The 122,861-nt window shown below is 45.7% G+C and overlaps 11 protein-coding genes across 17 annotated transcripts; 7 read left to right on the forward strand and 4 right to left on the reverse strand.

Annotated features, from left to right (window-relative positions):
- The first annotated feature begins 3,101 nt into the window (after positions 1 to 3,101).
- Positions 3,102 to 20,186, forward strand: VARS1 (valyl-tRNA synthetase 1). Its single transcript, XM_020974213.2, is given in 31 exon segments — positions 3,102 to 3,263; positions 3,965 to 4,388; positions 5,620 to 5,754; positions 5,946 to 6,084; positions 6,520 to 6,644; positions 6,735 to 6,819; positions 7,146 to 7,246; positions 7,416 to 7,543; positions 8,062 to 8,226; positions 8,594 to 8,675; positions 9,849 to 9,968; positions 10,117 to 10,225; positions 10,305 to 10,324; positions 10,326 to 10,400; positions 10,899 to 10,989; positions 11,310 to 11,434; positions 11,642 to 11,745; positions 11,874 to 12,032; positions 12,190 to 12,280; positions 12,657 to 12,762; positions 12,862 to 12,932; positions 13,158 to 13,283; positions 13,798 to 13,902; positions 14,224 to 14,292; positions 15,912 to 15,990; positions 16,186 to 16,313; positions 16,725 to 16,880; positions 17,288 to 17,494; positions 17,626 to 17,737; positions 17,937 to 18,262; positions 20,034 to 20,186. Coding segments are annotated over 30 exon segments (3,795 nt in total). The 5' UTR covers positions 3,102 to 3,263; positions 3,965 to 4,001; the 3' UTR covers positions 20,103 to 20,186.
- A 916-nt stretch (positions 20,187 to 21,102) lies between these two features.
- VWA7 (von Willebrand factor A domain containing 7) lies at positions 21,103 to 30,862 on the forward strand. The gene is made up of 16 exons (XM_020974269.2): positions 21,103 to 21,525; positions 22,474 to 22,755; positions 23,076 to 23,172; positions 23,706 to 23,816; positions 24,299 to 24,494; positions 24,632 to 24,801; positions 25,538 to 25,650; positions 25,907 to 26,023; positions 27,359 to 27,535; positions 28,102 to 28,234; positions 28,411 to 28,563; positions 28,671 to 28,763; positions 28,897 to 29,186; positions 29,486 to 29,625; positions 29,821 to 29,995; positions 30,216 to 30,862. Exons 1-16 carry the CDS (start codon positions 21,298 to 21,300, stop codon positions 30,390 to 30,392), a joined length of 2,652 nt encoding a protein of 883 aa, XP_020829928.1. The 5' UTR covers positions 21,103 to 21,297; the 3' UTR covers positions 30,393 to 30,862.
- A 76-nt stretch (positions 30,863 to 30,938) lies between these two features.
- Positions 30,939 to 32,893, reverse strand: SAPCD1 (suppressor APC domain containing 1). Its single transcript, XM_020974276.2, has 4 exons — positions 32,698 to 32,893; positions 32,187 to 32,327; positions 31,560 to 31,643; positions 30,939 to 31,221 (listed from the first exon to the last, which is right to left on the reverse strand). The coding sequence occupies exons 1-4, from the start codon at positions 32,887 to 32,889 to the stop codon at positions 31,117 to 31,119; spliced, it is 522 nt and encodes a 173-aa protein (XP_020829935.1). The 5' UTR covers positions 32,890 to 32,893; the 3' UTR covers positions 30,939 to 31,116.
- Positions 32,894 to 33,438: 545 nt separating this feature from the next.
- On the reverse strand, positions 33,439 to 50,206 carry MSH5 (mutS homolog 5). Its single transcript, XM_020974272.2, is given in 26 exon segments — positions 33,439 to 33,684; positions 33,777 to 33,850; positions 33,997 to 34,134; positions 34,448 to 34,591; positions 34,850 to 34,924; positions 35,106 to 35,255; positions 35,623 to 35,749; positions 35,871 to 36,060; positions 36,238 to 36,325; positions 36,677 to 36,757; positions 37,415 to 37,524; positions 37,801 to 37,873; positions 38,231 to 38,359; positions 39,973 to 40,035; positions 40,165 to 40,303; positions 46,177 to 46,222; positions 46,876 to 46,958; positions 47,287 to 47,322; positions 47,769 to 47,878; positions 48,068 to 48,189; positions 48,410 to 48,472; positions 48,732 to 48,812; positions 49,132 to 49,255; positions 49,371 to 49,518; positions 49,854 to 49,881; positions 49,884 to 50,206. Coding segments are annotated over 26 exon segments (2,634 nt in total). The 5' UTR covers positions 49,984 to 50,206; the 3' UTR covers positions 33,439 to 33,572.
- A 4,621-nt stretch (positions 50,207 to 54,827) lies between these two features.
- Positions 54,828 to 61,195, forward strand: CLIC1 (chloride intracellular channel 1). Its single transcript, XM_020974326.2, has 6 exons — positions 54,828 to 55,084; positions 57,833 to 57,942; positions 58,257 to 58,382; positions 58,544 to 58,650; positions 59,131 to 59,312; positions 60,811 to 61,195. The coding sequence occupies exons 1-6, from the start codon at positions 55,046 to 55,048 to the stop codon at positions 60,970 to 60,972; spliced, it is 726 nt and encodes a 241-aa protein (XP_020829985.1). The 5' UTR covers positions 54,828 to 55,045; the 3' UTR covers positions 60,973 to 61,195.
- A 583-nt stretch (positions 61,196 to 61,778) lies between these two features.
- DDAH2 (DDAH family member 2, ADMA-independent) lies at positions 61,779 to 64,868 on the forward strand. Its single transcript, XM_020974325.2, is given in 8 exon segments — positions 61,779 to 61,865; positions 62,777 to 63,133; positions 63,267 to 63,366; positions 63,515 to 63,588; positions 63,840 to 63,959; positions 64,206 to 64,298; positions 64,300 to 64,356; positions 64,566 to 64,868. Coding segments are annotated over 7 exon segments (861 nt in total). The 5' UTR covers positions 61,779 to 61,865; positions 62,777 to 62,833; the 3' UTR covers positions 64,683 to 64,868.
- On the reverse strand, positions 61,864 to 67,204 carry MPIG6B (megakaryocyte and platelet inhibitory receptor G6b). 4 transcript variants are annotated; one of them, XM_020974317.2, is made up of 6 exons: positions 66,930 to 67,204; positions 66,357 to 66,716; positions 66,020 to 66,110; positions 65,369 to 65,585; positions 65,136 to 65,228; positions 61,864 to 62,766 (listed from the first exon to the last, which is right to left on the reverse strand). In XM_020974317.2, exons 1-6 carry the CDS (start codon positions 67,162 to 67,164, stop codon positions 62,749 to 62,751), a joined length of 1,014 nt encoding a protein of 337 aa, XP_020829976.1. In that variant the 5' UTR covers positions 67,165 to 67,204; the 3' UTR covers positions 61,864 to 62,748. The 4 variants fall into 4 exon arrangements, with proteins under 4 accessions (XP_020829976.1, XP_020829978.1, XP_020829977.1 ...); XM_020974319.2 differs by lacking the exon at positions 65,369 to 65,585; XM_020974318.2 differs by lacking the exon at positions 61,864 to 62,766 and having other exon boundaries at positions 64,910 to 65,228.
- A 242-nt stretch (positions 67,205 to 67,446) lies between these two features.
- Positions 67,447 to 74,176, forward strand: LY6G6C (lymphocyte antigen 6 family member G6C). The gene is given in 4 exon segments (XM_020974329.2): positions 67,447 to 67,827; positions 69,391 to 69,428; positions 69,430 to 69,502; positions 69,807 to 74,176. Coding segments are annotated over 4 exon segments (369 nt in total). The 5' UTR covers positions 67,447 to 67,775; the 3' UTR covers positions 70,013 to 74,176.
- On the reverse strand, positions 71,631 to 84,564 carry LY6G6F (lymphocyte antigen 6 family member G6F). 4 transcript variants are annotated; one of them, XR_002321987.2, is made up of 7 exons: positions 84,403 to 84,542; positions 82,994 to 83,320; positions 82,416 to 82,679; positions 80,715 to 80,876; positions 80,358 to 80,424; positions 79,699 to 80,205; positions 78,635 to 78,992 (listed from the first exon to the last, which is right to left on the reverse strand). XR_002321987.2 is itself a non-coding variant. In XM_078155471.1 (6 exons), exons 1-6 carry the CDS (start codon positions 84,464 to 84,466, stop codon positions 71,653 to 71,655), a joined length of 1,146 nt encoding a protein of 381 aa, XP_078011597.1. In that variant the 5' UTR covers positions 84,467 to 84,564; the 3' UTR covers positions 71,631 to 71,652. The 4 variants fall into 4 exon arrangements, 3 of the variants coding, with proteins under 3 accessions (XP_078011597.1, XP_078011596.1, XP_078011598.1); XM_078155471.1 differs by lacking the exons at positions 78,635 to 78,992; positions 79,699 to 80,205; positions 80,358 to 80,424 and adding exons at positions 71,631 to 71,876; positions 72,384 to 72,488 and having other exon boundaries at positions 84,403 to 84,564; XM_078155470.1 differs by lacking the exons at positions 78,635 to 78,992; positions 79,699 to 80,205; positions 80,358 to 80,424 and adding exons at positions 71,631 to 71,876; positions 72,384 to 72,521 and having other exon boundaries at positions 84,403 to 84,564.
- A 9,425-nt stretch (positions 84,565 to 93,989) lies between these two features.
- ABHD16A (abhydrolase domain containing 16A, phospholipase) lies at positions 93,990 to 111,772 on the forward strand. The gene is made up of 20 exons (XM_020974315.2): positions 93,990 to 94,185; positions 95,482 to 95,538; positions 96,506 to 96,572; positions 96,792 to 96,878; positions 98,041 to 98,126; positions 104,041 to 104,114; positions 104,354 to 104,476; positions 104,994 to 105,108; positions 105,214 to 105,315; positions 107,573 to 107,636; positions 108,293 to 108,342; positions 108,843 to 108,966; positions 109,700 to 109,804; positions 110,357 to 110,420; positions 110,534 to 110,590; positions 110,693 to 110,755; positions 110,837 to 110,913; positions 111,003 to 111,101; positions 111,260 to 111,306; positions 111,442 to 111,772. Exons 1-20 carry the CDS (start codon positions 94,054 to 94,056, stop codon positions 111,523 to 111,525), a joined length of 1,677 nt encoding a protein of 558 aa, XP_020829974.1. The 5' UTR covers positions 93,990 to 94,053; the 3' UTR covers positions 111,526 to 111,772.
- Positions 111,773 to 111,845: 73 nt separating this feature from the next.
- LY6G5B (lymphocyte antigen 6 family member G5B) lies at positions 111,846 to 118,361 on the forward strand. The gene is made up of 3 exons (XM_020974327.2): positions 111,846 to 116,603; positions 116,719 to 116,853; positions 117,505 to 118,361. The coding sequence occupies exons 1-3, from the start codon at positions 116,552 to 116,554 to the stop codon at positions 117,915 to 117,917; spliced, it is 600 nt and encodes a 199-aa protein (XP_020829986.2). The 5' UTR covers positions 111,846 to 116,551; the 3' UTR covers positions 117,918 to 118,361.
- The last annotated feature ends 4,500 nt before the right edge of the window (positions 118,362 to 122,861 follow it).

The following is a 122,861-nucleotide window of genomic DNA, read 5'->3' on the forward strand; positions in this document are numbered from 1 at the left end:
GAGCTGCTATAAATATTTTTGTACATGTGGGTCCTTTTCCCATTTTTATGATCTCTTGGGATACAGACCTAGTATTGCTGGATCAAAGGGTGTGCACAGTTTGACTGCCCTTTGGGTATAGTTCCAATTGCTCTCTAGAATAGTTGGATCAGTTCACAACTCTACCAACAATACATCAGTGTCCCAATTTTCCCACATCTCCAACATTTATCATTTTCCTTTTCTGTAATATAGCCAATTTGATAGGTGTGAGGTGGTACCTCAGTTGCTTTAATTTGCATTTCTCTAATTAAAAATGATTTAGAACATTTTTTATATGACTCTAGATAGCTTTGATTTCTTCATCTGAAAACTGCCTGTTCTTAAAAATGCCTTTGACCATTTTCTCTGTTATTCTTAAAAAGTTATCTCCTCAAGTAGTACCCTATATTTCTTTCCTTTGACAGCCAAACTCAGAAAAAACTGACTACAACCTATTTCCACTTGTTAACTTCTCACTTTGTAATCTGGCTTGTAGCCTCACCATTTGACTAAGACTGCTCTTTCCAGTTACCAAAGATCTCTTGATTGCTAAATCTAATAGTCCCTTTTTCAGTTCTCATCCTTCTTCATCTTTATGCAGCATTTGATCCTATTGGCCACCTCCTTCTTTTGAATACTCACTTCCCTAAGTTTCAATGACACTGCTTCCTTGTGACTTTTACTATCTATTGAACCCTAGGTCCCCTTTGAAGGCTTATCCACGTTTTTGCCCTCCTATGTAGGTGTATTCAGGCAGCTAGGTGGCATAGTGGATAGAGCCTAGGCCTGAAGTCAGGAAGACTTGCGTTCAAATCAGGCCACAGACACAGTGTGGCCCTTTTTGCCTCAGTTTCTTCATGTGTAAAATAAACTGGAGAAGGAAATGGCAAACCAGTCCAGTATCTTTGCCAAGAAAACTCCAAATGGGGTCAAGATGAGTTCAGTCAGAACAGAACAAGTGGGTGTATCACTTCCATCTCCACTTACTGCCTGGACTTTGCCTCTTTATCAACCACTTTGTTCTTCATCCCCTCCAACTTGCATTCTAATTCTAATGTGTTTTCTTTCCCTCATTAGAATGTAAGTCCTTACCTACATGTACAAAAATGGTGGCAAAGAATTGGAAATTGAGAGGATGCCCATCAATTGGGGAATGGCTAAATAAGTTGAGGTATATGAATGTAATGGAATACTAGTGTGCTGTAAGAAATGATGAGCAGGCAGACTTCAAAAAATCTGGAAAGACTTACATGAACTGGTGCAGAGTGAAATGAGAAGAACCATGAGAACATTGTACACAGTAACAGCCACACTGTGAGATGACTGACTTAGATAGACTTGGCTTGTCACAGCAATGCAAGAATCTAAGACAACTCCAAAAGACTCATGATGGAAATTGCTATCCACATGCAGAGAAAGAATTATGGAGTCTGAATGCAGATGGAAGCATACTATTTGCTCTCCTTTTTCTTTGTTGTTTTGTTTTATTGCTTCATTCTCACGGTTCCTCCCATTAGTTACAATTGTTCTTTACATCATGATTAATGGGAAAATATGCTTAATATGAATGTATAAGTACAGCCTATATAAGACTGCATGCTGTCTTGGGTGGGGGGAGTGAGGAGTAGAAGGGGGAGAAAATTTAAAACTCAAAATCTTACAGGAGTGAATATTGAAAACTAAAAATAAATTATTTTTTTAAAAAAGAATGTAAGTCCATTAAGGGTGGGACTGTCAAGTTTGTAACTGTATCCTTAAAGCATAGCACAGTGCCTGGCATATAATGCTTAGTAAATACTTTTCCTATCTCAGGAGTCTGACTTTTGCTCTCTCTATCTCTTGGTGATCTCATCAGCGCCTTTGTATTCAACTATCATTTCTATATAGAAGACTCACAATCACTATCTCCAGCATTCATCTTTCTCCCCAACTCTAGCCTATGAATCTCCAGCCAGGTGTTTGACATCTCCACTGATTTCTCACAGCAATTCCTGGTCAACTTGTTCAAAACAGAACTTATTATCTTTCTCCCAAAGCCACTCATAACTTTCCTAGTTCTGTCAAAGGCACCACCGTTCTTCATTGCTCAGTTGAAACCTAGGAGTTATCCTCAGCTTTTCATGCTCATTCTCCATATCCAGAAAGTTGTCAAGTTTTATGAAGTTCCACTTCTTCAATGTCTCTAAAATCCAACCCCTGCTCCTACACCGCAACTATGCGGGTTCCCCCAAGGCTGTCCTGGACCCTCTTTCTCTTCTCTGTGTAGCTTTTAAAGCTCTTCATGATTTGGTGTTAGCCTCATTTTGCCATGCTAATAGCACATTGCTCCCATGCACCCTGCGTTTCAAACTGTCCTATTTGATGTTCCTGGGACATTCCCTCCACTGCATACTTTCGCACTGGCCGCCCCGCCCGTACTTGTCTCTCTTCTTAATTCCAGCTAACTCCCTTCAAGTCTCAGCTCAAGCACAGCCTCCAAGAGACTGATTCCCTGGTTGGGTTCCTCTCCCCACCCCCACCCATCCCAACCCCGGCTCCATCACCGTGCACGCTTTTTATTTGTATCCCAAAGTATGTCATAATAGGCTTTTAATAAATACTTGTTGATTGACTTGAGCTTTACTTAGTAATTCCTCCTACTGTGGGGGGCCAGCTGTGCGACCAGGAAACTCATCCAAAAGAAAATGCCCCCGTGAAAGGCATACACTAGGCCAGCGGGTTACAGGCGTACGTCTGGGCCCACGGCTCTGGCGCTGTGGGTGGAAAGCTCGCAGGAGCAGGGTGTGCATTTCCAAGCCCCAGCCTGGGGCGATTGTTGAATGACAGCCCCACCCCCTCCCACCAGGCGGCTAGAGCAGCTCTGGGAGCCGCCGGATCCAGAACTTTAGTGCTCAGGACCCAAGGCGCGCCCCACCCTACCACCAACCCTAACTCCCCCCACCCCCCAACAATCCCTGATCACCCCAACGAGGGTCAGGCCCCCTTCCAGGAACGAAATCTGTCCCCCACAACCCTGTCTCCGCCCCGTCCGGTCCCCACCCAGACAGGACCCCCGGCTCCCTTTTTTCGGAACAGGCGCCAGACCAAACAGCTATGAAACCTGGGGTCCTTCGAAGAACCCGGAAGTGGTGGTTTGTCACAAAGGCGGCGAGACACGTGGACGAAGTCGCGGCTTTGGCCGGAGCCGGTGTTCGCTGGTAGCCGGGGAGGACCCCGAGCTATCGCCTCCGCCCCGCTGCAGGGTACGGCCCCATCATCCCTGAAGCTCATAGCCATCCGCCGCCCTTCTTAAGCTACTCTCCGGCCTAGACGGCTAGGAAGTCACCGGCCAGCCTGCGCACCGATCCCCCCAGACCCTCAGACGCTCTGCTCCGGCCTGGCTCCCCATCCCCCCATGGTCCGGAGATGAAGTTGTTGTCCCTTCTTCACCCACATTCCCGACCACAGTCGATTTCCTTCAATGTCGCCAAACCGTCTTCCCGAATTCCCTAACCCTGACGCCACAAGCGAAGCGCTCAGCATCCTACTCTCTCTGCTCCTCCCCAGCCTGCGTTCTGTGCCCATCCCAGAGGCTTATTCCCGACCTTCCCACACCTTTCCCCGTCTGGGGGACACAGATGTGGTTTAAGCTCCCTTTCCTCCAGCGGCCCCATCTTCCCCACTATGGCACTGAAGGCATTTGGGGACCAGAGGAATTGGGGTGCAGGAGAGGAAGCGGTTCTTGATCGTTGGCTAAACTCTGGTTTTCCCCCTTCTCTAGTGTTTTATTATCTATACCCCCTCACCTCAACCCTAATTCACAGGTTTTGTCTTTTCTGTAGGGGATGAGGAGTTGGCAATGAGCCTAAAGTTTTGTCTGTCATTTATTCCTAGGCCTCTTCATCCTCTGAGATCCCTTTGTGCCCTGCCTCTCCCTTAAGTCTATTTCTTTTTCTTTTCCCAGGTCTTGGCAAGTGTGGCTCCTGCCACACCTGGGGACTATGTCCATCCTATATGTCTCTCCTCACCCTGATGCCTTCCCTAGCCTCCGGGCCCTCATTGCTGCACGATATGGGGAATCTGGACCTGGTCCAGGGTGGGGAGGGCCTCCTCCCCGGGTTTGCCTCCAGCCACCCCCTACCAGTGGAACTTCCATCCCCCCACCTCGTCTGCCAGTCCTGGAGCAGGGACCAGGGGGCCTGAGGGTGTGGGGAGCAGCTGCTGTTGCCCAGCTGCTGTGGCCTGCAGGGATGGGGGGTCCTGGAGGGAGCCAGGGAGCTACTCTTGTCCAACAGTGGGTCAGCTATGCTGATGGAGAGCTTGTGCCTGCTGCCTGTGGGGCCACACTACCTGCTTTAGGGCTTCGGAACCCAACCCAGGACCCTCAGGTGAAGAGGGAGTTATGGGAAGGAATTGGGGACATGGAAAGAAAATGGAAAAGGTTGAACTAAAGGGTGGGTCTTAGGAGAAAAGGAGATTGTGAGACAAGTGGAGTAAGAGGAGTGCTGGATTTGGAATTGGAAAACTTAGGGAGTCCCAGAGCCATTACTTCCCAGGGGTGAACTCAAATGTTATCTCATCTTTCTGAACCAGAGATTATTCACCTGCAAAGTTGAACTAACTAGTTGAACCACCTATTTTACCGGACTATTTTGAGGTCCAAAGGATATTAATAAACACATAAGTATGTATGTATAGGTACACACACACACACATATATCTCCTTTGTAAATTTTAGAACCCTCTACAAATATATACCTTTTTTTCTTAGACATGTGATTTCATTGGTGCCAGACACTCCTGGTTACCATTATTATGGCTTGTTAATTTAGATTTTGAATTAGACAAAAGAAGAGAGACAGGATGAGAATGATGAGTAAAAACTGATTTGAAGGGGAAGGGAGAGACTAGGTGATAAGGGAGCAATAGAGAAAAGAGAATTTAAGTAATTAGGAAACAAGATGGGGGGAAGGGACCAAGACCAGAGTTAGGTGTTTTGGCTCGTAGGTGGGATAAAAGTCTGATTTCTGGAGAGCATTAAGAAGAAAGTAATAGTATGGCGCCAAGATGGAAGTGAATCCTGGGGGGAGAGAGGGTTTCTAATAGCTGACTTTTATGTGTTATTTCAGTATTTGGAAAATATTTCACATTATCTTAAGTTGCTTTCCACAATTTTGTGAGCTAAGTACCTTAATTATTATTATTAGTCTTATTTTCCCAGTGGGAGACAGGATTAAAGAGGTTAATGACTTGCCTATAGTCTTGAGGGGTGAGCTATGTGGTGCAGTGGATAGAGTGCTGGGCCTAGAGTCAGGGAGACTCATCTTCCTGAGTTCAAATGTGGCCTCAGACACTAACTGTGACCCTGGGCAAGTCCCTTAACCCTGTTTACCTCAGTTCCTTGTCTGTACATGAGCTGGAGAAGGAAATGGCAAACCATTTCAGTTTATTTGCCAAGATAACCTCAAATGGGATCACAAAGTGTCAAACACAACCGAAAAAGGACTGAACTGAACAATTGTCTCAAGATATCCCAAGTGGGATTTGAAGCCAGATTTCTTTTGACTACAATTCCATTACTGCCTCCCTTTTCACCTCCTGTTTGTTCCTTCTTCTCAGGCAGCTCTGGGAGCCCTGGGACGGGCACTGGGCCCGCTGGAAGAGAGACTGAGGGTGCACACCTATTTGGCAGGGGATGCTCCCACTTTGGCTGACCTGGCAGCTGTTACAGCCCTTCTGCTACCCTTCCGCTATGTGAGTTGCCCTGGGGTGGGCTGAGGAAGAAGAGTGTTTGGGGGGGAGAAAGCAGACCTAGGAGAGGGTGGAATGAAAAGGGCGAGTGTCAAGAGGATGTGCAGAGACAAAGGAGGGGAATTTCTGGGCAGTCTGGCTGGGGTATGCTGTACCTTCCCTTCATCGTGCCCTCCATGCCTCCTTCTCCCTAGGTTCTAGACCCTCCTGCTCGCTGGGCTTGGGGTAACGTGAGCCGCTGGTTCATGACATGCATCCAGCAACCAGAATTTCGAGCTGTGTTAGGGGAAGTGTCCCTGTGCTCAGGGGCACGGCCTGTCCCACAGCAGTCAGGTAAGGACTGGAGAAGGGGGGCTGAGTGGATCATGGAATTGTAGGATCACAGATTTAGAGTTAGAAGGGACCTTAGAAGCAATCTGGTCCAATTCTCTCATTTTACAAATGAGGAAACTGAGGCCCAAAGAGATTAAGTGACTAGCCTAAGTCTTATGATTCCAAATTCATGGTTGGTTGTGCTGTGCTATGCGATATTCTCAAGGATGCCCAGTCTTCCTCCTCTGTGGAGCTTACTTCCTGTCTTTGGCTGTGGAGAACTGGAGAGAGAAATAGTGTAAAGATTCAGGGACAGTGATAGAGGAAGAGTTGACATAGTAAATGATAGAGGAGGAAGCAATGAGCAAAATGGTACCAGGCTAACATTTTCTGACTCTTATCTGAAGTATGAGGCTACTTTCTGCAAAGACGCAGATGGTTGAGCCTTTTTTTCAGGCTCTGAGGCTTCTGGACCCCCCAAAACTGCAGCTCAGCTGAAAAAGGAAGCAAAGAAGCGGGAAAAGCTAGAGAAATTTCAACAGAAGCAAAAGAACCAGCTCCATCAGCCACCCCCTGGGGAGGTAAGACCTTGGGAGAAAAGGGAGGTAGAAGAGGCTGAAGGTATGGGTGCCCTAGAACAGGCTTTGAATCATCTTCTCTTTCCCATACAGAAGAAGCCGAAAATTGAGAAGAAAGAGAAACGGGACCCTGGGGTCATAATTTATGACACCCCTACCCCACCAGGGGAGAAAAAAGGTATTGGGCAGGAGGAGGAGAAAGACCTAGCAACATCTCTTCCTTCCCCTGACTCCTAAGCTGAATCCACATCTCTCTACTATATGTCCTCCATCTGAGGAGAAGGAGAGGTAGTATGTCATAGTGGACAGAAAGTTGGACTCAGGTTCAGGAAGACTTGGGTTCAAGTCCTGTCTTGACACATGATGACTGCATGACTCTGGGCAAGTTGCTTTACCTTTCTCTGCCCTAGGCAACTCTCTAGTCCTTTCCTCCCTTATTTCTATTCTCCTTTATGCCCAGAATTTTGCACTGTGACCTTGCTGACATTTCGTCTCCCCCTTCAGATGTCAGTGGCTCCATGCCTGACTCCTATAGTCCCAAGTATGTTGAGGCTGCTTGGTACTCATGGTGGGAGAGCCAAGGATTCTTCAAACCAGAGTATGGGGTAAGCATGTGGCTGAATGCTGTGCTAAAGTGGAGGGAGGGCTAGATTGAGAACCAACTGCTGGGGGGCTGGTTACTGGGGTCTGAGAAGGGAGTGTTAGCTAGGAGTGGCCAGAGGCAAGGGAGGCTGGAAAATCTAAAGGTAGCATGCCCCTTCATGTTCCCTTTAGCGTGCCAGTGTGTCAGAACCTAACACTCGAGGTATCTTCATGATGTGCATCCCACCTCCCAATGTGACAGGGTCCCTGCACCTTGGCCATGCCCTTACCAGTGCCATCCAGGACTCACTGACCCGCTGGTGAGACCCTTCTACTTCCTAAGACCCCTCTCTATGGTCTCTGAACCTCCACTTCCAGCCTCTTCTTTTCATTGGCTTCCCTTTCTCCCCATTAGCTTTCTATTCCTTTGATATGTTTTTCTCCATGGGTCCTCTTTCTTCCGTCACTGGTTTAGCTTTTTTTCCCCCACTTATTTCTTGTTGGCTTCTTTGTCCACTGTTTCCTTTTCCTTCCCTTGCTTGGTTCCGTGGTCCCATGACTTATCTCTCATTTATCCATCTTGGGTGTCTTGATGGACTCTTTTGTCATCCTTCTCCAGTTCAGTGATTTATAGAGTCGTTTCCCTGACTTATATTGACACAGTCTGACCCATCCACCTTGAAGCTCTGGTTCCTTTTTTTCTAGTTGGTCCACTGACCTCCCTGCCTTATCAATATAACCACCAAGTCCCTTCTCCAATTGGATTATTGGCTCTTTTCTTTCATAATGAGGCCATATTGTTACTGAAACATTGCATCCCCAACCCTAACCCTTCCAGGCACCGAATGAGAGGAGAGACAACCCTGTGGAACCCAGGCTGTGACCATGCTGGTATTGCCACACAGGTGGTTGTGGAGAAGAAACTATGGCGGGAACGTGGGCTGAGCCGCCACCAGCTTGGTCGAGAGGCCTTTCTGCAAGAAGTCTGGAAATGGAAGAACGAGTGAGTGCACAACACTTCTCCTTTTCTTTGCATGGATGGATTTACAGGGTCAGGGAGGAATGTCTGCCTCCATATTCTTTGCATAGAAGAACTTTGATGACCTAGGTTCTCCTTTCTTCAAGACAATGATAGGGCAGTTAGTTGTCATTGGTTCCATGATGGAGAGGCATACCATAGAGTAGGGTAGTGAGGGGGAGAGAGAGAGAGAGACAGAGTGTGTGTGTTGTGTGTGTGTGTGTGTGTGTGTGTGTGTGTGTGTGTGTGTGTGTGTCTGCTCCCAGCAGGCAGAGGGCATATGAAGATTAGGAAGAGTGGAGACAGGGGTGACCAACCTTCCTCCCCAAGCTTTTCCTTCATCTGTTTCCAGGAAGGGAGACCGAATTTACCATCAGCTAAGGAAGCTCGGTGGCTCCCTGGACTGGGATCGAGCTTGTTTCACCATGGACCCTGTGAGTGTAGAGGGTGTTCCAGGGAATTGGGATTAGGAGTTTAGGATTCACTAGATTTGGTGACCTAGCAGCATCACATATGGACCAGTAAGTCCTTCGTGAACTGCTTTCTGTGCTCACAGCACCGTGAGCTAGGTATAATGGGAGAAAAACAGGAGAGGTTGTCCTTGCTTTCAGGGGGCTTTATAAGGGGAGGTGGTGGTGGCAACCATGTTAGGAGATGCAGCCATGACTGTGCACCCCAGTGACCCCAGATAGTAGGTAAAGGGCAGACTTTCTCAGCAGCCAACCTATCCACCCACAGGGAGTATTTATTAGTTACAACCTCTTGTGCCCCTCTTCAAGGGTTTTCCTGAAGGAGCCCATAGACGCAGTAGAAACAGGAGGGGACAGTGGAGTGTACGCTTATGCGAATATGCCTTTTTTTAATGTTTTTTTGACGGTTGCATCAAATCCAAACCCTTCTGCCTGGTTTTCAAGGCCCTACCTTTGTCTTTCCTGACTTCTGGAATCATAGGATTTAGAATCGGAAGGAAACTCAGAGATCGTCTAATCCAAGTGCTTCATTTGCTAGATAAGGAAATTGAGGCTCAGAGAGATTATAGGGTCATAGATTTAGAGTTGGAAGGGACCTTAGAGGCCATCTTGTCCAACCCCCTCATTTTACAGATGGAGAAACTGAGGCTCAGGGAGGTGAAGTGAAACTTGTCCCAAAGACAGGCAGAGCCAAGAATCTGCCCAGGTCCTGCCCAGGTTCCAAGGCCCAGTGCTCTTTTCCCAACAAACCTTCTCTCTGCTCTTGTCAGGCTGGGTCCCAATGTCCCCAGGACACACCAAGTGTATTCTTGAGGCCATTATTAGCAGGTAGAATCCTTGCTGCTGCAGGAAACACACAGTTCTCTCACTGTGGCCCATCTTGTTGTGTCCCTAAAGATGAGGACAGGGGAGTGGGGGGAAGGGGACTAGAGTAAGGGCTGAAATCCATTACCTTCATGGTCTCTGAGGTAGAGAAAACTGTTCTACCCTGGGCGTATGGTGGGAGTGACCAGGCCCCATCAGGATTTTCTTTTTTCCTTCCACCCCAGATCCTTCACCCTGGCAACTAGGACCCCCTTCTCCAAGAGGGAAAAATTCTTCTCTTTAACCCTTGTCCCCCATTCCATCCCCTTCCAGAAACTCTCAGCAGCTGTCACAGAAGCTTTTGTCCGCCTTCATAACGATGGTGTCATATACCGCAGTACCCGACTCGTCAACTGGTCCTGTAGTCTCAACTCTGCCATCTCTGACATTGAGGTGTGTGGTATCCCCAGGAAGAGTTATGATCTCCCCAGGCTAGCTTCTTGGCTCCCCTACATTGCCCTAAACCGTCTTCCCGATCCATTTCCTGTTACATAAAGTTCCTTTTCTAATTTCCTCCATTCTTCCGCTGATTTTTTCACAGGTAGATAAGAAGGAGCTGTCAGGCCGAACCCTACTCTCTGTCCCAGGCTATGAGGAGAAGGTGGAATTTGGGGTCCTTGTTTCTTTTGCCTACAAGATACAAGATTCAGGTAGGGTCCAGGGACAGCTGGGGTCCTCTATCCTAGAGTAAAAGTCAAAGGCTAAGTCTTCCTTCTTCCCTTTCCCCAGAGAGTGATGAGGAGGTGGTGGGTAGCAACCACTCGTATTGAGACCATGTTGGGAGATGTAGCTGTGGCTGTGCACCCCAAAGACCCTAGATACCAGGTAAAAGGCAGATTCTTGCACCACTCCTCCCACCCACAAGTCTTTTTTATTAAGTACAACCTCTATGTTAGCCAGGCCCCTAGGACAGACAGAAGTACAACAATCCCTGCTCTTCAGAAGCAACTGGAATAAACCTGTCCCAAAATGATGGGGCTGTGGGTGGGAGGGGACATAAAGATTCAGAGGAGAAGACTCACATAAAACTAGGTTATATCCCTATCTGGAGCTGTGTATTTCTGTTCATTGGACCCAAGAACTGAGCTGGAGGAGGTTCTAAGGACAGACAGGGTGGCATTTCCCCTAGACATAAGAGTGGTTGAGAACTTCGAAGAAAGCTAGAGATCCATTCGTGAGGATGAAGTCCTTTGGCTGGGGTTTCAGGGTAGTCCCAATCTGCAGTTTATATCATGGAAGATACCTGTGTTCTCCTATCCCTTATCCTCGGACTCCTCCTCCTCATGGTGCTAATCTTTTCTGTCCTGATTCCCCTGTCCCCAGCACCTTCGGGGAAAGAGTGTTATGCACCCATTCCTCCTTCGAAGCCTTCCTGTCATCTGTGATGAGTTTGTGGACATGGAGTTTGGCACTGGTGAGTTTGGGGAGAGCTAGGAAGGAATAGACTTTTTACCCAACCCTCTTCAGGGACAAAGGTGTTAGGACACCTTCATATGTTTGGGGATTAAGGGGAGGGGCACTCGTGACATTCCTTCCTTCGCTGTTTTCTCCAGAGGATAGAGAAAGTGGATTTGCTTAGAGCAGGAGCTTTCCTGGAGATTTGGGGGAGAAGCTTCTTGCAGTGACCCATCTGGACGATAGCCTAGGAGTGTACAATTCTTTTGAAACTAGGAACCTCTGATCCTTGGTGACTGATGCTGTGACCTTCATGCCCTTGTCCTCCCCTGCCTCTAGGCGCTGTAAAAATCACACCAGCCCACGACCAGAACGATTATGAGGTTGGGCAGAGGCACAAGCTAGAGGCAGTGAGCATCATGGACCACCGAGGCAACCTCATCAATGTTCCCCCTCCGTTTCTGGTGAGAAGGGCTAAGAGGTGGAGTAGCTGGGAGGGCCATAGGAAGCCTGACAGATAGAGGAGAGAAAGGGAGAAGAGAAGCCTCATAAATGTGGGGCTAGGTAGAGGGGAAGGTTTAGGCTTGAGGGAGAAAAAAGGGCTGGTGGAACCCTGTGTGCTGTGGAGGCAGTGGGACTCCTAGGGCTCTGACATTTTTTCTACCTTGTAGGGCCTTCCTCGGTTCGAGGCAAGGAAAGCAGTGTTGGCAGCCCTAAAAGACAAAGGACTATTCCGGGCAGTGAAAGACAATCCCATGGTGGTACCTTTGTGCAAGTAAGAGTGAATTTTTTCTTTTTTTTTCCTTTTTCCTTTTTTTTTTTTGAGCAAATCTTTCAGCTGGAGGCCATGGCAGACCTTCAGGAAAAGGGGTCTCATTTTTCACGTGTATCTGTGCTCTGCAGCCGCTCCAAGGATGTGGTTGAACCCCTCCTTAAGCCCCAGTGGTATGTGAGGTGTGGGGAGATGGCCCAGGCAGCCAGTGCAGCTGTGACTCGGGGCGACCTTAAGATAGTGCCTGAAATCCATCAGAAAATGTGGCACTCCTGGATGGACAATATCAGGTACGTGTCAGGGGAGGGCTGGGGAAGCTAAAAGCTGAAATCAGTGGGGAGGTTGGAGAAGGCGGGGCAGGGGGAAGGATTTAGTCAGGAGAGGAAGATGGTCTTCCTAGGCTTTAGCCCCTTCTTTTAACTCTGTGCTCTTTCCCTTTCTCCCCAGAGACTGGTGCATATCTCGGCAGCTATGGTGGGGTCACCGAATCCCTGCCTACTTTGTCAGTGTCAACGATCCTGGAGTGCCCCCTGGGGAGGTGAAAGAACTGGGCTTTGGCATCCCTGAGGGAGATGGGAGGGCAAGGAAAGTCAAAGACTGAGGAACTAGATTTTGACATCTGTGCCTTCTGGGATCTGGGAGTAGGGTTGGGGGTTGGTGAAGGGGAGGGAGGTTGAAGGGGGATTGACAAGATAAGCAGGGATCCCTTTGGGAGAAGAATTAGGAGCATGAAGGACTGGATTCCTAAGTCTTTGAGGAGAATGGAAATGTGGGGGAGGGGAAATGCATAGGAGCTGGAGACTCATAGCTCAGGGAGGACCACATTCCTGTAAAGGAAAGGGAAATAAGCAGCATCCTAGGAGAGCCAGGTGCTGAGGGTATCAGAGTAACATGGCTTCTTATCCTGGGGACAGGATCCTGATGATCGGTATTGGGTGAGTGGCCGAAGCGAGGAGGAAGCCAGGGAGAAGGCAGCCAAGGAGTTTGGAGTGTCCCCAGACAAGATTAGTCTGTCACAGGGTATGCGAGGACTGGGGGCAGCCTGAGGGGCCAGCTGTGCTGGAGCTGGGACTCCTTCTTCCAGCCTGACTGCTGACCCTGGTTTCTTCCCCCTTGCAGATGAGGATGTCTTAGACACGTGGTTCTCTTCTGGCATCTTCCCCTTTTCCATCTTTGGATGGCCCAACCAGGTATAAAGGTTGTGACATTTGGATCCCCACAGGACTTGTAGGGGAAGATACTGGTTTACTGGTAGAGAGGACTGGGGGGTTGGACACCTGAGTCATAGGTTGGGGGTGAGAACAGAAGGGTAGTTTAATGGTTATGAGGGAAATAGACTGAGGAACTGGATGTCTGTGTCCTGGACCTTTCACCTCAGAAACCTGGGTCCCTGTTATGCTCTACCTTTTTTTCAGACAGAGGACCTAAGTATATTTTACCCAGGGACCCTCCTGGAGACAGGACATGACATTTTATTCTTCTGGGTGGCCCGCATGGTGATGCTGGGTCTGAAGCTAACAGGGAAACTGCCCTTCAAAGAGGTAAGAACAATAGCCCTTTCCTGTAAACTGTGGCTTCTGGCACTGGGTCCCCAAACTCTGCCCAACACTGGAGCTTCTGTCTTTAGCCTGGTCAATCCCTGATACCAGTTGGCCCTGCCTTCTCCCCCCCCCAAAAAAAAAAGAAGAAGAAGAAGAAGATCATTCCACGAAGGATATCTTTAAAATATTTGACCTAGGAAGCACTCCCTATCCTGGGACATCTGCTTTGAGGACCCTCAATGGGACACTCAGCAGATTACCCTCAGAATCTCCAAGCTATCTGCCTGACCCCTTTTAAAGGGTGGGGTCTGAGGGATAAGCCAGAGTATGGGGCACCAGAAACCTGTGGAGAATTAAGCTGAATTGCATGATGGAGAATTGAATCAAGGATTGTTGGGGTAGAGAACCCCTTCAGTGTTTCTCTTGTTTGGGACTAGTAGGAGAAGGAAGAGAAAAGCCATCTGACCTCAGTGACCCCTCTCCCTTCCTCCAACTCCCTGCACTGTCCCCACAGGTTTATCTCCATGCCCTTGTCAGAGATGCCCATGGCCGGAAAATGAGCAAATCACTTGGTAATGTCATTGACCCCCTGGATGTCATCAGTGGGCTTTCCCTGCAGGTAAGGCTAGATATTCAGGGCCTGGAGAATGAAGTAGAGGGGACTTTGGGGGATCTAGGAAAGGATTTCTTAACCTAGGGTCTGTGAACTTGTGTGTATGTGTTTCGATAACCATATTTTAATATAATTTGTTGCCTTAAAATTGTGTGTATCTTATTTTATGCATTTAAAAACACTGTTTGAGAAGGGGTCCATAGGCTTCACCAGACTGCCAGAGGGTTCCATGACCAAAAAAACCCCAAAGATTAAGATTCCCTACTCTAGGAGATTCCTGGACCCTCTGTGCTGAATTTCTTCAGTCACTCCCTCATCTCTATTTAGGGACTCCACGACCAGCTACTGAACAGCAATCTTGACCCTAATGAGCTGGAAAAAGCCAAGGAGGGGCAGGTATGGGGGTGTTAAGAGGTTGGGGAAAGCATATGACTTCTGAAGAGATGGGGTGGGAGGGTGGGGGGGGAGCCTGTGGAATCTTCTGAGGAAGCATGTGAGCTCACAGGAAAATGGGGAGAGGACTGGAGAGTACAGAGAAAGGAAGGGAAGAAGGAGAATGTTGTACTAGATAGAGTGCTGGCTTTGGAGTCAGACTGACCTGGGAACCAATCACCCACTCCTCATTACATGGAAAAGGTGAAGGGAATGAGACTCGGCCTCTGCCCTTTATTCTTGGTCAGAATCCCAGTGTCCGTGAACCCTTCCTGAAACCTGGATGCTGTAGCCAAAAGAAACTGACACCAACCTCCATGCTTTTCATTTATTGACTGTGTGACCGTGAGCACAAGTCATGTAATGTCTTTAAGCCTCAGTTTCTCCACCTGAAAAAAATGGATATAGACTAGATGGTTTCTAATCAATCATTCAGTCAGCATGCTTTTTTTTGTGTGTGTGTGTTTCGTTTATAATCAACAGTCATTTCAACATGTGAAGACAAGTCAGTAAGGATCTCATAAGCTCCTGGTATGTTCCAGGCCTTGTACTAACTACTGAGTAGTTCTTCACATTATCTGAGGGCAGACTTTGTCTATCGGCTGGGCTTGCTTGGCTTTTTTGCATTACCTGTTGTGGGGAATTGTTTCATGAAACTCCAAAGTTTCATGGCACCAGCACCCCTAATGTTGATCACCTCTACTCTAGAGGCAGTGGTCCTGTTTTTGCTGCTATTTTTGGCCCTTTGGAGTTCATCATAGCACTGCTAACTTCCTATGATTCCTGGCCCTTAGTTTGGCTAGATCAGCATGCATTAATTAATTGCCCACTGTGTGCTTGGGCAGCTAGGTGGCATAGTGGATAGCACAATGAATAGCCTGGGGTCAGGAAGACTCCTCTTTGTGAATTCAAATCCAGCTTCAGACACTTGTTAGCTGTGTGATCCTGAGCCAGTCACTCAACCCTGTTTGCCTCAGTTCCTCCTCTGTAAAATGAGCTGAGGAAGGAAATGGCAAACCACTCCAGTATCTTTGTCAAGAAACCCCCAAATGAGCTCATGAAGAGTTGGACACAACTGAAAAGTGACTCAATAATGACTATTACTGAGTGTTATGCATTAGTGATACTAACACAAAGAATGAAACATTCCTTGCTCTAAGCAGCTTAGCTTCTAATATGGTAGACAGTATTATATGAGATTATAAAGAATAGATATAAATATATGTATACACACACACACACACACATTGTACAGAATAAGTGTAAAGAGAACAATACAAATCAATACCAAGCAGTAAAAGGTGAGGATGTTTGGGAGAGGAAATCAGAAAAGGTTTCGTGTAGAATGTGCTTAAGCTGAGTCTCAAAGGGATGCTTTGACATGGAGGTGAGAGGAAAGGATGTTATAGATAAGAGGAGAGGCCAGGGCAGAGGCTGGGAGATGGAGGGTCCTGTGTGAGGAACAGAGAAGGCCAGTTTTGCTTCCCACTCTGAATCTATGGTGCCTTTGAGATGGAAGAAGGGCTATTTGTAGGGCCTTATAAGGATCTGGTATCTCTGACACACCTTATCTCTCCATGTAGAAGGCAGATTTCCCCAATGGAATCCCTGAGTGCGGCACAGATGCTCTCAGATTTGGACTTTGTGCCTACACCTCTCAGGGTATGACCTCACCCCACCCCCCACTCGCCCTCCCTGCTCTCCCAGGCTGTGCCTGAGGTCTGTCCTGGAACCCTCTGCAGTCCTACATGGGGTCTGCTAGCCCTGGGGCTTTGGGGGATGGGGTGATGGACATTATGTGGAGGTGGGAACAGTATGTATCTGTCTTCTTTTGCTCACTCCTCACTATCTCCCCAGGCCGAGACATTAACCTGGATGTGAACCGAATCCTCGGGTATCGACATTTCTGTAACAAGCTCTGGAACGCCACCAAGTTTGCCCTTAGGGCATTGGGAGATGGATTTGTACCCTCACCTATTCCCCAAGTGAGGGACCTCAGGGGCTGATAGGGGGAGGGTGGTACCCTCAAACTCTCCTCAAATATAGCTGAATAGGCACTAGGTCATTCTTGGGTGTGATGGGGTTTCTGAAGACAAGAAGACAGTTCAGCCCACTCCTGAGCTAATCTTTCAGCTCTCCTTAAACCTGCTTAAACCAATTCCTTGAGATTCTACAAGTCTATATGATTCCTTACCCCAAACTGGGTGGAATTTGCCATAGGCCAGACTCAGATGGCATGAGGTTCTTTGAGGGCTTGACCCCAAATGTAGCAGCAGTTTAAGCAGGTGCTAGCCTAATGGACTGTGCTGACCTGACTCATTCCCAGTCCCTGGGAATGGCATTTTTCCTGCTCATGCTACACCCCCACACATACTACCTACCATCATCCTGTGTAGGCCAGCAGTCAGGAGAGCTTGGCTGACCGCTGGATTAAGAGCCGCCTGAGTGAAGCTGTTGGGCTAAGCAACCAGGGTTTCCATGCCTATGACTTCACCACTGTCACCACTGCCCAGTACAGCTTTTGGCTCTACGATCTCTGCAATGTTTACCTGGTAAGGGTAGATTGGGTTCTGGGATGTACCTTGGTAGGGGGAGGGTGGATGTATTCTCTCCCAAAGAACCATGTGGGATGTTCCAGTCCTCATCAGATCCTGGGAGGTATCTCTTTGGTAGCTAAGCCTACAAAAGTAAAAGGGAAAAGTGAAGGTGGAGGGAGGCCAGAGAGAGGAGGTTTGGACAGGACAGTGCAGAAGGCCACTTGGGATCCCAGGGGAAGGAAAGTTAGGACTGGCCCCCACCAAGACATCCCCATTGTACCTGGAGACTTGTGTGAGTGCTTCGGGTTCCACAGGGGGATGTGAGGGAGCCTGGGTGTTTAAAGTGAGAAAGCTGGAGTAGGTGATCTCTGAGATCCCTTCCAAATCTGACAGACTGTGATTGGTCTGTTTTTGTTCCTTAGGAGTGCCTGAAACCTGTGCTCTCTGGGACGGACCAAGCTGCAGCAGATAGCGCCCGGCAGACCCTCTACACTTGCCTGGATGTGGGCCTGAGATTACTCTCACCCTTCATGCCCTTTGTGACTGAGGAGTTGTATCAGCGCCTGCCTCGGAGGGGGCCCCAGGCCCCACCTAGTCTCTGTGTTACCCCCTACCCAGAGCCCAGTGAGGTTCGAATTGATTCCAGAGCCCCTGAGGGAAGGTGGGGACTGGGGGGAGGGGCACAAGGGAGCCTCACCTAGGGAGGGTTGAAGGCTTGTCCTCTGTCTTTTGCCTCATGAACATTTTTGCCTCGTTACAGGTCTCTTGGAAGGATCCTGAGGCCGAGGCTGCTTTTGAGCTTTCACTCAGCATTACCCGGGCTGTGCGCTCTCTCCGAGCAGATTACAACCTCACCCGGAGCCAGCCTGAGTGTGAGGGACCCAGCATGTTGTCTTCTACCCTGTTACATCCAGGCCCCTGACATTTATCCCATCTGTGCTCCCTACCGCTTTAGCGTATCTGTACCCTCAGGCATCTTGTCTTGGTCCCTCTGCCAGCTCCTGCTCCTCTCCCTCACCCACCAGATGTCCAAGTGTCCAGTCTCACCTCTCCCTCTTTCTCCTGCCACAGGTTTCCTTGAAGTGGCAGATGAGGCGACAGGAGCACAGGCTTCTGCAGTGTCAGGCTATGTGCAGGCGCTCTCCAACACTGGACCTGTGACTGTCCTGCTCCCTGGAATCCCTGCCCCGCAGGGCTGTGCTGTGGGCCTGGCCTCTGACCGATGCTCTGTCCACCTGCAGCTTCAGGGGCTGGTGGATCCTGCCCGAGAGCTGGCAAAGCTCCAGGCCAAACGCGGGGAAGCTGAGCGTCAGGCCCAGAGGCTTCGGGAGCGTCGGGCTGTTCCCGACTATGCCACCAAGGTTCCCTCCCAAGTCCAGGAGTCCGAGGAGGCCAAGGTGTGTGGCTCTTTGGTGGCGTCCTCCCACATCAGGGTCCAAGGCCAGTTTCCCCCAGTTCCCCCTCAGTGAAAGGCCCCAGGCACTGGCCTGTCTGTTTCTTCCTGGCTACCAGGCCTGCTTTTGTTTCTCCCCTCCCATAACAGAATAGGATGCAGTTTCCCAGCTTTTCACCATCTCTCCTGTCACATAGCAAGTACACAGCTCCTTGGCAGTTCCTAAGGGATTTTCCTTGTCAGTAACTGTAAGAGAACTCAGAAGGCTGTAAGCACAAGACAGTCTTACCAAGCCTTGAGTTGTTTCCCTGGGGTCCTTGACATGAATACTGGGGCCGGAAGAGGGGTGGGAGAGTAGCACTTGGTCTTTCTGTTCCTGTCTGGACTCTTCCCACTAATGTCAGATCTGGGATGAGCTAGTGATGAGGAAACCGGTCTAGGGAAGAGAAGTATTTTAACAACAACAGTAGCAACTCACATTTGTACAACTCGTACTTTTGTGAAGTTCATGGAAATACCATCTTCCCCGTTTTTGTGAAGTTCATGGGAATACCATCTTCCCCGTTTTACAGATAGGAACCTGAAGACTCAGCGCCTTGCCCACGGTCACATAGAGGGTTAGTGGGGAAGCCAGCATTAATTTTGTGTTTTCTTGAGAGTGAGCCCGATGATATCTCTCTTTTACTAAAGGGGGCTGACACTGGGATATGAGGAAGTGGGCAGGTGTTACTGAGGGTTCCTAGGATGCCGTCCTGCTCCATCCCCCAGAACGGATGTGGACTTGGTCAATAAGACAACAAGTAACCCCTCTTGCATATATTCTACCCACCCCGTTGGGACTGAGGGGAGGATACCTTGGCTTCCCTGCCTACCCTTTGGAAGCTGATAATTTATCTTGGGGAAACAAAAAAGGAAGTAGGAAGAAAAGAAGGCAGTCACTGCCTGTGGTACCCAGGGGAGGCCCTTAACGTTTTTTGTTTGTTTTGGTGAGGCAATTAGGGTTAAGTGACTTGCCCAGGGTCACACAGCTTGTAAGTGTCAAGTGTGTGAGGCTGGATTTGAATTCAGGTTCTCTTGACTCCAAGGCCAATGCTCCATCCGCTACCCCGCTTAGCTGCCCTGGTCCTTATCTCTTAACTCTCCATAAGAAAACTGCAGTTTGTTCCCAGGAAGAATCTCTGGGGTGTGACTGACTGAAGTGCTTTCCTTAAGGCAGGTTTGTTAGGATAGAGGAATGATATGCCCCATTACACATTGTCCTTCATCTTCCATCTGTCTCTCATCTGGCGCCCTAACCCTCCCCAAGACTCACAGACACCTCATGATACTGCTGATAGGGGTAGAACTGGTGGGGCGGGTGTGGTTGGAACTGCTACTTCAAAGATGAATGCACCACTATGGATGGCGATGACATAGGATATTTGGTACCGTACTTCAGCTACCTCATGGGAAAATGGGCTTCCAAAATCCAAGTTTTCTAATTAAATGGACAGCCTGAATATGTTATCTCTGGGAGCTCGGAGGAGGGAGAAAAGGGAACACTGTGGGATAGGATAAGTAAGTGAGGCTTACACAGAAAGTGGGATTGAGTGGGGTTAGACTTCGAGATGGGCAGGAAGTTGTTTTCTTGGTGGTTTCCATTTGCCCTTTAGCTCCTCTCCAGGGTCCTTTCTCTCTGATCCCTTCCTGGGCTTAGGGGGTTTGCCTGCGTTCTAGAGGCAAGGGGAATCTGTTGAATCTGGGGGTTCTCACCCACTGTGTCTCCTCCTCCCCAGCTCCAGCAGACAGAGGCAGAGCTGAAGAAGGTAGATGAAGCCATTGCCCTGTTTGAGAAGATGCTGTGAGACCCGGAGACAGCTCCCCAGCACCCTGACCTCCCATCACTGGGTGGGGGGATGCGCTGCAGCAATAAAATATTTTGGCACAAACCTTATGTTTCTTTGTGTGATGAGTAATGAGTTTCCCCGAGGGAGCAGGAATCAGATTCCTTATTCCTTGGAGGGGGAGGGGGAGGGAGATTGCTTAAGGTCAAGAATCTGATACCTGGAGAGCTAGAAGGGAACTAGATGCTTTTGTCCGCAGAGGATACTGAAGGTTGGGGGTAAACTGGGGAACCAGAAGCCTGGGTCCCCCCTGTGGGGAAAGGGAGCGAAGGGGGTACAGCTTGGTCCAGCCTTGGCTGGACTCCAGCCCTTGACTCACGCGCTTTCATCAGCACGTTTCATCTCTGCACTGCAGTGGGGTGGGTCAGGGAGAGGCAGCTCTGTGGATACCTCCCCTTCTACACACTGCCCCTGTTTGGGCTTCTTTGGATTTCGGGGAGTGATGCATTTGGGGACCCTCTAGGTTCCTGGGCCTATGTTTCTGCTCCCTGACTTGCCCCACCCACACCCCACCCCCTGCCCTGGGTTAAATATAACTCTGACCTAAAGTCCAGGACAGGGACGTATCACTGCTTGTGTAGCGTGACCTGGGACCCCGTCCGGGAGGAGACCCCAGGGACCAGGTATGGCTGGGGGCCTAAGGGGAGAGTTCTACTTGTGGGAGAGGGGTGACTGTTCTTGAGAGGAAAAAAAAAAAACAGGAAGCTGACACCTGGGGTGGGGGGTGGGGTGGGTGTCTGGCCCTTTCAGGGAGCTCAATGGGCAGAGCACCAGCTTGTTGGGTCCTTGGGAGAAAAGAGCTTGGCTCCCTGGATCCCTGAGGAGCGGAGAGGTCCTAGCAGCCCTTTCCTGGCAGGTATGTTTGCCTAAGCCACCCATTGTTTCCATGATAACTTTCTGGTTGTCCTGGTGATAAGACAGCGTCCAGCTAGGGTAGATAAGTGAGGCTGAGGGTAGAAAAGGCAGGTGCCCTGGGAGGCAAGAGACGTAGACCCAGAGCTGGCCAGGAAGGAAGGAGCTTCAGCTCAGTGTACCACTCCATCTGTCCCTCTCCTCAGAATCTGGGCACTTTGTTCTGTACCCCACAGACATACACACACTGGCTCCTGTGTCTCTGTCCTCCACCCTGACCTCCCCTCAGGTCCATGTCTCAGCCATGACGCCTCTCAAAGCGCCTCACCCCTGCCTGGGCTCCTTACTCCTGCTGTTACCATGGCTTTGCCCAGCATCTGGCTTCTTCCCCAACATCTGGAGCCTGGTGGCTGCCCCCAGTTCCATCACCCACCAGGACCTGACAGAGGAAGCTGCTCTCAATGTTACCTTACAGCTCTTCCTGGAACGGCCACCCCCTGGCAGGAATCCCCTCCGCCTGGAGGACTTCCAGGTAAGACCCCATTTGCTACTCCCAAATCTCCCAAAAGCTCTATGTTCCCCCTGAGGTTCTTAGGAGTTCCCTGTCTGTCTAGGGCTCTGTGGTTGCTAAGGGGAAGACACTCTCTGTTAACAAACATTTATTTAGTGGGAAGGGAGGTATCCCCACTAACTGGCAAGAATACAGGATTTGGAGTCAGAGGATCCGAGTTCAAATTTCCTCCTTGCCACCTGTGTGGCTTTGGTCAAGTCACGTACAAGATGCCCTCTAAGGTCCATTTCCAGCTCTAAATATCTGATCGCGTTCTTATGGGTCCTGAGGGTGGGGGTGAGGAACCATACTCCCATACACACTGGCACTGGCCTCCTTGTATAAGACGCTCCATCTTCAGACTCTGGGCATTTTCACTGGCTGTACCTTATGCCTGGAACCTTCTTCCTCTTCATCTCTACCTCCTCCTTCAAGCCCCAGCTAAAATCCCACCCTCTACAGGAAGCCTTTCCCAATCTCTCTTAATTCTAATGTCTTCCCTTGCTTGATTATCTGCTTTTGATCAAATATATAACTTATATGTATATAATTGTTTGCATAGTGTTTCCCCTGTTAGATTGTGAACACCTAGAGGACAGGAACTGTCATTTGCCTTTCTTTGCTTGGCACAGTGCCTGGCGCATACTAGGTGCTTCAAACTGCACCAAAACAAAATAATCCCCACTTTCAAAGAATTGGTGTAATACTGGGAAAGACAACAGATAAGTAAACCAAAGGTAATTTGAGAAGCCTTGATTTCTAGGGAAAGGCCTTCCCTGTGCTTGGTCTAGGACAAAGGCCTATGCCTGCCTAGCTCCCCTGCATAGTCCAGACACACAGTTTTTTTAAGGTGCTCATTGCACTATCTGGTGGTGAACAGTGGGGGTTCTTTCTAGATTCCTAAATCCTAGATATTTTTCTTCTTTTCAGGGCCGGACATTGCTGGCTGATGACCTCTTTGCTGCCTACTTTGGGTTTGGGACCCCAACCCGCCGATTCCGGGCAGCCCTTGGTGAGGTGGCTCGTGCCAATGCAGCCCAAGACTTCCTCTCAGTGACCAGGAATGACCCTGAGCTGCACTTTGATGCAGAACAGCTGATTGGGAGCCAGGCCCGCCTTGTGGGGAGCCTTCGGGAAGCCCTCAGTGCTGCCCGTGCCCTGGAATACACTCTGGCCCGCCAACTCCTAGGAGCCATGCTACATGCCTTACAGGTGGGCTGGAGACCAAGGGAGAAGAAGAGTGTGGGTGAAGAGAAAATCAGGATGAGGGAAAGAATTGAGGCCCTTTCCTATGTCCCCTCTTCCAAGAGGGTGGCACTTCCTATGAGAGTTTTGTCATTAGAGAAGTTGGAAAATTGAAAGGCACTGGTGAGATTGGTAGGGCATTGGCCCCATGGGGCACCCATGACAGTCTCATGGTGAACAGGAGCAATGAGTCTCCTGATGGGGCAGGAGAGGGATGGAGAGAAAGAATGGAAACTAAAATTGGGGGAGAAAGGAGTAGGCCATGATTGACCTCTTTCTACCCCCAGGATTTCTACAGTCATAGCAACTGGGTAGAGCTGGGAAAGCAGCAGCCCCACCCTGACCTCCTGTGGCCAGGACGGAAGCTCAAGAACTTGGCACAGGGTATGGGTCCAAGCCATACCACCTGGACTGGGGTAGGAAGTCCTGAGAGTCACTTTGGTTAACTCACCCACCTGGGCAAAAGTGTCCCAGTGCAGTCTTTCATAGAATCCTAGATAGGATGAGAGAGCTGGAAGGGACTTTCAGGACAGATTAGGGCATATGGAGACGCTGAAATTGAGAGAAAGGAAACTTGACTTGCCCAAAGTCACAAGTCTTTCATTGCACCGTGTTGCCTCCCACCTACATCACTTGTTTGTGTGTGTGTGTGTGTGTGTGTGTGTGTGTGTGTGTTTGGGAGGCGAGAGAAGAAAGGAACGGAGGGAGAGAAGAAACTACCTTGTCTCCCATCCCCGGGTTCCCTCTTTGTCTTGCCAATAAGAATATAGAGACACCAATTATACTTCCTGTTTGTCTTCTTCCTTTTCTTGGGAAGTAGAGACTAGACAAGGGCAGAGTGAAAAATACTGGGGACCTGGGGAGCTCTGTCCCATTACCACCTCAACCTCCCCACCGTGGCAATCCTTTCTTCTCAGCTGGGGACCCGATGTGCTCTGACTGTGAAGAGCTCAGCTGCCCTGGAAATTTGCTGGGTTCCATATTCCTCACCTCTGGCTATTTTGGGGCAGAACCCCCCAAACCTCCAGGTATGCTACAGGAAGGGGTCCCATTTCCTCCAAAGACTCACTTCCCATTATTAGGTTCCTCAGTAAGGTGCCACTGCCTATGAAAAGTTAGGGAAAGGATAATATTAGAGTTGGCACCATTGGGGTGGCCATGACTGATGAATGAAAATAAAAGGGATAGGGAGTGGAGAGGGGTAGTCCCCTTTCTGTTCTGTCTTCTCAAAATCATGCGGCATGTTTCTGGGGTTAGCTTTCTGTTGTTCACAAGAACATTTTGATGTGGTAGGGTAGGGTGATGAGGGGATGCCTCGGGGTTACTGGAGTGATGCCAACATCCTCACTCTTGTTTGAACTCCAGAATGGCTGTATTGCTACTAACATGTTTCCTGGCCCCTAAGGAGTTTGGTACTAGGTGCTGGGAAGGGTGCTTCCCTCTATTCTGGGAGTGAGGGGTTTTGATATTCGCATTCCTTATCTCTCTTGGACCTTTTTCCTCACATTAGGGAAATGTAGCCATGGGGGCCATTTTGACCAGAGCAGCCGAGATATCCCCCGAGGGGGCATCAATAAGGACAGCACCTCTCCAGCTTTCTCACCACACCATGATTTGCACCCTCAAGCTGCCCAGCTTGCTCTCCAGGCCTCAATCCAGGCCCTGAACCTCCTTCGGGGCCGATTAGGGGATACCGGATTTTCCAGGTGAGCAGGATGGGAGAAGGGAATACTGGGGGGGTTGAGCATAGACTTCAACATCTGAGTCCTTGCGGGAGGTGAGAGGTGTCAGGGGGTGAGGGTCAGAGAACTAGGGCCCTCATTAGTGCCCCTTCACCCTCCAGGCTCCTGCAGATCTCCCCAGCCTCAGGCCTGAGCTTTGTCCTGGACACTACAGGCAGTATGGGGGAAGAAATTAATGCAGCCAAAATACAGGCTCGGAGAATCATTGACCAACGCCGTGGTGGCCCCATGGAGCCTACCCACTACATTCTTGTGCCTTTCCATGATCCTGGTAACAGTGGCCCCAGGGTAGAGAGCAGGGATGCTGGGTTCTATCTCCACTTTCTATTTTTTCCCTTATGAAACAGCAGTCCTTTCTGTGGCAGCCCAAGAGGAGTGAGTGCTCTTCCCCTTCTTTCCAAAATGGCAGCATATCCTTAGGAGGATGAGTGCCTAGGTGGTATAAAGCCAGTCGGGGCTTTTCTTGGGAATGGGCTTGGGGAGGGGATGAAATGACAACTAATCATTTCCAGTTTCCTCAGTTTTGGGAGCTGGAATGGCATCTGCTGATAGAGATCAGCATGAAACAGAGCTACTCTGAGGAGTATCTGTGGCAATCAGTTATTCCCTATTTTCTTCTTGGACCTTGAGAATTCTAGTCCTGTTCTGCCAACAACTTGTGACCTTAGACAAATGACGGAATTCTCTTTCGTCTTATTTTTGTTATTTGTAAAATGAAGGTAATGATAACTACCTAGTTTACCTCTTGGGGTTGCCGTATGAAGATTAAATGAGATACTGGACATGAAAGTTCTTTGAAGTGTATAAAGCATTGTACATGTTGGAATTGTTATTGTTAATATGATTTCAAAATGGTAGCATTTTCTGATTTGTGTTTCTCCCCCATTCCAGGTACAAAGAGGGCTTTTTGGCTGGGGAATAAGGAATTACTATAATAACTGTTGAGTAGGACTGGGGCCACTATCTTCCTTCACTTACTTCATCCTCCCTCCTCTTCTCCTTTTCAGGATTTGGACCTGTCCTTAAGACCAGTGACCCTGATGCTTTCTGGAAACATCTTAATGAGATCCATGCCCTAGGGGGTGGAGATGAGCCTGAGATGTGTCTGTCAGCCCTGGAGGTCCTTCTTCTTCATTTCCCCATCCCCCCTTCTTCCTTCCCATCTCTATCCTTAGGGTTCTCCTTCCCTCCTCTCCCTTTCTTCTCCACCTTTGGAGCAAGAATTCTTCTCCTCTGTGACTTAGCCCCTTACTCTTTGCCCAACAATTTGCTTTGTCTAGACCACATCCCTTTCTTCCTTGTATGGACAGGGTTTCTAGCTTTTCACCCCTTCTACTCAATTTTTAATTCTTTCTTCTCTCTCTTCCCTATCCCAGCTGGCCCTGCTCCACACACCCCAGTTCTCAGACATCTTTGTCTTCACTGATGCCTCCCCCAAGGATGCCCATCTCACCAATCGTGTAGAGGCCCTGAGCCAGAAGCAGCACTGCAAGGTGAACACCCCACAATAATGCAGTAAGCATAAGCCGAAAGAGACCCCAAAAGAGATCCATTTGAGACAAATCAGGTTGGCAGGACACTTCAAAACAACAGATAGTAATTCAAGAAGCACGTATTCTTTACGTGAATCGAACACCCATCCTGTGCTATATCCTTTACTAAACTGTGAGAAACCCACCCCTTGGCCTTAGAACTCACTGCCTCGCCACTGATGTGTTAGCTTCTCTGGGCACCAGCTCTTCTCAGAGGTTGATACCAACACCTTGCCTTTGCTTCTGAACTCTCACTACTTGCTAAAACGTCCCTTGGCTTTGGGGGTTCAGAGATGTCATACTCAAACCCTAATTACCTTTCCTATTCTTCTCCTGATACACCTGATTCTGACATCTCCTCCCTTTCCCCCTACCCTGAACTCCAGAGTTTGTTTACCAGGGAAAAGCAGCTATACAAATTCAGAAATTATATACCAGAGAAATGTAATTAGAAATAGAACTTAAAGAAACAAAGTATGATGCTTTAAAATATTGAAAAATCTTAACCTATTCTATGAAAGCTACAGTTCCCTACCTGCTTTAGAGTAGTGTCTTGGATATAAAGCTTGCTAGTGCTTTCTACAACCCTAGGCTAAGTCTCAGCAAATTGGGAAACTTCCTGATCCAGTGACTATTCATTGGCGCCCCTCCATGTGATTATCATTCCCCCATGTTATCACTCTGCTAGCTAGGTATCTACCCTTCCTGCAGCCAAAATAAAGAGGAGATGGAAGGAACTATGTCATACAATTAAAGTTCATTTCATCAACTTAGAAATAGAATAACCTACCCCTCAGAAAGTACATAAAATAAGTCCTTCCCATCACATAATCGAAGTGGGAAGCATGAGGAAGTATGTGTGTGTGTGTGTGTGTGTGTGTGTGTGTGTGTGTGTGTGTGTGTGTGTGTGTGTGTGTGAAACTGTGGAGGTTGGAGGGGAGTCTGTGACAATAGAAGACATGGTCTGTGCTCTTAAGGAACTTGGTTATGTCATGGAAGACATTGTACTGGATCTTACCATAAGAATACACCAAGAGACTCAACCTACAATGCTGACATGGTATTAGAGCACTAGAACTTCCAGCAACCTGAGGCCAAGATCACAGACTCCTCCTCCACATAGCTGGCATATGGAAAACTGCCATAACAAGTCAACAGTGACTACAGCCAGAGGATGCATGACCCCACCATAACACCCTAGCTTTGGAGACATTCCACAGGCTTCCAGAGTCAGGGACAACAATAGCAAAACCTGTCAATCATGTGCCTAATAATTTGATACATCTCTGAGCACAGGTGACATTCTTGGTGACGGAGGACCCATCAAGGCGGGTTCGAAGAGAGGTCCTTTCCCCAAAGCGGTTTGAACCATACCAGTCAATAGCCATGGCTTCAGGAGGAGAAGTCATCTTTACCAAGGACCAGTATATTCAGAATGTGGCAAGTGTGGTGGGGGAGAGCGTGGTGGATATGGTGAGTAGTAGCCCCAGGATACCGGGTGTGAGGAAATAGAAACCAAGAAAACTTACACAGGAAATGCAGTCATGTTGTGAGGGTGAGGGAAACAGGAAACAAATCCTTTGCTGGGGGGCGATGGGGGATAGGGAGGAGCTTACTTCAAGGTCTTCCTCTGGATTTCCCCAGTTTCTTTTCGTTATTAAAGCAAGGGAAATAGATCCCATAAAAAATTTGCTCTTTAGAAGCTTGGGGAAAGGAAGACTTTTTACAGAGCTATCTGGACTAACCTGAAAGTTCCAGTTTCTACTCACCATAAAAATAACACCCATTTTGGTCTACTATCTCTTGCTCTAGGGGTATGCATTGAAAGTTCAGTCACTTTGTAAGGTTGGGGATATGGTCACCCATAACCCAGCCTCATCAATTCCTATGAATCATTCCTCGCCTTTCTTCTCCATATCTTTTATCCTCCTTTCTTTACCCTAGCTCCATCCCTTTCTCCATCTGGTACTTAATTTCTCTGTCTCTGTTCTTCTCCCTCCCTGTCCTCTCTTTTTATGTTTCTTCCTCACATCCTCAAGGTGACCCTAGCCCTGGTGCCTCCTGTCCTGAATCCTAAGGGGTCTCTCATGTTCCACGTGGACAAGATGCTTCATGGGGTCATCATCCATCTCCATGGAGAGATAAGCACTTTTAGGATCTCAGACCCCACAGGTACTTAGGGGGAAGGCAGGAAAGGGGACTGATAATAAAAGGGGTACAGATTTGGGCTGGAGAATATCTGACGCAGAATGACAGAGAAAGCTCAAGAGGCCTAATATTCCCTCTCCTTAGAGATGTTCTGTTATATATGAGATAGAAATAAATTGTCTCCTCGCTATGCCCTCCAGGTATTTCTCAGGATATTGATCAGGATTGGGGGCCTCTGGGTCATATTCAGTGCTTTGGTCAGTTCTGGACAGTGAACCTAAATGACCCCCCTCAGGTTGGGGCCTGGGTGATAGAGATCACAGCACAGGGGACACCTGGAGTAAAAGTGAAAGGTAAGGAAGAGGTTGGGGGGGGAGGGGCAGCAGCAGGAAACACAGGAGCTTCTGGAGTTGACTGATATAGTGGGTAAGTGGCTCACATCCCCTCTCTCCTCCTCCAGCTAAGACTTCCCTGGATTTCCTCTTCTCTTTTGGGATTCCTATTGATAATGGACCCCATCCTGGCCTTTATCCCCTAAGCCAACCAGTTGCAGGTATAACATTTACTCTGCTCTCTGCCTCTCCTTCCACAATCTCCTGTTCCAGGCTTCTGAGACACAAGAAAATTGGAATCCATCTTGTTTTTCATCTCTCTTCACACCCTTTTCTGCTCTTATCCCTCCCTAGGTCTTCATACTTTGCTTCTGGTTGAAGTGATGGGACTGGTTTCTGGCATCCCCAACATGAATCACTCTCACATTATCCTTCGGGGAAGCCCAGGGGGTCAAGAGTTGGACAGTGTGGCCCTGAAGCCAACAGGGGCCCCTGAACAGGGACTTTTCACTGCCCTCCTGGACCCCAACGTCCTTCACACCCAAAGACCTTTCTTCCTGGAGTTGATTGGCCAGGATGATAAGGGATCCAGTCTTCAGAGAGTAGCCTCTCAGCCTTGCACTGTGGTTCCCGTCCTTCTTGAGGTAAGATTTGGAGGTTATAGTAGGAGGGAAAGAGAGGAAGATGGAATAGACTGCTGTTTTTCATCATGGTATCCTAGAGTGGTGTCTTACACATAGTAGGTGATTAATAAATGCTTTTGAATTGAACTGGGTTAAGTAACTTCCCCTTCCTGGACATTCTTTTATCTGACGCGAGAAGATTGTACTTGATTTCTAAGGTCCTGTCCAGCTCTAGTGATGGATGAATTTATGAACTGAGTTTTTAGAGGGGAAGACATCGATCCATCTACAACCTGGCTCTTCTCATTTCCCTTCTCCAGCTCAGTGGTCCTTCTGGCCCTCTTAGCCCTGGCCACCAGGCTGTGCTCAGTCTCCAAATCTCTAGCTTCTCAGGACCCTGGGACCTCATCATTACAGCTTCTGTCAACCCCAGCTTCCCCCTCACCTCCAACCTCTCTAGGTAACTATATGCCTCCTAAGACTTACTTCTAAACACCATTCCCTGATTTCTAACTGTCAGCTCTGGTTAATCTCACCCTGCTTCATTGGAGCTCGGATTAATTCTGAGCCTCTACCTTTCAGTTGGGATGCTTTATTAAGGGGCCCCTGGGATCTCTGTAAAAGGGCAGTGAGCAAAATGTGTCTAATTTCACAGGGTTCACCTGGGGCAGAATGAGTCAGCCTGGGGGCAATTCTGGCTACAGGTTCCTGGCTCAGCCACACTGGACTCATTAGTGACATTGACAGTGACAGCAGAGGCCGAGTCCAACAACTCTTCCCCCCCTGCACATGCTGTCCTCCAGCTCTTGGTGCAGGCCTTCCCCCCACAGGTGAGACCTACCTGCCTGTCACCTGTCACCTGCCCCTTGGATAGGTTAAAGCCAGGGGGTGACCACAAGGATCAGACTTTAGCTTTGGGTGAGTAGGAAGCTTAATTCCATTCTCATTTTATAACGCTATCTTTGTTTCCTTCTCTCCTGCCTGTCTTTTCTTCTTTTCTTTCTTTTGCACGCTCCTGTGCCCTATCTTTTTCCCCTTTTTTCTTCCCAGGAGCCACTGGATGACCCTGGCCCCTCTTCAAGGCCAAGTCACAACATGGCTAGGCCGGACTTACACACCTCCACTCTGGGGCCCCAGAGGAGTGGGGCTGGGGGTACCATGGGAGCTGGCCCTTGGTGGGGGCCGGTGAGGGGGTTGTTGCTGGTGCTTGGCATAGCAGCCTGCTGATGCCTTCCTGCCCACATCCCCAAATATGGTTCTTGGGTAGGAAAGGGAGGCTCTGCCTCTGACCCTGCCCAGATCCTCCCAGGAGGCCCTGACCCTTCCTCTCCTCTACCAATCCAGAGACTGGGGTTTCTCCTTCAAATCGTGGCAGTCATTTTGTTTCCTTTCAGGTGAAAGAGTTGGGGTGAGGGGAGGTCAAAGGAGAGAAAGATTTTTCTCATAATGCACTATTTTGCCCTCTCCCCTACAACGTTTTTTTGGGAATCAAATCAAAGACTGATTTTTGGAGAAAATTACTTTAGTTTTGTTACCTTAGCGTGCCCTTCCCTGCCTCCCATCCCCTTTTCTCTAGTCCAGGGACTGTTGGTTATGGAAATTTTAATTTGAGGCCTGTGAATTGGTTTCTGTTTTATTTTTGTAGGGAAAGATGACAGGATATTGATATTAATATTTTAAATAAATTCTCAATAAATGGTGTTGCTTTCTTTGGGGATATAGGATGGGAGGACAGAGTATACTGGGAAGATTTAAAGGAGATAAAGGTCCTGAGAGGGTTTAAGAAGAAACTTTAATTATTTCTCTCTCTCATGTGAGGCCTAGGAAGTAGGAATATCTATATATTTGCCACCCAAAGTCATTTCAACTTGGACAAGAATGGGGACAGAGGAAGTAGTGGATTTCTAGCAATCTCTTCTCTCATCCACCAAAGTGGGGATGGAAGAGGGCCTTAGACTAGGGTGGGACCCCTTGGTCTTTTCATCTGGCCCAGTTGAATAGTTTCTTCCCCCTCAGGCTGGGCCATCTGCTCATGTTCTTGCTGCCCTTGCAGGTCCTGAAAGAGGGAAGAAGAAAGTGGAGAATAGTGGGGTTTTCTGTTTGTTTTGATGGGGGTTTTCTGAGGGGGATCATGTGTATCCAGCACCCTCTCCCCTATCCCTCACTGACAAGAGTCTGCCCCTTGCTACTTCTGTCCATTGTCTTAGCAGCAGCCTCACGTTCTGTTCAATCAGCATTTCGTTCCAGCCCATCTTGGGCTCGGTCAGACTGGGCTGGGGGGGTCGGGGTGGGGAAGGATAAGACACTTTCAGAGAAAGCAGAAAAAACTGGGGGAAATCAGTTTCAACTGTCTTCTAGCCAATCTTCCCACAAGAAAAGAAAAACCGAATTTACCTTCCCCTGTATCAGACTCTTCAGGCAGCTGTTCATTTTCTGAATCTGGGCCAGGAGGGGGGCCCTGGGCTCTGAATGGAAATTCTAGGAAGAAAAGAGGGAGGAGGATGGCACCTCCCCACCACCCCAATCTCTTCAGGGTAAAACATTCCAGTCCATTGTCTCACCCTCCCTCCACCCCAGCCACAAAGGAAAGCTCTCGACCAATCCCACTGCCCTCTCCCCTGCTTGCAGAATTTCAGTATTTTATTTCTGTACACTCTCTTCATTCAATTCATCCTCATATTTCTTTTACCATTCCATGACCTCCAACCCCATGGAAACCCAGCATTCCCTCTCCCCATCCCCCAATCTTTGGTATCTCAATTTACTTCCCCAGATAACCCACTATACTCCCCTATGACAGTGGAATATCCCAATCTCCCCCTCCCCATACCAATGGAACAGCCTAATACTCTACCCATCCCCCATCCAATTGACCAATCTTAACCACCCCCTCACTTCCCTGCTGTGCACAATGGTATAATCCAATCCCATTCAGATATCACCATTAACTTCTTCCTTTCCAGGGATCTTCCAGAGGCTTCTTCCTCCTATTTCCTATTTCTCCCCTCTCATCCCTCATACCTCACCAAGGTTTCCCAGATGCAGCTGCCATCTCTGAGCCTCCTTTAGACTCCCTTTGTACCAGGCCTGGCTCTTTTCCAATAGCTCCAGCCCCTGCCACAGGGCATCCTGCTCTCTCTCTATGGCACGCATCCCTTGAAGCTATGGGAGGGTAGAGGTATGAGAGGGTGACCAACCTCCCATGTCATACATAACTCAAGATGACTAGTTTTCCTTTCCCACCAGAAGGAACTGAGCTGCTTCCCTCAAGCTCCTTGGACCCCTTTCTGGGTTGGGGGTGGGGGTTGGCCCTTGGGCATCACTCTTTGTCCTTATTCATCCTCAGATGAGTTCACTGTCTGGCTACTGAGTATAAGATCCAGGACTAGCCAGCTAAGACCCCAAGGGGGGGCGGTGCTGTTGGAAACTGAGGTGGGAGAGGGCCCCTTTACCCAAGGTTCAATGAAGCCTGAAAGGACAGGATGACTGAGGCCCTGAGAGGGATGACTTCCCCATTCATTCCCCACCTCACCCAAAGGAAGAAGCTCAATGCTCCAGGATCCTGACGGTTGGTCTCCAGTGGCAGCAACAAGACCGTATAAGGAGTTTGCACAGAGACCCTGGACCCTCCAAGCTTCTGACTCCCCATGGCCTTTGGTTGCTGGAGGTCAGAGACCAGCACACATATGCAGCCCGAGGCACGGCCCCACCCACCAGGACACATCCCTCCCACCACCCTCCCTCCACACAGCCCTCCTCTTAGCCTCTCATTCTTTCTTTCTGACTGCACTTTTCCTCTCATGTATCTTTCTATTTCTTTTTGGGACATTCTGTTTTCAAATTGGAAGGATCGCATAGAATTACAGAATGTTGGAGTTGGAAGGAACCTTAGAAATTATTTACAGATAAAGAAACAGGTCCTGAAAAGAGAAACAACTGGACCATGGTTACACAGTCAGTGGCAGAAAGAGAGTTCGAATCCAATTTTCTTCACTTTCAGTTCAGGGATTTTCTCACTGAGCCATACTCCTGCCCTCCATCTCACCAAATAACCCACAGCTAGTTCAGTTTAGACCAAAACAGCCAGTTAGCAGATTCCCAGCATGAAGCGATTTGTTATTGCTAAGTCTCTCCTGAGTTATCCGTATGGTGTCTCAAAAGTAATTTGTTACTTTCTAGGATTTTGATGATGTTGGACAAGTGCCTACTTTTCTAATGGGGTGTCAGCTCCCACCTGTCTTTTTGTTTTTGGAGGGTCTAGGAAAGCAATACCTTTTCCAAATTATATGTTTTATTCCCCAAATCATACAGTTTTCCCCCAAGCAAACAATACTAAAGTTAGAGATGGGGGTCCAGAGTTGAGGAGAAGGGATAGAACACTTGATATCCTGGAGAAAGGAGGGCTGATCAGAGGATGGAGGAGGCTGTAGGTAAAACTTGCTGACTCATGAAAATGCTCAAGTCCAATTCAGGGTCTTCCAAATCCAGTTTCAGGAACTTATCCACCAAGGCCTGGCAACTAAAGTGGAGAGGGTGTTGGGGGAAGAGTATGTTTGGGTTTCCTAGGGGAGAAGGAACTGAGGAACGTGGAAGATGGGGTTAGACGCTTACTTTTCCAGCTGATTCTCCTTTAAAAGTCCTCTATCAGGCTTAATAGGTTTTCCTTTTCCGATTAACTCTGAGACCTGGGAATGGAAAGGAAGAAGATAGGGTGGTCAGGAGGTAAGTGCTGAAGATTTTAGAGACCAGATGCCTGGGTCCCAGAAAGGAGTGGGGACTCAAGGGGGAAAGCACGCTGTGGATAAGGGAGCTTGATGCAATGTTCCATTACCTCTAACCCACGAGTGATGAGTTTAGCTGGGAGTCCAGCCTGGGCTGCTGTGTGGGAGGCATGACTGGCATTTGCAACACCTTCTCGGACCTGATAGAAGAAGATGAGGTCATTTCCATCTTCGCAGGTCTCCATGGTCTTGTGGAAGAGAAAAATGGAAAATCTATCACATATCTTATTTTTCTGAGTGTTATGGATGAGTTGCTTCTTTGAGAGACAGAGGAAAGAGGCAACATATTTCCCTGCCCTCAGGGAGCTCCTAGTCTGACTGCAGAGACAAAATCTCTACACTTGGGAAGCTCCCAGTATGATGGTGGAAGCAAGAATTCCCATCCTTAGCTTTCAGTTTATCAGAAGAGAGGATCATTGCTCTTAGAAAACTCCCAGACTGGGGTTCTGAATTTTAGATATAGAAGATGCTTTCATCTAAAGGGTAAATTGGTATCCTCACCAGATACTCTACAAGGGGTCCAGGGGGCAACAGCTGCAGCTGAATGAGGCTCAGAAAGTTGGTGGCAACAAAGATCTGGGGACAGCTGGGCCCTAGGGACACCCAATGTCTGAGCACAGAAGCCAGAAGTGCCAATCCATCCACCTGGGGAGGGATATAGGTGAGCAGAATAGGGGTAACAGGTCATGTCCAGATCTAGAGTTTCCCTGTTCCTCTAGCCTGCTTTGGTCTCAGTCTTTCCCCTATCCCCAATCTTCTCCCTCCATTATTCTCTCTTGTCCCTTTTCTTTGAAACTTCCTCTTCCTTTCACTTCCATGTGGCTTTCCATTTCCTTCTTTTTCCCATTCACCCACTCCCAGTTCCTCCTTTTCCTCCCTGTTTCCCAGTCACTCCTGCCTCACCGTGTTAGTTCCCTTCCCAAACTCATCAATGAGGACCAGGGACTTCTCAGTGGCATTGTTCACAGCTTTTGCCATCTGACAACAGAAATGGAGACAGGATTCGTTTCATCCATTCTCCAGACTTTGCACTGGGTAAATCACCCCCCCCTCCACCTCCCACCCCCTCAGATAGGAAGAGAGGATGTTTCTCATATGCTGAGTGGTTTCCCACACACACACTTGTTTGCCACCTCTGGCTCCCTTTGCTCCCCCTGACCTGGTTGAGATCAATCATGAATGTGGAGAGACCAAGGGAGATAGACTCGCAGCTACGGATTCGGGTGAAGATGGCATCCACTGCTCCAACTACAGCCTTGCCTGCTGGCACAAAGCTCCCCACCAGAGCCATGAATGTAATCAGACCTATCTGGATGGTGGAGAGGAAAGAAAAGTAGTGGGGAAAGGAGTTGGGGAATGAGGAAGAACCAGAGTCTGTGGGCTGAGATCAGGGAGAGGCTAAGATACATGAAGAATTTGGGGGAGCTATAGAAGTGAGAAAAAATGGACAATGTTTAAGGTATGTGTATGGGGAACTGAACAATTTGTTCCCACCACCCCAGCCCCAAGATCTCTGCCCTAAGGAGTAGGTGTGCTCAGGAGGAATTGGGGGAAAGGAATAAAAACCAATAAAAAGAGAACCTGAGTCAGATCAAGGCACAGAAATGGAAAGCTCTAAGACATACTTGTGCATGTGGTGGGAGTGGGGGTAGATCATAAAACAGGAAGCCCCTCACTTGTTTAAGGTAGATGCTTTTTCCTGAGGAGTTAGGGCCTGTGATGACTTTGATCCTTCCTGTGTCCCCACCACTCTCAGCAGAGTTTGGTACGAAGGTACGGGAACACAGCTCCATTAGTGGGTGTCTGGGGGTGGCCAGGGAAATATTATGTTGCCTATACCTGACCTCTTCCAGATATTCAGGGAATAGTAATGCCCACTCATCCCTGTGACCCCATCTTGACTCCCACTATATCTAGTACTGACCTGCCTTCTTGTATTCTCACCCCAAGGATTTTAGGGGAATACTGGGGCCGTGAATAGCCATAGTCCCGGGCAGCCCCAGCCAGGGCCAGTAGGACATCTAGTCGGGAAGCAAGCTCTATCACTCGGTTCAGCACTGCCCCCCTGGACAGCACCTGGCACTGCAGCTGGTGCATCAGTAGTGTCTCTCCATCTGGGTGGGGAAATGGGGAGCCAAAAAGGGGAGGGCAGGAGAAAGGGTTGGGGAAAAGTGAGGAAGACAAGGGTCACAGAGAAGGGAAACATAGATATATGGGACCATATAGGGGAAGAGCTGATGGAGAGAGGAAAGAATAGGATTCTCTAGGTCAGCACCCAACCCTTCACTCACCTCTTATCTCACAGTGAAGGTCCCCCAGGACTGAGTCCAATTCCTTGGTTCGGGTACTTCGATAGTGTAGCTTCTCTTCAGACAAAAACTGTGGAGACAGGGGCTTGGACCCACACAACCCTTCTCCCTAGGGGATCCCCTTACCTCTTTTCCATTTTTAATTTTTTTCTACTTCTCTCCCCTCTCCCACCTTCTTCCTCCTCTTTCCAACCATTATTTGTCTCTCCACATTTTTTCCTTCCCTCTTTATTCTCTAGAAGCTTTTTCTCTAGAGCTTATAAAGATTAGGCTGTGAAGGCCCACCACCTCAGGCTGAGACAGAAACAGAACTGCCTTGGTCTTTAACTCAGTTCATTCATCACCATCCCTACCCCACACCCTGGTCCATAACTCACCTCATTCACCACCATCCCTATCCCGCACAGGACCAGGTTCTCACCATGAAATCTAGGCCCACAATCTCAAAGTCACTTGGATCTACCATAAATGGCAGGCGGGGGATAGAGAGAAGGAAGCCAATCTGGAGGGGTGAGTGAGGGCAAATAAATTTAGAGGCTATTCTAGCTATCCAAGGGGAACTCAAAGGAACTTTGTCCTCCATGTCTCCCCAAGAGGCTCGAATGTTCCCCTCAATGTCTACTGGGTTCACCCAGAAGCCTCTGAGTCCATCTATATCCCACCAGAATACAACTTCTGTCCCCTAAAAGCAGAGCTGTGCTGGAGCCAGCTTGAAACAGCATAAGCCAACATTAAATTTTCAGTGTGTGCATTTATAGCTTAGAAACTGGCTAACACTACAAATCAGAGTTTGATTTACTGTTTTGTCCATTGTCTAGACTTTAAAAAGTGATAGAAAAAAGGTCAACAATATAGATTAAACTGAACCGTGTGCTGGTATACTTTTTTTTTCCACTTGAAGAACTAGTTGTCTGTTTGTTTTGGTTTGGTTTGGTTAGGCAATGGGGTTAAGTGACTTGCCCAGGTCACACAGCTAGTAAGTGTTATATGTGTCCGAGGCTGGATTTGAACTCAGGTCCTTTTGACTCCAGGGCCGGTGCTCTATCCACTGCACCACCTAGCTGCCCCAAGAACTAGCTGTTAAACATTTACCAATGCACCATTGCCCCAAAGTGTCAGGATGAGTATAAAGGAGATGCCCCGATCATCCTTCCCTCACCAAGGGGATGTAGAGAACACAGCATGAAGGAATACGGCTATCCAGAGTCTCCAGCTCTTTCCGGGCAACCTCTGTGAGGAAACTGGGGAGTCCCATCAGCTTCCGTTTCTCTAGAGAAGGTAGTGATGAGTGAATGACAGATGTACTTATCACATATTCTCCTCGCTATGATGATGGAACTGTGACAATCTGCACATACCCTCTCTAGCACCTAGGACGGAGCTCTGCACATCTTTGCTATTGTAAAAATGAGGACTGATATCTCCTCCCTACACCCTTCTCCAGGTTTCAGGGGTAGAGGCAGGGAGGGAGGTTTCCAGGAACAACAAATATCCTGTGATCTATGTTTCAAGGAGGATGGGGCCCCTCTCTCACCCTAAACTCACTCTCATCAATATCTGGATCAACGTTGGGTCGGACAGTGAATCTATTTTCTGCAGTGCTGCACTCGAAGTCCACCTGGATGGGGAGAGCCCTATTCCTGTCACCACAGTCCCAACCCTACTTCCTATTCCTCCCCAGGCCTTGGGCCCTCCTGGTTTTATCCCTCTCCTCCATTCTCCAGATTCATCTCAAATATTCTGTAGCCCATCCCTCCCTGTTTCCAATCCCATTCTAGTTCCACCTTTGTTCTTCATCCCCCAGTTCCCTTGCTCTGTTTTTTATCCCTTCCCCTTAACCCACATCCTTTCCTGTCCCCACAAACCTGTCTTTAATATCCTGCCCTCCTCTGTCATAATTTCTCCCCTTATGCCACCATCCAGTCCCATTCCTCTTCCCTGTTCTCCCCTCTCCTCTTTTTCTCCTTTCCCTCACCACTTTGTTGATGAGGCAGGCAATATGATGGAGATCATCAGAAAATTCCTGGGCGATATCCTGGAAAAGCTGGATGGATTGAGGCAGAGATCGACAAGTATCTCGAAGGCCCAGAGCACTATACACTGTCTGTAGAGGAGGATAGGTGAATTATCGGGAGGGGGGTTCCCTTTTTAGTACACCCTGAAAAAGGTGGCAAAGAAAGATAGATACTGAAAAAAAGAAATAGTGAGACCAAGGTTGGAGAAAAAATAGGCCATGAAGAAAGACATATAAACAAAAAGACAGAGAGAAATACAGGCAGAGAGAGGCATGATTGGAATGAGACAAGTGAAGAAGGGAAGTGATGCTTGGGAGAACAGAGACTGGCAGAAATTGAATTTGGGTAAGAAGAGCTAAAAAGAGGAAGGCTTGGAGATGTCGAAGTTAGGACAAATCTTTAAAGAGCTCCAGCTAGGTGGCATAGTGGATAGAGCTCTGGCCTTAGAGTCAGGAAGACCTAAGTTCAAATCTGGCCTCAGACACTTGACACTTACTAACTTGTGCCTCACCAAAAAGAAAAAAAGAGCTCCTGCTATTAAAAGGTGGGGGGAGACAGTGTAAAATAATCTCTGCCCTTGGGGTATCTAGGTGGTGCAGTGAATAGAGCACCAGCTCTGGAGTCAGAAGGACCTGAGTTCAAGTCCAGCCTCAGACACTTGACACTTACTAGCTGTGTGACCCGGGTAAGTCCCACTTAACCCCAACTGCCTCTCCAAAAAAAAAACCCCCCAAAATAATAATCTCTGCCCTCAAGAAGCTTACATTTTAGCTAGAGAAATACAACTAATGTACATAGATATTTAAATATATTTAAGGATTTTATCCTTAGTATGAACATTCCCCTCTATAATTCAATCTTATATAAACATTCTTAAACAACTGTATGGCTGAAAAAGCTTCTCTAAGTTTTGCTTGGCTGATCCTCAGACCACAGACATAGAGTACATTATGGAAAGGAATACCTCTAGGAGGGACATGGTTGTTTGCAGAGGCCTCTGGGGAGAAGCTAGGTGAACCCATACTCAAAGTTTCCAGCTTGATATGATCTGCCAGGGCTTGTGCTTCAATGGCAAGACCTTTAAGAGCTCAATGAGGTATGGCATGGGAGCAGGATCTTAGTACATGAAGCACAGAATAATTGATTACTATAGTATAAGAGTATATAATATATAGTATATTATATATAGTTCATAATATAGTATAATGTTATATAATATATAGTATGCATAATAGTATAGTATGAGCAATGCAACAAAAAATCATTTGGGGAGAAAAAGGAGACTTTGGATGCCTTTTTTGAAGTCCTCTCTTGGGGTCTCAGTTTCCTTATCTGTAAAATGAAGGAAATGGACTAGATGATCTCTCAGGCCCGCTCTAGTTCCAAGTCCCATGTTCCTATAATTTGTGTAAGTCAGGATAGCTGAGGAAAGCTTCATGGGGGGAGGAACTTGAACTGAACCTGGAAGGTTGATGAGGATTTGGATAGGCAAAGGAGGGCCTTCCAGCATGAATACAATAGCACAAAGATGTTGAGCAAGAATGAAGAGCTCTGTGCTAGGTATTGGGGGATACAAAGTTCAGAGAAGATAGAACCCTAGACCAAACAGGGCTTAGTCTAGAAAGCTCTCTGGACCCCAGAAATTAGGGGTTAGGGTAGGAGCAAAGAGTCACCCAAGAATGGGGGCAGCAGGGATCCTTACCTTATAGAGAATTTTCCAGTCGCTGACCTTGGTGTGTGACAGGACCATACGTCTCAGGATAAGCTACAGACAAACCAGACACCTGTCACTGCCCTCTCCTCAAAGGGACCCCAGCATCCACACTTCCAGGGTAGCACTAGTCTCTCCCCTTATGCTGCTTCTCCCACCTTCACCCTGGGCAAGCTGGCTTACAGGCACATTCTTGATGTGGCTCAGGAGTCCATGCAGGGTCAGTGCCATCTCTTGGTTCTGGGGTAGCAGGAAAAACTGGATAACATCCAGACGGGAATTCAGTTCCTCTATGTCTTGGGTTGGCCGCATTAACCACAGCCTGGGTGGCAGGCAAGAAAGAGACTGAGTCTATCTTTTCTCTGTCAGTGGGCTTCTGGCTCAAAAGTCAGTGTTACAAAATGTGTGTCATTGAGATGACACACTACAGTGTATTTGTGTGGCTCTGTATTTGCATTCCAAGTGTGAAGAGAAGGAACCTTTCTACCACCTACTACGTGCCAAGCACTGAGCTAAGCAGTTTTTACAAATATTACCTTATTTGATCCTCATAACAACCCTTCGAGGTAGGTACTGTTATTATCCACATTTTACAGTTGAGGAAACTGAGACAAACCAAGGTTAAATGACTTTCCCAGGGTCACACAGCAATTAAGTGACAAAGGCAGAATTTGAATTGAGGTCTTGCTGACTCCAGGCCCAGCCCTCTATCCATTGTGACACCCAGCTGCTAAGAAGCAAAGGAAATACTACAAGGGACAGCAACTCATAATTATATCCTAATTTAGGGCTGACAAAGCTTTCCTCACAACAACTCTACAGTATAGTTGTTAATATGTGTGGGGGACAGTGTATGTGTATCCCAGCTAGAAGGGGCCGGAAATGCCAGGGATTTTAAGTGTTAAACAGGAGGAAGGAGAACATTCCAGCCATGGGGGCCTGGAGATGAGAGATGGAGTATAGTGCGTGAGGAACAGAAAGTAGGTCAATATGGCTGAATCATACAATGTATGGAGGGGACTAGAATGGAAGATTAGAAAGGAAGGAAGGGGCCAGATTGTAAAGTGCTTTAAATGCTAAACAGAGGAGTTTACACATGATCCTTGAAGTAATAGGGAGCCACTGAAGTATACTGAATAGGGAAAGGGATGGGGAGAGATAAGATCAGACATTCACTTTAGCCAAGTCACTTTGGCACCTTTGTGTTAGGGAGAGAATTGAGGAAGGGAATCCAATTTTACGGCTGCTGTAATAGTCCAGGCAAGAACCGATGAGTACTTGAACTAGAGTGGTGTCAGTGTGAATGGAGAGAAGGGGAGATTGTTGGGGGATGTTGTAAAGAAATAAACGACAAGATTTGGCAATTAATTTCATACATGGTATGTTTCAGAGAAAGGAACAGAGGATGACACCAAAATTCCAAAGAGGAGTAGGACAGGAAGGATGATGGTACCCTCAATAGGGAAGAGGGATGGGCTTAGGGGAAAATATGAGTTCTGTTTTAGACATTTTGAATTTGAGATGACTATTGGACATTCAGTTTGAAATGTCTAATGAGTAGCTGGCTGGAATTCAGGAAAAATAGCCATTAGATGGATAATTAAGAGACTATTGGTAACTTTGGAGAGGGCCATTTCAGTTGAATGATGGTGCTGGAAGTCAGACTGCACAGGGTTTAGAAGAGTGAGAGGAGAGGAAATGAAAGCATCAATTATAGATGGATTTTTGAGGAATTTAGGAGAAGAGAGATAGGGTTAACCATAGCAAGCATGGTAGAAACTAGTGAGGGTTTTTGTTTGCGTAGGCTGGGGGACATTTTGGTCTGTTTATTGGTAGCAGGAAAGGTATTAATATATAGGAAGACATTAATGTTTTCAGAGAGAATGAGGATTATGGTGGAGACAACCGGCTGCAGAAGATGATAGGGGATCAAGGGTATTGGCCTTGCAAGCAGAAGGGCTCAGAGACTAGAATGAAGGAGATAGTGGGAAATGATGAAAGAAGGATGAGATGACGAAGAAGGGGGAAAAGGAAGCTTGCTTTGAATGGCCTCAATTTTTTAAAGTATGAAGTTACATCTTCAGGAGAGAGAGTTTGGGTAGAAAGTGGTATTAGAAGCTTAAAGAAAGAAGAAAATATTTAGTATAACCACTGTGGTGAGTGGGATAAGGAATCAATTATCAAAAAGTATCAAGTTTGCATTCTGGAGAGCAATTTGAAACTAGGCCCAAAGGGTAATCAAACTGTGCATATCCTTTGATACAGCAATACCACTTCTAGGCCTGCATCTCAAAGAGATTGTAAAAAAGGGTAAAGGACCTACATGTACAAAAACATTCATAACAGCTCTTTTTGTGTTGGTAAAGAACTGGAAACTGAGGGGATGCCCATCAATTGGGGAATGGCTGAACAAGTTGTGGTATACGAATGTAATGGAATACTATCATGCTATGAGAAATGATGAGGGGGCAGCTAGGTGGTGCAGTGGATAGAGCACTGGCCCTGGAGTCAGGAGTTCCTGCGTTCAAATCCAGTCTCAGACACTTGAAACTTACTAGCTATGTGACTCGGAACAAGTCACTTAATCCCACTGCCTAGCAAAGAGAGAAAAAAAATTAGAAATGACGAGCAGGCGGATTTCAGAAAAACCTGGAAAGACATGAACTGATGCTGAGTGAAGTGAGCAGAATCAGGAGAACATTGTACACAGTAACACTAACACTTTTCGATGATCAACTATGATTTACTTAGCTGTTTTCAGCAATACAATGATCCAAGAAAATTCCAAAAGGCTCATGATGGAAAATATTATCCATATCCAGAGAAAGAACTGATGGAGTCTGAATGCAGATCAAAGCATAGTATTTTTGCCTTTTTTTTGTTTTTGTTTATGTGGTTTTTTTCCCTTTTGTTCTTTCTTCTTTCACAGCATGAGTAATGTGTGAATATATTTTACATGACTGCACATGTATAAACTATATCAGACTGCTTGCCATCTTGGGGAGGGGGGAGGGCAGGGAGAAAAATTTGGAACTCAAAATCTTTCAAAAAATGAATGCTAAAAAATGTCTTTACATGTAATTGGAAAAACTAAAATACTATTTTTAAAAAAGAACCTAAAAAATACTAGATTTGGCTTGCTATAGTGAAAGCCTAGTTGAAATTAATTAATATAAATTTTAAATGGATCTCATCATCATAGTTTCCTGATTTCCTCCCATTCAATCAGGAGAGTAAGAGTGAAGGATGTAGATGGCAGGAATGATATAGGGTTGAGATTTGACAAGGCATAGTCAGTGATAGGACAAGGGAATGAGGGACCCAAGAGTAAAGGAAAGTAGAGAGTTAAACTGGTTCACCAATTGGTCAAGATTGGGAAGGAGATGAGAGTAAACATGGTAGGAATGATGGAATAAGATAGTACTGAGGGACTGGAGGAACTGAAAATAACAGTAGGGATGGAGTAAGTAAAAGGAATAAGGCAGAGGGAGAGATGGGAAAATAAAGGATTATGACAAGATAAAGGAATTTCAGGGTTCTTGATCATAGAAATGGACCCTTATGGGTGATAGTTAGATCAAGATCATCCCTGCGTCAAAGCTTGGATGACGTAGAGGAAAAAGTCACGGCAGTTGAGTACATCTCACAATGTCAATATCTTAAGTGTTTCGACATACATGTTGTGTGTCATTCTGGGTGTCCAAGTCTGGAGGAATGGGGCTGGAATGATTCTATTAGTTTATGGAACTATGTGTCTATACATATGCTAGAACTCATGTTAAGTAAGATCACAGGACCCCAGGGGGATCTTGAGATCTTGGGAGGGGCTTTGGAGATCATTTAGCCCCACCTCTTCCTTTTATACATGATCAAACAGAGGGAAAATGACTTGTCCAAAGTCTCACAGCTAGTAACGACAGTCACACCTTCTGATTCTCAATCTAGTGGTTTTCCACTATGCTCTATCTGGCATTAGCCAGCTCACTGGTGGCTTTTGTTCAGGCTCAGTTCATCCCAGAGTCTTCGGCTATCCTGTATATGGTTTTTGCGGGGTGGGGTAAAGGAAAGATGAAGAATGATTACCCTATTCAAAACCTGTTTTGTATCAAAGGGCATGTCTACCACACATGTTAGGTTGAGATCAGAAATTTGTTCCTAAAGCCCTGGAAAGGGTGTTGGTTATGAAATTACCCTATTTGTTAGATGGCTCATTTTGAGTATCATGGGTGGCAGCAGGTTGTAGTGGAATAAGTCTCAGGAGAGCCATGTATTTAAATCACAGGTTTGACACTTATTAATTCTGGGACACCCCTGCCCTGGATCTCAGTTTTTTAATCTGTGAAATAAGCATAAAAATATTTGTGTTACCTGCTTCGAAGTATTGTTTTAAACTACTGTACTCCCAGAGAGGTAGCTGGGAACGCAGAAGGACCCTCAAAGCAGAGGATCCATATTCAAATCCCACCTCTGATGCTTAATTTCCCTGAGCTTTGGATTCTTCAATTGTAAAATGAGGGGGCTTGGAGAAGTGGCCTCTGTGGTCCCTTCTAGCTCTATAATCCACCTTGTAATAGCAAGTACATGTAAATCAATTCAATTAATCAAAATCAATTCACCCATACTCATGGATTCAGATTATTAGAACTGAATAGGGATTAGAACCAGATCTATCACTTTAATAAGAGAATTCCCTAAAATAAAGAAACTCTTCCTCTCCAGCTTTTTGTCTTAGAGCAGTGTTGTCTAACTCAAATAGAAACAGGGTCACTAAACAGTACATAGGAATCCCTGTGGGTGCATATTGACTTACTGACCACATCTTAATATTGTTTTATTATATTTTTAATTTATTTTGTTCAATACTTCCCAATTACATCTTAATCTGGTTTGAGACACTCAGTGTGTTGCTAACCCAGCCTATGGGCCCTGTGTTTGATAGCTCTGAATTAGAGTACTGAGAAGCTATTCAATTTGTCCAGGGTCACACTCACATATAGTCATTATGTATCAGAGGAGTATTTGAACCCAAAGCTAGGTGGGGCGCAGTGGATAGAGCACCTGGAACCCGAAAGTCAGAAAGGCTTGAGTTTGAATCTGTGTGACCTTAGGCAAGTCACTGAGCCTCAGCCTGCCTCAGTTTCCTCATTTGTAAAATGGGTATAATAATAGCACCCACCTTCCAGGGTCATTGTGAGAATCAAATGAAATAATAATAATTGCAAATTGATTAGCACAATGCCTGGCACATAGTAAGTGCTATATAAACTTCAGCTATTATCCACTATCCCAGGGGTAGGGAACCTACAGCCCCCAGGCCACGTGTAGCTCTCTGGGTCATCAAGTGTGACCTTTTGACTGGATCCAAACTTCACAGAACAAAAGGCGACAGGTTCCCCACCCCTGGGTTATCTAGCTGAATTTCTTCATTATACAGATGAAGAAACAGGTAAACATTTGTGAGTGGGCGGTGTAAGTCTAGGTTGCTAGGATGAGTGTGTATAAACTGTGATGAGTACTAGTATAAACTATGTATTTGCATTCATGTATAATATTATTGTATATGTATGTGTGTGTGTGTGCGCCATGTTGGTGGTTTTTATGTATGTCCTTTATGGCTATTTATTGCCCATATCTGTACTCATGCATTTTCTATGTGTAAGTGCTCAGTATGTATTATTGTATAGCATGTATGTCTGTGTATACTAAGTGGTTTTATTTGTGAGTGTTTGTATGTAAGATAGCTCAGTGTATCATTAAAGACACAGAAGCCTAGGTTTCAAGTCTCCAACTCGATGACCGTTACCTGTATAACCTTGGAAGTCAGTGGACATTTCTGGGTCACAGTTTCTTTATTAAAAGAAACAGAGATAATAATCCCCGCCCTCCCTATCTCCATGCATATCCCTTACTTTGTCCAGAAACTCTAGTAGAGCTTGTATTGTTTCTCCCACCATTTCCTGCTTTCTGTGGGTGCTACATCTGGGGATTAACAAAGCTAGAGTGGGGCAATGGCAACTTCTTCCCTATTTTGCCACTGGGGGCTTTCAATGGGTAGACACATAAAATTGGTCACTTTTTTCCCCCAATGAAAAAAATATTTTTTAATGTTGAAAAATATGACAATGGATGTGAACTCATTTTGTTAGTTGTAAATGGCTACACAACTGTAAGGTTTTGTGATTCTAACAGACTCACCTGAGCAATTTTTCACCCCATTTGGAGCGGCAGCGGTTGAGAATTCCTAAGAAAAAGGAGTAGGTGTGTCAGGCGTCTGAGCAGGGGAGTGGGTGTGTCAGACCATGCAGGGGCCTGACCTAGCAAGGAGATTAGGGCTGGGGCCCTAGTGTTGGTGAGGCATACTCAGGGGCGTTCCCGGATTTAGGACACAAAGGGAGACAGAGCCAGGTGCCAGGCCACATCCTGAGCCAGCATCACCGGGTGTTGGAAAGGGGCAGGGCTGGGTGTACACACGTACACACACACACACACACACCCCACAGAATTTCACACACCTAATTTCACATAAAGATAGCAAATACATACATGACAAAATTATATACAGAGAGGAAACACAGATATGAGAGTAAGTCAGAACAGAAGAAAAGTCATAACTTAACAGAAGAAGCAAAGATAATGAAAAGACATATAAATCAAATACAAATAGCTACACTGCTTTTCTTCATCAAAGAAACACTGAGATTCATAAGTACAGAAAAGCTCTCACACAAAGGGGACCCAGAAACTGATGGATAAACATAATGAGTGAAATGGCACACTGCTGGCAGCTAAGCACTAGCCTTCACATACACAAGCACACAAAGCAGACAAAGCCTCTGTGAGGGAAGTGAATTAATGCCCTGCGTTTTCAGGGAGAGTGGAGGAGACACCACCTACCAAACAGGCTGAGCCCCTCCTTCAGTCCACTGGCCACTTTGTATACCGATGGGTGGGTCTCACTCTTAAATATCTGCAGGACACTGTGGGGAACAGTTCAGGGAGGGAGGGAGAAGGAAAGTATAATCTAGGACACCAGATGACATGCCCTAAGGGGGTGAAGAATATATGTAGGTGGGGGTGGGACACACAATCCTGGAATCCAGAAATAGGTTCTTCCTTCAATTGCCTTCCCATCCCCTTTAGAAAAGATGATACACATCTGTTTCCACCCTCCAAATCCCTTCTGCCCTCCTCCTTCAGACAGACCTAGGGTTAGAGAAGGAGCCTCATTAGGCTTATTAGAGCATTAGGGATTTAATCCTTCTTTTCACCTTCCCCTAAGACCCTTCTGTCTCTATATCTCCTCACCTATACGTGTCCTGGTCTATGCTCACGAGATCTTTCCTGAGGATTGGAGACAAAGCAAAAAGGCAAGTGAGTCTGGAGAGATACCTCTTTTTCTCAATGTCATCTTAGCCTGGAGTCTCAAAGTGAGGCCCTTCTGTGCCCCCTGTTTTCCCTTTGATCATCTATGTGTCCCCTATGTTGATCTTGCATTGGGGTAACAACACAAAGTCTATGTGGAAAAAACTTCCTAAAAATTAAAAGCTATAGAAAGGTGAAAAAAGCTGCCTCATGTAGTAGTGAGTTCCCCATCACTGAAGGTCTTCAAGTAGAGGCTGAATGATGTGTTGTCAGATGGGGGTGTTGTACAGGGGATTTCTGCTCAAGTATAAGTCAGTACAGGTGGCTTCTGAGATCCCTTACAACTCCCTGCCCTCTATCACCTTCCCCTAGTCCTACCTCCCCACCCCACCCCAACACATACACACTTTGGGTGGGTTACCTACAAGACAAATTTCTTGAAGCCTAGAATTGGTACACTGACGCTGCCATCTTCCAGTTCCACACTGACTCTTCTCCGATTCAGAAACTTAAGCAACCCTCCCAAGGCTTGTACCTAGTGATAGTAGGATCAGTGGCCCAGGAAGAGATGCGTCAAGTTCCTCTGAGGTCATTGTGGGGGACTGTATGAATGCTATGGGAGCTTTTCTAGGGATGGGCTCCCATGGCCTCTGATCTGGTCTGGGGCAGTTTTCTTCCCCCCAGACCAACTTTCCCTTCTGCCCCCCTAAAGGACCCTTCTAACCATGAGAGGACAATCAAATGGGATGATAGAAGACAGGAAGAGGATTTTCTCAGTGGATGTCAAGGATTCTGGCATGAAGGAAAAGTTACCAGAGAGGATGCGCTGTTTGCTGATTTCTAGACCTGTGGGGATAGGGTGATTGGGAGAGACAAGTCACAGAATGTCAGAGCTAGTAGTGTGTTTAGAGACCATTTAGTCCAACTCTTTCATTTTAGTCCTGGGGTTGGGGGAAGGAGGTAGGGAACTCTGGTGATGATGATGGGGATAAGAAAAGAAGCTAAAGAATGAGATGGTAAGGATGGGGCTATCGAGGCAGGACAAAAGTTATGGGTAGGCTGATACCAAAATCCACGTGGGGCAACAGTACAGTTTCAGGGGTCCCCAGCTCCTTGTGTTCAGGTGAGACTTCAGGAGAAGCAGAGAAGAATGACTTCAGCTTGAGGCCCCAGTTTGTCTCCTTCCCCCCAGCCTTGAGCAGACATCTTCAGCCTCCCCCAAGATTCTGCCCTACCCTTCCTAGACATACCTAGTTGTCTTCCAGATACATCAGCCCTTCCCGGGATGTCACTAGTCCTCCCCCCAAACCTCCAGCTCTCAGACACCTAATCTCCCAGACACCAAAGTCCTTTCCACATATAGTCAAAATTCTCCCTTAATCCCTCACCCAGGTTCCTCAGAAACTGAGCCATGCTCTCATTCTGCTTGGCACTTGTGATGATGGATCTTGGGCTGATTTCATCCACAACTTGGGAGAAAGCAGACTGGTTAATAAATGGACCTTCACCTTTCAGTTCAATCTAGACGACCACCCCCTCTCAGCCAAAGCATTTACTTTGGTCCTCCCAAAAGCCCATTCGCACGTTGGAACCTGGGCAGGAAGGCCAGGCCAGGAACTGGGAACTTGAGGAGGGAGGGCAGTAAAGTTATCTGGGTGGAGATTCTCCCTGGAGATCTCTTATAATACTCTGCACAAGAAGGGCTGAACAGGATGATTTAGGGACAGGCATTATCATGCATTCATGAGTATATGTGCAGTCCTGGCACCTCCAGAGGACTGTTCTCACCTCTCTGGAGAAGTTTGAGGTTATCACAGTCAGGGGTGTCTGGCAAGAAGTAGATGGTGGAGTCAGCGCTGTCATAGTAGACTATGCCCAGGCATCCAGAATGCCACAGCACACACAGGTAGGTCTGCCAAAGAAGCATCCATTGTCATCTCCAAACTCTCAGCATCCCCAACTCTCCTCTGGGAGATTTAGGCCCCTGGTTCCCAATGACACCCCTCTGCAGCTCCCCCCCCCAACACCTCTGCTTGTTCTTCCTCTTCTTCCTCTCCATCCTGGAGGACTGAGGGGCAGAGGGGAGCAGAAGGTGCTCCTGCCCCCTGATCCTGGGGGGTGATGTCACTGGCTTGGGCCCCCAAGAAAGCCATGGTTCTTGGGGACTCTGGGGGTCTAGAAAAAGAGAAAATGTTGGCCTGAGTCTTCCTTTTCTTCACCCAGCCCTGTCCCCTCTCCAGAAGTTCCCAGATGAGAACAAAGCTTCTCTTTAGGGAATTTGAATTTGAGTGAGGAGACACTCAAAGTGTGAGCCATTTTACCCGAAGTTCCAGGAGGGCAGGGACCAAGTCCTCTTTACTTTATATCTTCTCCCCCTCCCCCAACCTGGCACAGAACCCTACATATACTGCAAGTGCTTACTAAATGCTGAATCTTTAGATTTCAAGATTAAAGGGAACTCATCTAGTGCATCCCCCTCAATTTTACAGGTGAAGAAAGAAAGCGAGCACCCGAGCAGTTGATTGAGTTGTCCGGGGTCACACAGCAAGTCTTTGGACTCCAAAACCTGTGACCACTACTGCACCGTAGGCTTGGGTTGGCGTTCAGGCCTTCGTGGAGGAGGATTGTGGGAAATGGCATGGGGAGGGGGCGACTCTCAGGAGGAGGGGAAGCTGCCCAAGGGCTTTGGGGCAAAACCGGCAGAGCCCCTCCCCGGCTCCAGCCCGTCCTGTTGACTTTGGAATTTGCTTTTTTTTCTGGAAGTTAGGGAAAAAGGCCACAGGAGGAATTAAGTAATGTAAATAAACACGTAGGAGCCCCCACGTCTCCCCTCTGATTCACGTCCTCCCAGCCCTTCTTCTTAGCATCGGCCACACCCACAGGCTTATCTCTAACCCCCCCAACCCCGCGCTCCGAGTCCACTGCGCAAGCGCAGCTGGGGTACACAAGGCAAGGGCCTGGGGGTGGGGTGAGTCTGGGCGGAAGCTCTCTGGGCCCGGGGCCGGGTGGGAGGGGGGGTCGGCCTCTTTTTTTTTTTTTTTTTTTTGGTGGGGGGGTCGGCCTCTTCTTCCCAGACTAGGAGACGGAGGCGCGTGACCCCGGTCCGAAAGCTGATTGGCGAATCCGCACTCGGGGGTCGGGCTCCGCTTTCGAACTTCCCGCCTTTTCGAGTGGGGGGGGAGTCTCTTGGAGCTGGAATGGAGGACATGCGTGGAGACCCAGAGAGCCGGAGAGCTGGGGAGGGGAGGGGAATTCTTAAAGGGGCAGAGGCCCCTGGGAGGGAAAAAATACCCTATGTGGCAAATAAATAAACAATACTTATCAATTAAGTAATACATTAATGAATGAGTGAATAAGTGAGTGGGTGAGTGAATAAAGTAAAATTCCTGGGTTTATTTTAAAATCTGCTCATCTGACCTAAAAAGCAAAAGATGTGTGCCTTTTTATGTCCCCAAAGTCACTAAACTGTGCATACCCTGTGCCCCCAGCCAATACCAATGTAAGGCCTGTGCCCCAAAGAGATCCAATAAAGAAGAAAAGGATTTCTATGTGCAAAAAGTACTAGTACTGGCAAAGAATTGTGAACTAAGGGGGTGCCCATCAATTGGGGGATGGCTGAGCAAATTATGGTATGTGAATTATTGTTCTATAAGAAATGGTGAAGGGGATGATTTGGGAAAAAAGCTGGGAAGATTTGTATGAACCGATGCAGACTGAAGTGATCAGAACTAGGAGAACAATTTATAAAAGGGAAATACTGTAAAAACAAACAACTTTGAAAGACCTAAGAACTCTGATCAAAGCAGTGACCAACTCCAATTTCAGAGCATCGATGATGAAAGAATCATTTGAAGGAATTCCCTGACTCTTGACAAAGAGGTGATAGACTCAAGATGCTCAGAATGAGACATACATTTTTGGACCTTGGATATTTTTTTTGCTTGACTATGTATATTTGTTACAAGATTTTTGTTTTTCCTAAGGGGGAGTCAGTGGAAGGGAGGAAAAAAAATGCCTCCTAATAAAAAAAAACAAACCATAGTGTAAAACATAAAGGACAATAATAAAAATGAGAATGTGTGATTTTAGTCTTTTTGTTATAATATTGATTTTACTTTAGAAATGAGTTTGCCATTCTTTTTATTGTTATCATGTCCAAATATATCCCTCTCCTCTCCTCTATCCTGAGAACCATCCCTTATAACAAAGAAAAAATTTAATTTCTTTTTTAATGTCAAAGAAATACATATTTTATAAAAAGCAGTTCAGCAAAACCTAACTCCTCAACCAAGTCTGATGCTATGGGCAATATTCCAAGAAGTGAGGGAAGAGCATTTTCTCTTCTTAAGAGCCAAGCCTGGTCTTTATAGATGACAGCTAAATTCCAAAAGCATTCCAAAAGTAAGATTATCCCCCTCTGACAGACAAGGTGAGATGAGTTATAAAGATAAGCGTCTGCTTCAAGTCCCCCATTTTTACCACTCACATAATGTTGCTTTCCAGTACAGAGCACATGCACCGCACCTCTTCCCTGGAAATTAATCTCAAAGCTAAACTGTAAATTGAGGTCACTTCTCCATTCTCCCAAGAATTTCTCCACTCTTCCCAGATATTCTTTCTCAAAATACCTACCCTTACACCCTAAGTGGGTACACTAGTGTGCTGGAGCTAGACTGTGCAAGCTGGAAAGAACCAATTACTAATTTTTAGTGTGAGCATTTACACTTGAGAAATGTGCAAATGATACAAATCACTTGTTGTTTTGATTTATTCTTTTAATTATTGATTTAAATTTATGGCTTTATCATATTGTTGGCTGTGTAGACTTAAGAAAGTGATGGAGAAAATGTTGATAATGTAGATTATATGTAGTGCATTTTACTTTTGGTTATATACCTCCCAAAGTCCCCTTCCTCTTTTCTATGTTATGTCAACTGGTCAAAAGACTTGATGATCTGATGAAGAGTGAAGTAAACAGAGCTGAGAAAACAATATACATATAATGATCACAACAATATAAATGGAAAAAACTCAAAAATGAATGTTGTAAAATTACAAAGAACAAGCATATGTTTTCAAATCTTTTCACTGTATTGTCAGTTTTGCTGATTTTTTTTGTCTCTTCTTCCTCTTTATTTCAAAAATATTATTTGTTATTATATGGGATAGCTTTCTGGAAGGGGGGTGGTGAGGGATACTGTGAGAAATTTTGGTGATGTAAAAACAAAAGATACTAATAAAAATTAATTTTAAAAAGAATACTTGACAGAAATGAGCCCTGAAGGAAGGGATGGAAATTAGGGAGAGTGTGAGGATTTGGGTCACTTGGCATGAGTAAGGGAAAAGACTAGTAGTGACTGGAAAATGCTCTTGAGAGAGAGGGGTGGGAGTGAGGAGATTTGGGTTAATGGTTACCCTGGGTGAGTTATGGAACAATAATAACAATGTGGAAACACGTGGGAGGAGGGCACCAGAGTTAGGGAGTGTCAAATCAGAGGGCCACACCTTGGCAGATTAATTCAGATCTCTGTGAGGATAGATTGAGGACGGCGTTTACAGAAACTAGTGCTGAGTTATAGAAAGGTAAGGAAAGGTGAAGGAGTAGAAACTGGGAGATTAGGGAAGGAAAAGGAAGAAAATTTTTTAGAATGTGGTCTCAAGGGGTGTGGGGTGTGTGTGTGTGTGTGTGTGTGTGTGTGTGTGTGTGTGTGTGTGTGTGTGTGTGTGTGTGTGACAGACAGGTATGGAAAGAAATGGACAGAGGAGAGGAGAAATAAGGAAAAAAGGAAGTGGAAACAAGAGGAAGAAATGTGTCCAGAAATGGGATTTGCCTCTGATGCCAAAATTCAGAGGTGAAGCCTCCTACCCTCAAATTCATGGAATTTGGGTGGATGTCCTAAGGAGAGGGTGGCAGTTGCTTGACAATCAGGGGAAAGTTTAATAGTCCGTGGCTGTAGGCCAAAGACAATATTGATGATAAAGACAGCTGAAGCTGCTTTGCTAGATGGGGGTGGGGGAGGCTGGGATGGAGAAAGGGAGCTGGAAGAGGCTGCTTGACCAGTTTTAGCCTGGTATGGTGCCCCATTCCTTTGCCACTCCCTCACTGCCCCTAACAGGGGTCATCTGTTTAAGACCAAATACTTAAGTGTAAAGAATACGGGATTCCACTGTCTTCACGGGAAAGAAGTGTAAGCTTTGGGAATCATCCACAGGCAGCCTAAAACACACTCTAAAACAGTTTGGTTGATCCTTGTGTCTCTGGTTTAAAACATTCCAATCTAGGGACACATTATCTCTAACTAGTGAAAGGGTACTAGTTCTTTCCAGGCATAGGGAGAACAGGGGAAGGACATCTTTAAGCCATAGCAGAAGCCAACAACTGTTACTTTCTTTCATGCTACATCCTCATTTCTCCTTGTCTCTGAAGTCTCCTCTTCTTCTTCTTCTTCTGACCCCTACTCTTCCTCCCCAGAATGAGCCTCTCCACTTTGGAAGAAGAGGCATTGGTTCTTGAAGGGAAACGGGATGACTGGGTTAATACTAGGAAAGTAGCAGGGGAAAGGAAGGTCCAAGATCTGGGATCCAGGGATGGTTGCAGGGAAGACAGGTTCTGAGGAAACACTGTGAAATATTGGATTTCAGGAGGATGAAAACTTAATCATCACCCTCCCACCCCTATCACCGAGTGTAGGTTAATGGAAAGCTCTCTGAAGTTTTTCACTGTTAACTTTTCTCACTATATCTGCCTGGTTGCTTTAACCCAGTGTGGGACCAGTAAAGCAAACCTCAGGGTTCCGGTACATTTTTATAACTCAAGCAATCATATACCCCACCCACTTCATCACCCGTTCTCCCTGGACAACCAGTCAACGCTAGGGATCAGTGGCTGAGGAGTGGAGAGGATGAGAGTTCTGAGGGCGTCTTTCCCCTTGGATGGGGCCCCTTGGTTCAACCTCCAGATCCCCTCTGCACACGGGACTCAATTGTTTCCCCCAAACGCAGCACACTTTGCCTTTCTGCCAGCTTACTCCCCCACATATCTTATTCTAACATCTATGACCTAGACTACAATTCCAGCCACCTAGCGAGGAGACAGGTGTAGGAATGTGGTGGAAAGAAGCTCCCTTTCGCTTTCTGAAACACCCCTACCCCTGCTGTCCAAGGCTCCCTAATTCAAGGTGCCAGATTACATGTATGGAGTAGGGAAAAAACAGGGATTTTCAACAATCACAGAAACGAGACAAGAAGGAAGAGGTCTAGGGTTGGGGTCAGAGGAGCGAGGGCGTTTCAAGTACCTAGTTCCACTCTCTCCTTTCCCCAACCGGCACCCTCTCTGGGAGCTGGATTCCCTCCCTCCCCATTTCCAGGATCCAGGAGTCCTCCCCTCTTCTCCAGGGCGGGGTTGGTTGGTGAGTCATCAGCCCTTAGTTCTAGCCTGGGCGGGGGAAAAGGTAAAGGAGGAGCTGGGGGTGAATGGGGGATGGGGGAGGATCTGGACCAAGCTGGGGTGTCTAAGTGTGTGTGTATGAGTGTGCGTGTGTATTTGTGTGTGTGTATGTATGTGTCTTGCCTGGTGAGCTAAGAGGAGGAGTCCCAGACATTTGGAGGAAAAGCTCCCCAAAGTTCACAACCCACCTTCCCTCCAACCCCGGCCCCTCCCAGTTCCCCCAGCGCCTGCTGCTTCCTGGTCCCAGTCGCAGCCATGGCTGAAGAGCAGGCACAGGTCGAGCTGTTCGTCAAGGTAAGAACACCTCCTTGTCTGTCTTTCTATCCCTCACACACATCAAGGAGTTCAACTTTGCCCTTTCCCATTCTCTTCTGTTCCCTCTTCCCAGGTCCCTTTAGTCTCTTTTCCTTCCAAGCCCTATCTGGGCTTACCTCCGGGCAGGGAGCCTCAGGGGCTGGGTTTTTTGAGGGGTGGGGTGGTGAACGGAAAGTGGCACCCGGAGCCTTGAGTCTCTCTGACTCATCAACAACAAAAAGTTTTAAAAGTGGAGATTTTCAGATGTGTGAGAAAGGGAAAGTAGGAGAATAAAAGAGAGTTTGGAAAGCTAGGATGATGGGACGCGCAGAGCAAATCTGGGCTCCGAGGAATGAGGTGTTATATGGGGTGACTGGGGATTGTGGGGGAAAGAGGACTTAAAGCAGTATGGGGAGGAATTCCTCCCCTGCCACCATACACCCCAAAGGTTAGAGGTTAGAAAAGATATGAGGGGTTGTGGGGATGGGGGTGGGGCTGGGAGTGCAGGAGTAAGGCGTGGGGTCGGTAGAAAGAAGTGAGGAAAAAAGTGGTGGCACAAGGGTCATTCTTAGAGAAGGAAGAAGGAGGGGGCTCTAGGCTTGAGAAAGGTTGGAGAAAAGGAGAATCAGGCTGAAGGGAGAAGAGGGATTGATAGGAGATAAGCTTGGGGAAGGGAAGGATCTGGGAGAAACGGAAGGGAAGAATGACAGCAATTATGGGAATTGAGGAGTGAAAGGAAAGGGGTGGTAAGACTGCTGGAGAATTTGGGGGAATTGTCTTATGGAGAGATAGGGAAGGGTTGAGCTATAGGGTAGTAAAAAGAGGGAGAAATGAGGGTGATAGGTGAAGAGAAGATCAGAAGAAACTTCATTTCCATTTTTTCCCCCCTTTGTGATCAACTAGAGGTTCTTAGAGCTTTAGAAATCTAAGAAAACTCTTTCCCCACGGAGTCCCAGGTTTAGGTGTCTAGGTGAGGACTGGACTTTGGACTATTTCCCTTAGTCACCTATCTCCCTCCTTATCTCTCCTCTTCCTCTGCTCTGTCTCCCTGTCCACCCTACCCTGGGTAAGATGTCTCCCCTACTCTCTCCCCTCGGCTTCTCTCTGTTGTGTCTCTGTGTCACTCCCTGTCCTGTCTGGCCTTCTCTTTTCTGTTTCCTCTTTCCCCCCCACAGTTTCAGCCAGTCTCTCCTTTCTGCTTCTCCTCCCCACCCTCTCTCATTTTTCAGCCTCCTGCAGATAACCTATCTCTTTCCTTTTCTTTCCTTTCCTTCTGCTTCTTACATGCCTTCTCTTTTCTCCTTCTTTCCACCATCTCTTCTCTTCCTCTCTTTGTCTTTGCCCTCCTGCCACTCCCCCCCTTCCCCAGTGTCTGTGACTTGGTTTCTGTGTCTTCCCTCTAACTCACCCCCAAGTGAAGAGTGAAGTGCTGGCTTAGGCGTGGTCCTTACCTTCCTACTCTCACACCAGCCTCAGGGGCTATTTTTAGCCCAAGATCTAGTTGAAATTACTAAGAGAGAAGCTAGGGGCCTAGATGTCCCCTGGCAGAGGAGGTCTGAGACTAAGGTATCCTATGTGGCGTGTAAAAAAAAAGTAGGTTTTAATGAAAGAGAGGAACCATACATAAGTCTTAGGCTACCAGGGCCTCGGAAACTATGCCATTTTCCCTCACCTCCAGGAAGGAAGTGGGCTCAGACCGGAGACATAGAGAAATGAATCACCCTCAGTCAAGTGAGGGGGGGGGATCCCCAGGGGGATGAGGTCACCACTTGCCAATCAGAGGGTGCTGCCCCTTTTGGTGGCCCCTCTACATTCACCCATCCCTGGGCAGAACTGGGAATCCTCCTTCCACACCCAGCTGCACAGATGGTAGTAGAAGAGTTTTAGAAAGCCCTTAGGCACTGGGCACCAAGTTCCTGCTCTCTTTTTCCCATCCCCTGCTTCCTTCAGAATCCAGGCTACCAGCCCTACAAGCTTCTCCTTATAATACAGTCCTGACCCCCTTCCCTTGTATATGGAACCCAGTTCTCATCTTCTCAGTCCTGTTTCCGACCCCCAATAATTCTGACCTTTACCTCTTCTGAGTTCTAAGTTTTAGTCAGGAGTGTTCTCCTTGAAATAGTACTCCCCCAATCCTGTGTCCAGCCTGGCTCCTCTTCCAGAAATGACCAAGGGGACTGCTTTGGAGAGTTTGGTGCTGTTAGGGTAGGGGATTGTGGGGTCTTTGGACAGAAGGTAGTTGAGCTGGGGAAAAAACATGGTAAGCAAAATCAGGGGCAGAGCTGAAACACAGTATTTATATTGGAAAGAAGCATGGTAGGATGGAAAGACTACTGGATTCAGTATCAGAAGATATTCTGGAATCAGCAGACTTGGATTCATCCCAGCTCTGGTACTTTCTAGTTCTATGACCTTGGACAGGTCATTTCCCCTCAGTTTCTTTGTCTGTAAAATGAAGGCTTTGGACTAAATGATCTCTGAAGTTTCTTCTAGCTGTAATATTCTGTGATGTTAGGAAATGTTTGAAAATGTCACCCTAACTGACATCTGCCTCCCTCCCTCATGACTCACTATAACATATAACAACTTAGCATAGAATTCCTATGTGCCAAGAACAGACTTTTCCAGCATTAATATTTATTAAGAGTAACATCAAAGAGTGTCCCTCATACACACCTTGCATTGCCCCTGCCTTGTCCTGGCTCTTCTAAAGAAGCCCTTTCTGACTTTTGGGGGGGTACATTTCAGGCCGGCAGTGATGGTGCCAAGATTGGGAACTGCCCCTTCTCCCAAAGACTTTTCATGGTGCTCTGGCTTAAGGGTGTCACCTTCAATGTCACCACTGTAGACACCAAGAGGTGAGAGCCTGCTTCTACTCACTCCTGTGCAACCCCACCCTTTCTTTCCTCTCTCTTAGTCCTCTAGCTCTACTCTCTTTTCCTCCTCTATACCTCACCCATTTGCCCACCCTTCCTTTGCTATGCTGAATTTCTCTCCTGGAGGTTACTTCCTACAAACAAGCCTTCTCTCTTTCCCAGACTTGATCTCCCTACTCCCCTTACTTTTCCCCCTTCTTGTTCTCTTTTCTAGTTCCTTCCCCATCCTAAGTTTCTGACTCTCTGAAATTCCAAGCCACCTCCCCATTTCCCTGATGACTGGGTTCCTACTGCAGGAGAACAGAGACAGTACAGAAGTTGTGTCCTGGAGGTCAGCTCCCATTTTTACTGTATGGCACTGAAGTACACACGGACACTAACAAGATTGAAGAGTTTTTGGAGGAGGTGCTGAGTCCCCCTAGGTATGTATGGGGAACCTGGGTTGGGAAAGAGCAGAAGAATCAGGGGAATGAGGAGAAAAGTAGGGAGAATCTGAAATGTCTGAGATGGGAGCAGCTCCCAGGTTGTCAGGTATTACTTAGGACATCTCTTTCTTACTGCCCCATCTCCCACCTGATCTCAGGTACCCCAAGTTGGCAGCTAAGAACCCAGAATCCAACACAGCTGGACTAGATGTCTTCGCCAAATTTTCTGCCTACATCAAGAATTCAAACCCAGCACTCAATGCCAGTAAGTCTGAAGGTCCAGAGGCCTGGGTCCTGGTAGAAATGTGGGAACTGGGTGGACAAAATCAGAGACTGAGTGGAGGGCCTAGATGCCAGGGGAGAACAGAAGCTGGGAAATAGAAGATAGAAGAAGGGAAAAGATGCTAATAGTTTATAAGTGAGGGAAGCAGTGATTAACATTCTCTCCCCAACCTTGTGTTATAAAATCTCTCTTTTTTATAGGTCCCTGTATTTCCCTCCATTTTCATTAGCTGAACCCTTTGAATCTCCATGATTGCTTCTCCAGGCTTTCTGGTTGCTTAGGTCCACCCCATGTTTAATGGTTCATTCCATAATTAGGCATTTGGACCATTAACTGACTGCTTCTTTCTAGCTTCTTCTGATTAGCAATCCCTCATTTTTTTTTCCCTGGCCTACATTCTCTTCTGTCTTGATTTTTTCCTGTGAGACTTTCCCCACCATTTTGATCCCAATTCTTCAACAGACTTGGAAAAGGGGCTGTTGAAAGCCCTGAAGGTTCTTGACAACTATCTGACATCACCACTTCCTGAGGAGATTGATGAGACAAGTGCAGAAGATGAAGGTGTTTCCCACAGAAAGTTTCTGGATGGTGATGAGCTTACATTGGCTGATTGCAACCTACTGCCCAAGCTCCACATTGTACAGGTAGGTTGGCAGGAGAAGGAGGAAATAGCAAAGTAGCTGCTTTGGTGAACTCTCAGCACAACTGTCTTCATAAGGACTACCATCCCCTATCATGGTTACTCCAGCAGGGTGTCTCCTCAGGGGTGACTCACTTTCCAAGATAGCTGATAATAATATACGACTCAGTGTCCCTTGATCGTTCATTTCTGGTTTCTGCTTAATTGAGTTGGCTCCCCAGACTTTAGCCCAGAGGTTCTTAGCTGTGTGACCCTAGGCAAGTCTTAACCTCTTTTCTCATATGTAAAATGGGGATAATAGCACCTACCTTACAGTGTTGTGAGGATCAAATGAGATAACATATAAAGTGCTTCGAAAATCTTTATGTATTTTAATACTACTTTAATATAATTATTTTCCTCTGTAATCCTTTGTATTTTATTTTATGCATTTAAAAGCATTTTTGAGAAGGGGGTCCAGCCTACTAAAGGGGTCTGTGACATAAAAAAGGTTAAAGACTCCCACTTTAAGACTGACTGTTGGGGCAGCTAGGTGGTGCAGTGGAGAGAGCACCGGCCCTAGAGTCAGGAAGACCTGAGTTCAAATCTGGCCTCAGACACTTGCCACTAGCTGTATGACCCTGGGTAAGTCACTTAACCCCAACTGCCCCACCAAAGAGGGAAGAAAAAAAAAGACTGACTATTCAACATACTCATGATTACTACTGAGGCTGTCCTGTGGACTACCCTTCTGTCAAATAGATGGGGGATATCTCTTCCTTCTGGAGACTTCTCTCTGAGGTCTAGCCTCCATTCTTCCCATTACAATATAAGTCTGCTCCCCCTGGTGGAAGATAAAGCCTTTTTGTGATAATTTTCAAATATATTGGTGGCCTTCTTAAAAGAGGAGCCCAAAGTCAATCAATCAGCAAATATGTATAAGTTAAGCAGCAACAGCTGTTTTATTGGGGGTGGGGGTGGGGTTTGTCTTTAAAGAGCTAGCAATCTAGTTGAGAAGATGGAACATTCACACAAAGAGCTAAGGATATAAGGCAATTTACAAGTACTAAATGAGTGTTACTTAGTGCTTGAGAAGTTTAGGGAATATATCTCTTTTAATTGGGTTGACAAAGATTTCATAGTGAAGTCTTTTTTAGCAAGGCCTTAAAGATGAAGAGTAAGTAGGATTTGGAGGGGGACTGGAGGGGGAAAAAGAAGGGAAGGCATTTGAAACAGAATAAATCGGTGAGCAAAAGTAAAGAGTCAAGATAGTGGACTACTTTGACGGGTGGAGGGCTTGGGCAAGGGGATAGTGGAAAACTTGAGATAGAGGTTGGGGGCAGGTTTAAATTTCAGGCCAAAGAGCTTGGAATTTATTCTATAAGAGATTGTTAACGATTTTAGAGTTTTAGAGCCAGTAAGAGATATCAACATGGAATACGATGGACCTCCACTGTGGCCACCATCATCAATACAGAGCACCAAATAATAATGTATTTGTGTCTCTCCTCTTTTCCCATTAGGTTGTATGTAAGAAATATCGGGGATTTTCTATCCCAGAGGAGTTTCGAGGGGTGCAAAGATACCTGCGAAATGCTTATGCCAGAGAGGAATTTGCCTCTACCTGTCCAGATGCTGAGGAGATAGAGCTGGCCTATGAGCTAGTAGCCAAAGCCCTCCAGTAGCCATGGACAGAGCTTCTTTCCTCCTCTACCCTGCTACTTTCATAAATGGCTTGATAAGGCCAATGAACACATTTCAAGATGGCCACTGAGCACAGAATTTTGAAATAAAGTACAGAAGGGCAGGGAAGGTTGTTGGGGAGCAGGGTGGGGAGGAAAATGAGTGGGATTTTTTTGGAAAGGGATAGGATGAAAATATTTCAATAATAAAACAGTTAAAATACAATGATGTTTTTATACTGGGTGTTAGGAGGCTGGAAGCCTGGGGCTGGTAGGAGAGTACAGATGCATTTGAGGTATTGAGAGGGAGCTGAATGCTGATTCCAGGAGTGTGACTAGGTGTTATTTGTGAGAGCTGGGAAGCAGAACCCTGAAGTTCCAGAAGGGTATTTTGAGGTGAAAGCCAGGAGGGCCAAAAGTTTGGGGTGGGGGGGGGCAATTTCTCCTCTTGTCCCTGCTGTATTTGCAGTCGAATGGTAGGAGCTTGAGGAAACCTGAGATGGGGGACGACTTGTCCCAAATCTTCAAGAATTTGGGGAGTGCTACAAGGGGGAAAAGGAAAAATCCAGGAAGGGAAGGGGTGTGGCTATGGGCTGGAGCGAAGGAAGCCCCAGAGGAGTGGGTGTGGTCTAGAGGGGCGGCAGGGGCGTGGCCTCCCGGAGTCCAGCCCGTACGCGAACAGACAATGCCCCGAAGCCGCCAGTCCGCCGCGCCCCCATCCCTCAGCTCCCCGTGAGCCTGTCCGCTTGTCCAGGGACCCTCACCCCAGTTCTGGGCCCCAGCCCCTCCCAAGGCCTACAGACTCGAATTCCCCTCCCCCCACTCCCTGCACCCGGGGGGAGGGGGCCCCCCAACCCTGGTCGGAGAGGGGAAGGGGCGGGGTGAGGCAGCCAGCGGTGAGTGACCTGACGCTAGCAGAGCAGGGGCTGGGGGTGGGGGGCAAGTGCAGACTGCTTGTGATCTTGAAGAAATAGGTGGTCCTGGGGCGGAGGGCGGACGTCTGGGGTCCTGAGGGGAATGAGCAGTGGAGGAGTCTGGCGCTTGGGACCTTAAAGTAAGCCGGGTGGGGAGGCCGAACGCCTGAATTCCCAGGACTGGGAAGGTAGGATTCTATAGAGAAAATTCGTTGGGGGTCGCGATCAAGGGGAATACTAAATATCATTGTCTAAAACTATGCCCCCTCTTTCTCCTCCCCTTCCAGTTTCACTCCAGACCTCCCAGTCCCGTGGGACTGAGTCTAATTTACTGGGTCCACTAAGGGCTACATGACCGGTCCTCGGGGTAGAAGATTAACTCTATAGTCTCCGATCCCTCCTTTCCTTCCTCTAGTCCTCGCTTCCCTTAAGGATCCAGGCATCCAACTTATCTCCTGCCTTTCCTCTCTTTTTCTCCCTCGTACAGCCCGTACTTCCCCTCAGAGTCCCAAGCATGTGACCGCGGAGTCCCCCATCATCTAGGAATAACGGAGGGTTAAGGGGAGGACCCATCTCATATTTAGGGAGTGAGCGCATCCTAGCGGTGACCAGTCGGGAAGAGGCTAATAAAGAGGAGTAAAAGGGAGGAGAGAGGGGGGTGTTGAGAGTGGTGGTTCGGGGCCGCTGAAGAGATAACAGGTGTTGGTTTGTTGTTGTTATTGTTGTTTTGGGGGGAGGAGTACCAGTTTTCTTCCCAGTGCAGTTTCTGTAGGATCCCAAGTGGAATTAAGATGACAGATGGAAAACCAGGAGGGGGGTGGCTGGAGACCCAGGAATCCTCAAACCCTACCCTTCCTTGTCTGTCTCAACTGCTTGTCTCTCCCTTCCGGCAGGTGAAGTGAAAGAAAAAACAAATTAAGACAGCAAAACAGCAAGGGTGTGTAGCGGGGATGGGGACCCCGGGGGAGGGGCTGGGCCGCTGTTCCCATGCTCTGATCCGGGGGGTCCCAGAAAGTCTGGGCAAAGAGCGGGAAGGAGTGGCAGTTGGTCTCCCACCTCTGGACTTGGCGAAGGCACAGCGAGAGCACGGGGTGCTGGGAGGGAAATTGAGGCAGCGCCTGGGACTTCAGCTGTTGGAATTGCCCCCTGAGGAGCAACTGCCACTTGGACCCCTGCTAGGAGACACAGCTGTGGTGCACGGGGATACAGCCCTCATCACTCGACCTTGGAGTCCTGCCAGGAGGCCCGAAGTGAGTGCAGGAGAGGGAGAGTGGATGGGAAAAGGGGGAAAAAGAAGTTGAGGTCTAGAGCTTCTAGGAGAGCAGGGCTGGGGTAGCAGGACACCAGTATCTTAAAACTGAAGTTCTCTTTCCCTGCTCCCAGGTCGATGGGGTCAGAAGAGCCCTACAGGATCTGGGGCTTCGGATTGTGGAGATTAAAGATGAGAATGCCACACTTGATGGAACAGATGTGCTGTTCACAGGTGGGGCCTGGGGAGATGGGGAGAGGAAGGACAGTATTCTTGGGTGCCCTGGAGAGCACGGTTCTGGGAAGAAGGTTTTCTGGCTGAGGGACTGAAGGGGCTGAAGGGGCTGAGAGACAAGTTTTCTCTTCTGAACTCTTCCTTTCAGGCCGTGAGTTTTTCGTGGGCCTCTCCAAGTGGACCAACCACCGAGGAGCTGAAATTGTTGCCGACACATTCAGGGTGAGGGGAACTGGCTAGTCCCTAAGCAAAGGCCTCAGGGGGTTGTGGGCCAAGGGCCCCTAGAGTGGAGAGCTGGGAGTGGTGGGTGATTCCTGGAGTGGAAGGACTGAGAATCTCGAGAAGAGGTGGAGTCTGGAGGAGCAGTGTGCAAGACCTAGAGAACCAGGTGCTGCTCCCTAGGATTACGGGGAGGACTCCGTTTATTGTCCTGACTTTCCAATACATATTTTCACCCGTATCTGTCTCCCCAGGACTTTGCAGTCTCCACAGTGCCTGTCTCAGGCCCCTCCCATTTGCGGGGGCTTTGCGGGATGGGGGGCCCCCGCACTGTTGTCGCTGGCAGCAGCGAAGCGGCCCAGAAAGCCGTGAGGGTGAGGAGGAGGAACAGGGTGTAACAGGTGGGCGGGATTTGAGCGTTAGGGGGAGGAGCCTATTGGATGAGTGAAGGACCTTAGTTACCGGGATGGGCGTGTGTGGAGGGGAGGAATATGAAATTGCTGAAAATACTGAGTTTAGCTTAACCCCGACCATCTGTTCCTTGGGCGTTGCAGGGGCCGGAAAGCCTGGTAATTTGGGGACCGGCTTCGAAATGTTTTCTTTTTCCTTTTGGCTCTTAGGCCATGGCAGCGCTGACCGATCACCCCTATGCCTCCCTGACTCTCCCAGATGATGCCGCGGCAGACTGCTTGTTTCTGCGGCCCGGGCTCCCTGGGACTTCCCCCTTTCTTGCTGCACCGCGGGGGTGGAGACTTGCCCAATAGCCAGGAGGTGAGAAGGTGGCATTCTTTCAGAAGCCCGAAAGGAAGGGAGCATTTCTTAGGGGCGAGGAAGGGGGTAAGCAGGAATAAGGCACAAAGCCTCGAAGTAGAGGAGCGGGATTTCTGGAATTACTGGGCAGTGCAGGGCGGGGGTTTTGGGCTTGAGGTGGGGGAGAAAAGTGGGTGGGGCTTATCATTAACCCCACCTCTTTCCCCTAGGTGCTGCAGAAACTGCCTGACGTGACTCTCGTACCTGTGTCCTGCTCTGAGCTAGAGAAGGCTGGGGCTGGGCTCAGCTCCCTTTGCCTCGTTCTCAGCACCCGCCCCCACAGCTAAGAGATCCCCAAATGTGGGAGCAGGAAAGTGGGAAGAATAGAAAGAGAAGTATTAGCTTACCCATAGTATGATGTGTAGAAGAAGCTAGGTATGGGGTAGGAATCACGGTTTGGGGTAGGACAGAGTGGGAAGGAGCAGCAGATCATCTCCTCGGGGAATAAAATGAAACTAACCTTTTAGGCTTCACTGTGTGTTAGTGTCTGATTAGGGGAGATGGGGTGGTGCGGCACAATGTGTGGGGAGGGGCTGGAGTGGCCCTGGGAGGGCCTATAATTTTGGGAAAGGGTGTTTAGAATTCTGGTCTGTCTTCGAGAGCTATAGGGAGCAGGGCACGTCCAAGGCATTAGCTGGGTTCAAGATTAGCTTCTGATGACTTTGAGGGTGAAAAAGTGGCAGGTGAGAGGGAGAGTACCACATTTTGTGTGTTGGGATGAGGCCTTCTCAAACTACTACCGCATAGATGGTGGTGGCATCCTTGGGGACAGTAGTGCGCAACCATCTTGGGTTTCTGAGGGGAATGTGGTCCAGATCAGCGTAGAGGAGGCTCTGCAAAAAATGGGAAAAGAAGACAGGGTGCAGAACAGGGATCCACCATCTAGTCCGGAACTACTCTCCCCTTGGGGACCCAGTCGATGGGCACCTTTTCATGCACAATCCCTGAGCTCACGCCTTCCTCCAGTCCTTACCCTTTCTGCATCCGAGTCCCCTCTTTCCCGGGGCTCCTCGTTCGATCGACTCTGGATCTCGGTGTTCACAGGTGGAGTTTTTGTGGGAGGTGATGGGGGCAGAGCTGAGGGATGGGAAGAGGGGATATGCCCAGTCATAGAATGGAGGTGGGGAAAGGAGCTATTCTCACCGCATTCTGGGACGGTTGTGGTTCTGACTAGCCCGAAAGGGGGTAGCCTAGAAAGGGATGGGGAAGGGAAATTAGGGACTCTGACCAACCTTTTGTTCTCTTATCTTTGGCCAACCCATTGCCTAGTCATGGGTTTCTAGCTCAAAATCACAAAATGCAGGCTCCTGCTACCCAACCCATAGTCTTTTCCGTGCCTAGCACACAGTAGGCACTTAATAAGTGTCTATTGATTGGTTGGTCAGAGCTCACCCCTCGACCTTTCCCCCTCATCCCCAGCCAAGCTTTAACCTTTGGCACACAGCTCCAACGCTCTCAAATTTTGACCCCTCCCCTTTTCTCCACGCCTGCACTCCGGCCTCCTTAGAAATCAGTTCCACTCTCACGCTGGGATAACTCCACTCCTCAGTTTTTGAGCTCTTCACCTTAGGTCCTACCCCTTCCCCTTCTTTGCGTCCCCCACCCTCTAGTTCTTGGCACTTACTGACGAAGTCTCCAAGCGATTCCCAGCCCCGCCAGCCCTAAAGCCAACCCGACGCCCAGCAGAGGGTACAGGAACACAGGATACGAAGATCCTAAAGTGGGGAGCAGAATCGAAAGGGGGCGTTTAGAGTTCTCCTTTCCAAGGAACCCTTCCTTAATTCCCAACCAATACACATTAGTACTACTTCCATCTCCATCCATTCATTCTACCAATTATTATGCGCCTGACCCTGAGCCACGCACGGGGGATACAAAATCAAAATAGTTTTTCCCCCATTGGGGAGGATCAGATCGTTCTCCAAACAAACTGTAGTATGGTCACCCTTTCCCTAACTCACCGGAGGTGGGGCTGGGGGCTCGGCAAGCAGCCAAGTCCCCAAGCACTTTGAGCGAGGTACGGCTCTCACTGTCCCGGCGGCCTCCAATTCCGGTACAGAAGAAGGTCCCGGAGTCTCCTCGAGCCAGGAGCAGCTCCAGATGCTGGATGCCATTGGGGTCCACCGCACGCAGGCGGCCAGTGAAGGGCGAGGTGGAGGCTGGGGTGGGATTTCCTGGGGCAGAGGCCCAGAAGACTGGGCGGCGCCCCCGAAGCAAGCCCACACAGGCAGGGAAGCTAGGAGCCCAAGCCCATCGGGTCGCGTGGGAGACCCCAGTGCAAGAGATATTCACCCGATCTCCTGGGCGTCCCTCCAAAAAAACTGCGGAGAGTTTGGGTGAGGGTGGGATTCTGAGTCCCACCTTCTACCCCCAGCCTTTCTCCCGAAACCTCACTTTCCTTGAGGACCCAGACATTCCTTCCTCTCCCCTCCCCCATTCTTGGATTGTTCCTAGGATTCAGGGGGTGACCCTACTCCCCCTAGTCCTTGTTTCTCCTCCCCGATTCCCACCTTTCTTACCCCACCCCCGCTCACCCCCCAAGTTCCCTCCAGTCCCTGAGAGCAGCAGCAAAAGTTGCAGGGCTGGGACCATGGTCAGGCATCTAGTGGGGACAGAAATGGGGAAGGCTGAGTCAGCAAGAGAGACCGGAGGGAAGTTGGCTAGAGAGAGGGAGCAGATGCTGGGTTGGGGGGCACAGATAAGGAGACAAGGCGGGGATTGAGTTGCCTGGACACCAAATCCCAAAGGGAGTTTTTGGTGGCCTAACATTCTTATTCATCTCTCAGGCTTAGCCCTCACTGCTGCCTTTCCAACCCTCCCTCTAGACCCTAGGCCTAGAGCTTCCCACATGGGGACTATTAGGGCAGATATCCACACAAGGACTGGAGAGGACCACCAGGAGCTGGGGGACCCTGCCACTCCTCTCCTAAAGTGAGGGGGAGCTGGGGCTGGGTTGTATTCACTCCTCCACCTGTTAGCCGCACCCAGTTGGGTGTTGTTCCAAAGCTTATACTGCCCCAGGAACTATGACATCACAATGGGTTTTGGTGATGTCACAATCCCCTCTCTATTTCTCTTGGGAAGGTAAAAGGATTTTTTTTGGGGGGGCAGGCTATACTGAACTACAGATGGCTTTTGTCTACTAAAGGGACCCAAAAATCTTTTTTTGGGGGGGAGAGGGGCTTCCTCAGCCTTCAGCTTTCCTTTCTCCACCCTATACTCTCTGTCCCCAATCAGATGAAACTGAGAAAGGAGGTGCTGCCTTGGGTCAGAAGGGGAGGGGCCTTTGTAACTATAAATCCCAAATATTTCCCTCCCTTCTAAGAGTTGGATCCTTGGAATCTTTATCAGCTTCTTCTGTCATCTCCAACAACCAAACCATGAATACCTTTTTGCTCCTCAGCCTCTCAGCATTGGTCTGCTGGGCTTCAGGTGAGCTCTATGGGGAACCCAGGTGTTCAGTTGGCTTCTGCCCTCAATCCCTAGATCCTGCTTAGGGATCTAGGTGTTGAGCTTCTCAGGCCCTTGATTTCCATTCTCCTTCCCCAGCACTCTTCTCAGGGTTCAAGGGATCCAAGCCCCCAAAAGCCCTTTGCTCTCTTGGCCAATCTCCAACACACATTCCCCTTGGAGCCTTAGATATCTTTTATTTTAGTTTCCTGGTGCTCTCAAGCCTCTTCCTCCCCCAGTTCTCATTCCTCAAGGACTAAGCTCTTTAGTTCTTTGCACCTTCTTTGTGCTTGTTCTCAAGTACTTAGCATTCTATCTCTTTTCTGCTCTCCTTCCTCCCCCTTTTCCTGAACCAGCACCCACTTTTATGAGGGGTCAAGAAGTATAGTTTGCCTAGTCCTTGTTCTTTCTTGTAGCCCCTGCTCCCCTTAGGAGCCCACTCCTGCACCTTTTCCAAAGCCTAAGGTTTGGGCTTGGGGCAACTCCATCTCCACACTGGAGCTAAAGGGACCTTTGAGGTGACTCTTAGCTTCTGAGTCACCTCCAGAAGAGTCCCTAGGACCTATTTGGGAGACATCACTATAGTTGCTGTGGAGGTGATACCTGAGTCAAATCATTCTGGGGGCGGGGTATTTTGTTTGGGTGGGAGAGTGAATAGGCTTCCATTTAGGTCAGCCTCTCCAAGGATTAGACTCCCAAGTACCCATTGTCTATTAGGTCATTTGCCATCACAAGCCTTGAATTAGCTGAGGATGAGAGCTTGGGCAGAGATTTCTGAATTCACTCTCTTTCATTTCTGGAATGTTCTGTGGGATTGTTTAGGGTGAGTCTTCCTCTCCAACCCATGTCTCTTCTTTAGATTGTAAGGTAGGAGTTCAGGATAAGGAATTGGAAGCTAGCTGTTCTCCTTTTTGCTCTAGGCTACTCCAGGACATAGTTCCCAGAGAACAATCATCCCCCAGACCCAATTTCTGTGTCCTTTTTGTGACTTTTATTTTCCATAATGATCTTTCCTTATTCTTTCTGGTTTTCCTTTCTGGTATCCCACATTTTAGTTCTTCCCTATCTCCACTCTCCTTACTCTAATTTCCATCCTTCTACTTTCTTCTCATATTGACTCTTGTCCAATTCCATCCTCCCCTATCTTCTCCTATGATCTCTTCCCATATTGTTCTCCCACCCCCTTTAGTTTTCCAGGTTTTTTCTTCCAGTCCCATTCTCTCTGATGGAAACTCTTCACTCTGTTTCTCCCTCCCTCTGTTTTCTTTGGCAGTACTGCCTCTTTTGTGACTCAGCCAATGGGCAGGCGTAGAGAGGGAACTGATGTTAACAAGGATGAGATGTAGATCTTTTCAAAACCAACAGCCCCACCCCACACCTGTGGAGAATACTTTCCAAATATCTTTATCTTCTTCACTGGAGCCAGCAGGATGAGGAATTTACCGTGGAGTTCCCCAGGTGATTTGCCTCCCCTTAGCTTCCCATTCCCCTCAGGAATGAGTTTGGGTTTCCAACCAGAGCCTATCATATTCTCTGTCTTCCCAGCTGACATTCGCTGTCACTCCTGCAACACATTCCCTGTGGGTTGGCTGTGTGGATCGAAAATCCTGTCTCCTGGAACAAGGACATCAGTGTTTGACCACAGATGTCTACTTAGGTAAAAAGGACCCACTTTAGGCGGGGGGGGGGCGGGGGAGCGAGGGCAGAAGGGAATAGAAGTAGAACTGAATGGGAAAAGAGAAGGGAAAAGACTGAGACTGGTGCTGATATCAGACTTGGGTAGGCAACAGAAAGAGAATAAAATAGGACCAAGAAGGAAAGAGCAGAAGGGAGAGGAGAGGAAAAAGCAGAGAGATGGAGAGTAAAACGCACAACCTGGAGACTGAGTTACAGAGGGTGAGGAAGGTGGGGGCAGTATGAGGGTCTCTTCTGGCTGATCCTCTGTGTCCTTCTCCCCCCAGGTAAGATGTGGCTTTACTCCAAACTCCGGTGTGGTTCAGCTAAGGAACCCTGCATAGAGGGCATCAACAAAACCAATGAGTTAACCTACAATACCACTTGCTGCAGAAGAGACTCCTGCAATAGCTTTGCACCTCGCCCTTCTCCAGTCCTGAGCCTCAGCCTCCTCACCCCTTTTGCTGGCCTTGGCTTCTGGCTTCTACACTGAAACTCAACAGTTTGTTCAGCCCCAGATCCCACCCTTACATCTTCCCACTTCATTCTGTCCTTAGCCCCTTAATCTCCCTGTGCCCTCTAGAATGTCTCCCTGTATTCTGGTGTTGTGGAAAGAGCACTGAATTTGGAGTTAGAAATCCAGCTCTCTACTGCTTACTATCTGTGAAACCTTGGACCTTGGACTCTCAGGGTCTCAGTTTCCTCTGTAAAAGTGAGAAGGCAGGACTAGGTAATTTCTAAGGTCTTTCCCATTTTTAAATGCTATGGTTCATGTAGTTCCATTTAATGACCTTTCTCTGGACTTCTTTTCCCCACTCATTTCAGTTTTCTCCCAGTCATTTCCCATGGTCAGGGAACTGTCGAATGTTAGAGCTGTAATGGGATCATCATGAATTTCAGTCCGTTGTTTTTTTTTTCAACTACGCTAGTATCTTCTTGACCTTCCCTTCTTTCCCAGAATTGTCTCTCTCCGATTCCTTCACCTCCCCTCCCGGTTATCCCCCACCTCCATTCATCTACCCAGGTCTCTTCCCCACCAAGGTTTCTCCAGCAGGGAGACTGAAGTCTGGGCCTGAAGTGGGAGTTCTTATACAGTCGTCAATATAGATTCCAGGTGGGATGTGATGGTCCTTCTCTGTAGGGTCTGATTCCCTGAACCCTGGCAACAGGTACCACTCCCTTAACCTCACTCATGCCTAGCCCCATTGGAATAAATGTCTGTTTTCCAAAGAATCCTGTGCTTTATTGTCCACAGATTCAAGTGTCCCCTCCCCTAAGCTTTGGCATTGCCCCCATCCTGATACCTAAGACTCATGATCTCTTGGGGCACCCAAGTTGTTTATCCCTGAAGCTCCCTCAGGGAATTTCTCTGTTTGGGGTGGAGAAGGGAGGATCTGGATCAACAAGTTTTTCTGGCCTCTTCTGTTCCTACCTCTGCCTGGAGAATTGGCAGAGGACCTAATGTTTGGGGGAACATGTTGTACGGACCACACCCCTTGAGGACTTTTCATCCAGAGCTGCAGGTAGTCTTGAGACTTCAGCTGGGTGAGAAGGATTAGACTGAGGTAGGAGCAATTCCCTGCCAAGGATTCTAGTAGCTATGGTTTTCCTTAACTCTGAGATTTTTGGCTGTTTTTTAGGGGAAAGTCTCAGGCCTGGGAAACAACCCTTAAATAGCTGCCCCAACTGTCTCCTGTCTCCTCTGAGTTCCAAACAACCCTGTCTTATTTGCTAAGGTGTATATAGGGTGGGGGGAAAGGGGGAAGGCCGGGTAGGACAACACACAGACAGATAGCTCTAGGGAGGCCTGGTCACCCTCACTGAGTACTCAAGACACTCTTCCATCACCTACATACCTCGTTTCAGGGTTTTGGAAGGTTTTCCCCAACAACAGCATCTAGCAGGCACTCCAAGTACTCTCATCATCTCTTGGGGTCCCTGGCTGCTGAGATTTGATCACTTCCTGAGGCCCCCAAGCCCTATTTCCATTTTCCTCCCTTGCATTCCCTCGCCCCAATCCCATCACAACATGTGAATTTTCTGCTCAGCTGTAAATCAGTCAGTAGAGTTTAATAGACATTGGAGGAGGGTATCACAGCCCTACTCACTCCCTGTGCCTATATAGCAATGCCATTACCCTCCCCACAGTCCTGGAAGGATCCAAGCCAGTGTGGTGGCCACCAGAGTAGCCAAGGCAATGCTAGGAATCATAGTAGTCGCAGCACCATTGCAGAGGTCACCATGGCAACAGCTACTGTGAGTGGTATAGGACACACCACCCACCAACTCTGTTTCCTGCTGTTCACAGCGATGGGCAACCACACAGGTAGGGCGGTGGTGGATCAGGGTGACTGTGGCTGTAGGAGAGAACAAGTACTGTTTGGAGTTGGGAATTTTACTTTGAGAAGAAAGAAGATATGGAGAAAAACTGGCTTTTAAATAAATGGCTACAGAGTGATTTACAGGTGGAATGGATAGTTGCCTACTTGGGGTGATTTCAAAGATAGCATGAAGGTCCCATTGTAGCTTACCCTTAAAATGTCTACCTTACTTTTTATTTTATGCCTAAAATTTCTACATTAGACTATTAAATCATTTAGCTTAAGAATTTGCTTCTTTTAAAATTTGACCATTCTCCCTCTATGCTCCCTTCCTCCCTCCCTCCCATCTCTTGGGAAGAATTGGATTCTAACAGAAGTCTAAATAAATGTATCATATCCTTTCCTTTTTGAAGGGAAGGAGAAGGGAATGAGGACTTGGAGAAGGAGCATGTATATGCTTAGATCTTTAAGGGAGGATGAATGATCAGGAGTTGGGTTCCTTCTCCAGAGGAGTGAAAAGAGGAAATAGATTGCCAGACTCACGGTTCCCTGGAAACTTGACCTGCTCTTCTTGATTGAGTCTCTGCTCCAGGAATCCACAGCGCTCGCCCTCCTCACATGTTCTTACAATCTCAGTGCAGGGACCATCTGGATTACAATCATAACATCGTATTCGATTGCCTGATCCGAAGACAGTGAAAAGATCAGCTGGGAGACCAGATACCTGGGTCCCCAGGAGAACAGGAGGATGGGGAGACAGGAAGACATAGAGTACGGGGCTAGCAGAACCAGATGCTTGGGTCTCCCCCCTCACCTAGGGTTTTCCCCAGCAGGGTACACAGCAGGATCCAGAGGATTTCAGAGCTCATGATGTTACTTTTCCTCTAGTCTCTCTCTTCCTCCCTCCCACCCCCCACACCAAAGCAGCTGGCTTATATCCCCCTAGTGCTGGGCTTTACAGGGCAATAAAAAAAGGAGGCAGAGTCATGCCTCACCTCACCAAACCAGGGGGCCCCAGGTGGGACTTGGGTGTGGCCTCTAAACACTGACAGAGATCCTAGCATCTTCTAAAGCCCCTATGACCACGCCCCCCAAATCCTTTCCAGACAGTCTTTTGTCTCTCAAAGGTCTTAATTCTCCCCCACTCACATAATTTTTCTGTCAGAAAACCATGTCCCTTCCCTAGTTCTTTGTTTTTTAGATAAAGCATATTTATTAAATGCTCACTATGTGCCAGGCACTGTAAATGATGCCCTCCCTCACTCTTGAAGACCAATAGCACCTCCCCACTCAATCCCAATAGAGCTTTAAGTAGAGATCTGTGTCCCTTGACCAGATCTCTTAGAACTTCCATATCCTGTATCCCTCTTCTGATTCTCTCCACAAACTCCATCTTTCCCAAACAAACAGAACAAAACAATGATTTAACTCTTTCTTTCATAGTAGTAAAACTAGGAGGGATAAATTATAGGTTTGGAACATGGAAGCTGTAATGAATCAAAGGGAACTGAGGCTGGGTGGGGTCATTCCCCTACCCCACCCCTCGTACCCTGATGGCCTTCCCAAAGGTTCCTACATTCTTCACACATATCTTTAGGTTATGGCAACTTGGGTAACTTTTCAATTCAGTGTGGGGAAAAGAGTGTAAGGGAAACTGAGGAGGATAGATCCTCCCCAGCCCCCTGTGCCTCATGACCTGACATAAAGATAAATTGGAGTGACCATGGAGATGGAACATTAAATAACCAACAAACTATGTTACCTGGGAAAGCAATTCATCTCAAGGAACGTTTTTCTTGAGAAAGGTGTATAATTGTCCAAGGAATTGATCACTCCTTGGAGACTTACACAACAAACAGGTATTTGGGGCTCTGATCAAGCCCCAACCTTTGTTAAGATGTATGCATACCTGGACCTGAGCGCTCACCAAGGATTGTTTCGTGCACAAAACAAAATATTAAGATTTGTCTTTCCCTGGTTTACATAGATATAAAAGGGGTCATTTGGAAAGGGATTTTTGGAGTACTTTGATGCCAGGGATAGGGACGCCGAATCTCTGTTGGTCAGAAGCAGAACTTATGCACGGCTTCTCTTGAGTTGGAGTGGGACACTGCCCCATTGCCTCCTGACCAAGACCTCTTGGCTGTTCTTCCATCTCCCTGGTCTATTAGGTATTTGAGATCACCTGGTCAGTGAGTGTGTATCCTTTCTTTTCTTATTCCCCCTTTTCTTTGATTATTACTTATTATATTGAATGTTATTCTTATCTTTATGTGTGTGTTTTGCCTTAATCATTATTAATATTGTAAAATAAATGTAATTATTTGTTAAGTTTATACTGAGTATGTGTCATTATATCTTGAGATCTGAACCTAAATTGAAACTGCACAGTAAGTAATCTTTTCGATTACACAGAGGTACCAATACATTAAGAGAGGGAGAGAGAAAGAGTAAAGAAGACATAGAAGATGGTGCAAAGGTAAAAGGAATAAAATGAGAAAGGGAAAAAAACCAGATAGGATAAAGAGAAGATATGAGTAAGGAAAGATAAGATGAGAAGAGAAATAAAAGAGAGGGAGGAAAGGAAAGAGAAAATTAAGAGATCAGAAAGGGAAGAGCAAGGAGAAGAAAGAGGGAGGGGGAAAGTAAAGGAAGGATAAGGAAAAGAAAGAGGAAGAAGAAAAGGAGAGGAAAAGATAAGAGAAATGAGTGAGGAAAAAGGAGAGAGAAGAAAGAAAAAAAGGAGAGAAAAAGGAAAATGAGAGATGAGATAAGAAAAAAGAAAAGGGTAGGAAGAGATGAGAAAAAAGGGTGAAGGAAGAAAATGATAGGAAAGAAAGGAAAAAATTAAAGAAGCAAGACGGGAAAGAAAGAAATGTGAAAGAGAAAAAAGTAATGAGAAAGTAGAGGAAAGAAGAAAGAGGGAGAGAAGAGAATGAGAAAGAGACAGGGAAAGAAAATGGAGGTGAAAATGACAGATTTAAACTGTTGACAGAAAAGTACTTAGAGAGCTATGAGATGGACAGAAAAGAGAATAGAGAGCACCATCATTGGAGTGAAAGACTAGAGGAAAGAGGAATATGGAAGGTAATAGGTATAGAGGGAGGGGAAAGGGCTTGTCCAGGTTAAGGAAACACAGATGTGGGAAACACTAGGCTCTTTCTTTCTCAAATTCCCTGACAAGGCTAGTCTGTCTGCCTCTCCCAATGCAACCCAGTGACTTCCCAAGATTTGAGGATCCCAGAGCACACGACATATGAATATTAGACTCATGGATTTCTTATTCTGATCTCTGCATTTCCCTCCGTTCTTTTCCAATTTCCTATATCCAATTTCCTCTTCTTTTTGTGCTAGCTGCCAAATCTTGTATGGTCCTGATTGTGGCTTCTCACTTACTTGAAATCTTTCAGAATAATTGCAAATTTTTTCTTTGATCTCAAAGCTTTGGGTTTTGGCTGTGATGTTCATTGCAATTTTCATTTTAGAGTTTCTTTCAGGAGGTGAATGGTAGATTCTTGTATTTGCACTTTGCCTTGGAGTTGCATTCATGATTTCTTGGAGTATGGTACCCCGGCTTTTTTTTTTTTTTGCATGGGTGGTGGTGAATTGTGGCTTTCAAGATAGTTCAATGTTTTATGGATTTTTCTCCAAACTCTTCTGGATCACTGGATCAGTTGGTTTTGATTTGTGGTACCCTATTTTTTCTTCAATTTTCTTTGGTCTTTGGACATTGTTCTAATATTTCTTGTCTTCTCATGGGGTTATTAATTTTTTTGTGTATTATTCTAATTTTGTAGGGATTCTGTTACTAAGCTGTTAATCTCCTTCCAAGTCTATCCTCTTGTTTCTTATCTTTTTTAAAATTAAATTTATTTCAATAAGTTATTCTTACTTCTTTTTCTAAAACCTTATTTCATTTTAAAATTCATTCCATTTCTTCTAGTAATTCTAGTTGACCTCATGGACAAGCTGCCTGGGTTTTTTTTTTTTTGAGGTTTTACATGTAGATGTTCTGGAATTATTCTCTCCCTCTGGGTTTTTACCTTGGACGTTCCTGGCTCCGCAGCAGTTCTTTATTATAGGTTTCTTTCTTTTTTTTTAATAAATAAAATAAAACTATAAAAAATTTTTCATTAAAAAAAGACCTCATTCTTCTAGCCTTACTTTTTACATTGGAACTTTGTGCTAGGGCCAGGCTCTCCCCACTTTTGGAGGGAATGTTGGGATCTTGTTTGGTCCTATTCTGTATTCTTTGGGGTCCTATTGCTCTTTTTTCCCCATATATTGAATGCTATGTTCTTCAAGGATCTTAGGAGCAGCTCAAGGCAAGAATCTAAAAAGTTTTGCATAGATCTTCCTGGCTAGATTCCTTCCCCAGTGTCTGCCAGACCTCTCTCTATCTCCTTATGCTGTCCTGGGCTGGAAAAATGACTCATGGTGGTTTCTCCTTGGGATCACTGCTGGGTACAATGCTCTTTCTTCATCTTTGTTGAAATAGTAGGAGAGAGCTGAACAATACTACTTCCACATACTCTACTATCCTCTCCCCTCTCCAACTTCCTCTACCGTTGGAGCAATGAAACCCTTGATCCTCTCTGGAATTATGGGTGAAAGCAGCTTTGGGAAAGGGGAAAGGGATATAAGGACTTAGGTCAGGGGTGGGGAACCTGTGGCTTTAAGGCCCCATGTGTCCTTCTAAGTCCTTAGGTGCAGCCTTTTGATTGAGTCCATGTTTTACAGAACAAATCCTTTTATTAAGGGGATTTGTTCTGCGAAGTTTGGATTCAGTCAAAGGGCTGCACTTGAGAGCCTAGAGGGCCACAGATTTCCCACCTCTGTAGCATTCAAGTAAGAAAGAAGTAGGTAAGGGGCAGCTAGGTGGTGAGGTGGATAGAGCACTGGCCCTGGAGTCAGGAGGACCTGAGTTCAAATTTGATCTCAGACACTTGACATTTATTAGCTGTGTGACCCTGGGCAAGTCACTTAACCCCACTGCCTAGACAAAAAAAAGAAAAAGAAAGAAGTAAGTGACTCAGATGTGGGAACCAGGAGATGACTGTGTCTGTGCATACACTCATACTTGTGTTGGGAAGGAAGGTGAGAGAACTGGGAGCTGGAGGGAAAACAGGGGAAAACCTCACAGGGTTATTTTTTTTTAAAGGATCAAATGAGGTAATATATGCGCAGTGCTTTGCAAACCTTAAAGTGCTATATAAAAGCTGTTGTGGATAAAATTGTCTTGGCTCAATTGTCTTTCTTTTTAAAAATTTTTTGCTAGGCAATGGGGTTAGTGACTTGCCCAGGGCCACAGAGCTAGAAAGTGTCAATTGTTGGTCTGAGACCAGATTTGAACTCGGGTTCCCCTGACTCCAGGGCCAGTGCTCTATCCACTTCACCACCTAGTTGCCCCTGCTCAGTTATCTTTCTCCCTCCACTTTTTATGTCTGTCTCCTTATTTCTCTATATCTCCAAGTTTTTGTCTCCCCTTCTATCTCTGTATCCATTATTTCTGATATCTTCTTCCTTTTCCTTCCCCCCTCCTTAATATCTCTTCCCCTCTCTTTCCTTTTTCCCTTCTCTCAATTGCTCTTTCTCCCCTCAAATTCCCCATCTGTAAAATGAGAGCTTAAATTAGATGACCTCTAAGGTCCTTCCTTCATTAAATCCTTTGATCCTTTCATCAGTCTCCGTTGTACACCTTCTGTCTCTGTTTCTCTCCCCTCGATGTCTGTCTCTTCCTTTCCATGTCTTTGTTGTACTGTCTCTCCCACCCCCATTCCCTTTGACTGTCCTGTGTTGTTTGAGACCTGCTCTCCCAACTAGGCTCTCTGCCCCAACTGCCCAATGGCTCCACTGTTACACTTGAAGCCTTGCTCAGGTTTTGTGGGAGAAGTCCTCATGGGCAACCAAACTTACCCAGCCCTACCCCCTGGGTCCCCCTCTGCCCTCACTCCACCCCTTCATTCAGTCTCCCTCTTTCATCTTCTAGTTTTGATCCACACTCCCTTTCTGTTTCCAGAGATGGAGGTCTTGGGCTGCTTTCCCTGGCTACACACTACATATTAGGATGGGAGCTTTTATAACTCATTGCCCCAGAGCTGCATGCTCGGCTGATGCTTCCAAGGACCAGAGCCGGGCTGAGCCAAGGCTAGCTGCAGTCTCCCTGGTCTGAGCTTCACTGACCCTAACCCAGCAGGCAGCAACAGACCTCCTCTAGTGGACCTTGTGATCCCCCTAATCTTAAGGCACTGCCTGAGATCCTTTTCATACCCTGAGGAAGCTTGCAGAAAGGTAAATGATTTCTGAGCCTTGAGCAGCTAGCAGAACTCTCAGTAGCAGGAGATGGGTTTCTTGAGGGGAGCAAAAATGAGATTGAGAATATATCGAGTCCAGCCTCAGACACTTGAAACTTACTAGCTGTGTGACCCTGGGCAAGTCACTTAACCCCAATTGCCTCACAAAACAAAAAAGGAGAATATATTGAGGAAGGAGGGGTATCACAGTCCAATTCCCTTCCCTTTTCCAGTTCCAAAGATTTTGACTTAAAAGGACCTTCCTCCTCCTTCCCCCCATTCCCCTAGTAGTTTTCTGTAGGATCAGGTAACTTGGAGATTGGGGACAGGGAGGGTGGGGCGGGAGGGAGAAGGGAATGTATGTGGAGGGGAGGAAGGGTGATGAAGGCCAGAGAGACTCTAAGCCTCAGGTTCCCAAGCTGTGGTATGTATACCCCCAGGGCAGTAGGAGAAGCTTGTCAAAGAGTATAGGGAATATTGGTAGGTAACTGTATCATATAATTGAAATTGATCTACTTTATTTCTCTTGTTATACTTGCATGGTAAACTCCAGAATTTATTTCTAGAATTTTACATAGAATAAGTAGTATGTGAAGGTTTACTGAAAGCCAAGGGGGACAGGGACCTAAAAAAGTTGAGAACCCCTGCTCTAGGCTGTGGACCCAATAGGTGGAGCCAAGATCCAGTCATGGAGTATCTTCCTCCTCTCCTCCAAGATAACTTTTCCAAAAGGCAAGATCATGAGATAGATGGAGTATCACTTTCTGGACGTTTCTTCTTTTCTAGAGGTCCTCAGGGGATAGAGAAGGTGGGTGTCAGACTTTCCTCATCCTACCCCAAACCCCCAGTCCGAATTTCTCTGTTGCAGAAGGAGGGAAAAAAGAGATATGAGGGAGTTGTGTGTGAAAAGAGAGCCAACAGGGTGGAGATAACGGCTTAGGAGCCTGGGTTAATCTAGATGCTGGCACCAACCCTTAAAGTTCTAGGGGAAAAGGGATAAAATATTCCCTTCAGCCTGGATGTCCAAGAGAATAACCACAGGGGCAGCTAGGTGGTGAAGTGGATAGAGCACTGGCCCTGAATTCAGGATGACCTGAGTTTAAATCCAGCCTCACATACATAACCCTAACTAGTTGTGTGACCCTGGGCAAGTCACTTAACCCCATTGCCTAGCCAAAAAAAAAAGAGTGCAGTCCCTTGGGCCCACCATACCTCCAGGAAGGTCACTCTTAGGGGACATGGGGGCAAGAAGGGCAAGGACATATATAGGGAACTAAGGGATTCATGGGCAGTGGAGAGGGTGTGGCTAATAACAGTTCTGGAAACTGGTTTGGACATTTCTCTCTGGAAAAATAAGGTGAAGACTGTGTGTAGTATGTGTATGTCTGTCTGTCTGTATGTATGTGTGTATGCATGCATGTGTATGTCCTAGTGGGATTCTGCTCCCTGAAGCTCTCTGCGGCCTGAATTCATTCACCCTTCCAGTAAAATGACAATTCTCTCCAGCTGTGTAATGCCAGGAGATTAGCAGGTACCTGATCCTTTTGACTTCTTTCATGACTCACTTTTAGGAGGATGAGACAACAGGAGACATGTCCAGCTCTAAGTTTTTCTTTTCAATTTGCCCATTAGTTTCCCTCTCTCGCTGCCCTTCAGTCCTCTTTTTCCTCAGTCTTTTCCTCTGTGGGCCCCCCTCCTTCCCTTGGTCTTGTTCTTCTTTTTGTTCTTAGCCTCCCTTCTCTCTGTCTTTAATGTCACCTCCTTACTTCTGCACCCACCCGCACCCAGCTGACCACAGCATTCCCCAATGTTGAAACTGGCTTGGGTGCACACTAGGAGATAGGTGACAACATAATTTCATTTGTGAAACATCCTTTCCCCTCTCTTCCCTCCCCGCAACAGTTCTCCCCAGAGGAGACAAGAGAAACAGAGGTAGTACTGTCTCCCAAGCCCCCATGTTTTTGATGAGGTAACAGGAGCTTTGTTTCATCCTGGGTTTCCAAGGAGACCTGCAGATCCCTTCTCCTTGCAGATGACATCATCAAGATCACATGGTCCTAGGGGCAGGTGGGCTGAGAGATAGTGGAAGGAGAGGGTGGGTAAGAAAATAGAGAAACAGACCACTAACATATTTCCCATCTCTTCAAATACCCAAGTTTTTTGTTTCTCTCTTACTGCACTATATTAGGGACTCAGGCACCTGGCCTTCTAGTTCCTTCCTCACCTGGGGATGGTCAAGTGGATATTTTCATAAACCTCAGTTTCTGGCTTGAAATGAGAAGTGGAGTTATCTGTGGAGGAGTATAAAGAAGTGGCAGAAGGATTACACAAACGCACAAACACACAAACAGCCAGCACTGTACTCCTGTTCACTTCTTACTGATCAGTTTCTCCTACCATCAGAAATCATGGGGAGTTTAGAGGGTGAGGAATGGAGAAGTCTGGGTTCCAGAGCCTTTTCTATAGCTCTGCCCAAATGTCTTTTCCCCTTCTTCCTCTCTCGTGTTGTATATGTGTGAGTGTGTGTGTGTGTGTGTGTGTGTGTGTGTGTGTGTGTGTGTGTTGGAGAAGGTAGACAAACCTCTGTAATGGGCCCCATGGTTCCGGCGTCTCCACAGAACTATTCCCAGGGCCAGGATGGTGACCCCCTGTCCCACAATACAAAGCAGCAACAGGATCTTTTGGATATCCCAGGTTGGTGAGATCACACAGTGAGCAGGAAGGGCATTTGGGGAGGCCGCAGCTAAAAGGAGAATAATAATAATTTTATTTAGATCCTCAAGGTTTACAAAATGCTTTATGTAATTGTCTCATTTGAGCTTTACAGCAACTTTGTGATATAGGTGCTACTACTATCCCCATTTTATAGATGGAGAAACTGAGGCTGAAAGGGGTTAAGTAACTTACTCAGGATCACATTGTTAATAAGTGGTTGAGGGGAGATGAGAAATGACTCAGGATGAGGATGAGAGGTTGGGGTGTGTGTGGGAAAGCCAATGGAAAAGCCCTCATCCTCATTCCAAATTACATTCCCTATAAAAACAGATGATTTCAGGTAGGGAATAGCTAGCTCTCCTACTAGTACAGATTTACAGAATTCTTGTACTGGAAGAGATCTTATCTTTTACTCCAACCCTGTCACTTTACAGAGGAGAGATCAGAGAGATAAAGTGACTTACCTGAGGTCACACAGCTAGTTAGGATTACTCAACTTGTTCTTTCTACTATATTATTTTCCCTCTCACAATAGAAGGCTTCTGTACAATTGTTAAGTGTGACCAGAGCAACCTATTGCCACACATTCTACTGTCTACCTCAATCCCAAAGAGAAAAATCATATTAAAGAACTACATCATAGGGGCAGCTAGGTGGCTAAGTGGATAGAGCAACAGCCCTAGAGTCAGGAGGACCTGAGTTGAAATCCAGCCTCAGACACTTGACATTTACTAGCTGTGTGACCCTGGGCAAGTCACTTAACCCCATTGCCTAGCCCCCCCCCAAAGAACTACATTATTTCCCAACTTCTTAATAATAGGGGGCGATTCTTACATGAAAATGAATTTTTCCTTTCCTCCTATCTCTTACTTCTATAATGGTCTTTTCTTCCTGAAATATGTGGATGGTTTCTTTTTTATTTCCATGGTTCTTCCCCAGTCCCTTGAAATGGACTGTGCCCCACCAAACAGCATCATAATATCACTCTTTTCTGTCTAATGTACTATTCCACTAGGATTATTTTTCTTCTCTCTTCTCTGTCCCCTTTCCAGCAGTGTGCAATTCTAGCATCAGTGCACACATATCCTTTCTTTAACAGCCATCAGAAATTTTGTGTGCGTGTTATTTTCTCCCCTTTCTACTCCTCTATCAAAAAGCATTTGATAATTTTAGATTGCAGACCGTTACACCAAAAGTACTTGGGTTTCATCATCCTCTCCCCTCTATGAGTTATTCTTATAACAACTCACATTTACATTTTTATTTTTATATATTTGTGTATGACTCACAATGACCTTGGAAGATAAGAAGTATAGGTATTACTATCTGTGTTTTACTGATAAGGAAACAGGCTCTGAGAGTTTAAATGACTTGCCCAGGGTCACAATTCCAGTTCCTACCCTACAATGGGTTATTTTACAACAGTAGTAATAGTAACAACACAATTCTATTGCAGTATCGACTGCACAAGATTATTGGGGAAAAAAGTGGGTTTTTTCCCTCAATCTTAAATAGCTATACAAATGTGAACTATTATTTTTAATATTATTCCCTTCCTCAAATTCACCTGTCAGGTTGAAACTGATGCCCTTGTTCTGGGGGAAAATGCAACGAATGCTTCTGGCCTTTCGGCTACGGGACTCGGAGGTTCCCTCCACAGGACACACCATGAGAAGGGAAGCATTCTTTCCCATGAAAGTCTCCATCCTACCCTTCACCTTCCCCTTCTCTTCCAGCCAAGCCACAGAGTCTAGGAAAACTGCTGAGACCACTGAACAGACCAGTATTGAGCAGAGAGAACCATCAGTAGTTTTTGCTGATAGCTGGAAGCCTGTTGGGAAAAAAAAAGGGGGAGGAGGAAGCAATACACTGTATTATCACCCATGTTCACCAAACCCCTACAGTCCCAGTGAACAACTGGGGCAGCCAGTGGCTTTTACCTAGCTTCCTTCATCTTCAGAGCTCAGTGTTCTCAGGGAAATGGATTATTGTGATGACAGAAGAACCTGGCAAGGGGCTTCATGACCACATATTCTCCCTCTATCCTCTCCCCAGAGGTCTCCCCATTTCCTTTGAGACTCCCTTGGCCCCCTGTATCCTCTCTCTTCTCTTTATCCCCAAGAGATTCCACAAACTCCCTCTCACCTCTGATCACAGAGAGGTCATATACCCTCCAGTTATGGTACTTGAAATATTTGCCAAGCAGAGCACACCAGTATCGTCCTGCATCCTCCTCTTTAGCCCCTTCTAGCCACAGGGAATTATTCCCCAGCAGACTTAGCCTGACTTCCCTCAAGGTCTCTATCTTTGGAGGCTTGTTAGCCATGGGGATACGGATCACTAAGATAGTAGGGAATCCAGACACAGGGCTTCGGAACCATGATAGCTCCTCATCTCCATACAAGGTAGGTGGTTCAGGGCATGGTAGTTCCACAGTCTCCCTGAGGGCCACATATGCAGACAGGATATGACCTATTTGGAAGAAGGGTGATTGATAGGAGGTTAGTCCAAAAAGAGGGAACAGACCCCACCCTACCCCCATCTGACTGACTTCTTTCTTCCTTTCTCCTTATAGGCTTTGTCATATTCTTGATTGTTCTAGGTAACACAGTGGATAGAGCACCAAGTCTGGACTCAGGAAGACATGAGTTCAAATCTAGTCTCAGATACTAAATAGCTATGTGTTCCTGGACAAGTCATTTAACCTGTTTGCCTCAGTTTCCCCATCTGTAAAATGGAGATAATAATAGCACCTTCCTCCCAGGGTTATTGTAAGGTAAATGAAATAATAATTATAAAGTGCTTACCTCGCACAGTGCCTGGCACATAGTAGGCACTATATAAATGTTAGCTTATTATTATTATTAATATTACCTGTGGGAGGATACTCTTTCTCAAGCTGTAGAATGCAGTTGCAGAGAAGAATGGAAGGAAAATTTTTTCCTTTTATGGGAAGGAAGACATAATGGGAGACATAACCAAGCTCTAGCTGGAAAGGGAGAAATGGATTTCCCTTTCTTGACTCCCTTTCCTAAGAATGGAATCATGCAAAAAGATTGGGAAACAATAGGGAAACCCAATCCAAATTTTGCCTTTCAAGACTCTTTCCAAGAATGGAGTTACCAAAAGAGGTCTGAAGACACTGGACAAGTGAACCAAAGGAAATTTAAACAAAGGTGTCAATGGGAGAAAAAATTACCATTAGGTCATGGATGAAGGTGCCTGTCATACTCCACCGCCACTACTAGATAGAGATACATGAGTTGCTGTTCTCTTTTTCTTTCCCCAGCCTGCCTCTAGGCAGTCCCTCCTACCATCCCTGGATCAGAACGGTTATGCCCTGTACCCTATTTATTTCCACAGTCTCCTTGGCTTGATTTCATCATTACATATGGGGGAGGTAGAGATAATGGGCAATTCTCTTGTGTTGCTGTGTCAGTGAAGATTAGGAACACACCTCCACACTAACATCAGAACACCCCTCCTTCCCCACCCCTCATCCAGAGAAAAGTGTAAGACCCCTAATCTTGAGGACTCCACCCACTGCTACTCACCTGAGGAGATCTGAGAGATGAATGGGAGTAGGAGAAATAAGAAGCAGAGGAGTATGCAAGCCATGGGAAGTATCTACACAAGAATGCTTTCACAGGGAGATGAGTGTCCTAAGAAGGAAATAGGGTCAAGATAACAGACCATAGTTCCAGGGGCCTGGATGATATGGTACCCCCATGGAGATGAGAATGCAAGCAATAATAAACTAACAGCTATTCTGTCCACTGGAGATAAGAGGATAGTGGCCTCTCTAGGGTGTGTGTTGGGGGAGTCCCTTCAGCCCTTCATGGACTCCCAGGGCTTTCACATATGGAGGGGCCCACTGACCATTTCCTGTAACCCAGAAAGGATTATAGTTGATAGAACATTATGCCATATTTAGAAACTCTCAAGCCTTTGCACAGCTTTTCGATTAGGGGCACATGACTGTCTTTGGCACAGCAAAATAAGGGGGGCCAAAATAAGAGACACTTTTTAATGCTTTTTTGGCTAGGCAATGGGGTTAAGTGACTTGCCAAGGGTCACACTTCCAGTAAGTGTTATATGTCTGAAGCTGGATTTGAACTCAGGTCCTCCTGACTCCAGGGTTAGTGCTCTATCCATTGCACCACCTACCTGCCCCTAATGCTTTTTTTTTCCAAGTATATATTTTTAATGCCAGAGAATCCCAAGACATATATGTATTTATGGTGCAATTATTATGATGAAGACAGTCTCTGATAGACAGTAACACAGGGGGCACAGTAATCAAATCTTGCCTAGAGTGGACAAATAGCTTGTCTCAGCTCTGTACTACTCTCTCTTTTTGGCCTATCCTCAATTTACTCAATCCATTGAATCAACTGGGCAATTTACTTCCCTTTTCCAGATCTCAGTTTCCCTATCTTCAAAATGAGGTGGATTGACTAGGTAATTTCTAAGGGTTTATTTTTTTTCTAGCTCCAGCCCCTTGTGACTCTGAGTTGTTCTTAGTAAAGTATAATGTATTGGTCATTGTTTCCTGGTATACCTCTCATTCCTCCATCAGACTGGGATTTCCCTGAGAGTAGGAATCTAAATGCTATTTTAATTTTTTATTTAAATTTTTATTGACATTTTTTATCTCCTCCTTCATTTCCTTCGTTAGAAATTATGGCTTTTATTGGCATTTTTTTGTATTCAATAATAGAAAAATCCTAGCTTGGATATCCATTGGCTCCCAGAATGCAGGTGGTATTCCAGTCAAGGGCTTGCCTATAGCTTTCCTTTCCTTGTTTTTTTTTTGATTAAATTATTTTCAATGAACAAAAATCTATTTTCTCTCTCTTCTACCTTTCCCCATTGAAAAAAGAAGGGAAAAAGAAAAACCCTTGAAACAAATATGCATAGTAAATCAAAACAAATTCTAACATTGGCCATGTCAAAAATGTATACCTTATTCTATAACTTTCTGTCAGAAGGAGGGTTACATGCTTCATCCTAAATCCTCTGCAGTCATAGATGGTCAATGTGTCAATCAGAGTTGTCTTTTGTTGCTGTTATTGTATACATTGTTGCTGTTATTGTTCTGGTACCGCTCATTTCACACTGCACCAATTCACACAAGTGTTCTCAGGTTTCTCTGAAACTGCTCCTTTGATCATTTCTTACAGTATAATACTATTCCACTACATCCACATACCACCATTTGTTCATCATTCCCCAAATGGTGGATACCCCTTTAGTTTCTGGCTCTTTGCCACCACAAAAGTTTTTGCTAGAAATATTTTTGCACTTTCTTTCTTTGATTCCTTTGGTAGTAGTGGTGGGCCTAGTGGTGGTATAGCTGGGTAAAAGATTATATACAGCTTAATGATCTGTGGGACACAGTTCTAAATTGTTTTCCAAAATGGCTGTACCCATTCACATTTCCCTTAACAGTGCATTAATGTGCCTGTTTTCCCACAGCCTCTACATTTGTCATTTATATTTTTTGGTCATCTTTGCCAGTCTAATAGGTGTGAAGTAGAATTTTGGGGTTGTGTCAATTTGCATTTTTTGAATTATCAGTGATTTGGAGCATGTTTTCTTATGGCTGTTGATATATCATTTGGATGCTTTTTTTTGAGAACTGCTTATTCACATCTTTTGATGATTTATCAGTTGGGATCGAATGACTCTTGTTCTTATAAATTTGAATCAATTCTTTGTATCTTCTGGAAATGAGACTTTTATCAGATAAACCTGCTCCAAAGATATTTTTCCAAGTTAACTCCTTCCTTCTAAAACAGTCATATTATTATGGCTCCCCCCCACCAGAAAACCATCCCATATAACAAATAGTATTTTTTAAAGCAAAAAAGATGAAAAATGCCCCCACAAAAGGCCTCAGACATTTACTAGTTGTATGACCTTTGGCAAATCACTTAACCTTGTTTGCCTCAGTATCCTCATCTGTAAAATGAGGTGGAGAAGGAAATAGCAAACCACTCATGTATCTTTGTTAAGAAAACCGCAAATAAGGGGCAGCTAGGTGGAGCAGTGGATAGAGCACCAGCCCTGGATTCAGAAAGACCTGAGTTCAAATCGGGCCTCAGACACATAACACTTACTAGCTGTGTGACCCTAGGCAAGTCACTTAACCCCCACTGCCCAACCAAAAACAAAACAAAACAAAAAACAAAAAAATCAAAAAGAAAACCCCAAATGGGGTCATAATGAGTCCGACATAACGGAAGTGACTGAACAACAACATTTATATAATACTTGAAGGTTTGCAAAGTGCTTTACACATGTTAACTCATTTAAGTATATAGAGTAGATGGAACAGTCTTAGAAAGGAAGGTACTAGTAGGTTGGGAGAATGGGAAAAAACTCTTAGGGATTTAAAAAAAGTCAGGGATTCTAAGAAGTGGAGTTGAGGGGGCAGAGCATTCCAGACATGGGGAGCAGCCAGTGCAAAAGTATGGATATAGGAAGTGGAGAATAACAAGAAGTAAGACTGGACCATAGAGGAGGAGGGAAGTACTGTGTTAAACACTAGAAATACAGCAAGAGGCAAGGTTGTGAAGACCTTTAAAAGTCAAACAAGGGACAGCTTGGTGGTACAGTGGATAGAGTACTGGTCCTGGAATCAGGAGGACCTGAGTTCAAATCTTACTTCAGACACTTAACTAGCTGTGTGATCCTAGGTGAGTCATTTAACCCCAACTGCCTCACAAAAAAAAAGTCCAACAAAGTAATTTATATTTGATCCTGGAGGGAATAGGAAATAGGTATGAAGCAGCGTGTGTGTGTGAGACATGGTCAGACCTATGCTTTAGAAAAATTCACCTTGGCAACTGAGTGGAGGATGGACTGAAGAAGTATAGGTGAGAGAGACCATGGCTAGATATATAGAACTGGGATTCATCAGCACAGAGATGATTATTGATTATCAATCCCATAGGAGCTCATGACACTGACAAGTAAAACAGTATAAATATAGAAGAGGACCTTAGACACTTTTGGAGGACACCCATGATTAGTGATATGATGTGATAAAGAAGCAATAAAGGAGACTGAGAATGAACAATCAGAAGGAGGAACAGTACAGAGTAGCGGTGCAAAAGTTTACAGAGGAAAAAGTATCCAAGGGGTGGTATATGAATGTAATGGAATACTATTGTGCTATATAAGAAATGATGAACAGGCTGACTTCAGAAAAACCTGGAAAGACTTGTAAGGTCTGATGCTGAGTGAAATGAGCAGAACCAAGAGAACATTGTACACAATAACAGTCACGTTGTACGATGACTAATATTCATAAACTTAACCCTTCTCAGCAATACAAAGATCTTAGACCTATCTCCAGAGGCCTCGTGATGGAAAATGCTATCTGCATCCAATGAAAGAACTATGGAAGTTGAATTGCTATTTTTTTCTCTTCTGTTGAGTTTTGTTTCCTCTTTCTGATGGTTCCTCCGATTGGTTTTAATTTTTACTTACAACACCACTAATGTGAAAATATGTTTAATAGGAATGTAAATGTGTAGCCTATATTAGGTTGTGCGCCATCTTGGGGAGGGTGGTGGGGAGGAAAGGGGAGAAAAATTTTAAACTCAACAGCATATGGAAGTGATTATTGATAAATCAAAATAAATTAATGCGATTTTAAAAAAAAGAGAGAGTCTCATCTATAGGATGGGGGAACAAAGAGCCAGAGAGTTGGAAGGAGAAGAACCTACCTTTTGGTTGAGAGAATTGCATATGTTTAGCCTGGAATGGATCAATACATGCAAACCAGGTCAATTCTGGTGGAGTCTGGCCTATCAAAATTTCATTATATTCATCCCACAATCCTAGCTTGTCGAAATAGTTTTAGAACATTATTGACTGTCATCCCAGTTAGCTATCTTTTTCAGATTTGTGTTATCTGTAAATTTGAAAAACATGACAGCTATGTTTTTATCCAAATCACTGATAAAAATCAGCACAGGGTCAGGGACAGATCCCTGGGGTTGTGTACTTGAGACCTCCTTCCAGGATGATACTGACTCACTCCTTTCAGATGAAGAAATTAAAGCCATCTATAGTCATATGAAAAAATGCTCTAAATCGTTATTGATTAGAGAAATGCAAATCAAAACAACTCTGAGGTACCACATCACACCTATCAGATTGGCCAACATCACAAAACAGGAAAATGATAAATGTTGGAGAAGATGTGGGAAAATTGGAACGCTAATACATTGTTGGTGGAGTTGTGAAATGATCCAACCATTTTGGAGAACAATTTGGAACTATGCCCAAAGGGCTACAAAAATGTGCATACCCTTTGATCCAGCAATAGCACTTCTAGGGCTATATCCCAAAGAGATCAAACAAATGAGAAAAGGACCCACATGTGCAAAAATATTCATAGCAGCTCTTTTTGTGGTGGCAAAGAATTGGAAATTGAGAGGATGCCCATTGGTTGGGGAATGGCTAAGCAAATTGTGGTATATGAATGTAATGGAATACTATTGTGCTATAAGAAATGATGAACAGGCTGACTTCAGAAAAACCTGGAAAGACTTATATGGTCTGATGCTGAGTGCAGTGAGCAGAACCAAGAGGACTTTGTACACAATAGCAGCCACGTTATGCTATGACTAAGAATGTTAAACTGAACCCTTCTCAGCATTACGAGGATCTAAGACATCTCCAGAGGCCTCAGGATGGAAAATGCTGTCCACATCCAAAGAAAGAACTATGGAAGTCAAATTGCTCTCACTTATTTTTACCTTCTGTTGAGTTTTGTTTCATCTTTCTGATGGTTCCTCCTATTGGTTTTAATTTTTACTTACTTCACTAATGTGAAAATATGTTTAATGGGTATATAAATGTAAAGCCTATATCAGATTGTGCGCCGTCTTGGGGAGGGTGGGGGGGGGAGGAAAAGGGAGAAAAAATTTTCAACTCAAAGGCATATGGAAAAAAAAAATTATTAAAAAAAAAGAGACCACATTTTTGCTTTTCTTTGTATCTCTTGCACTCAGTACGGTGCTTGGTGTATAGTAAACCCTTAATTAATGCTTGTTAACTTGCTGATTGACTGCTATGTGCCAGGCACTGGTCTAGGACCTAGGAATAGAAACTAATATCCCAAAGTAGTTTCTGACCTTAAGGAGCTTACATTCTACTCAGCAGCTACAATGTAACAAGTAAAGAGAAGATAATTTGAGGAAGAAGAGAACACTGACAATTCGAGATCTCAGGAAAGGCTTCCCCCAGAAGGTGACACTTTAGCTGAGCCTTGAAGGAAGACAAGGATGCCAAGAGGTGGAGGTGAAAGAGTCACTATATTCCAGACACGGGGATGGTGAAGGCAGAAAATAGAATGATTACTCAGAGGGACATTATTAAGTCATTGAGTTTGGCTGGAATGAAGAGGGTTTGGAGGGAATAAATGTGGAGTAAGTCTAGAAGGGCAGGGTCATCATGTAATTCTGTGTATTTATCGTTATCTATGTTTAGCAATAATAACCATGTCTGGGCTCAGAGAGGATGAGGCAATCTTACTCTCCAATAAAGAACACCTCTTCTGTGGGCTCACACATGGTAATCTGTACTGGGTTTCATCCTGGAGGAGCCTGGCCTCTAATGACATGAGTTAGGCTTCCTTATATTCTTTGGCTTGTTTCACTCCAGTGCCCTGGAGAAATATTTCACATAGCTTAGTCTTTGACTCAAGTTCAGGGTCTCCACAAAAGGATGGATCACAATATAAATCAGGAATGTGACAGGTGTTTATTTCCTATACACATTAAGAAGTGCTAAAAGACACAAAAATATTCATCATGCATTGACAAGACTGAAGCAATCAGTAACATAACTATTGTTATAATCTTCAAAGAGATTGAATCATAAACACTGGAATTGAATCAGTCTGTGGAACCACTGAATAGACACACACTCCACATTTCACCTTCCCTCTGCACTGTGCAAACAACTACTGGTCCATTTCTTTTGCCAAGGCTGCCCAGGGATTTGAGTTCATCCTCTTGTTAATGGTCATCTGCTCTAAGAACAATGAAGTAGGGGCTGCTAGGTGGCAGCTGGGGGCTATAGTGGATAGGGCACTGGAGTCAGGAGGACCTGAGTTCAAATCTAGCCTTAGACACTTGACATTTACTAGCTGTGTGACCCCAGGTAAGTTGCAACCCCCCCCATTGCCTCAAATAAATAAATGAAAGAACACCCAAGTAGTTGCCAGAGACTTCTTCCTTTGCTGTTTGCTAGTCAGATCTAACCAAAGGACTCAGGACCACAGAACCTCTCTAACCCACAAGATGGCATCCAGGTCTGGACATGTTCATGTGAAGATTGATATTCATTTACCTAAGCTCAGGAATGAAAAAAAAAGAAAAGAAAAGAAGCAGTGTAGAGCTTTAGCTGCCATATACCCACTGCAACATGGTTGTCCTTCTTACCATCTTTCACAGGAAGTGGCTTCAAATAGTTCTGATATGGGTTTTGGACGAAAAGAGCACCAAAGGGCAGCTAGATGGTGCAGTGGATAGAGCACTGGCCCTAGATCCAGCCTCAGACATATAACACTGTTGGGGTGCTTGGGTGCTTATGCTTGGGTGATTATGTTTGGGTGCTTGTACTTGGGTCCCAATTTCTCCCTAGCCTCAGAAACACTGTCCCTTGATAATCATTTAAGATCAATTGAGCCCCAATAAGGGCCAAAAACCTAAATTAATCTTTTTCTGAGTGAACTAAAAACACCCCTTCCTGTGTCAGTAAATTCCAGGACCAGATAGAGCTGATCAGTATTCTTCCTGTTTGTTATCACTGGGCCCAGGATGTCTGGGACCAGATACTCTCTTGAATAATGGGACTTTTCTTATCTTGAGTTTCAATTGAGAACTGACCACTCCTTAACCACTCCCTAATCCCACCCTGAATCCCCTAGTTAGCATATTTGACATATGTTTTATTGCATTTTATCCTGTATAAACTTTACCTGTACCTCTCTAAGGTTGCAGGATCCTTTAAGAATCCTTGCCCGCTGAAAAGCGTAACAATAAATCTTTGCCACCTTGAATTAAAGAATGCTTGAGTCTGTGAATTCCTTCCAGACGGCCAGTCCTGTACTCTGGTTTTTGAGGGGTCACAATATCTCAACCTCTCAGCCTGCAACAACACTTACTAGCTGTGTGACCCTGGGCAAGCCACTTAACCCCCTTGCCTAACCAAAAAAAAAAAAAAAGGAAAAGAGCACCAGAAGTGGAGGTTACTCCCTTTTTAAAGACCCACTCAGCCATGGACTCTTCCTTCTCAGTGGTCAATAAGAAGATTGATACATTAACTAAAAGTGCCAACCGCCTGCTCTGTGCTTACTCATGCTCATATGGTGTGCCCAAATCAGGAAAGACTGTATGTATTTCAAATGCTCTGACATTCCCAAGTTGTATTTGTATACATTCAAACCCCTCTTCAATCAAGCAACAAGCATTTGTTAATTGATTATGTTCCAGACACTGTGCCAAGCATTGGGAATAACAAAAGCAAAACAGAAACTGTTCCCACCCTTGAGGAACTTACATTCTAATGGGGGGAAATAGCTTGCATATATCAAAATAAACAAAAGGTGGTTATGGGAGGGAGGAAGGGCACCAATTGCTGGGAGAGCAAGAAAGACTTCATATAAAAGGGGTTTCCAACTTTTTTTGTCCTCTATTCTCCTTGGCTTTCAGCAAGCATTCCTGTACCCCATATTTAATGACAGGAAATAAATGAGTTTGTCGTGTCTTTATATAGGACTTATAACATTAATTTTTCAGAAAAACATATGTAGCATTTTTTAGTATTATATAGATTTGTTCAATGATTATCAGAACAATCAAATAGTAAAGCTTGACTCTGTTTTTTGTCTATCAAATTTTATCTTTATGATTTTTTTTTTTTGGTGAGGCAATTGGGGTTGACTGGCCCAGTCACACAGCTGATGAGTATTATGTGTCTGAGGGCAGGTCTGAAATCAGGCCCTCCTGACTCCAGGGCTGGTGCCCTATCCACTGTACCGCCTAGCTGCCCCTCTTGTTATGATTTTTGAAAGAGGTAGCTGCATATCATGTTCAGTCTCCAATTTGTTTCTTGCTTTGGACTGGAACCAGGACTGAGAATCCTTCATTAACAAAGATAAATTGATTGATATAAACAAAATTTAAAACCTTGTGGTAGGAATGGTATGTGTACTGTCAAGAGTATTCCAAGAATTTTTGTACTTTAACTGAAAGCCATTTGGGAGCTTCTGGTTATTATGACTAAATTAGCTTGCATTTCTCCGAGTACCTGGGTTTTTTCCGGGCTCAGTATGAAAAAGGTTTCGTTTTAAAACCTCACTTATCTGGTTTTGGTTGGCAGAAATTATTCCTTCATCTGTCTCTCACACATTTTTCAGTTAAGATAATCTACCTTTTGCCATCCAGCTGCTGCCACCTCACGGTTCTTTTTGAAATTCATAATTTTTTTTTCACTATTACCACTACTTTTGAAATGTTCCAAATATTCTCAGTACTCCTGGGAGGCACATAGAACCCAGGAGGGAATCCTTGATGTAGAAGATGGTACTCGGGCTGAGTATTGAAGAAAACCAGAGGGTTTCAAGAGGAGGCGAGGCGGCAGAGCTTTTCTAGGCAAGGAGTGCTTAAGGGCTTGGGAGGAAAACTGTGCCTAATGCTTAGTTTGAAACTTTGTATCCTACCTAGCAAACAGCTGTGTACGCATCTGAGATTAATGTATTCTAAACTTTGTATCCTTCCGAGCACACAGCCGGATTTAAACTTTGTATCCTCGACAGTTCCTAGTACAGAGCTCAGCACACTGCTCAATCTAAACTTTGTATCCATCGAAGCACCTGTAAAATGCTCTGCACACGGCCCGGCTTAATACTTTCCTGGCCGAATTTGAATAGCTCCAAGTCCAAATCCTGGTCGCTTGGTCCAGAAGCCTCTCGCTCCATTAGCCCGCCGTGCCATGAAAGACCAGGCGGCGCTAAACACTTCCCAGAACTGATAAATAAGTCCCGGCGGCGTATTTAAGGAGGACGCAGCACTATACGTGGTGACGTAAGAAGCACGCACCACCCAAGAGGCTAGGGGGAAGGCGGGGTGACTGGGGGGGGTGGAACCTGCCGCTGGAAGAGCAGCGGCTGGAGCCGGGCGATGGCGAAGCTGTTAAGCTGCGTCTTAGGCCCCCGGCTCTACCGGGTCTATCGGGAGAGGGACTCAGGAAGGACCCAGTCTAGCGTTCCTGGGACTCCGGCTGCCATCACCACCTCCCCGGCTGGCTCCTGGGTGAGTCCTTTTCTTCCTCTCCCCGGTTGGAGTCTTGGTACGGCCCAAACCCGTTGCTGCTTTAGCCCCCCGGAAGCACCCATAGTTGGAATTAGGGGGAGCGTGTTATCCTGCCTATTCCCGCACCAATACTGCGCACCTAGGTCTTTCCGGTGTAACTTGCATGCTTGTGGATGTGAGCCTTTTTTCCTTCCTCTCCATCCATCCACTCACTCCTCTCCTGTTTCTCATTTATCTTGTTCGCCTTTTTTATTTATCGCCCCCCCCCGCTCCCCGGTACAACACCCCACCCCACCTGTGTGTGTTGTCATGGTTCATGCCGGACCCCAGGTGCTGCCAGGAAGACCCTAGAAGGGCGTGTTCTAGAAATGGGAAACGAGGGATGGGGGTGGGGGTGGGGGGTTGGTTGCCATAAAACTCAGTATGTCTCAGCTCGAGCTGTCGCTTTGTCCTGTTCCATCTTCATGTGTGTTTTCTCTTTATTTGGCTCTTACCTTCGTTCTCAAAATGACTTTCCAGCAACTTATTGGTACCACTCCCCGCTCCTGCAGTGATGGTTCTGTCCAGTGCAGGGGGGGGCACTCAGCTGGACACGGAGAGACCCACTGGGCAATTCTATTTTCAGAAGTGGGGGAGATTTTATATCTACTCCCTAATTATGTCCACTCACAGACTCAGGGTCTCTTTTTCTAATGTCACCCACATTTTCAGTCTTTCCCAGTTTATCCTTCATAAAAGACCTTCACTTTCTCCTGTCATAGTGTCTTCTCTTTCACCCTTTCGTCTTCACCTTCTCATTCTGTCCATTCTCTTCCCCACCCCGCCCCCTTCCCCGGTTTCGTTCGTTCCCTAGAAGGGAGTTGTGAAATGGGACAAAAGTCATTCATTGCTTTCTTTTATAGTCGTAATTCCTTGCATTTTCCCAGGGGTAAGGGTTGGAGAGACAGAAGAGGGGAGCCAGATCTTGAGGTGGTCCTCTCTAGGGGCGAGGAGACCCAGGTCTGGAATCCTTCAGGTGGGATGGTAGAATAGTGGGGGCTAGGGGTGGCTAGGTGACGCAGTGGATAGAGCACCGGCCCTGGAGTCAGGAGGACCTGAGTTCAAATTCGACCTCAGACACACACACACTTACTAGCTGTGTGACCCTGGGCAAGTCACTTGACTCCAATTGCCTCACCAAAAAAAAAAAGGTAAAAAACAAAGAGTAGTGCGGGGTTGAGGCTCTAAAAGGAGGTGGGATGGATGGGGTTGGGGTAAGGCTGTAGAAAAGGGACTCTGACTGGGCTGTTTTTGCAGGAGTCCTATTATCAGCCCAGGGCCTTGGAGAAACATGCTGACAGCATCCTGGCTTTGGTGAGTTGGTCCTCTGCACTCTTATCTCCCCAGACCCAGTCGTTTTTTATGTTCACCTTCCCAGTGTAGAAGACTGTTTAGGTTCTGAGCAAAGGGTTTTGAGCCTTAGCTGAGGAGTTCTTCCTCCCCTTCTGGTATGCTGTACAGCTTTCTCTGGGACAGTATGGGTCATGAGGAAAACATGTTTACTCTCAGTTGGTACCTTCTCCAGGTACTGAGTACCAGTCTCCATAGACCTATCTTGTCAAGCAACCAAGCTTCCTTTACTTCAGTGACAGCACTTCTCTCCACTAGGGTTCCCATGTCAACATTTATACTGTCATTTGGGGACCAGAATGTACCAAGTAGCAATGATGGAAAACATTCAAACAAATTGTGAAAAAGAAGACTGTGCCTTTTAAGTTTGAGCAGATCATATTCTTTAGGCTGGCTGACTTGGGGAAATGAATTTTCCCCCAAAGCGCTTCTCTATCGCTACCCTTTTTCTCCCAGATATCTCTTTTAATTTTCTCTCCCCCCCTCCCCTTGACTTCCCTGTATGATATTTTGCACAGTATCTTCTAGCCTTTTCATCACCATTTTTAATCAGTCCAGGAAGAGTGCATTTTGTAGAATGGAACATACTTTCTAATTTTCTAATGCATAATATATAAAGTTCATTCCTCAACCTCCTTCCCCCAAGGTGGTTGTTACACCCTATTTTTCCTGGCAGTGTGGGATGCCTCATTTTCTCCAGATTGGCCAGAATCCAGTGTTGGAAAAGGGTGAACAGGGGCAGCTAGGTGGCACAGTAGATAGAGCACCAGCCCTGGAGTCAGGAGGACCTGAGTTCAAATCCAGATTTAGACACATAACACCCACTAGCTGTGTGACTCTGGGCAAGCCCCCCCCCCAAAAAAAAAGAAATGAGGGAGCACTCAAAATGAAGCAAAAGTTGATTGTCCATTTGTCCATTTTTCTACTGTAGGCCTCAGTCCTCTGGTCCATCTCTTATTATTCCTCCCCCTTGGCTTTCTTCTACTTGTACAGAAAAGGTCAGTGTGGGGTTAAATGGTGGGTTGGGGTTTGGGATAGTGTGGGTGTTGATTAAATGGAGAAGCTTGTCTCAGGAGAAAGGTCCCCTCTTCTGTTAGTAAGTATAGCCAGTGCTCCCCAGAATGGCCAGGAAGTGCCCCAAATTAGCCATAGGATAGAGGGAGAGGAACTGTGGATGAAGGTAGAGCTTGAACTCAGAGCTCTTTTTCTCTCCTCAGGCTACTTGTGTATGTCAAAGGTAGTGCCATTTTCTCACTATGCTGGAACATTGTTACTGCTTCTAGCAGGTGTGGCCTGTCTTCGAGGTGAGTGATCCAAAATGGGCATATTCAATATGCAGATATTTATTAATCAGCTCTCATGCTAGGCTGGGGTGGGGGGTTGGGGGGGTGGGGGTGGAGTAGGGTAGGGGAGATGCAGAAGAACACAAGGTAAGATCCTTCCCTTGTGTAATTTAGAGTTTTGTTGGGGAGATAAAACACAGGTGAATGAATGAAAAGATAATTAATAGTAAAAGGTGGCTTGTGATAAATGTCAAATGAGTGGTATAGACGATGAATGTGTTGTTTAGAGATTATAACTAAAGATTCCCAGAAAAGGGAGAGTTTGAGTTGGACCTTAAAGAGTAGGAAGGATCTAGATAAGTGGAAAGATAGAGGAGGATATTGTAGTTCCTGGGAAAAACTTGAGCTGAGTGTGAACATAGGCTAGCAAATAGTAAATGTAGGAGACAAGGAGAACACTAGTTTGATTAAAGCGTTTTTAGGGAAATGGTGTGATAAAGGTAGGTTGGGATCAGATTATAGAAGCTGGAAGCCCAGTTTGGAATTTATTCAGTAGACAAGGTCATAATGAAAATGATGCTTTATGAAGATTAATGTGATAGATTAAAGAGGGATAAGATTAGTTAGGAAATTATCATAATGATCCTGGGATGAGGTGATATAGGCACAAATTGAGGTTGTGGAAAAGCAGGGAGTAAAAAGGAAGAGATGGGTAAAAATAAGACGTTTCAAAGGGAGGATGGATAAGAGTGTGTGTGTGATAAAGATACATCAAAGAGTTTTGATACTGGTAACTAGCAATCTCACAAACAGAATTAGAGAAACCCAATTTTTTCATAGTCAAGTTGAGAAAGAAATTTGACAGTGAAAGGAAGAAAACCAACATCAGGAGCAGAGCCACATGAAGTATTAAGTTAGGAGAGGCTGGAGCATGTTAGAGGTGGAGAGGGAGAGATTGAAGAATCCAGGAAGATGGAAATACTTGAGGGTATGTCATCTTTAAAGAACTGGAAGGTGAGATAAGATCAGCTCCTCTTATTTTCCTATGAACCAAGGTTTTGTCCTGAAATTCTTGGTTTCCATGCAATACCTGTCCATTTAGGCTTTCTGTCTTTATAGCCTCATTCTCCCATCCCCCAATCTCCTAGACTAACAGACTTTTTTGGTGCATTCTGTCATTCAGGCATTGGCCGTTGGACCAACCCTCACTACATCCAGTTCATCACCATTTTGGAAGAGACTCATAGGAATAACTCCCCAGAGAATAAGGTATGGTCCTAGGTGACATATAAGGGTAGAGGAGAGGAAAATGAGAGCTAGAAGAGACTTTAGAGATCATCTAATTCATTTTATAGATTAGGGAACTTACTAGACCCAGAGAGGGACTAAGGGACTTACCTAAAGTCACACAGCTAATGAAGAGCAGAGCTAGGATTCAAACCTGTGTTCTCTGACTTCAGATACATTGCTGTTTCCATTATACCATGATGCTGAAATGGCACAATCCAATATATAGCTGTCTGTCTCATTCTTCCCCTCACCTTTTCTATAATGGACCCCCTCCTTTCCTCCCCCCTCCCTCCTTTCCTTGCTCTTCCTTTCTTCCTTTCCCCTTCCCCCTCCCTTTTCCCTTCCTCGTCTTTCTCACCTCCTTTTTGTGCCTAGGCTGGAGGTGCAGCAGCCACTCATGGGCTCAGTCCCACTACTGATTGAAGTGGAAGCTTTGATCTACCCCATTTCTGACCTGGATCAGTTAACCCCTCTTTAGGCATCATGCAGCCCTGCCCCCACCTTCTGAGGTTATTGGTGGTGGCTGTCTATCAGTCACACTGTAGTGTGTGTCTGTCAGTCAGCTGCTGTAGTTCAGAACTCCAAGATCAAGAGATCCATGAACCCAGTTTCCCAAGTACCAGGGATTACAGGCTCGAATTACCACACCTGGAGGCTCATTTACCTTTTTTTTTAACATTTTAATTATCTTTTCTTTTTCTTCTTTCCTTCCTTTTTAAATTTTGAGGGCCAGATTCTCTCCCTTCTTCTCACCACCTCCCATATCCACTGAGAAGGCAAACAATATGATATATTTCCATATTAGCCATATTTTTTAAAAAAAGCAAGAGAAATAAGAAAGTGAGAAAATTATACTACAGTTTGCACTCAGAGCTCTCTCTCTGTAGGCAGATAGCATTTTTTTCATCATGAGTCTGTTGGAATTGTCATGGATCAAGTCTTTCATAGTTGATCATCATTATAACATTACTGTTACTGTGTATGATAATCTCCCAGTTCTAACTTCACTTTGCATCAGTTCACATAAGTCTTCCCAGGTTTTTCTGAAACCATCCTGATTATTTCTCATAGCACAATTCCATCACAATCATATACCACAACTTATTCAGGCATTCCCCAGTTGATGGGTATCCCCTCAGTTTCCTATTCTTTGCCACAAAAAAAAGTTGCAGAATATATTTTTGTACATATAGGTCCTTTTCCTTTTTCTTTGATCTCTTTGGAATACAGGCCCAGTTATACTGTTGCTGGATCAAAGGATATGCTTAATTTTATAGTCCACTGGGCACAGTTCCAAATTGTTCTCCAGGTTGGTTGGACCAGTTCACAAGTCCACCAACAGTTCATTGATGTACCTATTTTTCCTTAATCCCGTCCAGTATTTTTCATTTCTGATAGGATTAAGGTGGTACCTCTGAGTTGTTTTAATTTGCATTTCTCTAATCAGTGGTGATTTGGAGCATTTTCTCGTATAACTATAGAGAGCTTTGATTTTTTTTTCTTCTGAAAACTGCCTGTTTGTTTCCTTTGACCATTTGTCAATTGGGGAATGGCTCTTATTTTTATAAATTTGATTCAGTTCTGTATTCAGTATATGTTTGAGAAATAAGGCCTTTATCATAGAAACTTTCTGTAAAAGTTTTTGATATTCATTGTCTGTGGTACTTTTTAGTATTATGCAGTTTCCCTGATAATCCCTTTTAATGAGGAATATTTTTGCTTTTGCTTTAAGATCATGATTACTACCCCTGCCTTTTTTACTTCAGCTGAGGCATATTAGATTCTGCTCCTGCTTTTTATTTTAGCTCTCTGTGTGTCTTTCTGTTTCAAGTGTGTCTCTTGTAAACAATATGTTGTTGGATTCTGGTTTCTAATCCATTTTAATATCAGCTTGCATCTTGTGGGTGAATTCATCTCATTCACAATTATGATTACATTAACTTCTGTTTCTTCTCCTCTCTTCTGCTCCTTCTTAAAAGTCTTTTCTGTTTCTTACCATTGCCTTCCGTAACCTTTTTAATCACTTCTCCCTGATCCCTTCTCTTAACCCCATCCACTTTCCCTATGGGGTAAGTTAGATTTTTATATGTGACTGAGTGTGTATGTATGTTCTTTCCTATTTTAATCAATTCCATGTGAGGTTCAAGCATTGCCTGCCACCCCAATTCCACATTTTCCCTTCCATTGTAAAAGCTCTTCCTTTCATGCTTATTTTATGTGAGAAAATTTTACCCATTCTACTTTTCCCTTCTCCCAGTGCATTCCTCTTTCTCCTTCATTTTTTTGGAGATCATTCCAACATTATTGATTCTTATCCATGCCTTCTGTCTACGTAAACTCCTTTCAACTGTCTTAATATTATAAAGTTCTTAGGAGTTACATGTATCACCTTCCCATATAGGAATGTAAACAGTTAAACTTTATTGAGTCCTTTATGATTACTCTTTCATGTTTAACTTTTTTTATGCTTCTCTTGAGCCCTCTATTTGAATGTCAGCTATTTTTTATTTCTGCTTTCTACCTCTGATCTTTTCATCAGGAATACTTGAAAGTCCTGTATTTCATTAAGTATCCATTTTTTTCCATTAAAGAATTACACTTCTCAGACATATAACACTTACTAGCTGTGTGTCCCTGGGCAAGTCACTTAACCCCATTGCCTAGCCAAAAAAAAAAAAAGAATTACACTCAGTTTTGATGGGTAGGTTATTGTTGGTTGTCATCCTAGCTCCTTTGCCTTCCAGAATGTCATATTCTAATTCTTTTATTCCTTTAACCTATCTTGTGTTATTCTGATTGTGGCTGTATGATATTTGAATTGTTTCTGTCTGGCTGTTTGAAGTATTTTCTCTTTAACCTGGGAGTTCTGAAATTTGGCTATACTCTTCCTTTGAGTTTTCATTTTAGGAATTCTTTCAGGAGGTGTTTGATGGAGTCTTTCAGTTTCTATTATTTTCTTGAAATATGATATCTAGGTTCTTTCTTTGATCATAGCTTACAGGTAGTCCAATAATTTTTAAATTATCTCTCTTGGATCTGTCATTCAGGTCAGTTGTTTTTCTGATGAGATATTTCACATTTTCTTCTATTTTTTCATTCTTTTGATTTTGCTTTATTGTTTTTTGATGTCTTGTGGAGTCATTAATTTCTACTTGCCCAACTCTGATTTTTAAGGAATTATTTTCTTCAGTGAATTTTTGTACCTCCTTTTCCATTTGATCTATTCTGCTTTTTAAGGAGTTATTCTCTACATTGGATTCCTGTGCCTCTTTTACCATTTGGCCAATTGTTTTTTAAGTGTTCTTTTCTTTAGTATTTTTTTGTGTGTGCCTCTTTTACCAAGCTGTTAATTCTTTTTTCATAATTTTCTTGCATCACTCTCAGTCCTTTTCCCAGTTTTTCTTCTACCACTCTTATCTATTTCTTTAACTTTTCCTGGGCATTCTTGTTGGTTTGGGATCCAGTGGAATTTTTGTTGATTTGGGGTGCAGTTAGCATTTTTCTTTGAGGCTTTGTAGCTAATTTAAGATTGTTGTCTCTTCAGTTTATGTTTTGGTCTTCCTTGCCACCATAGTAACTTTTTATGGTCAAATTATTTTTTGTTGTTGTTGTTGTTGTTTGCTCATTTCCCCAGCCTATTTCTTGACTTTGAACTTTATGTTAAAGTTGGGCTCTGATTATTGAACTTTATGTTAAAGTTGGGCTCTGCTTACCTGAGCCTGGGGAGTCACTGTCCCAAGCTTCAGACTTTTTCGTGCTGCTATATTCAGAGCTAGTTCTGGGGGTCTGCAAGTTTTTGGTGCTTCCAAGGTGATGTGCTACAGGGAAAGATATAGTCACTGCTCTCTTGGTCTTTACCCAGGAAGGGCCTCTGGTACCCTGCAGCCACAAGTGCTAGTGCTCTCTTTGCCTTGGAACTGAGACCAGAGCCCCTGCTTCCTTATGACTAACCCTCAGTGCTCCTCTTTGCCCTGGAAACTGCACCCCAGAACAGTGTATGAGCAACAGAGTTGCCAGCCAGTGTCAGCAAAGGATTCCTTGTAATCTTTTTCTGACCACTTTTCCAGCCCCCTTAGTGTCTCTGGGCTGAGAGCTTCTAAAGCTGCTACTGCTGTGGCTGCTGTAGTGTGTGTGGACTCTGGACAGGCCTCACAGACTTCTCTTGCTGAACTCTTAAGTTTTCGTAGGCTGGAAAAATGTCTCACCCAGATCTTTTGTGGGCTTTGCTGTTTCAAAATTTGATTTGAGGTGTTATTTTAAAGTTGGAGGGGAATGTTGGGAAAGTTCAGCTGGGTGTCTGCCCCCTAATCCTCCATCTTGGTTCTACGAGACTCATTTACTCTTGAGAACTTTTTTCTCTTCACATCTGATGAAACATTCCTCCAGGAAAATCTTCCCCTCCTATCAAGTTAATAGTGGAATGTTCCATAGGAGAGAATTTTATCTCTGTTTTGTGGAATATATATCAGGCAGTTTCATTCAAGAAGCAAAACCTAATACATATCCAATACGATTTGGCTGTATAGTCAGTGTAGGGAGACAGCAACATAAATCATAGCCTGCGTCCTCAAGGACCTAACAGTAGAGTTGGGGGGACAAGACACATGCTTAAAACAGAGACTAGTTTAAGGTGGTGTATGAGTTAAATTTCCCTGCTGGGCAATATATTCTATAAATACCCATTGTAGGGAGATGTCAGTGATGGCAGGAAGAATGAAAGCTTCATGAATGGGTCAGGTGGGAGACTTGGAATGAACCCAGATAGAAATGTACTGGTCCACAAAATGACTGTAGTTCCTCAGCCTTTTCCTTAGGCTAAACTATTAGGAACTAAATAGTTCCCAAACTGTTAATGATAGATCATGAAAACATTTGCTACTAGTACATTCTACCTTTTTTACTGGGTTGAAAATCTGCCTATTAACTGCCATCCTTACTTTCCTCCAGCAGTGTAGACTCTTGAAAACATGCTTTTATTCTACATACTCATCACACATACAGATGTGCTGGTAGTTCAGGATCAATATTTTCAGGAAAATCAGAATGAGTTCCTTATTGGGAAAGATTAGGAATTCTTTTCCTGCCCTCTTGAACCACTAGGACATTCACCTCTTCTTTAGGCTATAGGAATTCATTAGCCTTATACCATTCTTAGAAAATGGAAGGTGCCCTTGCTTCTCCTCCCCATCACATGCATTGGAATAGTTCTCAGTCAATTAATAATAAGTATTTATACACCTAATGTTTGCAAGGTACCATGCTAGATGCTATGGACACAATGCAGAGGCAAAAATGATAGAGTTCCTTCCTTTATGGAGCTTACTTCTAATGGGAGACAACATGCAAATAAGAATGTAAAAGAGATATGCAAAATAAATAAAAGGTAAATTTTTTTGGTGGGAGAGGGAAAGATACTAACAGCTAGTAGATTAGGGAATATCATGTAGAAGCTGTCACTTAAGCAGTTTTGAAGGAAATAAGTAATTTTCAGAGGTGGAGGTTAGGTGTGAGTACATTTCAAACATATTCAGGGACAGCTGGTACAAAAACACAGATGGGAGAGACAGTGTTATGTATGAGGAACATCCAGAAAAATAACTTGTCTAGAGTCTGTAGACTGTGGGAAAGAGTATATACTCAAATTGGAACGGTAGATTTAAAAATTCAACAGAAGAGCTTTATCTGATCTCAGAGGCAGAATAGAGAGCTATTCAAGTTTATTATTGAGAGGATAGTATTATACAGTCAGAGGGTGATTTGGGGGGAGGGAATGATAATGAGTTTGGTTTTGGACTTAATGAGTTTGAGATATATGATATCCAATTTAGAGGGTATTAATGATGGGTCTGCTTATTATTTTCTTCCCTTTTATTTCCTCCCCTGAAAACAATAGAAGCAACTGTCTGCTTACAATTTTGACTTTAAGAGCTGGCCTATTGACTTCCACTGGGAGGAACCCAGCAGCCGGTGAGTCCCTTGCTTTGCTTTCCTTTGCTTTACTCATGCCTGCCCTACCACTTAGGGATTCAGCCATCTTTTCCTTATACATCTCTGTCCTCTGTCTGCCTCCTCCTCTGTCCCCCTACCTCTCAGCCACATCTTAGCATGTCCGTTTCTCAGATACCACTTCCATTAGAGACTTGAGCATCTTAACTCTTGGTTCCAACCCTGTGTGGTGTCTTCCCTGTTATGTCTCCTGCCTTCAGGAAGGATTCCCGTCATGGTCTCTCCCACAAAGGTGTATCTCTGCTGCGAACTGAACCACTACATCGGGGGACAGCTGATAATTTCCTCAACCGGGTTAAGAAGCTTCCCTGTCAGATCGCCAGGTGGAGTATTGGGAGTGGGCTTCTCTGTGGAGGAAGAAACCTGGAGATCATAAAATTTAGACATCTAGCTCATTTCCTTCATTTTATGTGTATGGGGTAGACTGCTGGGAGTTAATTACTCCCTAGTTTTCAAAACAGGCCTGTGTAGTGGGAGGAAGTGCTGGAGTTGTGATAAATCTACTGATTGGTTTTGGGGAGGAGAGGTAATCCTAGACTGTACGATTGGTGAGTGTGCTGAAAAACCCAATCATTGATGAGAAGGGTGGGACTTCGGATTTTTGAAGAGGGCTGCTTTTTGGTGATTCATTAGGGTTCCCATTTGGTGTTGGAAGGATGCTGGCAGGGTATGGTATTTGAAAGTACTGGTTGCTTTGCCAGACGACAGGCTGAGCTTTTTCAAGTTGTTCTGTGGAGAGTGGTAGCTTACTAATGATTAGGAGTTGTGTTCAGAATCACAGGTTCTGAGTACTTCCTAAAGAATTAACCCTATGCATGCCCCCTCTATATTTCCTCCTAGTTTTTTGGTGGCACATACTCTGGGGCGCCGGATGCTGTATCCTGGTTCTGTGTATCTGCTCCAAAAGGCCCTCATGCCCATGCTGCTGCAGGGCCAGGCTCGGCTGGTAGAAGAGGTGAGGCACTCTTGACCTGCCCCTTTTCCCCTGAGCAATTCTCTAGCCTCACGGTTTCATCTTACTGGCATCTCTAGATTAACCCATTTCCCCTTTGTCTCTCAGTTTAATGGTCAACGAGCCAAACTGGTGGCCTGTGATGGTAATGAGATTGATACCATGTTCATTGACCGGAGAGGCATGTCAGAACCTCAGGGACAGAAGCTGGTGAGTTGAAGTTGGGGATAGGAGAGTGTGATAGGGAATGGGTGCTGGTACAGTTGTGGTATGGAGTGCTGGACTTGGAGCTAGGGAGACTTGGGTTCTAATCCTATCTCTAGAAACTTAGGTATGACTATAGACAAGTCACTTAATCTCTCTGGCTTTTAGTGTCTTCAGTCTATAAAATAAGGAGTCTGAACTTGATGACTTTTATTCACATCTCTGGTTGTGGTTCTAATCAGTTATAACAAAAGCAAAAGCAATCCTCAGAGAGAAGCAAAGGGTAATGGATTTCTCCTTTGCCTCTGCCCTTCCTTCAAAACCCTACCCTGACCAAAGGGCTCCTTGATATAGAAAAACCAGTAGATGAATATTATCTGCAAGGCCCAGAAAGTTATCCTGAGGGACAGCATAGTGTGTCTGGGAATTAGGAGATCTCAGTTCTGCTCATGGCTTTGAATTTACTTTGTGATTTTAAGCAAGTACCTTAATCCTTGTAGGCCTGAGTTTCTTTCCTTAACTGCACAGTGGACCAGTGGAACTTAATAATTTCTAAGGTCCCTTCCAACTCTAAATACGTAATCCCATGATTCTAGAATTATATTATAGTGGGACATTATCTGGTGTCTAGCAAATACGTACTGGGCAACCAACTCATTAATAGTTGCTGGGTTCTTAGGCAATAGAACAAAGAGATGACCCCTAGTCTTGAAGAGCTTAAAGTCTCTAGGTACTGGGATCACATATAAAACAACTAGAGAACAAAAGCCCAAGTTTGTTCCTTTGTTTTTGAGACTGGGGTTCCCCATCTTGCCAGAGCTAGAAGTGCAGCAGTGGTCCCTCATGGGCCCAATCCCACTGCAAATGGCATGGGAGCTTTATCTTGCCTTGCTTCTGACCAGTAAAGCAAGGGCTGGCTTTTAGGCAGCTTGATGGTTCCTTTAATTCACCACCACCACCACCACCACATAATGATGACAAATTGACAATTGAGGTGGCATAGTGAATAGAGCACTGGACCTGGAGTCAGGAAGACCTGAGTTCAAATCAGCTTTAGGCACCTAATTATTGTGTGACCTTGGGCAAGTCACGTAACATCTGTGTGCCTCCTCTATAAATGGGGATAATAAAATAGCTCCTCCCTCACAGGGTTGTTATGAGGATCAAATGAGGTAGTATTTGTAAAGTGCTTTCCAAACCTTGAACTGTATAAATGCTAGTTGCTGTTATAATTATTATTATTATTACCATCACCAATTTTAATTATTGCTTAATGCAGATACCTGATGGGTATAGCATATGGTAGCTCAGAACTTTTTAGGTCAAAGGATTCACCAGCCTCAACTTCCCCAATAGCAGGGATTACCAGTTTGCACCACTTTCCTTGGTCCAAAAGCATAAATATTTTGTAGACTGTCAGAGCTTGAAAGGATTTTATATCCCATTTAGCAAAAGAGAGGAATCATGCCCAGAAGTCAGGTTACTTGTTGAAGGTCACACAGCTAGTAGATTTTGAATTGGGACTCAAATCCTGAATATCTTTCTTCCAGCCTCGTTTTCTTGCCACAACCCTTTACTGGCCAAGTTGTTCTACAGTGTAATTCAAACAATATGCTTCATGGTAAAGAAATATAAAACAAGCCAGTGGTCTGCTTCAGACTAGGATTAGTCAGAGACTGTTTACAGGAAGAGTTGTGTCCCTTGGGCAGATCCTGAGAAAGAATGATTCCTACCAGTGGAATGGGCAACAGGAGTGAAAGCATGGGATCTTTGTATATAAGAAGCCCTTGGAGAAGAAAAGCAATAGGGAGCTATCTTTAGTGCTAGTAAAATGACTAAATTGTGGCCATTAATAAAATGATTCCTCCCAGCGGCTAAGGGGACATGTAAATCTACTTTGCATCTTATTTTTGGGCACTATATATGGTCATTTGTCTTTCTTAAAGGAAAACCCCAGCGTGGCCTTCTTATTTCCCTTTCAAAGAGTCTAATCCAATCAATTCAATAGACTCTTAGTTATGCCCTTGTTCTGACTTAGGAGCACTTGGGGAGATGTCTCACTCAGACAAGATTCCTCCCTCCCATGGGGCAGCTAGGTGGCGCAGTGGATAGAGCACCGGTCCTGAAGTCAGGAGGACCTGAGTTCAAATCCGGCCTCAGACCCAATACTTGACATTTACTAGCTATGTAACCTTGGGCAAGTCACTTAACCCCAATTGCCTAAAAGCCAAAAAAAAAAAAAAAAGATTCCTCCCTCCCTTAGGTGATCTGCTGCGAGGGGAATGCAGGATTCTATGAGGTTGGCTGCCTTTCTACTCCTCTAGAAGGTGAGACCTCTGAACTGTGCCTTTATCACCTGTATTTCTTTTTGTCCTTTGGTTTAATACAACCTCCTTCTTTCTCAGTTCATATGGCTACCTTCCTCCTTTGTGTACTTCCCTTTTTGTTACCTTCTGAGACTTTGCCCTCTTGAACTCCCTTGGTAAGATTCCTGCCCCCATCTGTCACTCTCCCTGAACTCCCTTTGGTATAATTTATCTCTCCTCTCCTCTGATAACATATCCCTCTCCTTGGTATAAATGTATTCTCCCTAACTATCCTTTTCTTGATATTCCCCTTACCACAGTGCCCCTCTGTGTTAGGTAAGTGCTTCTGAGGAACTCTGAGGTGGGAGGAGGTATTAAGTAGTTTATTTCATCTGTCCCTAGCTCCCTTTCTCTTTTCTTCCTGCCACTTCCTAGCATTTGATACAATCTGCCCACCTTAGAAAATGTTCAAAGTATTCATCTCCAAATTTGAGAGTGTTTAGAGCTCTGATAAGTTTTTGCTATATTTCGCTTATCTCCCTTCCCTTCTCCCAAGAAGGTGTTCATTCTTTTGTGATTTTCAGGATATGAGATCTCAGGATTCTGAGATCACTGAGTTCAGATCACTGTCTTCCTTCCTCTCCATCCCTTCCCCCCCCCCCAACCCTGTATTACAGCCGGATATTCAGTCCTGGGTTGGAATCATCCTGGCTTTGCTGGCAGCACGGTGAGAGCCTCTCTTAGTCCTCTGCCTCCCCGTTCTCAGGCTGGCAGAAAACATTTCCATTCTCCCCTGGGAGAGGGAGGTTGTGGACTTTTGTACTATCTCACCTTGCCCTGGACTTGCCTTTTGTGTAATCTCCCCACCTAATTGGGTTTGCCCAGGAAGTCCAATTGTTGGGAGGTGGGGACTGTGAAGATGCATATCTGGGGCTTTTTTCAACTTTCACATATTCCCTGTTCTTTCTGTATCCCAAACAGATGGGGAATATCTGTCCCATGGGAAAGAATATCGTTAATTAATCAAGTAGTTAATAAGGGCTTGTCTGTAGGAGAGCTCCCTTTTCTACTACCTTCTTTCTCTACATCCGTGATCTCTGATCCACTCTTCCTTTGAGGAGGAGGCTCTGGAAATATTGTTTTTTTCTGGTTTGGGACTTGCAGTGAGGAAGGTTGGAGGTGACTTTGGTGCTGTAGTGGCATTTAACCTTTACCTTGCTCCTGTAGGGAGTCCCATTCCCTCAGAATGAAGCCAACGCCATGGATGTGGTGATCCAGTTTGCTATCCACCGCCTCAACTTCCAGCCACAGGACATTGTGCTCTATGCCTGGTCCATCGGGGGTTTTACTGGTACATGCCTCCCCGTAACCTTATGCATTGTAGTCTTTGCTGCTTTCTATCCCTACCCAAGGTGGACTCCCCGAGCTTTCTTGCTTTCCTTCTTGATTACTCCTCGAGCAGCATAGGAAGTTAGAGTGGAAAGGACAATGAAGATCATTTTTCTAGTCCCAACTTTTCATTTGATAGAAGAGGAAACCAAATTCTGGAGCAGAGGAAATGACTTGCTTAAGATTGCACAGCTAGGAAAGGGAGGGTGGAGGTGAGCAGGAAACTAGGCAAGAAGGGAGGCTTTCTCCCAGCTCTGGGATCAGAATTGGGCTGTGGTTTGGGGACAGGGAGAGAGGGGGTTGGATGAGTGACCTGTGAGGGTAGAAGGGTGGGTTATACCCACATTCCCATACTCCTCACTGCTGTCTTTTATCCCTGTCATTTTGTGACTTTGCTCACTCAGACTATCACTGAGATAGGGAAGAAACCCTAGAAGATGATGTGGAGGTCCATGTGTTCTTATGCATATTAACTTAATGATGAAGATAACTAATGAAGTGGTTCATTTCCCCATATTTTCTCCTGAAATAATGTATCTTGGGTAATTAAAATTAGGGGGCTAGGGGTGGAGAGAGAGACCAAGAGCCTAAAATTAAATGAGTTGCATGGAGTATGGCACTGAAGGGGTAGGCTTTTGGAGGAATGGGAAGGCTCCAATTTCTATCCTGATTGTGCCTCCTCTTCTCTCATCCAGCCACGTGGGCTGCCATGTCCTACCCAGAAATCAGTGCTGTGGTACTCGATGCCTCCTTTGATGACCTGGTACCTTTGGCCCTAAAGGTCATGCCTGACAGCTGGAGTAAGTGGGGACACTTGGAGAGGGGTGAGGAAGAGGGTGGGGAGAATGGGATAGTCTATTGGATGGGAGAAATCTTTGATGAGGAAGGTCTGGGGAACTGCTGTAGAGTTGCTGACATACAGGGCAGTGCAATGCCTGAAGAGGGCCCTGAGAATTCTATAATTTTATCCTCACATATTGGGTCCTCTTCTGAAGATTCCTCATCAAGACATGCTAGTAGGGTCATGCCTTTAGCAGGTCTTGCCAAGCTGAACAAGTACGGCTTGGTCACACTGTATTGTTGTTCAAGGGCTAGCAGTTCTGAGGGCCTTCACCAGAAGATTAGCTATTGGGTGATTTTTGTGACCACAGCAAACTCATGAAGATCATGGACCAGGGCATGAAGAGGTTAGGATCTGGCTTGGTGGAATGAGTTCCCACATTGATGAAATCATGGATTCCTGAAGGATGGCGGAAATATCCACATCCCTTACTTATGTGGGCACAAGACTGCTGTCATAGAGGAGTTTGAGATATTCCTGTGGCATTAACAACTTTCTTCCCCTATCCCAGGAACCCTTGTGACTCGAACAGTGAGACAGCACCTGAATCTGAATAATGCTGAGCAGTTATGCAGGTAAAGGAGAAGCCCAAGCAGGGCCTTAGGACTAATTGGGGTAAAAGGGGAGAGGAGATTGTTGTTTTTGTTTTGGTCTCTGATTCCAGGGACTGGTGTTCCTGTTTCTCCAGGTACCAGGGCCCAGTGCTACTGATCCGACGAACCAAGGATGAGATCATCACTACTACGTGAGTCATGACACGAGCATACAACCTGTTTCTTCCCCCTTTCCTCAGCCCTGCTTCTCAGGGAGTCCTGGAATTTGTACTCCTTCTTCCTCTCATACTCAGGGTCCCTGATGATATTATGTCCAACCGTGGCAATAACCTTCTGCTGAAACTTCTGCAGCACCGGTGAGAAGTGGGGGGAAGCTTTGCAAGTAAGCATGGGGAAGGGGGGGAGAAGGGTCTTGACCCCAACCCTGTCTCTCTTAGGTACCCCAAGATAATGGGGGAGGAAAGTCTTCGAGCAGTGAGGCAGTGGTTGGAGGCTTCCTCCCAGTTAGAGGAAGGTGAGAGGGAGGGGCTAGGAGGAGGACTGAGGGTGGCTCCTTGTGAAGCTGTAGCTCTGACTGTCTTTCCCTATCAATCCCTGCCCTAGCCTCTGTGTATAGCCGCTGGGAAGTGGATGAAGATTGGTGTGTGTCTGTTCTCCAATCCTACCAGACAGAACATGGGGGTGACTTCCCCTGGAGTGTTGGTAAGGCTTAGAGACTTAAGAGAGGTTCATGGGATTTCCTGATGGGAGTAAGATTTAAGAGATAAGGAGGGGAGAAACTCTGGGGCTAAAATGCCTGGGGTTTGGGGGGATTGGGGTTGGGGGAAGGGATGTACTGTATTTAATTCCTTTTTCTTCAGGTGATGACATCAGTGCAGATGGGCAGCGGCAGCTAGCCTTGTTTTTGGTGAGTTTTGTTTGATTTGCCTACCTTGGATCTAGATAAGAGAAGACCCTTGGGGCGGGGGAGTGAATCTTTCAAATGCTTCTACTCTTTGGCCTCTGTCTTAACATTTTTTCTTCGTATCTGCCTCTCTTTCAGGCTCGGAAACACTTACACAACTTTGAGGCCACCCACTGTACCCCACTTCCTCCTCATGAGTTCCAGATACCCTGGAAGCTCTAGAAGAGCCTAAAGTGGGCGTGGCCTTTTGGGGGGAGGGGTATAGTGAGTGGGGACTCCTTTCCTCTGTGATATGTCATGTTCACATTGTTGTTTATTGTTTTTGGGGAATAGAGGGATTGTCCATCCTCCTTTTTTCCCCATCCCTCTTCCCCAGCACGACTCCTGCCCACCTCCCATCTCTGCATTCTCTTTCCCACCCCTTTAAATGATCACAGTTTATTCATAATATTAAAAAGTATTTTTTCTATCTGGCTGACTGATTTTGTGATAGTAAAAGTTAGGGTCTTAAGGTCAGGAAGCCTAGGTTCCCAAGGAGATTGGGCCTTAGGGCTGACTCTAAGTGGATTTCCTTCTCTGTTCAACCATTATTTCTTTTGTCCTCTCAGGCTTATACTCTAGAGAATGGCAACCTCTTAGTCCTCTGCCAACATCCAGTTATCACTGTCAGTCCCATCTCTTCCTTCCTCTATTCCTGTTGCCCTGATTACCTTTTGCCTAGATTATTGTACTTTCCACCCACCTTGTCTCTGTGCATGTGGTCTCTTCCTACTCCATACTAACCCAGATTTATCATTGCTTCATGTTACCTGATCAAATTTATACTTCTTGGACTAACCCAAGAGGCCCCAGCATTGACCTGTACCCTGGCTGAGCATCACTCCTGCAGCTGTGGGATGCTTGCTCCCTTGTCTTTGCTCCGTTTTCCCTCAGAAAGTCTTTCCTAGTTACCATTAGGATCTCCTTTTCTTGGCTTCCTCTCAGCCCTCCCTGAGTTGGGATAGTGTTATGTGCGTAAATGTATTTTCTAGCTGCGTTCTGTGTGTCTGGTCTCTAGAAAATTTTAAATTCTTGGAATTTGAGGACTGTGCTCCTAATGGAAGTTCCCCAAGCTTGAATCTGTTTCCTTCATCTTAGTTTTCTGTGGCCATATGGCTTCTCTCCTTGCCATCTCCAATCCTAGTGCCTAGGATAAGACTGCAACTACAGGTTGTGAATGCTTAGATTAGTGAGGGGCTAAATGCCCCAGTACTGAAGGGGAGCTGGAATTGACAGAATGAATTAACCTTTTCTGGAGCAAATCCACCTTTAGTGAACATCAAACACATTGAGAAATTTTGTGAAGCAAATAAGTTCAGAAGAGTGGCAATGTTGGGGTGGGACAAGACTGCCTGAATTTTTTGAATCCCACCCTTCCAAACCCAAACTGGACAGTTAATCCTTCTATATTCTGGTAAGGAGAATCCAGGGAGCAGCTCCTTCTCGAAAGTAAAGTGATGGGGACCTGGACTCCCATTTAAGCTAGCTCTCCTCAACCACTCCACATTTTCCACATTCTTAGTCCAGTAATCGCCTAGCTCCTTAATGAAATGCAGGTCTCCATTTTCTCAGCCTCAAAAATTAATTTCTCTTAATTAAGGCTAAGTTTACTCAATCTATGACTTCTGCCCCTTTAGGATCCCAAATATCCTATTTTTCTGGTTCCCAAACCTTGTGCTCTTTTGTTTCTCTGGCCCACTCTTGTCTATACAGTGTTTGTGTAGAGAGGGCTCAGGGAAAGACAAAATGACTACTAGAATGGGAGCCCCTCTGTGTAGATGAGGGAAGGGTTGAGATTGGGGCAGGGTGTCAAACACCTGGATCCTAGATTGTCTCCATTTTTCTGTGAATGGAACACTTCCCTTCCACCTGATAAGGAGCAGCTGTGTTTGTCTACGAATCCCCCAGGGCAGCACTGGCTTCCCCTCCCCCTGCAAGTCCTCTGCTCTTCACCCTCACCTCCTGCTGCATGTAGTGGACTCTTTAAGGAGGCTCTTGAAAGAACTTGCCCAGTGGTGCTGACTCTACATTTGCTAGAGCTCTCAGTTCTACAATGCTGACCTGGGGGTAAGGGATGATCTGGGTTTCTAGGGTGAAATAAAAAGAAAGGATAGGGGGATGAGAGGGAGGGGACAGAATATTGGATTCAAAGGAATGTGTTAGATTGAGAGAATAGGGGTTGGGATAGAAAGAGGAGGCTAGTTTTGGGGGAGGTAGGTATAGAGTACTGTTAAGATTATGGGACCATAGGATTTAAAGTTGAAAGGGACGTAACTGATTGATAGATGGGTAAGCAGGAACAAAGAGGCTATACTCTAGCTCGGATGCTCTCCGATTCCAGATGAAGGAAAACCCAGGACTAGAGTTGAGGGTACTTCCAGCTCTTAGCGCAATGCCTAGGGCATGGCTGATGCTTAATGAAGGCTTGTTAGATTGGCCTGGTTTGGAAAAGGCAGGTGGAAAGCAAGGAACAACAGATAGACAGGTCCTAGGATTGAGGGTCTTTGCCTGGCCCTGGCTGCACCTTGCGCTATTCCACGTGTGAAGTTCTGGATTCAGTGCTGGGCTGTGTGTTTAGGATGCAAAGTTGTTTCATGCCCACTGGGAGAGCCTGCTTTATATAAACTGCTATGACAGGTGAGTGCAAGTCAAGAAGTGAGATCCCTTCAGATAGCCTTCTGGAATCCTGGTCTTCAGAACCCACTGAGCCTTAGCCTGGTCCACAATTCTTGATCCTCCTCTTCCCTTAATTTTGCCCATCATTCCCCAGGCCCCTCCTCCTCTGACTCCACCCTCGGCTGCTTACCCCCGTGTCCCCTTTGTACCCAGGGCAGGGTCCCCAGTATGGGTTATATCATCAAATGCTGCCACTATGGTGACTATTGCAACCCCCAGCTCCCTCACTCCCACAGTGTCTCCCATCAGCCAGAAGATGGATCGACCCAAGGGAAGCTCCCTAGAGCACCTAGAAGCCCCAACCCTGCCTTGCCTTCCCAGCCAGAGGAAGGAGAGACAGAATGAGGCCTTGACAAGTTACCATCGGGATGGGATTAACAATCCCAAAGCCACACCTTCCCAAAAGAAGACCATACTCCTGTCCAACACCAATCCCCACCCCACTCATAACACCTGTACCCCATCCCCTGGTAGCAGCAGGTACTCCCCTCTGAGTGCCAACCTGCCTTGTAATATCAGGGATTTCCCTTTCAGGACCTCCTTTCCTCTAAAGGCCCCTAATGCAAAGGCCACTGGTGTCCTAGGTTTCTGTCAGACTTCCTTTTAGACTCTAGCAGGGCTACCACTACAAAGATCCCCTTTCATCTAGGCCTGTTGGTAGCAATCAGTTTGGGGAGAGGCATGTTGAGGGTGGTCTGTGAGATAGGTTTCAACCTCAAATCCCCTGCCTACCCCTTCTCACCTACTTTGTTCCCCGCTTTCTAGTACCTTGATCGAATTCATTTTGATCCTCCATCTTGCTAATTCTGACTCATTTTTCTATATCCCATTCAATATTTACTGAGTTCCTACAATGTGCCACTTTTCTTCTGTTACCCTTTCTCTACCCGCTGCTGTCATTTTCTCTCCTCTCTGTCTCCCAGCCAGTGAGTACTTCTTTTATAACTCCCTGACCTTGATGAGGACCTGACTCCAAAGTCCGGTTATCTAATAAAATGAGATTTCTGTCATAGAACTGAGCTCTGGGACTTCAGCCTCCCCAAGCTCAAGCCAAGGCATGTATGTTGGGGGAAGGGGCCAGTGGAGAGGGGTAAGGAGAAGGGTTGTACGTTCTTAGAAGAGGGAGAGCAATAATGCTTGGATCCCTGAAAGAAAAAATTAGTGGTGGTGGACATAATCAACAATCCTCTGGGAAAAACTGGAGTAAAAACATGATGTAAGAATAGAGATTAAGACTGAGATAAAGGGTTTCCAAAACAAAGGAATCTCAGAACTGGAAAGGATATTAGTGATCATCTAGTCCATCATCTAGTCTATTATTTTACAAAAAAGAAAACTGGGGCTTAGAGATAGGAAGGGATTGGCCCTTGGAAGTGAAGTGGAATAAGTGGCGGAGTGTGGACTGTCCCCAAATCCAGCACACTTTTCATTCACTAAACCTGTGTTTTTTTTCAAGGAAGGGACAAATTATATTAGATTATAAACTTGAAGGGCGGACTGTATCTTTTTTAGTTTTTAGTTTTAGGGTTTTATATTTGGTTTTCTGTTATCTCTTTTATTGTTGTTTGTCCTTCTGGAAGCTAGCTTAAGAGTTTGTAGGATGGGTGGATGGACGAAACAGATGGAAAGAGGCAGAATCAAAGGGATAGAAAAAGACATAAAGAGATAAGGTCCCAGAACATAAAAATACAGTGGAAGGGAAAGAAGCTAGTCACTTGGAGCATTCTACTGCCACCCTCGGTCGCTACAGGGGTTCATGAGGATTCTGGGCAGAGTCTTTGTTGTAATGTCACAGCGCCGACTGCTGGGGAAGGTGTAACTAGGTCATGGCCAGAACTGGTCCAACCAGCCTGAGTTGAATAGGTCTCTGGGATCCTGGGCAGAAGTTTCTTCTGTGACTTCCCGAGACATCAGAAAATGGGGGCAACCTTGAAAGGCAAGCACTCAAGTGGGGAGAGGAGACCCACAGTTTCCGGAGCCCCAACCTCGTGGGCACTGAGGCCAAGCAGAGGCCAGGCCAGGCCAGGACAATGACTTACTACTCATCCTTAGTCTGAAGTCTCTAGGCTGCAGGAAGGACTTAAGAACTTGACTGCAGGAATCCGTCTAGGGCAACGGAGCCTTGGGGAGCCCAAGTGTGGGATCACCCCGGTATAGGCCCGTGGAAACGAGATCCAGGAATTCTGCCTCCCCCTCATCTCTTATAACGCACACCCCACCCTAACGCCTCGGTTCTTAAACTAACATCACCACTGCCCCCAAGTCCATCCCAGAGCTTGCTGTCCTGTCCCCCGGTTGTAGTGGGTGAGAACATCCTGTCTCTCCTGGCATGTCTCCTGGACCTCACCCCCGCAAGGGTTGAGGGGGGCATAACACCTACTTGGTCGTGGCCCTCAAGGTTCCGCTGGTCTCCAAGCACTGGCTGGAGCAGAGAGCCTGCGTAGGCACAGATTGCATTGGATGAATTCCAAAGTCCCTTCTAAATCAAATTCGAGTCTTAGGATCGAAACTCGTTCCTGCCCCAATCCCCAAGATGAGAGGCAGAATGTTCCTTGGTATTTTGATCTTGATGGGCTCTGCTGTAGGTAAGTTAGCAGAAGTTGGAGAACGATGTATTTACTGGACAGCTGGGGAGAAGGGCAGGGAACTGGGGCACAGGTGTTAACTTGCTGCCTTGCAACCCTCTTCCATTTTTCTTAGCTCACCACGGGCCCTCCCATGCCCGGTTTTGTCATTTGTGTCTCTTGGAAGACCCATTTCTGGGCTGCTTAACTGGATCCGACATGTGCATCCCAGACAACAAAGGCCAGTGCATGGTGATTAACATTTATAATGGTGAGACCGCCCCCTGCCCCCTCTTTGGGAGAGGAAGAGGGAAGAAGGGAGGGAGGGAGAACAGAGGGAAGAGTGGGGGGAGGAGGTGTCCACCACATTGTAGGCTCTTCATGCAATGTTGATTGAATTGAGAAGGATTATGGAAATGGATAGGATCAGGACTAGGGGAGGAGAGAATGAAGCAAGGCATTCTTTCACACGTGGAGATAGGGAGCCCCTGGAATTTGAGCTATAGAAAGGAGAGAGATTGCACTAAGGGAAACAGGACAGGGCTACATCCTTTCTATCCCTAAAATATGTAATCTTCATCTGGGAGAAGCCTGAGTTGGGATCAGGTTGGGGTGGGGAATGGGTGGTCTGGAGTCAAGAGTAGGAAGGCCTAAGACCAAGGAATATCAGAGCTGAAAAGAACCTTACAGACCATCTAATTCAACCCACTCATTGTACAGAGGAAGCCTACGGGAGCTAAAGAGGGAAAGTGACTTACTGGTCCAGGTCTAGAACTCTCATCTGATTCTCTGTCCAGGGCTATTTCCATTGCATCTCCAAGCAATACCCCACAGAAAACTAGGTCTGTTTATCAAGGTTTGAGGCTGTGGGAGGTGAAAGAGAGCTCATCCCAGAGTTAAGCTCCTCTCCCCTTTCACCCAGGTTCCAAGCTGAAATATGTGGTCAGAGGCTGTGGGGAGCATAGCTCCTTCCGCTGCGGGGAGCATAGCTCCTTCCGCTGCAAGGAGGTCCAAAATGGCTTCATTCTTTATTACTGGTTCAGGGCCGAGTGCTGCCAATATGATTACTGTAATGCCTGGTTCCAGCCCCAGCTCCAGGGTCCCATCCCTGGGACCCCACTCCCAGAGGGGCCTTTGTCCTTGGCCCAGATCCAGCTGTTCTATGTGGTGTTGAACCTCTCCCTACCTCTGCCCACTCCAGCCCCAGGAGAGCCAGAGGATACTGGCCTGCCACCCCCACCTCTGAATCTGAACCTGCCTGTGGAACACCTTCACATCCTTTACCAGTCTTTCATCAACGATGGCCTCCTGAGCCTTCCCCAGACTGAGCCATGAATGCCTGTTACAGCACTCCTCTCTCCCATGTGCCTCCTCACTAGACTGTCCCCTAGTATTTTCTCACCACTGTCTTTAATGATAATTATATCAGTATATTAATCTCTAATGTTTGCAGATTGTTTCAATGTCATCTTATTAAATCCTCACCACTCTAGGAAATAGGTAATGAAGCATTACTGAAAGGGCAAGACCACTCTTCCACAATATTTCTTGTATCCTTCCTCTTGTCTCCATTCCCATAATCGTGTTTTAGACTCTTATCTCCTCATCTAAATGATAATACTAGCTTCCTAATTGGTTGATCTCATCTTTTGCCAATCCACCCTTTATATAATTGCCAAAATAATTTTCCTAAAGCACAAATCTGATCATGTCACTCCTCTACTCAGATATGTCAGTGATTCCCTTTTACCTTTACAATAAAACATAAATTTTTCCTAATATTGAAGATCCTTTACAGTCTGGTTCCAAACAATCAATAGACCCCTCCCCCCAAATCCCTGTTGCAAGTATGATACTGCTAGGTAATGGGGACACAAAGAAAAAATGCATTTCGCCTCAGTTATACTTGGGAAGGGGTAAGGGTGCACTGATGATGATCACATATACATAATTCAAGGTAGAGAGTGTGTTGTGGGAGTAGTGATGGGGGATAGGGGGAGGAGAGAGCAAAAAACAATCTAGGAAAATTTGAGGAGTTAAAGAATATATATTTTCAGGGGGTAGCTAGGTGGCACAGTGGATAGAGTACCAACCCTGGAGTTAGGAGGACCTGAGTTCAAATCCCATCTCAGACACTTAAGACTTATTAGCTGTGTGATCCTGGGTAAGTCACTTAACCCCATTGCCTAGCCCCTCCCCCCAAAAAAGAATATGTTCAGTTGGGGGATGGGGGCTGTAGAGGCAATGAGGGACCTCTATTCACATCTGAACTTTGCCTTGAAGGAAAAAAAGATTGGAAAGTGAGATTGCATTCCCAGCATGGAAGATGGTTTTTATACAAGCCAAGCACAGCACAAGCCAAAGTAAAATAACATCTACCAGTTTGGTTGGAAAAAAAAAAGGCGTGAAGGAAGCACGGATAGAAATAAAGATAAAATGGACTGGAGCCAGATCAGTCAACCAATCATCAAGCATTCTTACTTACTATGTGCCAGGCACTGAGCTAAATGCTAGAGGTACAAAAAGAAATAAAAAATGGATCCTGCCCTCAAGGAGCTTAAATTATAAGGAGAGAGGCAACATATATAAATCAGAGCATACAAGAAGTAGTTGGGAAGTAACCTTAGAAGAGGGTGGCACTGAAGAAGTATCAGGAAAGGCCACCTAGAGAAGGTGGCACTTGAATCTTTTTTTTTTGTTTAATATCCTTAAAAAAAATTTCAAATTTTATTTTCAGTTCCAGATATTTTCCCTCCCTTTACCCTCCTCCCTACCCATTGAGAAGTCAAGAAATGCGATGCCCATGTTACGTATGAAGTTATACAAAACATTTCCACATTAGCCATATTGTGAGAAAAAAAAAGAGAAAAAATATCCTTTAATCTACATCAGAGTCCATCAATTCTCTCTGGAGATAGACAGCATTTTTCATCATGAATCCTGTGGAATCATCATGGATCACTGTATTTATTGATTGGAGTTGCTGGTTCTTTCATCATTATCATTACAATATTTCTGTTGTATCATGTACAATGTTCTCCTGCTTCTTTTGCATCAGCTCATATAAGTCTTTCCGGGTTTTTCTTCCTTTTTTTTTTTCCAAAGTGTATACTTTTATTCGGACTGTTATTGAGTATATAGGTAAAGCTCCTCCCCTCCTCCAAGTACTAGCACTAAAATCTTCATTCACATCTTCACTGGGGACTGGGAGGGATTTTAGATGGGGCATTCATTATGGCTCTGGACATTTAAAATAAAAAGGAACAAGTATTAAAGCAGAAGATAAAAAGGTTTGTACTTTTTTTTAAAGGATTACATAATTTACATGTAAAGCCAATACTACTGCTTCCCCTCTCCCCTTCTCCCTGGTCTGAATTTGTGTAGAGCAGGAGGTCCTTCTGAGAGGTAAGTGACTTTCTGTAACAATACGGTATTTGGAATGACTCTTTTTTTAAAATGTACAACCAGAGTCTTGAAGATGCACTGTAGAACTTTGGGGATATTTGCCCCCAACATATTTAGATTGCTCACCTTCACTATTGCAGTTTTAAAATCCTGAACCAATCGCCAAAAAGAGCCCAACAAGAAACAAGTAAAGCCAAACCAATCTTTTTTTTTGGGGGGGGGAACAATTATGTCACATCCTTAGGGAAAAAACCCCAAAACAACCAACCAAAGAACCCACAATCCATTTAGAAATATTTTCAGTGGGCAAGAGAATTGGAAATTGAGAGGATGCCCATCAATTGGGGAATGGAATGTAATGGAATACTATTGTGCTATAAGAAATGATGAACAGGCTGACTTCAGAAAAACCTGGAAAGACTTATATGGTCTGATGCTGAGTGCAGTGAGCAGAACCAAGAGGACTTTGTACACAATAACAGCCACGTTATGCAGTGACTAATATTGTTAAACTGAACCCTTCTCAGCATTACAAGGATCTAAGCCATCTCCAGAGGCCTGGGGATGGAAAATACTGTCCACATCCAAAGAAAGAACTATGGAAGTCGAATCGCTCTCACTTATTTTTACCTTCTGTTAAGTTTTATTACATCTTTCTGATGGTTCCTCCTGTTGGTTTTAATTTTTACTTACAACTTCACTAATGTGAAAATATGTTTAATGGGTATGTAAATATAAAGCCTATATCAGATTGTGCACTGTCTTGGCGGGGGGGAGGAAGGGGGAGAAAAATTTTCAACTCAAAAGCATATGGAAGTGATTGTTGATAAATCAAAATAAATTAATAATAAAAAAAGACTGAACTTTTAAAAATCAGTAATTTGGAAGAAGAGAACTCTGAATTTCTCCAAGATATTGGTTATTAATAATCATTTCTCAATCGCAAAAGTACATGCATAACACTATATACCACAACATGTGTGAAAGAAGGATTTATCAACAGAATTTGTGAAATATGGTATGCCAAATTACTTATGAACATTGATTGCATCAGCATCAATGAAATATATTATAACACCAACAGTGAAACATCTAAATCATAAAAAGGACATAAAGTGTATTACACATAAAAGGACACATTCTCCATTGATGGAGCAAATTTGTCTAAATAACTGTTTGTCCAAGACAAGGAATATGTGGAAAGAAACAAAGGGTCTAAATTCTAGTTATAAAAGTGACTGCTGCCCAACACTGGCCAGTGGAATAATATGTTAACAACTGCTCAGGTATTGGCGGGAAGCTGGCCAGGTGATCTCTTGTTTTGTAACTGCCTAGAAACATGTATAACTCTCTAGGTTATATAACTGGGAGTGGTCTCAATGAAAGGGATTACCCTGATTAGGTTTCTAAAAAACTATATGGGGGCAGCTAGGTGGCACAGTGGATACAGCACCATCCCTGAAGTCAGGAGGACCGGAGTTCAAATCTGGCCTCAGACCAAACACTTGACACTTACCAGCTGTGTGACCTTGGGCAAGTCATTTAACCTCAGTTGCCAAATTAAATAAATAAATAAATAAAAGACTCTTTGGAGATCAAGGCAGTGATACCATTGCTGTTGTTATTTAGTCGTTCAGTCATGTCAGACTCTTTGTTACCCCATTTGGGGTTTTCTTGGCAAAGATCCTGGAGTGGTTTGCCATTTCCTTCACCAGCTTATTTTACAGATGAGGATACTGAGGCAAACAGGGTTAAGTGACTTGCTGAAGATCATGCAACTAGGAAGTGCCTGAGGCTATATTTGAACTCATGAGAATGAGTCTTCCTGACTCCAGGCCTGGCACTCCATCCACCGTGTGATACCAGAAGGTTCCTACAACCATTTCACAGTGTCCTTACCAGGACTTCTCCCTGCTGCTAGAAACATGAGCTCATCACTTTCATTTAAAGTTCTTTGTGCAACTACATTATGGTTCTCATTGTCCTGGTGTTCCTATAATTTGAAGCCAGTTCTCTGTGAGCTACTGGAGTAGCAGGATTAGAGAAATCCTATGGCCATACCATTGTTTGGAGCAAGAAAGGAAAAAGAAAAGGGGGTTCTCTGTAAACTGAAAAAGAGAGAGGGGAGATCAAAGAGCCATTTAACAAAAGAAGCTATTTCTAGGAAGAGTCCTCTTCAGAATCCCTGGGACCCTTGTGGTTGAGGTTATACAAGCACCATCTCAACTACAAGAATTGGGGATGGAAAAAAAGAGGATGGGCAGGACTGGAGGTGGAAGGGGATCTGGGATAGCACCTACTTACTGCACCTTGCCATCTGAATAAGTGGAGGCTAAAAGACATTTGCCAGTGGGATTAGCCAAGCCTGCTATATGGCCTGAACTAGAAGAATTATGGCTAAAAAAAAAAAAAGAAGCCAAAACAATGGCAGAACGGAATCTGGGATGGATCCTGCTTATTTTCCTCTAACAGATAAATGAGTGCTTGTTCCAGGCAGAGACCAGTTGCAGTAACAGGCCTGAAAGCCAGGATTTAGGACTAGAAAATAAAGATCAAGTCAAGAAGACAGAAGGATATCTGGGATGGGTCCTGCTTACTGCATTCTGCTATCCAATAAGCCTTTGCTTCAAACAGAGGCTAAATAATAATAGCTAACATTTATATAGCACTTATTATGTTTCAGGCATTGTGCTAAGTGCTTTACATTTATTATCTCATTTGATTAAAAGCATACATTTTATTTAAAAAAATTTTTTTTTCAGTCAGAGGCAAGGGTTTTTTTTAAGATTCATTAATTTATTTATTTTTAGTTTTCAACATTCACTTCCACAAGATTTTGAGTTCCAAATTTTCTCCCCATCTCATCCCTTCACC

Source organism: Phascolarctos cinereus, unplaced genomic scaffold (genome assembly GCF_003287225.1).
Source record: "Phascolarctos cinereus isolate Bilbo 61053 unplaced genomic scaffold, phaCin_HiC Scaffold_5;HRSCAF=322, whole genome shotgun sequence".
Taxonomy (NCBI): Eukaryota; Metazoa; Chordata; class Mammalia; order Diprotodontia; family Phascolarctidae; genus Phascolarctos; species Phascolarctos cinereus.

Bases quoted from the DNA above. Each gene is read 5' to 3' on its own strand.
- VWA7 (XM_020974269.2), top strand. From the start codon at position 21,298: ATGACGCCTCTCAAAGCGCCTCACCCCTGCCTGGGCTCCTTACTCCTG. The intron at 23,173-23,705 runs GTATGGGTCCAA...CTTTCTTCTCAG, and splicing joins GCTCAAGAACTTGGCACAGG to CTGGGGACCCGATGTGCTCT. The intron at 29,626-29,820 runs GTAACTATATGC...CTAATTTCACAG, and splicing joins CTCACCTCCAACCTCTCTAG to GGTTCACCTGGGGCAGAATG.
- SAPCD1 (XM_020974276.2), bottom strand. From the start codon at position 32,889: ATGTGTCCTGGTGGGTGGGGCCGTGCCTCGGGCTGCATATGTGTGCTG. The intron at 32,328-32,697 runs GTGAGGTGGGGA...ACCCTCCCATAG, and splicing joins CATTGAGCTTCTTCCTTTGG to CTTCAAGGGATGCGTGCCAT. The intron at 31,222-31,559 runs GTAAATTCGGTT...TCCCTCTTTCAG, and splicing joins AGAGTCTGATACAGGGGAAG to GACCTGCAAGGGCAGCAAGA.
- CLIC1 (XM_020974326.2), top strand. From the start codon at position 55,046: ATGGCTGAAGAGCAGGCACAGGTCGAGCTGTTCGTCAAG. The intron at 55,085-57,832 runs GTAAGAACACCT...GGTACATTTCAG, and splicing joins AGGTCGAGCTGTTCGTCAAG to GCCGGCAGTGATGGTGCCAA. The intron at 57,943-58,256 runs GTGAGAGCCTGC...TTCCTACTGCAG, and splicing joins ACCACTGTAGACACCAAGAG to GAGAACAGAGACAGTACAGA.
- MPIG6B (XM_020974317.2), bottom strand. From the start codon at position 67,164: ATGTTAGGCCACCAAAAACTCCCTTTGGGATTTGGTGTCCAGGCAACT. The intron at 66,717-66,929 runs GTGAGCGGGGGT...AACTCTCCGCAG, and splicing joins GACTGGAGGGAACTTGGGGG to TTTTTTTGGAGGGACGCCCA. The intron at 66,111-66,356 runs GTGAGTTAGGGA...TCCCCACTTTAG, and splicing joins AGCCCCCAGCCCCACCTCCG to GATCTTCGTATCCTGTGTTC.
- LY6G6F (XM_078155470.1), bottom strand. From the start codon at position 84,466: ATGGCTTGCATACTCCTCTGCTTCTTATTTCTCCTACTCCCATTCATC. The intron at 83,321-84,402 runs GTGAGTAGCAGT...TCTTCCAAATAG, and splicing joins CATCTCTCAGATCTCCTCAG to GTCATATCCTGTCTGCATAT. The intron at 80,877-82,415 runs GTGAATTTGAGG...TTCTCCTTTTAG, and splicing joins CATCAGTTTCAACCTGACAG to CTGCGGCCTCCCCAAATGCC.
- ABHD16A (XM_020974315.2), top strand. From the start codon at position 94,054: ATGGCGAAGCTGTTAAGCTGCGTCTTAGGCCCCCGGCTCTACCGGGTC. The intron at 95,539-96,505 runs GTGAGTTGGTCC...TTTCTACTGTAG, and splicing joins CTGACAGCATCCTGGCTTTG to GCCTCAGTCCTCTGGTCCAT. The intron at 105,109-105,213 runs GTGAGGCACTCT...TTTGTCTCTCAG, and splicing joins AGGCTCGGCTGGTAGAAGAG to TTTAATGGTCAACGAGCCAA.
- LY6G5B (XM_020974327.2), top strand. From the start codon at position 116,552: ATGAGAGGCAGAATGTTCCTTGGTATTTTGATCTTGATGGGCTCTGCT. The intron at 116,604-116,718 runs GTAAGTTAGCAG...CATTTTTCTTAG, and splicing joins CTTGATGGGCTCTGCTGTAG to CTCACCACGGGCCCTCCCAT. The intron at 116,854-117,504 runs GTGAGACCGCCC...CCTTTCACCCAG, and splicing joins GGTGATTAACATTTATAATG to GTTCCAAGCTGAAATATGTG.